At 35.6% G+C, this 144,179-nt stretch overlaps 1 protein-coding gene across 1 annotated transcript; it reads right to left on the bottom strand.

Annotated features, from left to right (window-relative positions):
• Positions 1-1,509: 1,509 nt before the first annotated feature.
• Positions 1,510-88,890, bottom strand: LOC128212033 (sodium- and chloride-dependent neutral and basic amino acid transporter B(0+)-like). The gene is made up of 14 exons (XM_052917253.1): positions 88,065-88,890; positions 20,682-20,816; positions 13,790-13,925; positions 13,396-13,437; positions 12,416-12,548; positions 11,372-11,590; positions 10,206-10,312; positions 8,137-8,261; positions 7,824-7,936; positions 7,363-7,503; positions 6,893-6,989; positions 4,416-4,495; positions 3,562-3,732; positions 1,510-2,950 (listed from the first exon to the last, which is right to left on the bottom strand). The coding sequence occupies exons 1-14, from the start codon at positions 88,201-88,203 to the stop codon at positions 2,759-2,761; spliced, it is 1,830 nt and encodes a 609-aa protein (XP_052773213.1). The 5' UTR covers positions 88,204-88,890; the 3' UTR covers positions 1,510-2,758.
• Between the last annotated feature and the right edge of the window lie 55,289 nt (positions 88,891-144,179).

Raw genomic sequence — 144,179 nt, forward strand, 5'->3', positions numbered from 1 at the left:
GCTTAAACCTTTTATATGGGACTTAAAGTGTTCCGAGAAATTGGGACAAGGTTTTAGGCTTAAACAAGTGTGTCTCAAGCTTGGAAAGAAATGAAAAAGACGCATGCATTGAATACTTTTTTTTAGAGATGAGTTAAATCAACAAAAACAGATCTATTTGACATTTTAGAGGTACTCACTAAGCTTAAGCCAAGAGTAAAGGAAAATAATGTTTTCCGCAACGATTGCAATCACGTTCCAAGAACCGTGTTCACAGCGTTGTTTTGATCCACTTTTTTCATGTTGTTCATTTATGATTTCGCTTTATAATTAGCAAATAATTAAATATCCGTTCGCACGCACGCACGCATGCATGCATGTCCTGATTGTTTCATCACATTAGCAGACACATACTTTTTTTTAAATGCAGTTTAAATGTTTCATTTTCATGAGAGAAAAAATCGTTCAATTTGAACAAATGAATATTTCACAGCTTTGTTCTCCGTATGTTTTTCCTTTATTGCAATGTTTTTTTTCCGCATTTTAGTTCATTACTTGTTCATAAACATGAGTTTTTGCCACGTGTTCGATGCCAAATCCTGTCCGCATTTGATCAGCGGACACGTAGTGGCAACACTATTCAACTTGTTCAAAATTGCGGATGTGGACTGCGTGCACATGGAATATCGGCATAGAATGCGATCTCATGGGTGGAATCAAATAATCAACTTAAGTTAATACTAAAGTCATACATGAGTGACTTCATTCACTCTATTAGTCAGCTATTAATAACAAGTAATCCGATTAGCTACATCGTTCTTAGATCCAATTAAGACCAATATTGGATACCAGCCCGGAGACGAACCTCGTATCAAAAAAATATTTACAGAATAATTACAAATATTAGTAATTTCGCCATAACTGTAATTGCAGTAATTACAATTTGGTTTCTAATGAAGTATTTAGTGTAAAGAGCACTAAATGAATTATTTCCTTTAACAAATTAATTTAAAAAAAGTTGTTATTAGGTAGGACTTAAAGCTAATTTAAATTAAGCCACCACTCCTCGTTGCTTCTAAATTATTTTTGTCCCGTTTTAGCAATATTTTTGCATATGCTTTGAAATATCAATTAGTGAGTGTGTTGACAATAAATTCAAATTAGAATTCTCTCAACAACAAAACTGACAGTTCTAAATGGACAACATTTAAATTCCTTTTATTTCAAAAAACAGATTTATTTCAAAACAAATATATCCACAGCTAATGTCAATTAGCTACATTTTAAATTTTTGCTTTTACAAAACAGACAACATTATATTAAACACTAAAATGCTATACTTTGGTTTAAATGCATTTAGAAAGCGTTTTATAAAGATAGTATAACAATTTTTAACAATTAAGTTTTATTTAAAGACTATAAAACGATGCACCAACATAACATACACATGCATTAATTTTTAGTATTAGTAATACTAAGAAAGTAATATTTTTAAGAAATACTGATTTACATGTATCATAGAATGTTTTAGAATTGTTAATAAAATTGAAGGGAATAATAAATTAAAAATGTACTTAAATTCATTTTTTTTTTAATTTGACAAAATACAGCAATGCATGCATACTACAACCAGGTAAACAAATACAAATTAATGGAACGACATAGGTAGAAGTATATAATAAATGATTGTATTATATAAATAATATAACATACATTATATTTGTTTAACATAATATATAGCTGGCATCACTTTTACATAACAAGAAAACTTATACTAATTTCTTTAAGCTCGATTGGGACAAAAGCTGACAGCTGATAGAATCCTTACTGAGTAACCGGTGTCCATTGAGAAGGTACCCCTGGTAGGGATCGAACCCACAATCTCTTGGGTGAGAGACGGACACATAAAACAGTTGACCACTCTTACCCTTATAAAGCCTTTAATCAAATTAAATAACAATTGTGGTATAGGTTGCAAGTGGTAAACAATCTCTTCTTTATTAAAGGTGCACTCTCACAGACATACCATTTTTACAACTTTTTTTATTTTTTGTCTTAGAAAGAGCACATTTTTGCGTAAATATCTGTAAACCATTGATAAAAGATTGCTGACAAAAGATCAGATCGCATGTTTTCTTATTTCCGTTCGAAAATTAATGTTTTATGGCTTAAACCGTTACTTAATACGGTATAAGAAAAATGCATAAAACATCATTTTTTTAACTTAAATATAAATTATTTTTTGTCTGTAATCTTATATTACTGGTTTCCATGGATTTTCGCAAAAATTGGCTCGTTCTAGGGCAAAAAAAAAAAAAAAAGTTGTTAAAAACGTTCAATATGTTGAGTGCAGCTTTAAGACCCGTAAAGTTATAAAACAGCATTATATTATACGGGTCTAAATGTCTAACCCAAATTCGCTGAATCGAGAAAAGCGAACGTGAAGTACGCTACATGGAAACACGGGATAAAACTGTAATTAAACATTTGTTTGTCTTGTCTTCAAATGTATACAAAGTATAACTTACAAGCAACGAACATGTAAATGACACAATTACGTTACACAAATGTAACACAATGGTGAGTTGAATCTGATGAAAAAGGAAATTTAAAAATCCAATCAATAAATAATAGAGAATGCTTTGATTGTTAGCTAACCCAACTTCGAGACTAGCCCTTCAAGAATATGCGATTAGTTTGACAAACACACGCGCTTTTCACATTTTCTTAATTAAGCAAGTTTTTTATACACGAATACTTGTCCCGCAGATATATCGTCCTACACACATTCTGGGTCCTCGGCGTCTTCCATGGGCTGCACGAACACTTCCGTTTCGGTTTTCTCGTAGACTGGTTCACCGGTCATGTGAGAGTGGGGCGTTTGTAGACTGGTTTCGCCGGTCTCGCCGGTGTAGTCGTTACTGTCGTCACAAGTGTTGAACGACTCGGAGCGTAGTGACTGGGCCAGTCGCTAAAATAGGAATTCTGCGATTACCAACAGGTCACTTTTCATATTACTACGTTCAGCTTTTATTAAATGTATATATTACAACTTAAACACTATTTTTAGAATACAACCTACAGGTTCAGCCAATGAAATTGCAGATAGGCAATTATTAAGTGCTACGCTTTATCATTGAGAATTTCAAGTTTCGCGGTAGTTCAAACGTCCGCCTAATGCCATCCATCCGATACCCACTCACTGCCAGACATGTGAACCTTTGGCAATGACAGAGAGGTAGATTGAGGTATCAAAGCTCACTCCCCCCATTCTTGCTCATTAAGATTTTACTTCATGTCAGCTAACTATTACGAAGACATTTAATGTTAAGTATACAATGTTGAAAGAAGAAATCATGAACTTATGATGGCACACGATATCGAGTTATGAAGAGAACTCCTGTTTAATTACTGACAGTTATATGGTGGTACAATTGAACACTCCTTATTTTGTTATATTCTGTCCGTTTGTCGTTTCAAGTATTAAGTATTAAGCAATGAACTTTTAAGTTTCCCTCCGACTATTAATGAGAAATAAGTTACAACGCTATCCATGTTTCACTGGTACATGTAAGCCCGTACCTGTTTCAATGTGCCTTTCTGCGAGTACACGGCATGTACGGCGCCAAGTCCAAGCCCCGCCAGCACAGGAATGACTGCCACCGCCCATCCAAGAGCCTCCGCCCAGCGCTGCCCGTAGCCCACCACTGGCACCGGGTACACGTGTACCGCGAAATAGTAGATCAGCAACACCTTGGGTTGAGCAAAACAATAAATGAGAAACCATTGAATGTTGCACGCTTACACATGGACCGTTTAGACAGCATTTTTATTTAGAATGAGCCAATTTGTGCGTAATTGTCTGAGAACCAATGATATAAGACTGCTGTCAAAGGATTAGATCGCAGGTTTTCATATTTACGTTCGAAAATTGATGTTTTATGCAGAAAAACTATTTTTTCTATATAAGCGTTAGCCAAAAAATATCAATTTTTGAACGTTACGATTAAAAATCTGCGATCTGATATTTTGGCACCACTCTTATATCACAGGTTTTCCGATACATGTATGGACGCAAAGATTGGTTCATTCCAAGACCAAAAATACAAAAGATGTCAAAATGGTCAATCTGTGAGATTACAGCTTTAAGTGTATTATATTTCGTTTTCCTGCAACAGAAACGATACAGCACAAATCGTAAAATTGCCTTTCATCAGTACATTATAAGTCATGTGTGTATATTAGCTAAGGTATTGTTCGTCGCATTTGTATTTTTTTATTAGAAGAAATCACACCCTGAAACCGCTGCTATTGCCTTTATGGCATTTACCAACAGATAAAAATATCAGTAACAAAATACTAAAATAGATGATTTACATTCATGTTAGCGGACATTTTAAACGAATACAAGGAAGAGATGCAGTAAAGATGCCTACCGAAGAAATAAGGGCCGCCAGCCCGTACCACAAGCTCATGAACGCCCTCTCTATGGGGATGTACAACACCTCCTGCTTGACTGAAACAAAAAGAAACAAATACTTCATTCAATAATAAATTACTACTGACTTAATATCATTTCAGTTAATACAGTTTTACGTACTTCTAATGGAGTATTTAATTTAAAGAACACTAAATGGCTGAACTTGTTAACGAGTAATGCACGAAAATATGTTTTATTTATTCCTAATGATATTGAAGACGAATATCACTTTGTTTTGATTTGTCCACAATATAATGATATTAGGAAACATACTTAATAACTAAATTTTACGATGGAAGACCAAGTTTGTTAATACTTATACAACTCTGAAAATACTGCATGTCTACGAAAACTAGTTTTGTTTTGCAAGCATGCTTTTAAGCTACGATATAACGCATTGAATAATAATGCTTGACTTCATTGCTTTTAACATGTTAAAACCATTAATTATAGTCATATATGTATATGCAGTCTCGCATTTAACAGCTATTGCCATGCCATGTGAGCGTGTAATTGTAATAACGATGAACTGTATATGTTCAAGTTAACAATAAATGTTCTGTTCTGTTCTGTTCTGTTCTGTTAACTGCAGGGACATTCCTAACAAACAAATGTTGACTAACGACTTAATGATGAAGGCCGAACAGCTATGTGTTATTTATTTGTTACTGCACTATAATAATATTCCAGTCTTTTTATGTTTGTCGCAAATATTATTGAAAATCACACAAACTATTGCAAGAAAAATGTTTTGATTGGTATTATATGAAACACGGGTTAAATTGAATAGTTATATCTACATTGATCTATACGTTTAAGATATGAACTGAAACAATCAGATACTAAAATTGGGACTGTTAGGGAGTTACAGCCTGCCGAAACCGCGACTGCGTACGTCAGTTCATCCTTACGTTATATAGTAAGATGAGGTGAAGTAACATTTTAATGATTAAGAATTGGTGGAGTGAGCGCAGCAAACGAGCCCTTCTTCATAATTAAAATATTACTTCAGGCCATCTAACTGTCTTAGAATACGACCTCATTGGGTGACACATTGTCAACGCAAAATCTAACTCAGGGAGTGTGTATCGGATGAGTGACAGTGGGCGGACCTTTAAACACCCGCGAAAGTTGAAATTTCTAATGATCAAGACTGGTACATAATCTTGATTTTGCCTATCTGCAATACCATTGGCTGACAATATAGCTTGTATTCTAATGGTTGTAATGGTAATCGGTAGAATTGCTTATCGAAATATACAATTTATCATTCTTAATTACGATGACATTTTCTGTTTACGAAAATAAATAATTCCGCACGTTCTGGTTCTTGTTAAAGAGACTAGTCCTTTTTTTATCTGTTGTGTATTTCTTGTGACTGAAATAAAAGTGGATCTTTAAAGACCACGCTTCCGTAATGAAGGGTAAACGAATTGGTTCATTGTACAGACTGGAAGCAATTTACGAGGAGGAAGCGTCATGTCAGTGATGACGAAGACGTAACGAAACATGAAACTTGCGAATGAAATCATGGAAGTGTAATCATTCCGTTGATGAATTTGCGCTAGAAATGATTCATCGTTAACCCATACAAAAACAGAAATCAAGTAAGAACGGTTGTTAAGAGAGTATAGCATTTGTACGACAATGGAAACCAACATATTGGGCCGGCCTGCTTCGGTGCATGGTGATCAGTTATTTGGACTGCAGTATTGGCCAGAAGAGCTTTCCGAATCGAGCGATTCGGTCCCTCGGTGCATCATAGAGTACAAGAACATTTTTTTTTAATAATTCTCCGACCATGAGATCGACACACGGACAAAATAGCTCGATTTGGATAGCTCGAATGGACAAAATATTGTAGTCTAAATACCAGGTAAGTGTGCTTCGGTGACCATTCACGGAGGTTTACAACTACACACCGATATGGTAACCAATAGTCATCGACCGCGGGTTAAGAAAACTTTATTATCATGAGATCTGATAAATGCACATCTGGTAGAAGAGAACTCTTCAAAATGATTAACCAAACTACATGCAGTTGCCAGTTCTCTTAAAAAATCTTAATCGTTACACGCTTAAGTATAGTATTTCATTTACCTGAATTAATACGAACTTAAACTTGGTTTCACAAAACAAAAATATGTTTATCGTGATTGTCTTTAATAAATAATTGCCTTATTATATATATATATAGATATCTACATGATGTAGCGTCTATTACATGTGTTCAAAATCTTAAGAATAACTTTTGTGCAACTTAATTCAAATAATGAATTGTTTAGTTGATTGCATTCGCATTTTTTAATAAAGTTTGTGTATTTGATGTCGAAGACAGAATGACCGTCTGAGATAATTTAAAATGCATACTTAAGTATCATTTAACTAAAAACTGTTTTCCTATTAGCCCGAACATTGAGAGGTAATACTTACTGTATCCGAGTATGAAGGGGAGGGTGGAGATGATTATCAAGGTGAACACCAGACGGTCAACGTAGCTGTTCACGACGGCATACAGGTGGATCCCGCCCTGTAAGGCATAATAATTTATTCTATACTAATTCACTATTCAACGTATGTCAATCTGATGGTCATACAACATTGACTTCATTTACTCTATTACGCAGTAATCAATAACAAGTATTCCGATTAGCTACATCGTTTTTTTTATCCCAATAAGACCAATATTGAATAGCTCTTCAGCACCCGTGTACATTAGATACATAGGCTATTTCACCAAAATACACGTGTATGAAGAACATCGCCAACCGTAAAACATTTATTTTGTATGGCCATTGTCATTAAATCCGACCAAAACGACACACATGAATTATTAACATACGATGGTGTTCATTTTAGAACTAGGTGTAAAACTACGAATGGAATACACAGAGACGTAATACCTGGATGGCGTAGGGCACACAGAGTAGAAAGGAGACCCCACACGCGGCGGCCACGAGTACCTCCCTCCGCCGGAAGTAGGACATCAGGAACTTGGGAGTGCAGGGAAGCAGGTTCTCCCAGATCGCAAGGAGGTGCAGTGCCTGTGAATGTAGCAAAGTATCCATAGTAACAGGTTCCTTCAAGATACAGTATTCGGGTGTTGTTGAAAATGAAGATTCTCTCATAAAACAGATTAAATCCTTATCATATTACGGGCATTGCTATTTTTCATTTAGGTAAAACGAACAAGAATTGATTTCTTTGCCTTTGAATTGAGGCAGATTCAGAAACTACACATTTTCACGATGTCACACAACTTACATGAAATAAGCGAAAAACAAATATATCAAATGCTTACATTTTTAAATGACTTAACATGTAGTGAAATAAGTTAATCCATATATTGGAACAAAGCAAAAACCTGGTGATGAAGTCCAAACAGGAAGATGCAGATAAACAGACAGAAGCCGATAAAGGGAGACAACTCCAGCCGATCCAACGTTGCCGGAATGGCGATGAACAAGAACGGTAATCCTATAACAAATAGAACGAAAAATACGGTTCTGGAAATTCTTTACCCCTTTGCATTTTCATTGCATTACACATTTCATAGGCCGTCAATTTAAATATTTCAAGTATACTAACATATTTTATACTACGATCTTCAATTTGATATATTTCTAAAATCAATAATGCGGTGAACTTATAAGAAGAAAATGAACTTTCAAAATGACCTGGTTTGATGCCGTTGTTTGCAGAGATGAAGCCGGTGCTGTCACGGGGATCTATGTAGGGCGCAAGGGCAAACAGCGCCACCTGTGGGAGGATGCTATACACAAGCAATAGCAGAATCCACGACCTGAAACATACCCCAAACTTCACATCCGTAGTCGAAGTGTTAAATTCATGTAGTTGTTTTGTAATAGAAAACATATCAACAATGGCTTGATCACAAGACTCATCGATCGGGCGCATTTGTACAACAATTAGCACCAACAGGTTTTTGTGTGGAGTTGAATTTCACATTTGTATTTGTCCACGAAAAGGGATGGCAACGGTACTATAATGTTTGCGTTTTGAAGTATAATTGATTCTTTCAATTACAGTTATGCTTTTTGTTTGTCTTGAAACAATTTAACGAAATATGTAATGAATGGAGATGCATCAGGCGATTTGGGGCCTTAGAAATGAATAATCATTAACATAAAACATCAACAAATTATATTTCCAATGTCTTAAAGATTCTCCAAACGCCTTTTATTCCAAGGATTGGCATTGACGCATACAGTTTGACGATTTATTACAATCGACCGGATTCTTTAAAATTACAAATATGAATCATTAAATGTGTCTTTTTAAGTTCCTGCAGATTCCTGAAAATGTAAACCTATTTGAATATATGAAGAAGCGCTCCATTTCAATAATGAATTTCTGTCATGTCTTCATGTGTGTTACATTAATTTTAGTATACAATTTTATTATTGTCAGTATTACTTCATGAAATGTCATATAATTAGAAAAAAAACGCGAATACTCAATAAAGGAAAATGCTTGTCCGAAGGCCCAAAATCGTGCGATGCTGGTCAAATGATCACGACCTTCATTATAAGCAAACTAATGACTTCTATCACACAGCGTATAGAAATAATGCATAACATAATAAACAACTTATTCAGAATACGAAGAAACAAATCATCGTCGATATGAACTCATTCGGTTTCCATCAACTCTAGCGGAAATGATTTCATACAACTTCCTAATGACTTGTCGTTCCTAATGATGCACCGACAATAACTTCCGCTGTTGTGCTTAGCTGAGAAACTTTCACAACACGAGAAAGAACATTGTTCATTAATTTACGCCAACGCCTACCTACACGCAAGAATTGCGAACACTAGCCGATAAAAAAAGACCATGTCTCAAATTAAACATACAAGTTAAAGATTATTTTTTATTATGTATTGCACGCATGAACGTGCACACATGCATTGCATATATACAGTGTGGGTTCTTAACGGATGAGCCGTTACTCTTAATCCTGTAACCTAAAATCGAAATGTTGGTGGTAAAACATTCAAGTTCATAACCTTTATGTAACCATAATGGTTTAATACAAGACCTATTGCTAAATATTTGCTTAAAAGTAACAATTAAGTTTTTTTCTAAATAGGCTTACAAATGTAACATCCGTAACTGAACAGTAATTTCGATGTTGCCTATCTTTTACAGACATATCATATATTTCTCTAAGTATTGTATCATGGTGAACCCCCATGGCAAGCTTTTGAAGTCCTATAATGCATGGTAAATTGTTGATAGCGATGCCAACAGTACCAAAGTACTGCTAACTTATACTTTGTCTCCCAATTTTCGAGCCTATCACCTTTTTTTCTCTTTTCATGATACCTAGGGGCTATCTATTTAAATGTTCTTGGTTTAATGCAAATTTACCCGGCGTGTACATTTAAAAAACAGTCTCCGAATAATTGAATTCATTTACTCTATCCGAGACATAATTGTTGTATGTATTTTTTATTAACAGTGCATCTCGTTTTTTGAACAGTGCAGCTCTTGTTTACAGTGCCTCTGTTAACACATGTGCTCATGTAGCTAAATATACAGTAATGAATACTTGAGACTTGTTTAAAAAAATGCCCATTCACTCTTGTATGTTTTGACATAATTATATTTTTGATGTAAACCTACAGTGTTTTACAGGAAATAAGTTTCATGTAATAACACGGGCCGCTGGCTGACTGATATCTATATCAGCTCTTACACTAACTAAGCTATCTGAACTCACGCGTTGATGACAAGTTTGCGGTTGTAGACGAGGGTTCCAAGGGTGGGCAGAACGCCAGACCAGAGCCCGAGACTGTTCACGTGCAGGTTCAGGGCGTCTATCCACGGCTGCGAAAAACATGAATGAGGTTCTGGTTACTATGTAAAATTATGAAGCCATAACATATATGAAAAACGAATTGTTGACAAGCCGAAATCAAATGGGAGGGAACTTATCGGTTAAACGCATACACATGTATGCACTCGATATATCATCTAGGGAAATGACATCTAATATTGGAATTCTATGAAGAGTGAAAAACATTTATAAGTTAGGGCGTCTCGGTTGGTAATAAATAATTTCGGGTTTATATTGGTTTCTGGAAGTGCAGGGTGGAACGAACCGACGAAACCGAAAAGTCGTCTGAAACAGAAAAGAACTGATACAGTCTGGAAGTATTGTTTCATGGTTTATGGAATGTGAATGTGAACTGCATTCTATGTCCATAATTTTATGCCCTTAGTCACAATGTTGGGGGAAATGTCATATATGATAAAAACATGAAGAAGTAATTGCTGCATTGGTCGGGTACTAAGTACTAAGTGTGTACCAGGGAGCCCACCAAAACGTTCATGGCCCGTGGATACCCGTCCATGCCAGAAAAAATAGAGTCTTGTTTACAACAAAGTTCAACTATAGTCAAGGAAATATATTGTAACATAGTGGATCTAGTTGCATCTTATACTGAATAATATTAGAGAGTCTCTTTTCTTTACACTACAGGTAAAAACATATAATCAGTTTATCGTCCACATCAGCACCCACTGTTAATTTAACTTCTTCATTGAAAAGGTACGAACCCTCATTATGGGGGCCATTTTAAAGATGGTCGCCGGTGAGCCATTTTGAAAGATACAAAATGGGTCATTACATGCGTACCAACTTTGGTGCTTTTTCCAATTTTCTGAACTTTTGTTGTTGATTTCATTGCCGATTTGACTGAACTATAATTACGAACTTATTTTAAACGTACTTGACGGCTTCTGTCTTTCGCAAATGTATTAACAAACAAGTTGGAAATAACAGATACGGTAAAAGGAAAAGGCGATATTACAATCAATATGATTGTAGTGCATTATAACTATCCTATGCAACATCACACACTCACACAGACAGCTGTGGCTCACCTCGGGATGACCTAGCCTGTAGTTGACTACATCGTCTAGCAGTTTCTGGAGAGAGTCCTCCTCCGCCGGAAGTGCCGGCTTCTCTCCATGGCGGAATTCTTCTCCATGGCTGTTAAGAAGGCGGCCCACGGCACCGGAAGCGTCCGGGATGGTGGAGTAGCCGTAGACAAGGACGACAGTCAACAGTAGTAAGGTTGTTGTAGTCAACCCATACGCTATCTGCAAAAATGAGATTATGTATAGTAACAAGTAAAATTGTGGGGTATTAGTCTGGTCCGTAATTTCATAGTAGTCTGTATATGAAATGAATAGAAAATATGAGTTTTCTGCGCTACACCAAGGCTACAAATGCAATTCAGGCCTTATTTCCTGTCCATGATATTGATATTTCGTATGGTTTGCCAGTCAGAATCTAATTGAACGGCAATTAATAAAGATGTGTGTTGCTAACATTTGGTATTTGGTTACTCTCTTGCAGAATATACGCTGCGACGCAACATTGATATCATATAGAACAGTCTGCTTATGTAACAGCTAATATGAATGAGCGACAGTAAGCCTTAAAGGCCTAGTTTAAGCCCTCTGTGGGTGACCCCCCTCCCAATCTGTGTACAGTACACAACCTCTGTGTATTGATCTTAATCTACTTACCTTGATCCCGCTTATCAGATCTGCTGTGCAGTTTGGGAGGTTTCATTATAGAAATGGACCCTAAATGGCCCTGGGTCAATAAACGAATACACAGGAAATTGGCCCCTACTGTGACACCATTGCAATAAGCAGAAGATGCACAGCAGGGGATTATCATGCCAAACATTCCTTAAACTAGGCCTTTAAGACTTGGTGCGTTACAGTGCACCAGTGATACAAAATATGACCGTTTGTTTACATAAGATAACGTAAACGACGTTTAGCCTTAACGGATTTTAGGGGGGTTTGACTGGAACTAAAGTAGTTCGATATTTGTATTATTGTTATTATTCTAGCATGTGGCAATCAAATTTCAAATGAGCACTTACATCAAATTAAAGCACTAAAAGTCACCTTAGAGAGAAGGGCAGTGCCCTTGAAGGTCAGAAGACAGGTGGCGGTCCAGGTTGCCAGGAGACAGATGGCGATGTACCAGACCACGTATCCACCTTGGCCTATGTGTTCAGACCGTTGTAGAAAGTCCTCGCTACCGGTTATAAATTATGAGTGATTAAGGCTGATTCAGCTTAATGACACTTTTATTCAAAATCAATACATACACATGTATAACAAACATCAATTTTGACTGATACACCTTAAACTACTTACTTAAAATGGATTTATGGCAAATATTTATTACTGATAACAAGATTGTAACCGTGTATTTAATAGCAGAAAGCACAAAAAATAAATGATTGGTGAATGCTAAAAGGTTTACTGTGGTCTACTATAGCTCTATAAGGTAGAAATACAGTGTTTATGCTCATTTCTTTCAAATTCAAATCGGTATCCTTCATGAGAACCATTGATTTCGACTTTTATTCGTCCATTTTGGAATATTAAAACCAAAGTTTTAATTGTGGTAAATCTTTTATGGGAATGAGAGTGCATTTTTAATGCTTGTATATGTTCAAAGTTTGTATAATATGAATTCCTTTCAAAGAAAGAAAACAGCGAATGCCGCTAAGATCAAAGTATCCTAAATAATACTATACAGAACTAAGTTCTGATTTGTTTAATATCATATGTAGTGTTTTTATACACTTCATTTTAACTAGATATATTTGACATTTATAGACTGATGCAGAGGCGTATATCACGTTTTATTGACCATAGACATCACGGTACATTAGTCAAGACAAATTCATGATGTAATCGGCCATGAAACCATGATCAGTTTATAGGCATTTTATTACGTCTTTTCAGTTTCTAAAAGGATAAAATGCTTTAAAAGGACCCACGATGACTTTTATTCCAAATATCCAAGTTCTACTACAAATAAATATTTATATCGCAGAAGCAAACATCATTATAATGAGATAAAATATACTCACTGGAAATATTTGTCGGCTGGCCCATGGTATAACTTAAGTGAACTGGAATCACAACACATACATACAATATTCGGCACAGTATACAGCAACTCTAAATACCGTTTATGAACTTCATGAAATATGTAACGGAAACTTCATCGGCGAACTCAGTAGTCAATGCGCTGGTTTAATGTAAAAAAATAGCAAAATACAACAATACAATTTTTAAAAAATACCTATAAACCTATCGATACATCAATTATCAGACAATGTTTCATAACAATTAGGTTGTACTACTTCATCGTAACAACTCGGCCATCTCCGGCAAGCTTCAGGACGGTCATATCTCTTGGATAATGACCGAAGTGTTCCAATTACCATTTCTTTCTGTTTTATAATCGACTAAATATGGTACCTATCATTCGCTGGTGTTGCTGCCCAGGGAAAAAGCCCCTTTAAACTTGCGATGGCAAAGTACAGGGCATAGCTGAGCTCCACCGCGTGAAGGAGACACCGAATATATGTGAGCACCAAGATGGACACAGCCACACCTGCAAGAAATGTGAAATAGTAATTAAAATGTAAGGTTTTTTTTGGAAAATACAATAAAAACAACGAATACGTACACAGACGCATCATTGTTGCAGACCTCTATGAGTCTGGTTCTATTACAACATATAGAACCTCAGAGGTCAGTTATATTTTCAAAGAAATATGTTTATTTATAACACTTACAAAAGATAAAGAAACTAACATATTTCATGCCGTCCTCATGGATTGATGCCTAAGATTTTATTCGTTGGCTATACGAGCATTAGTTCCTATATATGTTCATGCACATATCAAGGCCCCGTATCCACTTATATCTTGAGTCTGAATTTAGTCGAAGAATAATAATATCTGTCATGTGTTTCCGTTCCGGATAGAAAAATCCGACCCGAGGGCACCTGCGTTGGATTTTTCTATCCGGAACGGACACACATAATATATATTTTTTCTAGCATACTTTAAATCACGTTGTGTTGTGAAGAAAATACATAAATAGCGCATTTTTGTTCATTTCACCAAAAAGCGCGTGCGATGAGGTTTACTGACTTTATGACGCGCAGTAATTTGTATTTACTGCATACGTCAATAAGTTCCTACGATATCACGTCTTTTAAGGGTTATTTTGTTTTGTTTTGAAGATATATTTTTGTCAAGTTAATGTTTATGGAACTTATCTATTGGAATTGCATAATATGGTTACATAAAGTGCATTATAAAATAGATAAAAAGTATTACGTCACAGCGCGTGACTCATCTAGCATGGGGGGGGGGAGTGCCAGATGGAATTTTCCAGCACGGCTAAATTCACCGGAAATGCCTATCTGGTGTGCTAGAAAGTAGAAGCAAGGATGGCAAACTTTGCTTTATCGGTTAAAGTAATCTGGTCTACGTTCATAAACAAATATGTTGTTAACTTTAATTATAATATGGATAGTTTGAAACATAAAAATAATTCAATTTTCTGAGTCTTGGTCTGAACCTTTTAAAGTAACGCCAGAAAATAGTAGTATTTTATTGCGATTTAATTCTGAAATTCACAATTTTTGTTTTTTCCACTTGTTTATAAACATAGATTTTAACTATTGATTCAATGTTTTCCATACATGAAATGTTCACTTATAAAATAAAAAATAAATAAATAAATAAACTGCTCATATGTCATGCACGGCATTGCACAACGCCAGAAAAATAGAGGACTTAAAACAGGGTGAGGAATCACGTGCTTTAAAGAGGTTCGCACATGGGCCACCACGGGTGACGGGTTACATAACAGTTTATTCAGAACGTTGTTAAAGTTATTAAAGACATCGTTATCAACATTTAAACGTAGGCTTTTTGATGATGCGCTTTCATATTTAAAAAACAACAACATGAATTCAGCTGAAACGGTTGTCTCAAATATTGAAAAGAAATACAGGATATCATATATGTATCAATTAGATTTCCAGAGCATTAACGATTTGAAAGTTGATAAAGATGACGTTAATAAAGTTGTTAACTTTAACACGGTTCTGGAAAAATCGGCCAATTTGTATGTTCAAAAAATATTTATGAGTACTCTCTTAAAAGTATGAGTTGAGTTCATTTGTTTCGAGTAATTGACAAACCAGGATGGAAATTGAAAAATGTCAAAAAATATATAATATATCGAATATAAAACAGCATTAGAGTCTGCAGTTCAATTAGTGTGAGTGCTTGCATTGTTGTCACACCCTGAGTTTTTTATTAGTCGTGAAAATAAAATGTTCCTCATACAATGGATACTGACGGATGTTTGCATTAAGCTGTTTATTGCATTGAATACAGTATGGTAGTTTGATTATTGGAAGGGACAGTGCATTGAACATTTTTCTAGTACTGCAGGCCTCACAGACTTCATGTCTCCAGTTTCATTATAGAATCGCATAACAAGCATATTGCTTGTTACCGGAGAAATTATCAAATGTATTGATGTTATTGCAGGACATATAATGGAATTTGGATAACGTTTTTTTCTTTAATCAAGGAATCTCTTATGAATTCGTCAAGGGCTAGCATGGACAGGCATGCATTATATTCGTAAAATGAAATCAACCCCGAATCAGCGAATCTAACAACGCTGTAAATAATAAGAATGCTCCTCACGAACAGTTGAGACAAAATTGCATTAAGGCATACAGGTTGTTGCAGATGCTTGCCTGGATAAAGTAACAAATGTGGACAAGTCACGCCAATGTTCCATAAAGTATAAAAGTAGAATGATAATAGTGGGTCCTAATTTGATTCAGATGATATTTTTTATAAAATTGTTATCTTGCAACGTTATAAAGTGAATTAATTCAAGTATTGAATTCACAATATTTTCCTTTGTATTTTATAATTAATAATATTATAGAACGCTTATTAAACATAAGGAGAACTTTTCTGTATATCATCTGTATATATATATATATATATATATATATATATATATATATATATATATATATATATATATATATATATATATATATATATATATATATATATATATATATATATATATATATTAGACTTTATATATATGCTTTATAATATTATATGCACTTTATTTCCTCTGATTATGTTTGCTTTCGTAAAGCTTGTTTGCTTTTATACAACTATTTCATCACCCAAAGTCATTTACTTGTCCGATATAAGAACAGTTAGTACGTACAGACGAGTTGATATCCGGATAAAATAAACTGATGTTAATGTTTTGCGTACAAAAAATGTAGTACTGGTAGTAAAGATATTTTCTAAATCCTGTTTTATTTTCAAAAACTACGAGTGGAAGCGTAACTAGTTAACATTCCAGACAGCATCTTAAGAGAAGGACAAATTTATCCACCATTTGTTTTTCGTTGACGTAGAGGGAATGCTGTATGCGTGCTGCTGAACATTTGCACGAATCCACCAACTACGACCAAAACAACCTCATATATAAGACAAATAATTGGGTAATGACAGCATTTCAAAACCACTGGAGGCATTAAGGCTGAAAAGGTCGTTGCAGATGCATGATTGCCTGGATAAAACATGCCGACATGTCACGCCATAGAGTATAGAAACAAAGTAATAATAATATACATAAACTTTTATATCGTATGTCGTTACGTAATATTTTATACAACAGAATTATATACCTAGATATTTTGCTAGCATAAACTTTATTAATTTTTATTAATTCTGATAAAATATATCTCTAAATACGTGAAGCTATTCTCTATATCAGGGGTTTACGATAGAATAGTTGAGTGTGTGCAATAACCTTACTGTTAAAATATATTTTTTGTTCTTTTAACGATATTGAATATTATGTTTGTAAATAATATATTGCAAAATATTCATTTTTTTTATTTCATGCATTTCAAACAGTGAAACTATCAATTTGATATTTTGAGTTTTCAATTTCAAGCCATTAATCACATCTAGGTTAACCAACAGCGCGCACTGGGCTACGCCTCTCGAAAAAATGAAGCTTTTAGTGCTCATTCGGTGAAATGTATTACGAACTTACACTGCAATAAATAATTATCCTTTATTTCGTTTATTAACAATCCAGCATGCCCATATAAGTGAGTTATGGACATTCTTGTCCATGTTATATGTTAGCTCATTAAACATTATACAGCTCTAGGTAGAATATTCATCACGGAAGAACAAATGTTTAATATATGTATATGAAAACAGTTTTATTTTCAACTTTTTGAGTTTAATTTTTCAATAAACATTGAAGACAAATCTAACAAGACCAGATTCGATTAATAACTAAAATATTTGCCATTTATCAGCATCGTCTGGCTGAATTAATTTTATTGAGTTATGCCCCTTTGATTTTGCCTCAAACGTTATACACTAACTTCCCTATGCCATTTCTCAGCAACAAAACCTATACGTATAAGAGAGGTTTGTGTATATAAGCGGCATACTTTGACAACATCATCTTTCATAGAGTTTTTGCCACTTTTGCCAAACACTGGTCATGACCTTTCTCAGTAATGATATTATGAGGATATGCATTGGTTGCGCCGATATTCTCGTTTTTCATTGATGGTACATATATCAACATCCAGTTATCAACATATTTTTGCGACATTCATTGTATATTCTGTGAGCTTAGTTATAACGAAAAAATAGTACTGTTTTCGTTATAATGATGAATAAAATTTAGAAATCGTGTTCCCTAGTTTTAGAGATTCAATGTGAAATTAAGATCTATAAAAAGTAAACAATACTATCGTTGCTGTTTATATGTTTGCCTCCATAAAGCACGAGGTAGTGCTTTTTTCATTAAAGTAGGTTACCTTTCCGATACAAGAAAAATACGCACTACATATTTTTAATTGTTTTCAATGTTAGCCAAAAACTTATTTAAGCATTTGAAGAACTTGAAGTATTGCTCTCCTACTCGTCAAAATGGTTTACTTTCCGTGTAACAATTTCAAAGAAGGAAGAAAAACATAACCAGACAACCATTCCTCTTCGTAGACAAAGGTGGAATGCTACATATTGTAACGATCTACGCAGTCGAGGCAAAACTTCCCTAAAAGTCAGGGGAGATGTTGAAATACAACGAACACCGAGTTGAACGTTTAACGGTGTATAGTGTATTCTTATAACTTCGAATCATGGACATCAAACACATGTATAGTCAACAGATAACAGTTTAAGTTGCATGGGCTATCACGTTTACTATTTTTGGTAACAATCAACTATATATATATATATATCGTTAAAACAACTTGTTATTTACGCAAGGTCAAACTACCAGACCTATCAGATTTACGGGTGTTTTCAAACCCAAACGAGTTATCTGACGTCAAAAGTCAAGTTCAAACATACGGGTTTAATCTAACCCAAACGAGCTATCTGAACTCAGAATTCAAGCTGCTGACCTGGTGGTGGTGTTGGTAGTTTATACTCCGGGTCCCGGCGTGAGCACATTGAAGGGTCCCAGAGTGACAGTTCAACCACCGCACACCTATCCTGGGCGGTGAACCAGTACTAGGTGCCTTCACTTCTGCAATGAACTGACAACTTCTGTACATGCCAGGGGCAGTGGTACAGTGCGAATGGTCGTAGAAAGGATTTCATAACCAATCACAACAGAAGTGACCTTGTCCGCCCGGGAATCGAACCCGGGTTGTCCGATTAACAGTCCAACGCTCTACCGACTGAGCTAACCGGGCGGACAGCTGCTGACATCGAAAGGAACGCTGTTTATATAGAGAACAGGAGATGCCCACGTGATCAAAACTGACCAATGGCGGCCGGACCAGTCAAACGTCCAACCAATCAACGGAGGACCGGTGAAACGCTGACCAACCGGAGGACCGCTCTTACAGAACAGAAGGACCGGTAGGGCGGTACTCACAGTGCCCACCGGGCGGTCCGGCAGCCATGACAGTATGTTTACAATATTGAAATACAACTTCAAGACATAAAATCAAGCAGTAACGAACAGGCTCAAAATATAAATGATTATAATATGACAACTATTTATAAATAATGTTAATCTAATTATAAAGATGATTAAACAGCTATACTTATCAGTTCAAATACATTCAACACGTATATGTAAGGTGGGTGGAGAACCCCCCTTGTATGTACATAGCAACAGGAATAAAATGATTGGATGGAATTTAAACAGGCATGACCTAAGGAAAGTGCAAATTTATAAAACATATCATAGTCTTTAAATATATCTCAGTATTGTATATTAGTTCCACAAAAAGATGGCAAGTTAATGTTCAGGTGTGTAACCTGCATAATGACAGGGTCATTACAATATGTATTACATAGGTATTAAATGGAGATTGGTATTTGCACGACGCTGCCATATTTGACCACGCCATCGTCACCATGATATTAATTCTGCCTAGGAACACAAAGAACTACAAGCTGAAGCCCCGGAAATTACGAAAATAATCAGGTTTTATTATCATGTTCCTTTGAAATCTTATTATCTTTTGATGTTGACTTCGCGTGGATTTGCAGGGCTCTGAACTTTTTATTGAGGGCGAGACAACGGCCATAAGTTCACTGAGGATTTATTTCAGCTTTATTTCAAATAGATTCATAGCTATGTTGGTAACAAAATAGTCGCATATACAGAGTATATGATGGCAGTATGGACACAGCATAGTAACCATTGCATTTTGCAAAAATGCACATCTGCAGCAATAGGGCTTGTTTCATTAAATGACTTAAGTTGTAACTTCAAATAATCTTTAATCTGTATACATGGCAACTCATTGCTTTTTTTTCTGAAGTTTATGCTTATTTTGTTTCTGGTTAAAGTTCAATACACTCAAATTTGTTGTGAAATAATGAAACTATGACACAAATATAATTACAATTTGAGAGAAAACTCTTCTATGATTGAACGGCCTTGTTTAAACACATATATTTCATGAAAATATACAAGTGACAACATATATTTCATTCTAAATTTTAAGAAGTTGATCGGAAGCTTATAGTTGATAAAGATCATTATCTTCTGTAGACAGCAGTTAAGTATACTAATGTGGTTGTCTTTTTAAGGATTAGTGCATTTATAAATTATTCAAAATACGTCAAACATATTTATGTCGCAATGGAACTAAACAAATATATCTTTAATGCAATGGAAAAACATATATGAAGATCCACGAAATTTATGATATATAATATATATTAAATGAGTGTAAAAATCCAGTGTCTTACAGTAAATAGCAAACGGCTTCAGGTATTTTATTCAAACCATATGGAATCATTACCTTTCAGCACGGGCAGTATGATGGAGAATATCTGCACGATACCCCTCTTGAAGATGGCTCCCAGCTTGATCTGTACGTACACGACCGGGATACAGACGAGAACCATCAACACGTAGAACGCCACTAGGAACAGACCTGCAACAAAAAAGGCGATTATAAAAGTGTTAAGATATAGGTCACACATAAGAGTTTCATTTGGACGCTTTTTCTGACAATGCTATTACGATTGGCCACACAGGTAGACACATGTGCCGGTTCACCTTTGAATTATTTCCGGGTCGTAATGTAGCCTTCAAAGTAGAACCTAAAAAGCCTGCCATATGGATTGTATGGTTTCTCTATCTCTTTATTGCTTATTTTACTTATATATGCAAATGTTTAAATTACTTATTTGAGCATGATATTTCAAGACGTTTTCTTGATCTAGCTATGATACAAGGGCAATTTCAAGTTAACGGTCATGACCTTGTTTTATTATGATTCCTGACAGTGTGTGTAAACATTGAGATGTTGCAAAAAAACTTTCTTTTATAACCTGCATTTTCTTACAAACGTTGCCTTCAAATATGTCAATTTTATGCCTGCTTTAGGCGCGTTTAGACGTCCAAGTATAGTCTATTTATGAATAAGCTAAAACGACTTATTCTCTCTGGAACGAAACGGAGACTATATCGTGGATCGACTCCACAGCACTCGCCAAAAACAGACAAGAAACAAAGGAGATAATTATTATGGCGCCGATGTAACAAGTAGATCGCATGAAGGAGCATGATAATCCAAGAAAGTGGTTTGAAACGATGCTCAAAAATGTATATATACTCAAATATTCGTAAGGACGCGCTTACTAGGTATGGTTAAGCACTTAAAAAATGAAATGAGCCATTGTAACACTTAGATGTGAGTTATGTCAACAACATATACATACGTTGTTATCCGTACCGTGTTCGCCGGATAGAAGATAAAGTCGACTTAGAAAAGTTGGAACCGTCGAGTGCCAGCCACACTGTTTTTTAGTGGTTAATGATTTACTCTAGATATTTATGCAAATAGATCGCATTGGCTAACAACGTTGAAAGAAATTGACATTTGCCTGCGTGCAAATATTTGTACTTAATGATGTAGTATCAGACAAGATATAAATGCTTTGATCGAAAAGAGTTTTCAAGATTAAGAGGATATCTATAAGGCAATGAAGAGTTAATAAACTGAACGCATTTTTCTTAACTTAAATAAAATTATGGATTCGACTTCTTGAGCAAATATATTACCGATTATTGAAAATATTTTTTTTAAAACATATCAGCAGAAAGTTTCATTTACTATCATTCATCCCTTCAATTTTGCAATCTTAGCTGTATCATAATAGTCACCACACAGAGGCCGTAAAGAGCGCAATATAGTTACAGAATGCAAATACTGCAATGCATCCGTCGGAAAAGTGTTGGTTTAGCGCATTTTCTTCCTTTTCTATCGACAAACATAAATGCTAACCCCTGAGGATTCTGATTTACAATTCTGTTATCCTACATTTCATACAACACGACAAAAGTTGAAAATGAATCCGACGGAAACACTTGTTTCCAATATACGAGTATTGTCACAAATGACTTTGAGAACGAGAACATGGCCAAAATTGACAACGCTCAAAGGTGAAACAGTTACCGTCCAGATGACGGCCGTATAAACTGTGATTCCCTGGATAGCTATATGGCCTACGGTCATACAAGGTCATGGAAAAATCGATGAGTATGTTACAATTAATTAAAAAGCTATTTTGATAGAGAATTTCTAGTTTCAGCCTGTATTGCGAAAGAGAAATTACAAACAATGCGCCCTGGAATCACTTGCGGATTTAAGGGGCGGAGAGCCCCCCTCCACCCCATAATAGCTGACATTTAATTCCGATCTGGTAGACAAGTATGCATAACATACATCAACTTGTATCATTTTAGACTTTCATTTGACAACACTTTTCTAAAGCCCACCAGCACGTTTAATGACTATTGTTTCTGATTATTAGAGGAGGGACACTCTCCAATATAATACCCATATCAACGTAAAATCCTGGATCCGCCACTGGGATCAGTCAGCAAATGGAGTTTTAAATTATCTTATTGGCCCAAACCTCACAACAAGATACAAGATACAAGAACCTTTTTTTTTAAGTTGGGTATGTGTTAACAAGAAACATTAGCCCAATGAGCTATTTTCCGACATGATTAATAGACATACATAACATATCAAATAAAATAACAATGAGCTTGTGACATGGAAATAAATGCATATATGTTATGCATAAATGAACACATATTAGAGCAAGTATTTACATAAGCCGTTCGTTATCGTATTCATGCATACAAATTCATATAGCAAGATTGGAATAGAGTGAACAGTGATAACATCAACAAGTTTTCCTGGCTGTACGGGCAATCCACATGCACACGGTTCCACTAGTTGACATACCACTGTAGAATGGTTAGTTGTTTCAAAAGTATAACTTAAAGGGTAATCATATACATTGAAATAGCAAAATTGTAAGCAACAAAATATACAAGGGAATGACAGCTTTTAAGTGTTGTTGGTAAAAAAACTTAATAATTATAAAATCTTTGGAAGTATTGTTTAGAGGAGGTATGATATTTATCATGTTATTTTGATATTACACCTTTCACTGTCAATGAATGTTAATTGAAAAAGTTGCAACACCTAAACAAAATACTTGCCGAAAACACACACAAGTAGTTGTATGTGTTCGACAGATGTTATATAAATTTGAAATATTCATAAATTGATATTAGCCCATGCTATTTAATTTAAGTTGTTATTTCTTCAGCAAGTCCGCTGGAATCTTTTCTGGTATTTGAATACACACTTGTCCGCACAGTTATTTACCCTTTTTATTACTTTTAAATGGCCACAAACGAAAACATCATGAACAACATCCGAGTACGACAATGATACATCAATGCATATTAATGCAACAGGCTGCTTATTGATAAATATATAGGTAAATTTCGCCAATGAATTGGTTCAATTTGTTTCTCAATACAATAAACACTTTCAGGATATTGATATTAGGTAATACTTTGTATAATTTGTACGTTTTTGCAAGTCTGAACCAACTTATTTTTGTTTCTTAGATCAAAAGTGTTAAATTATTTATGTCCTCTTCAAGTATGCGAATTCTGCCTGCATTTGGACTTGAACGCCACTCAAGTAGGAAAAGCATTGCACGGTTCTTTGAAAAAAAGTACATTATGATGTATTTCGCTCGATCTAAACACGTCTCATCATTATACCAGGGGAGGGTAAAATGTGTTTTGCATACATCTAAATATTAGTATACATCATCAGAGGCGTCCCCAAAGCATTCATTCCTTGTGCTAATCTCTTTGCCATGGTCGATGACCAGAATAAATTGTGATTCGTGTAATGATGCATCGCTGAAATATGTACGTTTATGAGAACATTTTTCTGTAACTCCCTAATGATTTATACCAATAAGGACCACACACCACTGAATGCATCGCTCCAGACTGCTGTACCACGGTGATTTGCGGAGCGCCCCTCCTTTCACCGTGGTTCGTTTAAGTGTAGTCCTGATGTCTGGACCATTTTGGTTGTCGTTAGAATAAAGCTTATTTCTGTCGAAAACGACCATCAAAACCAACACATCCATAACATTGTGATACAATTTGTTATATCACTTTTAAAGGTGCCATCAGACCTTGACAGGGTGTCACTTATCATTGCTGGAAGTATACAATGTCAATCTATCGGAGGCTGTTATATTCATACTTTTAATGTAGTTTCCGCTTGTGTCCAAAAAGCAGAACCGGTGCTTTAGAAAAGACAGCAACAGAAGCGAAATGAGTCAGCTAGTTCACTTAAAATTGAACATATTTGGAAGGTCAGATATTTGCAAAATTATCAATAAGCATTAGTTAGGAACTGTGAACAAATAATACCATACGTGAACATGCTTTTATTATAATTCTGGATTGCAATACGAACACTTTGAACACTATCTGTGGTTTAAACAGTCAGAAAATTGCGACCGGGTTCCTTTTGGAATTCCAAAGCGGAAATAGTAGTCTATTAATGTTAATTCGATACACGAAGCCTGCAAGGACGGATCTGTCAAATTGAATTAAAGTCGGTTCGTGGAGCAACAACCTTATTATTCTTTCCGTCAATTTAGCAATATTAGCGTTCTCAAAATAATCACACACAGACCGTAAAAACGCAAGATGGTTACAAAATGCAAACAATGCAATGCATCCGTAGGTAAAGTATTGGTTTTGCGCATGTTTCCTCCTACTCAATCTACAAAAGCTTAAATGTTTACCCTTGAGAATTATGATTTACCATTCTGCAATCCTATATTTCACACAACACGACAAAGGTTGAAACGGATATGACAAAAACACTTTTTTCCAATATATGGTCACAAATGACCTTGAAAACGAAAACATGGCAGACAAAAATGTAAACGCGCAAGATGAAAAATTTACCGTCCAGTCGAAGGACTTAATAAATTGTGATTGCTTTCCTGGATAATCTATATGGCATACGGTGAGGTCGGTGCGGTAAATGTAGTTATTCCAGAGAATCTATATAATACATGCTGAATGAAAGTGTTGGAAATTTATCATTTATTTATTACTGCGAGTTTCACAAACTGTAAGATTAAGTTCAATATATGTTACTTTACTGCCAAAAGTCACTTAGCTATTCCTCGCTTTATATAGATTAAAAAGATATGTACACTTGACCCGTAAACGGACATATGTTTTCACTGATAGTAAGAAGATCAACATTTAATGATGACGATGATTCAAAATATGTGTTTGTAATACGTGTTTATTATCTTGTGACGTTGGGTGTTTCTCGTTTAAGGTATACTATGCCTAGATAAGTGTGTATAAAACAAGGTCATGGTAAAACAATAAATGGGTATGTCACATGTTATAAAATAAATGGGTATGTCACATTTAAATAAAAATCTATTTTTATTAAAAATTTGTAGATTCAGCCTCTATTGCAAAAGTGAAAATACAAAAATTGCGTCCTTGAATCACTATCGGGTTTAAGGCGGTGAGGTGCGCCCCCGGCCCTTAAAGTGTCCACGTTGACATTAAATTTCGATATGGTAGCCAAGCATGCATAGCAAACTTCAATCAGTACCATTTTGGACTTTAATTTGACAACACTTTCCTAAAGACCCAAAGAAAGTTTAAATGCTATGGTTTGCAGTTTTGAATGGAGGTATGCTCTCCAATCACCTCTACAACGTCAACTCCTGGAACCGCCCATGAGATCAGACAGCAAAAGGTTTTTTTAACCAAACCTCACGCTTGTTCCAACAATTATTTTCATTGTTTATGATTTTTAAATCGGAGCGACAAAGATACATCAATATATATTAACATTAAAAGCTGTTTATTGATAAACTTATTGGTACAGTTCGCTAATAAGTTGGATCAACTTATTTTACATTACATTGTACACTTACAAGATATTGAACTCAGGTAATTTGTAAGTTTTTGCAAACCAACTACAACTTACTTAAACTTGTTTTTGTTTCATAGATCAAAAGAAAATAGTAAAATAGTTTTTATCCCAAAAACCCCAATGCATTGTGTGCGATATTTGCCTGCATTTTGATGTGATGGCAACTCAATTGGGAAAAGCATCGCATGGTCCTTTAAAAAGAAACCAGCACATTATTAAGTAATTCACTTGCTCTAAACACGTCTCAATATTATACCAGGGGAGGGTATAGTGTGTTTTGCATACGTATAAATATTAGTATACTAGTATATAATCAGAGGCGTCCCTAAAGCATTCATTCTCTTTTCTAATCTCATTTGCCATGGACGATGATCAGAATAATTGTGATTTGTGTTAAGATGCATCGCTGAAATCTCTATGCTTATGAGATCATTTTACTGCAACTCCCTTATGATTTGATACAAATAAGGGCCATTAGCTGCTGAATGCATCGCACCAGACTGCTGTACAACGGTGATTTGCGGAGCGATACTCCTTTCATCGTGGTTCGTTTAAGTATTGTCCTAATGTCTGGACCATTTTGATCGTCGTTAGAATAAAGGTTTTATTTTGAAAAGGTCTCTGTCTGAAACGACCGCCAAAACAAACACAAGGTATTACATTGTGATACTGCGTGGTATAATAATACTTGAGAATGTGCCAGCAGACTTTGACAGGGTGTCACTTATCATTGCTGGAATTACAATGTAAATCTAACGGAAGCTGTTTTTTTATTTTGGGCTAAAGTTTCCGCTTCTGAAATAGCTCTTGTAAGAAAAGACATCAACAGAAGAGAAATTCCTTCCATTGCTTGGTAACTGTAAGTTAAACATATATTGGAAGGTGAGATGTTTGCTAACAGAAATGATGACAGAAAATGTCTTTGTTATCTTTCAATTGACTCAAATTTGTGACATGATATAAGAGTTTGTCTTTATTGCACACCTCAACTTAAGATTTTTATAGCAATTAACTTGAACAATCTGTCACGATCGCTTAAGTGTGTCTGGCTACATCCGTCTGTTTTCGTCGGTTCAAAAAAATCGATTGGCATGTGATAAATCACGCAATATTACCGTCTAAAACCGATTGGTCTGTTCGTTTGATATAACACCAACCATAGATAAGGCACCTACATTCTACTATAATTGTCGATTCCAGAGATCTTGCAACCAATTGTAGAAAACTGGCTAACTCTTTGGTTTGGTTAAAGTTAACCAAAATGTTGTTTGATTGGTTAATATTCATTCAAATTATTACTTCTTACCGATCATATCATTTAAATGTCTTCTTTAGAATACATGGACAACTTATCCAAGTGTTATACGAATGACTGCAAAAATTGTAAAGAAGCAATTGCGCATATCCAGCCCAATACAAACGGTTTAAGGAATGGCAGATTCCTTTAAATTAGTTACATGAAATGTTTCCAGTACTGCATGGTATGCTATCTTGGGAATTCTTCCTTGTTTTTCTGTTGCATTATTGAACACTCTGTCTTAATTGGACAAACTGTTCCGATGCGATTCGGTTCCTTTTGGAATTCCAAAGCGGAGGTAGTAGTCTAATAAATTTAATTCGATACACGAATTTTGCAAGGACGGCACTGTCAAATCGAATTTCACTCGGTCCAAGGACTCAAATTATTTCCTTTAAGATTGTTTTTATTATAATTCAAAACGAACAATTACGATGCAATAGTCTGACAGTATTTATAGACAGAACAAAGTGCATGTTTATGAAAAGAAATATTTTTAAATATTTTTTTCACATTTTGAGCATCGTAAATTTAAGTTTGGAATTATGAGATTTTTTTTGATTTTTATCAAATTTGAAAATCCGGTGCCAGTTTTCTACGTCTTACAGTTACACATTTAATGCCCTGGATGACAGAAAATGTCTTTGTTATTTTTCAACTGACTCAATTTTGTAACATGATAAAAGAGTTTAGGTTTTTAAACGCAATTAACTTGAACAATCTGTCACGACCGCTTGAGTGTGTCTGACTACATCCGTCTGTTTTCGTGTTACAAAGAATCGATTTGCAATGTAGCACATGTGATAAATCACGCAATATTACCGTCTAAAACCGATTTGGTCTGTTCGTTTGATATAACACCAACCATAGATAAGGCACCTACATTCTACTATAATTGTCGATTCCAGAGATCTTGCAACCAATTGTATAAAACTGGCTAACTCTTTGGTTTGGTTAAAGTTAGCCAAAATGTTGTTTGATTGGTTAATATTCATTCAAATTATTACTTCTTATCATATCATTTAAATGTCTTATTTAGAATACATGGACAACTTATCCAAGTGTTATACGAATGGCTGCAAAAATGGTAAAGAAGCAATAGCGAATATCCAGCCCAATACAAACGGTTTAAGGAATGGCAGATTCCTTTAAATGAGTTACATGAAATGTTTCCAGTACTGCATGGTATCCTTTCTTGAGAAATCTTTCTTGTCTTCTTGTTGCATTATTGAACAATCCTTTACGTCTTAATTGGACAAACTGATCTGATGCGTCATTGGATAATTTAAGATCAGTGTCTTATTGGAACATGATGTTTGTTTCCCTAGTTTAAATCTCTTGGAGGCATGATTGTGATATGACACACTCCTAACTGAACTCTTAATTTCAAAAAAAAATATGTTCATGTTCAATTGCATATTTACACTGTTGCATGAGTTTTACTAATACTCGAAGCTTACTACTCTCAAAAACAGCATGCATCTTCAACCCCCACTACGTCCAAAAATTTCCTTATCCGTCGGCATAGGTTCATATCCCGCCCCCAATATGGATAACGCAAGGCCATTGGTCCAGATCTGGTCACGCTGTGATTTTCCATATTTGGTCATTAATCGTTATCGTACCAAAATGGCGCATATATTTCCGAATCCGATGAATAAATGAAACGTTTTCCAAATCCTGTTGGCGCCTCAATCATTGTAAACAGGTTGTCGAGGTGATATGAAGGTTCTGGGGTTTCCGTTGCAAAGTGATTTCAAATTATTATTTTTTTATCCATACACGAATGATATGCTTTTTGGTTTTGAACAATAACCTCAAATGAATTATTTTATAATGCATTTAATTATATTTGTCTAGAAAGTGTAAAACTAAATTGAGCCCCCCCCCCTTCATATATAAAAGTTGATTGAATTTTCAAGCAATCGGACTTGGTTCGGCTACCGGTAAATTTTCTGTCTTACTAAACCTTTATTATGAACCTTTATTGCATGTTAAATAAGGCCATACCAAATCGATTTTTTTTTGCACGATCAGGATAGGTTTATTACCATTGAAACAAAAATATAGAGACACTTTGTGTGAAATTAGGAATTTCCGCGAAACAGCGGGATCCGGTCATGAATAAAACAACATCACAGCAGAGGAAGAACTGGATACTTTTCAATACATAACATAACGTAATGTCGACTGTTTCTTTCGACAAAATGGTCAAACGTGATCATCATTTACATTTAGCATTTAACTGTCCAAAATAGTATCAATACCGTTTGACACATCGCTAATGCTATTCTTAAGACGTTCAGAGAATATAAATGTATGTCATTCCAACTGTCATATGAAAGTGTTAGTTTTTTTAGTTCAAATTGTTGCTTTTTTAAGTAAGATATGACTGATGACTGATCCAGTATTGAACTAAATTTAAAAGTATTTAAAACGAGATCTTTCGGATTTAGAAAGTATGAAAATCCCAGTATTCCAAACAGATCACGAAACACATATCGTCATTATATAGCAGTTCTACCATCTTACTCATATTATGTGCTTATAACTATGAAATGTGATAGAAAGAAAATATCATTTCAATTTGATTAAAAATACCGCCTTTTTAGTCAAAATTATGTTATCAACATTGCTTTTTCAATCGTTCGTAGTATGCATTGTTTTGCTAAGTATGCTACGCAATTAATTTTACTTTGCAGATACTTGTAGAAATAGTTTTAAAGAGGATCGCTCTTTCATTGTATCGTTGGACGTAATGTTCTTTTTGCCTGCTTACATTTCAGTAAAATTCATCAATATTACGCAAGTTACGTCACGAAATTTAACAGTAATAGGTTACCTTTGGTACCCATAAAATGTCTGTATCCCAAGAAATACAAAAGCAATCTCTCTCTCTCTCTCTCTCTCTCTCTCTCTCTCTACATATATGAAATAGTAAATAATATGTCAGCTCTGTTTAAACGTTTTATTGTGTTTTCCCAGTGTTTATGTTAAACAATATAAAATATAGCAATTTATAATTCTTCGGGGAAGATTGTTATTGAAGATATAAGTAAAAGCAGACAATAAACGAAAACGATGTTGTCATATCGACAATTAAGTCCGTAATAAAACAGCTGTGTAACAAGATGGAAATACTTTTCGTGACGTCGGCGGACGTAAATGAAAAGAGAACCATTCGGAGTTTTCTCGTGAATAACAATAATTTCTTGGATCCTAAGTTCTTCGGATATGTTTCCGATTTCGGTACTTGAACGTTGTAGAATTTTCCCCATATGTTGAAATCTATTTTTGAAAACTGCCCGTTTGTTGTAAAATCTCTAAAAGTAGACCAAACCCTATCCGTTTAGGTGTGCTTCTTTGTAAGCCACACACCCAATATTTATATCTGTGTTTATACAGTAGACACGCTAATGTAAACAGTTTATGTTTCTATTTATGAATCAGTTATGCCATATCATGTCCATGATTGCTTAGCCGGATAAGAGTGTAAGGAAATTCATCATTCATGTACAATTGCGAGTTTCACAAACTGTAAGATTAAGTTACATATATGTTATTTTACTGCAAAATATCACTGAAACGGTTGCTGGCTTTATAGGGCTTAATAAAATATGTATACTCGACCTGGAAACCGCCATCGGGTTTCACTTATCGTTTCAAGGTCAACATTTAATGATAACGACAATTCAAGATATTTATATGTGATATGTATTTATGGTCTAGTGATATTTAAGGCCTAGAATATGGTGTATAAAACACGATCAAGGTAAACAAGGTCATGGTAAACAAGGTCACGGTTAAAAAGGTCATAGTAAACAAGGTCAATATCTATTTTTGGAAGAAATTTGAAGATTTAGCCTCTATTGCGAAAGTGAAAATACAAAGATTGCGCCCTTGAATCACTAGAGGATTTAAGGGGAAGGGTACGCCCTCCCCCCGCCCCCCCCCCCCTTTAAAGTGTCCAAGTTGATATATAATTTCGATATTGTAGACAAGCATGCAAAACACTCATCATCTTGCACCAACATTTGACAACATTTACCGCAAGCCCCAAAACACGTTTAAACACTATAGTTTCAGGTTTTGATGGAGGGATGTTCCCAAATATATCTGCTTTCCTATGTCAAATCATTGAATCGCCCCTGAGATCAGTCAGCAAAAGTGTTTTTAAACTACCTTGCTGGTCCGAACCTTACACTTGTCCCAACAGTTATATACCTTTTTATGATTTTTAAAAAATGTCCACAAGCGAAGACATCACGAACAACATCCACGTACGACCATTTACATCAATAAATAAAAATATAACAAGCTGTTTATTGATAAATGTATAGGTACATTTCATAAAGAGGTTGGTTCAAGATGTTCTGCATTACATTGAACACTTTCGGATATTTAAATAAGGTAAATTGTAACCTTTTGCACATCTGAACCAACTTATTTTTGTTTCCTGACAAAAGGAAATAGTAATTAGTCTGTGTCCTCTAAACTTTAGTGCAAATTTTCGCCTATATTTGGATGTGATAGCCCCTCAGTTTTTTTGCATACGTCTAAATATTAGTTTATATAATCAGAGGCGTCCCTAAAGCAATTATTCCCTGTCCTAATCTCATTTGCAATCAACGATGACCAGTATAAATTGTGATCTGTGTTAGGATGCATCGCTAAATCTGTATGCTTATGAGAATATTTAACTTCTACTCCATAATGATTTTATACAAATAATGGCCATTAACCATCGAATGCATCGCTCCAGACTGCTGTACAACGATAACCTGCAGATCGCTACTCCTTTCAGTGTGATTCGTTTATGAGAGTTGCCCTGATGTCCGGACCAATTTGGTCGTCGTTAGAATAAAGCTTTTATTTTGGTAGCGATCTGTCGGAAACGACCGTCAAAACCAACACACGCTGTTACATTGTGATACTTCGAAATGTAATATCACTTAAGAAGGTGCCAGCAGACTTTGACACTTATCATTGCTGGAAATATACAGTGTCAATCTAACGGAGGCTGTTATATTCATACTTTGGTCTGTTTGGATATAGTTTCCGCTTGCGTAAGAACAACAGATCCGGTGCGTAAAATAAGACAGCAACAGAAGCGAAATGAGTCAGCTAGTTCACTTAAAATTGAACATATTTTGGAAGGTCAGATATTTGCAAAAGCATCAAAAAGCATTAGTTAGGAACTGTGAACAAATAATACCATACGTGGACATGCCTTTATTATAATTCTTGATTGCAATACGAACACTTTGAACATTATCTGTGGTTTTAACAGTTCGATTGCGTTCCCTTTGGAATTCCAAAGCGGATGTAGTAGTCTATTTATGTTAATTCGATACACGATGCCTGTAAGGACAGCTCTGTCAAACTGAATTCAAGTCAGTCCGTGGAGCATCATCATTATTAATCCCTTCAATTTTGCAATCTAAGCGTTCTCATAATAATCACGCGCAGTCCGTAAAAAGCGCAATGAAGTTATAAAATGCAAATACTGCAATGCATCTGTCGGTAAAGTATTGGTTTTGCGCATGTTTCCTCTGACTCTATTGACAAACATAAATGTTTAGCCTTGAAAATTCTGATATACCATTTTGTTATTCTAAATTGCACACAATACGACAAAGGTTGAAAATGAATCTGACAAACCACGAGTTTCCAATATATGGTCATAAATGACTTTGAGAACGAAAACATGGCCAACATTGAAAACGCTCAAAAGGTGAAAAAGTAACCGTCCAAATGAAGGCCTTAATAAACTGTGATTGCTTTCCTGGATAATCTAGATGGCCTACGGTAACGGGTGTTAATGTAGCTATTCCAGAGAATCTATAAAATATATAATAAAGTATTAACAATTCATTGCAGAATTAGTGTGAGAAAATTCATCATTTATTTATCATTGCGAGTTTTACAAACCGTATGATTAAGTTTAATATATGTTATTTTACTCTCAAATGTCACTTCAGCTGTTCCTCGCTTTATATGACTTAATAAAATATGTACACTAGACCCATTAACCGCCATCTGTTTTCATTGATAGTTAAGACCAACATTGAATGATGTCGATGATTCAAAACATGTGTTTGCAATACGTGTTTATTATCTTGTGACGTTGGGTGTTTCTCGTGTAAGGTACAGTATGCCTAGATTAGATTGTATAACACAAGGTCATGGTAAATAATCAAAGGGTATGTCACATTTAATTGAATCAACGAGTTTGTCACATTTAATTGAATCAATGGGTATGTCACATTTAATTAAAAATCTATTTATATTAGAAATTTGTAGATTCAGCCTCTATTGTGAAAGTGAAAATACAAACATTGCGTCCTTGAATCACTATCGGATTTAAGGCATTGAGGTGCGCCCCCGACCCATAAAGTGTTTAAGTTGACATTAAATTTCGATATGGTAGCCAAACATGCATAGCCACATTGACACCACTTTCCTTAAGCCTTAAAGTACCTTTAAAGGTTATTGTTTACAGTTTTGAGGGGAGGGATGCTCTCCAATCACCCCTACAACATCAACTCCTGGAACCGCCCCTGTGATCAGTCAGCAAAAGGTCTTATGATCTTATTGGTCCAAACCTCACACTTGTTCCAACAGTTATTTTCATTTTCTTGTGATTTTTAAATCCGAACGTCAAAGACACATCAGTAAATATAAACGTTAGAAGCTGTTTATTGATAAACTTATGGTACTGTTCGCTAATGAGTTGGATAAAGTTGTTTCACATTACATTGTACACTTTCAAGACATTGAACCCAGGTAATTTGTAAGTTTTTGCAAATCTAAATCAACTTACTTAAACTTGTTTTTTTCTTAGATCAAAAGAAAAAAGTAAAATAGTTTGTGTTCCCAAAACCCCAATGCATAGTGTGCGATATTTGCCTGCATTTTGATGTGATGACCAATCAATTGGGGAAAGCATCTCATGATTCTTTGGGGAAAAACAACAGTACATTATAATGTATTTCGCTCGCTCTAAACACGTCTCAATATTATACCAGGGGTGGGTAAAGTGTGTTTTGCATACATCTAAATATTAGTATACATCATCAGAGGCGTCCCCAAAGCATTCATTCCCTGTGCTAATCTCGTTTGCCATGGACGATGACCAGAATAAATTGTGATTCATGTAATGATGCATTGCTGAAATCTGTACGCTTATGAGAACATTTTTCTGTAACTCCCTAATGATTTTATACCAATAAGGACCACACACCACTGAATGCATCGCACCAGACTGCTCTACCACGGTGATTTGCGGAGCCCCCCTCCTTTCACCGTGGTTCGTTTAAGTGTAGTCCTGATGTCTGGACCATTTTGTTCGACGTTAGAATAAAACTTTTATTATGAGAAGGCCTCCGACAAAACCAACACATCCATAACATTGTGATACTTCAATTTGTTATATCACTTTAAAAGGTGCCAGCAGACCTTGACAGGGTGTCACTTGTCATTGCTAGAAGTATACAATGTCAATCTAACGGAGGCTGTTATATTCATACTTTGGATATAGTTTCCGCTTGCGTCCAAAAATAGAACCGGTCCATTAGAAAAGACAGCAGCAGAAGCGAAATGAGTCAGTTAGTTCACTTAAAATTGAACATATTTTGGAAGGTAAGATATTTGCAAAAGTATCAATAAGCATTAGTTAGGAACTGTGAACAAATAATCCCATACGTGGACATGCCTTTATTATAATTCTGGATTGCAATACGAACACTTTGAACATTATCTGTGGTTTAAACAGTCAGAAAACTGCGACCGGGTTCCTTTTGAAATTCCAAAGCGGAAGTAGTAGTTTATTAATGTTAATTCGATGCACGAAGCCTGCAAGGACGGATCTGTCAAATTGAATTAAAGTCGGTTCGTGGAACAACAACCTTATTATTCATTCCGTCAATTTTGCAATATTAGCGTTCTCAAAATAATCACACACAGACCGTAAAAACGCAAGATGGTTACAAAATGCAAACAATGCAATGCATCCGTAGGTAAAGTATTGGTTTTGCGCATGTTTCCTCCTACTCAATCTACAAAAGCTTAAATGTTTACCCTTGAGAATTATGATTTACCATTCTGCAATCTTATATTTCACACAACACGACAAAGGTTGAAATGGATATGACAAAAAAACACTTGTTTCCAATATATGGTCACAAATGACCTTGAAAACGAAAACATGGCAAACAAAAATGTAAACGCTCAAGATGAAACATTTACCGTCCAGACGAAGGTCTTAATAAATTGTGATTGCTTTCCTGGATAATCTATATGGCATACGTCGAGGTCGGTGCGGTAAATGTAGTTATTCCAGAGAATCTATATAATACATGCTGAATTAAAGTGTGTGGAAATTTATCATTTATTTATTATTGCGAGTTTCACAAACTGTAAGATTAATTTCAATATATGTTACTTTACTGCCAAAAGTCACTTAGCTATTCCTCGCTTTATATAGATTAATAAGATATGTACACTCGACCCGTAAACCGACATCGGTTTTCACTGATAGTAAGAAGATCAACATTTAATGATGACGATGATTTAAAATATTTGTTTGTAATATGTGTTTATTGTCCTGTGACGTTGGGTGTTTCTCGTTTAAGGTATACTATGCCTAGATAAGTGTGTATAAAACAAGGTCATGGTAAAACAATAAATGGGTATGTCACATTTTATTAAATAAATGGGTATGTCACATTTAAATAAAAATCTATTTTTATTAGAAAATTGTAGATTAAGCCTCTATTGCAAAAGTGAAAATACAAAAATTGCGTTCTTGAATCACTAGCGGACTTAAGGCGGTGAGGTGCGCTCCCGGCCCTTAAAGTGTCCAAGTTGACATTAAATTTCGATATGGTAGCCAAGCATGCATAGCAAACTTCAACCAGTACCATTTTTGACTTTAATTTGACAACACTTTCCTAAAGCCCCAAAGCAAGTTTAAATGCTATGGTTTGCAGTTTTGAATGGAGGGATGCTCTCCAATCACCAGCAAAAGTGTTTTTTGAACAATATTGAACTCAGGTAATTTGTAAGTTTTTGCAAATCTAAATCAACTTACTTAAGTTAGTTTTTGTTTCATAGATCAAAAGAAAAAAGTAAAATAGTTTGTGTCCCCAAAACTCCAATGCATAGTGTGCGATATTTGCCTGCATTTTGATGTGATGGCAACTCATTTAGGAAAAGCTTCGCATGGCTCTTTAAAAAGAAACCAGTACATTATTAAGTAATTCGCTCGCTCTAAACACGTCTCAATATTATACCAGGGGAGGGTAAAGTTTGTTTTACATACGTATAAATATTAGTATATATAATCAGAGGCGTCCCCAAAGCATTCATTCTCTATCCTAATCTCATTTGCCATGGACGATAATCAGAATAAATTGTGATTTGTGTTAGGATGCATCGCTGAAATCTGTATGCTTATGAGAACATTTTACTGCAACTCCCTAATGGTTTGATACAAATAAGGGCCATTAGCTGCTGAATGCATCGCACCAGACTGCTTTATCACGGTGATTTGCGGAGCGATACTCCTTTCACCGTGGTTCGTTTAAGTGTTGTCCTTATGTCTTTACCATTTTGGTCGTCGTTAGAATAAAGCTTTTATTTTGAAAAGGTTTCTGTCTAAAACGACCGCCAAAACAAACACAAGGTTTTACATTGTGATACTGCGTGGTATAATAATACTTGAGAATGTGCCAGCAGACTTTGACAGGGTGTCACTTATAATTGTTCTGGATTACGAACACGTTCCAAAACGGATGTAATAGTCTATCAATGTAAATTCGATACCCGAAGCCTGCAAGGACGTAATTGACAAATTGAATTTCACTCGGTGCGTGGACTCAAATTATTTCTTTTAAGATTTTTTATTGCAATAGTCTAAGAGCATATTTAGACAGAACGAAGTGCATTTCTATGGAAATAAATAGTTTTTAATAACTTTTCACATTTTTGGGATCGTAATAGTTTGGATTGATGAGATTAATTTTTATTTGAATCAAATTTGAAAATCCGGTGCCAATTTTTTACGTCTTACAGTTACACAGTAAATGCCCTGGATGACAGAGAATGTCTTTGTTATTTTTCAACTGACTCAATTTTGTGACATGATAAAAGAGTTTGGGTTTTTAAAAGCAATTAACTTGAACACTATGTCACGACCGCTTGACTGTGTCTGGCTACATCCGTCGGTTTTCGTGTTACAAAAAATCGATTTGCAATGTACCTAATGTGATAAATCACGCAACATTACCGTCTATAACCGAATTGGTCTGTTCGTTTGGTATAAACACCTACAATAGATAAGGCTCCTACATTTAACTGTAAAAGTCAATTTCAAAGATCTTGCGACCAATTGTATAAAACTGGCTATCTCATTGGTTTTGTTATAGTTAGCCAAAATGTGTTTTGATTGGTTAATATTTATTCTAATTATAACTTACCTATTATATCATTTAAATGTCCTAAATAAAGTACATTGACAACTTATCCAATAGTTAAACCGTTGTCTGCAGAAATGATAAAGAAGTAAATTGCGCATATCCAGCACATAACAAACGGTTTAAAGAATGGCAGATTACGTAAAATTAGTTGCATCAAATGTTTCCAGAATTGCATGGTGTGCTATCTTGGGAAATCTTCCTTGTTTTTCTGTTGCATAATTGAACAATTCTTTACCTCTTCATTTGACAAACCAATTCGAAGCGTTATTGGAAATTTTACATCAGTGTCTTTTTGGAACATGGTGTTAGTTATATTTCCTTTTTTTTAAATCCCCTGAATGCATAATTATTGTGATATGACAAACTCCTAATTGAACTCTTTATCTGAAAAGATGATAATTATGTTCATGTTGCATATTAAACACTGTTGCAACGAATCGAAGGTTACCATTCTGAAGCAATGGCAACTTCAAAAGCCAGTTTATGAACCCGACGACGTTCTAGGGGCCTCCTGCTTGCCCTTGTTCGTCGTTATAGACACACATCACGCCTCTAACATTTATAACGCAACGCTATTTGTTCAGATCTGGTCACGCGGTGACCCTATATTTTCCATATTGGGCCGCTTATCGTTGTACTTAAATGGCGTCTATTTTCCGAATACTATGAATAAATGAAACGTTTCCCAGATGCTGTTGGCGCCTTGATGAAATGTTAATAGGTTGTCGACGTGATATATACGGTACGGGGCTCAAAAGCGACCCGACAATAGGCGATATGGGAAACACTGATCCCGTGTAACATAAGAGGAAATCGTTGTGACACGTGCCCAGTATATACGGGATATTGAACAAATAATCATGTAAATCTACCACTGTGGCACAGATATTCTAGAAGAGTTACTATTGGCTGTTGAAGAATAGTAGTGTTCTTGTTCATGTTCGTGAAATGAAGAACAATTTCATCACAAAAAGCACATTGATTGTTTACAGTAAAACATTTTAGCCTTAAGAAAAGAGGATTTCAATTAATAGCTATTGAGCCACCAATTCGCCGATAAAGAAAGCGCCAAATCATCTTTTTATCTAAAAACGAATGCTAGGCTTTTTGTTTTGAGGAACAATGTCAACTTAGTAAAATAAAGATGTATTTATTTGTATACATCTATATAATGCAAAATTGCCTTTCATATATAAAAATTGATTGATTGTCGAAGCAATCGGATTTGTTTTGGCAAGCGGTATTTTTTCTGTTTTTTAAATACAGTACAAAGTACTAAACCTTTATTAGGAATCTTTATTGTATGTTAAAATAGGCCATACCAAATTGAATATATGGTCAGCACGATCCGGAAGATTGATTTATTACCGTTGGAATAGAAATATAGCGACACTTTGTTTCTGCAAATCAGCGCGATCCTGTGATGAATAAAACAACAGAATAGCAGAGGAAGCACTGGAAACTATTCAGTACATGACATAATGTTTTGTCGACTGTTTCATTTGTCAAAATTGACCATCGTGATCATCATTAACATTTAGTACTTTACTGTGCGACATAGTATTAATACCTTTTGACAGATCGCTTATGCTTTTCTTAGGACGTTCAAAGAAAATAAATATATGTCAGTCCTTTCTGCTTTTTAAAAAAAACAAAAAAACAAAAACAATTTAAACAGTAGCAGTATTTTTACAGTAAAGTAAGACTGATGACTGATCCAGTATTTAACTAAATTTACAATGTATTCCGTACACGAGTTCTTTCGGATTCAGAAAGTATGAAAATACCAGTTGTTCCAAGCAGGTCACGAAACCGTACCCTTTTTATATGGCTGCTCTACCATCTAACTCGTATTATGTGATAAAAACTATGTAATATGATAGCATAGGGGAAAAATTGATCAAAGAAAATATTATATCGATTAAAAATACCGTCTTTTTAGTCAACGTTTGATTATCAACATAGATTTTTAAATCGTTCCTAGTATGCATTGTTATGCTAAGTAGGATAAACAATTAATTTCTCTTTGCAGATATTTTTGAAAAAATAGTTTTTGAAGAAGAACACTCTTTCATTGTATAGATGGAAATTATATTATTTTTGCTTGCATACATTTCCGTAAAATACATCAATATAACGCCAGTGACATCAAGAAATTAAACAATACTATATTATTTTTGTACCAATAAAATATCTTTATCTCAAAAAAATACAAAATAAATCTCTTTCTCAATATTATTATACATATATGAAATAGGGAATAATATGTCAGCTCTGTTTAAACGGTATATTGTGTTTTTCCCAGTATTCATAGTACACAATATAAAATATAGCAAATTCATAAATAATTCTTCGGAGAAGATTGTCATTGAAAAACTAATTAAAAGAAGACAATAAAACGAAAACGATGTTGTCATATCAACAATGGAGTCAGTTATAAAACAACTGTGTAACAATATGGAAATACTTTTCGTGACGGCGGCGGGCGTCAAAGAAATCAGAACCGCGTGGAGTTTTCTCGTGAATTACAATAATTAATTGGATCCTACGTTCTTCGAATATGTTGCGGATAGAAATTACCATCATCAATTAAAATCTATTTTTTTGAAAACTGCCCGTTTGTTTGGAAATCTCCAAAAAAAGTTGACCAAACCCTGTCAGTTTGTGTTCTACCACTCTTTTATACGACAGTTTAGGAATGCTGCTTTTCAAGACCCACACCGAAAAATATATTTTTTTCCATACAAGAAATTTTTAAATGTACAAAAAATATGTTTCTGATGATATACAATGTACATAACCAAATCATCTCATGATATACACAGGAGTTCAGGTCGGTTATGTCAAATCATATCCATAATTGCTTAACCGGATAAGAGTGTAAGGAAATTCATCATTCATGTTCAATTGCGAGTTTCACAAACTGTAATATTAAGTTACGTATATGTTATCTAACTGCAAAATATCACCTAAGCGGCTACAGGCTTTCTATGGCTTAATAAAACATGAACACTTGACCTGTTAACCTCCATCGAATTTTACTGATCATTTCAAGGTCAACATGATAACGACAAGATATTTATATGTGATATGTGTTTATGGTCTAGTGGTAATTTACGCCTAGGTTATTGAGCATAAAACAAGGTCATGGTAAACAAGGTCAAGGTAAACAATGTCAAGGTAAACAATGTCAAGGTAAACAAGGTCATAGTAAACAAGGTCATGGTAAACAAGGTCACGGCAAACAAAGACATTGTGTTGCATTTTGTTAAATATCTATTTTGGTAAGAAAAAATACAAACATTGCGCTCTTAAATCACTAGCGGATTAAAGGAGGTGGTGCGCCCCTCCCCGCCCTTTAAAGTTACTTAAAGATATTTTCGAAATGGTTAACAAACATAAACCAACTTGTACCGCTTTAGACTATACATTGACAAAACGTTCCTCAAGCCCACAACACGTTTACAGACTATAGTTTCTGGTTTTAAGGGGAATGATACGCCCCAATATATCACCCTTCCATTTAAAATTCCTGGATCCGCGCTTGGGAACAATCAGCAAATGGGATCTTAATGGTCCAAACCTTACACTTGTCCCAAGAGTTATTTACCCTTTTATAACTTTAAATGGCCACAAACGAAGACATCACGAACAGCATCCTCGTACGACAAGTAACATCAATAAATATAAATGTAACAAGCTGTTTATTGATAAATGTATAGGTGCATATTGGTTAAAGTTGTTTCACATTACATTGAACACTTTCGGAATTTAATATTAGGTAATTTGTAAGTTTTTGCACGTCTAAAAAACTTGTATTTGTTTCTTAGATCAAAAGTGTAAACTTATCTGTGTCCTCTAAACCTTAATGCAAAGTATGCGAATTTTGCATACATCGGATAGACATTCAATTGAGAAAGGGATCGCTAAGTTCGTTGAAGAAAACCCGTTCATTATTATTTATTGCGCGATTTATACTCGTCCCAATAATATACCAGGGGAGCATTAAACTTGTTTTGCATAAGTCTTAATATTAGTATAAATCATCAGATGTGTCCCCAAAGCATTCATTCCCTGTCCTAATCTCATTTGCTATAGACGATGACCAGAACAAATAATGAATAGTGTTAGGATGCATTGCTGAAATCTGCATGCTTATGAGAACATTTTACTGCAACTCCCTAATGATTTTATACAAATAAGAGCCATTAGCCGCTAAATGCATCGCTCCAGACTGTTTTACAACAGTTATTTGCGGAACGCTACTCCTTTGACCGTGATTCGTTAAGTGTTGTCAGGTTGTCTGGACCATTTTGGTCGTCGTGAGAATAAAGCTTTTTACTTTTAGAAGGCCTCTGTCGGAAACATCCGTCAAAACCAACACCCACTATTACATTGTGATAATTCGAAATGTAATATCCCTTTAGTAGGTGCCAGCAGACTTCGACAGGGTGTCACTTATCATTGCTGGAAATACAGAATGTCGATCTAACGGAAGCTGTTATATTTATACTTTGGATATAGTTTACGAAAATAAAAAAAAAATGTTCGTGACAAAAGACAGCAACAAAGAAGAAATAAGTCAGCTAGTTCACTTCAAATTGAACATATTTAGGAAGGTGTGATATTTGCAAAAGCATCAATAAGCATTAGTTAGAAACTGTAAATAAATCATCCCATACGTGGACATACGTTTAAAAATAATTATGGATTGCAATACGAACACGTTCGTCTGTGGTTTAAACAGTCGGAAAACCATTTGGATGTAATTTGGTTCCTTTTTGAATTCCAAATCTGATGAAGTAGTCTATTAATGTTAATTCGAAACACGAAGCCTGCAAGAACGGCACTGTCCAAATTAATTTACTCGATCCGTCGAACATCCGCATTGCATTTGCATTTCTAGCGCCATCGTCGAGTGTGAAGGTTAAATAATGCTCAAACAGTAAGTCTACTCAAGCACACACATACACTAAGTCTTCTCAAGCATGTTCATACAATAAGTCTTCTCAAGCACATGCATCCAGTAAGCCTACTCAAGCACACACATACACCAAGTCTTCTCAAACACGTTCATACAGTAAGTCTTCTCAAGCACATACATACAGTAAGTATACTTAAGCACATGCATACAACAAGTCTACTCAAGCACACATACAATAAGGCTACTCAAGCACATACATACAGTAAGTCTACTCAAGCATATACATACAGTAAGACTACTCAAGCACATACATGCAATAAGGCTACTGGAGCACATACATACATTAAGTCTACTCAAGCACACACATACAGTAAGTCTATTTACCAACATACAAATTTCATCCAACAGGAAAGCAGAGCTTTCTCTTAAAGATTGTTGAAGTTTCAACTTACTATGCCTCACAGGATAGCTGAGCTTTCTAGCAAAAGCATAGAAGTGTAGGTATTAAATTAACTATCGTATTTTTCAACAACAACCCGGTCCATTCGTCAGCGATTAACTATAGAATACGTCAATGCTGAGCTTTTCGGTAAATATAGTTATATTTTAGATAAGCATCTACAACGTTCAAGTTGATTTATACCAATTATGTCTTGATGTAAACTGTACGGTAACTGCATCGAGAATGACGAAATTTGTTTTTGTTTATTTGAGTTTATCAAGGTCTACCCGCGCCCATTGGCTGCATTATGGCTTGACCCCGCCTTGACACCATCACGACTTAAATTGTGTTTAAACGCCTTAAGTGACATGAGATAGAAGTGACAGCAATTCGCAGTCAATTCCAGACTTTGGAAGACTTGAAGAGACCTTTTGGTTCTTTAACGTGCACGGTGTAAAGCACCGATACACGGAATACAACTTTCCTGGGTTGAACCAGTACTGAGTACACCACTTTCCCAAGCACTACCCTTTAAATACCAAGCGCCAGGCAAGGGAGCTACTAGTACCAGCTTTTAACGCCTTTCGGTATGACGCAGCCCGGGATCGAACCCACGACCTCCCGCTCCGTAGGCGGACGCCTTAACCACAAGGCGACAGAGACGGTTAATGACGATAGTATGAAAAACTCGGCCTTATTAACGCCGCGAAAAGCGCTCAAGCAAAGCAATGCTTTCATTGGTTGTTTAAACTGGGCATTGATTGGTTTTCACCCAAGCACTTTGATTGGTTGCGATCAGCATTCTGATTAGTTAAAATTATTCTTATCTAACTGACTAAAAAAATAAAAAGAGGAACAAGTTTTTAGGTTACAGTCAACTATTTTAATACGGCTGTGGTAAAAATCGTCACACAAGGATATTCTATCAGAGTTAATATACTCATCGTTTGATGAGATATTGGTTGATACTTAGTGTCAGTTTACAAAAATAACTATATATTGTGAGGCTTGATTTTTAACAAATTGGCCAGCGAATAGATTTCACATTGAGGAAACGAAGCGTTTGTTTCTGCAAATAAAAATTGCATTTCGTGTAGCCGCATTTATTCTCAGGAAACAAACAAAACTGTAACATAATACATTGTTATGCATTGTTCATGCATCGTTTTTATTTTCATACCCAGGTTTTGTTTCGAAAACTGTTTAATTTACCTAATGGAATACTAGTGATAAAAATGATCGTGTTTTTTTAGGTTTCAGGTTTGATTGAATGTCGTAACATCAGGATAAAAACAACACCGAGATTGAAGTATATGTTTTCAAAATAGTTATATATATATTCTTTATATACACAAAAATATAATTTAAGCCGTTTGAAGAATTTGGCGAAACTGAGTGGAATTTGGCGATATTGAGTGCAGAACAACATTTGACCCACGTATGTTCATTACAATTACGAGGTCGTCGGATTCTCTCATTTCTAAGAATTTTCACAGAAATTTCCGTTTTACCAACCTTTCAACTTACATTGAATAAGCATTAGCTTTCTCGTTATCGAAACACGGAAGCCTTAAAAACAACAAGATAGCTATTAAGTTCAATTAACTTGTATCCATTGGCAACATATAGGGTTTTCACAAGAAATGTTTCCAGGATATATAGACAAAAATAAAAGTTTACCCACGAGACTTCTGATTTACCATTCTGTAATGGTACATTTAACACAAGATGTTAAACGTTCAAATATGACTCTGGCAAAACAGTCGTCTTCTATACATATGGTCGCATTAATGACTGTTTTCATGGCGACAACCTAGCCAATATGGACGACACTCGAGGGTCATAAAGTTACCATCTACACGACGGCCTCAATGGACACTGATTACTTTCAATAAGAATGTATTGCTTCCGATGGGATCACGTGTTTAACAGTTAATATATAGAATCTTTATGATACAACGTGAAGTATTTACTATTGATTGCTAAACATAGATGAGGAAAAATTGGTGGAAATAGTACGTCTATAATGGCGTGTTTCACAAACTTTAAACTTATGTTTTTCATCCAATCTGTACTGAAGCTGGTCTCGTATTGTATAGCATAATACTATTATATATGAAGCTTATTTATGAATTTTATTTTGCTCAATTATATTGATTAATGTTGAGAAACGTGTGAGGTTGAGTTATAACCAGATGTTATGAAGTAAAATCTTAATGATTAAGAACAGGCTGAGCGAGCATTTTGAACGAGCCCTCCTTTAACGGTTCAAGTCAGATGACACGAAGAACAAGCTAAATGATGATGTATATGCGGCTTTGTGTGCCAAACAACTGTTCCAGGTTATCTGAAAATCCTCCCGTGTTTGACAAAATTACAGCCCGGACACGACCACCTATCTCGAAGTGTATGTATGCAGATTTGCGTTACGATTAACTTCTACAACAACAACAATACAAAAACAGCAACAATAACAACAACAAAAAATGATGGAAGGACGTACGAATACTCAGACAGATGGACAGGCAGTGCGAATTAATAAGGCCTCCTTCGGGGACCTACACATAGTGTTCATACAGTAGTTTAAATGCTCATTGAGTTGAGAAAAGCATTACTTAGATAGTTGACAGAATGTTCATTCTTGATAGATTCCGCTCTAAATATTAGTAAACATCATCAAATGCCTCCCCTAACTATCCTTTCCCCGTCTTTATCTGATTTGCCATGAACGGTGAGCAAAACAAATTGGCATTATTATTAGGATGTCTCCCCAATCCTGTTTCCTAATGACCTTATACAAATAAGGGATCGCTGTTATATAAGCATCAGTATCGCTTCAGACAATCCTACCGCGGCTTATCACAAGACATGTATCCCTAAATATAGGGTATATTATTCAGATCTTGTAATCTAATATAGGATCAGAAACTAGTAGCGTGTTTATTACCTTTTGAATTGTAAAATCCCATGTCCATTCGTCGATTTTTTTTAATTACAAGTTCGTGATTTGCATCGGAGTATACTGATATAGGTGATCCCGCATGACATATTAAGAGGAAAATGTTGTGACACGTGATCAGTATATACGAGATTTGCGAAAATATCCGCCGCAAAGTGATTGGAATTAGCATAGCATCAAAAGAATAAACAGAACCTTAACAAATCATCATGAAAATCCTCCACATTGTTATAACCGTTTTTGGCACGGATTTTCTATAAGAGTTAATATACTCATCGTCTAAAGATATTGGTTGATGCTTAGTGTCAGTTTACAAAAATAACGACATATTGTGAGGCTTGAATTTTAATAAATTGTCGAGCGAATACATTTCATATTGAGAAAAGTGTTTGTTTCTGCAAATAAAGTGGCATTTCGTTCAACTGCATTTATCCTCAGGAGTCAAACACACAGTACTGTAACATTATACATGGCAAAGAACTGTTAATGCATCGTTTTTATTTTCATTCCCAGGTTTTGTTTCGAAAACTGTTAATTTGCCGAATGGAAGATTAGTGATAAAAAAATGATCGTGTAAAATTGGTGGCAAATTGTATCAAAAGTCGTAACATCAGGATAAAAACAACACCGAGATTAAAGTAAATATTTTCAAAATAATTATATAAATCCGAACATGAATGTACACCAAAAAATGATTTAAGCTGTTTGAAGAATTGGGCGAAATTGAGTGCAGAAAACCATATGGTCGAACTATTCATTACAATTCCGAGGTATTCGGATTATTTCGACAACATTTCTAAGAATTTTCACAGACACTTCCAATTTTACAAGCCTTTCAACTTACATTGATGAAACATAAGCTTGCCTTTTAAACAACAAGATAATTTTCAAATGTGAATAACTTGTATCCATCGGCAAAATATTGGCGTTTCACAAGAAATGTTTCCAGAATATATCGACAACAATACATGTTTACCCACGAGATTTCTGATTTACCATTCTGTAATGGTACATTTAACAGACGTTAAACGTTGAAATATGAATCTGACAAAAACAGTTGTCTTCTATACATATGGTCGCATTAATGACTGTTTTCATGGCGACAACCTAGCCAATATGGACGACACTCGAGGGTCATAAAGTTACCATCACACGACGGCCTCAATGGACACTGATTACTTTCAATAAGAATGTATTGCTTCCGATGGGATCACGTGTTTAACAGTTAATATATAGAATCTTTATGATACAACGTGAAGTATTTACTATTGATTGCTAAACATAGATGAAGATATTACCCATGTTTTTCATCCAATATGTACTGAAGTTAATCTCGTAGTTTCTTATAGCATTATACTATGAAAATTATTTAAGAAGTTTTTGCTCAATTATATTGATTTATGTCGGGAAACGTGTGAGGTTAAGCAGTAATACATGTTATGAAGTAAGAACAGGCGGAGCAAACGAATCGAACAAGCCCTGCTTTAAAAGTTAAAGGTAGATGACATGAAGAACGAGCTAAATGATGATGAATGGGCGGACTTTGTGTGCCGAACATCTGAATATCTTCCCGTATATGACAGAGTAACAGCCCGGACACGACTACCTTTCTCTAAGTGCATGTAAAATTTGCAATACGATTAACTACTACTACAACAACAACAACAACAAAACGGATGGAATCCGAACACTCGGACGGACGGACAGGCAGTGCGATTTAAAAAGGTCTCGTTGGGTGACAAACAGATTGTGTTCCTACAGTAGTTTAAATGCTCACTGAGTTTAAAAAAGCATTACTTAGATTTTTGACAGAATGTTCATTTATGATAGATTTCGTTCTAAATATTAGCATACGTCATCAGATGCCTCCCCTAACTATCCATTCTCCATCATTTTCTGATGTGCCATGAATGGTGAACATAATAAATTGGCGTTAGTAAGTAGGATGCCTCGCTCCAATGCTGTTTCCTAATGACCTTATACAAATAAGGGATCGCTGTTGTATAAGCATCAATATCGCTTCAGACAATCCTACCGCGGCTTAGCACAAGACATTTATCCCTAAATTTAGGGTATATTATTAAGATCTTGTGATCTAATATAGCATCAGAAACTAGTAGCGTGTTTTTCACCTTTTGAATTGTAAAAAACTAATGTTCATTCGTCGATTTTTTGTTTGTTTGTTTGTGATTTGCATCGGAATATATGAAAGCCTTACACCGCGGTACATCGTCCTGGTGTATCGTGTTTTTCAGCGCCTTTTGCTTGACATTGATTATTCTCCATACAACTTTACCATTTATACCACCAAGTTAGTGTTCATACAGCCATTTCAAGTTAGACACTCAATTACGAAAAACAACACCGACATAATTTACATACAAAACATTAATAAATGATTGGGTAACCGCCTTGGAACATTCAGCGAAATAGAAGTTCATTGTGGGTTTAATCTAGTTTTAAATTACAGAAATTAAACCTCAAACTCGTCCAACCGTTGGGGTTTCTGCCGTGTAACAAATAGTGAAACAGGAGCACATAATGGGTTTAATCAAGTTTAGAGTACTCAACCTCACACTTGTCTCAACATCGGGGTTACTGCCATGAAACAGATAGGGAAACAGGAGTTCACTGCAGGTTTACATTAGTGAGTACTCAACCTCAAACTTTGAGGTTACCACCTGATAACAGTCCACGAAACAGGATTTCATAATGTGTTTTAAAGTAGTTTATAGGTACTTAATCTCACACTTGTCCTAGCATTGGGGTTACCGTCTTGGAGCAGTCAACGATACAACGAAACAGGAGTTCACGGTAGGTTTATATTAGTGAGTTCTCAACCTCACACTTGTCCTAGCATTGGGGTTACCGCCTTGGAGCAGTCAACGATACAACGAAACAGGAGTTCACGGTGGGTTTATATTAATGAGTTCTCAACCTCACACTTGTCCTAGCATTGGCGTTACCGTCTTGGAGCAGTCAACAATACAACGAAACAGGAGTTCACGGTAGGTTTATATTAGTGAGTTCTCAACCTCACACTTGTCCTAGCATTGGGGTTACTATCTTGGAGCAGTCAACGATACAACGAAACAGGAGTTCACGGTAGGTTTATATTAGTGAGTTCTCAACCTCACACTTGTCCTAGCATTGGGGTTACCGTCTTGGAGCAGTCAACGATATAACGAAACAGGAGTTCACGGTGGGTTTATATTAGTGAGTTCTTAACCTCACACTTGTCCTAGCATTGGGGTTACCGTCTTGGAGCAGTCAACGATACAACGAAACAGGAGTTCACGGTGGGTTTATATTAGTGAGTTCTTAACCTCACACTTGTCCTAGCATTGGGGTTACCATCTTGGAGCAGTCAACAAAACAACGAAACAGGAGTTCACGGTAGGTTTATATTAGTGAGTTCTCAACCTCACACTTGTCCCAGCATTGGGGTTACTATCTTGGAGCAGTCAACGAAACAACGGAACAGGAGTTCACGGTGGGTTTATATTAGTGAGTTCTCAACCTCACACTTGTCCTAGCATTGGGGTTACTATCTTGGAGCAGTCAACGAAACAGGAGTTCACGGTAGGTTTATATTAGTGAGTTCTCAACCTCACACTTGTCCTAGCATTGGGGTTACCGTCTTGGAGCAGTCAACGAAACAGGAGTTCACGGTGGGCTTATATTAGTGAGTTCTCAACCTCACACTTGTCCTAGCATTGGGGTTACCGTCTTGGAGCAGTCAACGATACAACGAAACAGGAGTTCACGGTGGGTTTATATTAGTGAGTTCTCAATCTCACACTTGTCCTAGCATTGGGGTTACCGTCTTGGAGCAGTCAACGAAACAACGGAACAGGAGTTCACGGTGGGTTTATATTAGTGAGTTCTCAACCTCACACTTGTCCATACACTAAAAATCAATAATAGGGAAATGTTCATTGTGTCTCATTGTTTCATTTAAAGGTTTCGACACGAAGACGTATAAAAGGACTTTCGGAATGTGTAAATATTCAGAAAAATAAGTATTTGTTTTTGAAAACAAAAATGGTAAAGTCGTTGATCGCTGACCACCTTTATTTTCTTTTCTATCGCTTTTATATTTCACTTAAAAACAATTAAAAAAAATATTGTTCCGTCAACAACTCGACTTCTCTTTAAAACGTCTAGATCGTAGGATATTGATACGAACAAATCAAACTGTACTTTAAGGGAATGAATATTAATTGCTGCAAATCTACTAATCAGTATCGGCTTCTTTCGAATTTGCAAAAACGGAGGCAACAGCCCATTAATAGTAATTTGGTACAAACCCGGAGGGAGAACCCTGTTAAATTAAATTATACGAGGTTCGTGAAATATGCACATCCGCACTGCAACTGCATCAATCGCGCCATTCCAGCATTGAGTGTAAAGAAAAAAAATCAAAGAACTCCTGACAAATGACAATTGTACCAAAGCGTTTACGGTAAACAGTGCAATGACAAATATGTTACCGTATGAGTGAATAAATGATAGGCATCATAGGATTCACTTATAAACGTAAACATTATCAGTCATACAAATACATTTCTCATGCTACTATTTCCTGTTGTTAAAGAGTAAATATCGTGCTACTTGATAATTAGGGGTTGAATTTGCTGTAACGTATTTGTACAAGAACCACGACACGAATGTTGGCGTTTCCTCGTCGCGAGCGCCCGAAAACAAGATTTGAAATACAAGGCGATACCAGAAAATCGCTGTTCTATAATGGTAAATCAAATTTGTCGTTTTTCGTATTTTGCTCAGTGACTCGCACGTCAACCCTATAAACGCTTCCACGAGTGGCCTACGGTAAACCGAAAACTAAAATGATGAGTCAACTCATTTGTGCTTGTTTAAATAAAATATATAAACATACCATAAACTACGTATTTACTACAAAAAGTTAACAGCGATGATGTAAACTGCGATGAAGTTAACAACGATGAAGATAAAAACGATGAAGTAAACAACGATGAAGTTAACAGCAGTAAAGTAAAAGGCGATGATGTTAACAACGATGAGGTTAACAACGATGACGTTTACAACGATGACGTTAACAATTAACAACGATGGTGTTAACAACGATGATGTTAACAACGATTAAGTAAACAGCGATGATGTTAAACGCAATGATGTTAACAACGATGACGTTAACAACTAACAACGATGATGTTAACAACTAACAACGATGACATTAACAACTAACAACGATGACGTCAACAACTAACAACGATGAAATTAACAACGAATATGTTAACAACTAACAACGATGGTGTTAACAACGATTAAGTAAACAGCGATGATGTTAAAAGCAATGAAGTTAACAACAATAGTTAACAGCGATGTTGACTTTAATATGGTTTTGAAAAATTGGTAAACTGTTTTTAGAAGAGGTTCAAATTGTTCGTGAAATGGTGGTACTGAAACCAATCAGAAGTACTTGTTTATCCGACTTACATAGTTAAAAATACAGCGACGAACAAGAAACAATGTGTTCATGCCAGAGCAATTGCATATCAAAGAAGGCATTTGGTTGGAAACTCGCAATTTGCGTTGTCCTTTCCAGACGTTGACAAATGTTGAATGTGTCCGACAGCACGTAGTTAAGGTTGTTAAATAGAATGCGCAGACCGAATCGGCCCTTAGACGATATATTTATTTGATTTATTACTTCAAATTGGTTACAAAGTGCCATTATGTAATGCCGGTACAGAAATCAGACACTATATATCAGTCGTGGTAGTATGTTAAATTTGTATGCTGAACCCTGAAGTTGTGGAACTCTTTAATCAAAACCAACCATATATGATGTACCGTTTTTGACTATACGTACCTTCCATGGACAAGCGTGTAAGATAGCTTAATCCCAACCTCAGCGTAGGTGGAAGGTTTGGATGAATCTTACACGATCGTCTATGGTAGATGTTTTTTTTTCTCTCACCTCAGTTGAAGATGAGTCTTACTTCCAAATAAGATTTACAACAATTAACTCAATTGTTTTAGTATAACAAAAAGGATTCAATAAATGCCGAAAACACTGGTTTTTATGAAGGATTCCGAGTTTAATTTGAAATTAGGGTGCAGAAAACTGGGTATTTCTACCTTTGAAGTTATGTCATGAGACGATAGTAGATCACAGTAAATCTTTTAGCACTCACCAATTATTTTTTTTTTGCGTTTTCAGCCATAAAATACATGGTTACAATCTTGTAATCAGTAATTATTATTATTTCCCATAAATGTATTATTTAGGAAGTAGTTAAAGGATTATCACTCAAAATTTATGTTTTTAATACATGAGTAGATATTGATTTTGAATAAGATGGTCATTTTAAACAAAATTTGGTAAAATTGTATTTTATTCGCTGGAACCCATTCCTCGACAATGATAAAGAGGCTCACTTTTATTCGAGAATCTTCAAAATAGCCCCTAATAAAATGGTCAGCAATCGGTCATAGATCCAAATTGGCTTTGTCTTATTGAACATGAAATTAAGGATCTTGATAAAGTTGTTTAAGTTTGTAAATTGTACACTAATTATTTGGAAAAAAACAACAAAATATTTAAGACTTTGTCACTCGAAGTACTCTGTCCAAGAGTGGTAATTATGCTGAATTAAATGATCCTTTCGTTATTTGGCGTTACAGAAGAAAAGTGCTACGTTTGGTGACACGTAATCATTATAGACAAGCTTTATTACACGACTTTCCATTACATTGTTAGCACGAGACACCCAACAAAGTAGCATACCGTGCTGTTTTGTGACTTAGCCCGTTTCTTGTTTGATGTAGGTTTGTTTGCATCTAAACAGGGCTTATGTTAAATCCTGGCTACTTGGCTTTCCCCTTTAATTTCCATTCTATTTTTTTGTATTATTCCAATGCTGTATATAGGGTTTGTTATCTTGAGTGTGTTTGACTGTTTACATCTTTATTATATCCCCATCATAAATCCAAACGCATTACACATCTCAACATACGGTAGTCCGTATTCTACTCTGCTGACGTGACGCAATGACAAGTATCATTGCGCGTTTTAAAATGAGGTCAAGAAAGAAAAAAGTGCGTCATTAAAAAAAGTTTTTTTATGATACAATGTGTCTTTTTAGTGTTTTAGACCAGTAATGTATACAATAAAAAGGGTTATTTTACTGCGTTTTGATCCGGATAATAGTATTCGACTCTTGTGGAATTTTGCAGATTTTGATTTCTCACAGCCTGTGCCTCGTGAAATCTGAATCTGAAAAAAGTCCCCTCAATTCAAATACAATCTCCCGGATCAAAACCCAGTAGTAATAATCCTTCTTATTACAAAATAAGCCTTAACGTCGTATTTGGAATTCTGCCATGCCAGGTCATTTTAGATAACTGTTCATTAGAAGCATATTTTCAGCAACCACGAGAAGAGCATTCGAAAGCTCTTGGTAGTTAATTTCCATATTTTGAAAAGCAATCTTTTTTCCAACGTTATCTGAACGAATGATTATGTAAAACTCGGTCACTGGCAGATATCGGTCTACATTAAAGAGATTTTCCCACAAACGGGCAATTTTCTTCTACATGGTTTTAGAAACTTTCCAACACATAGGCAGGTTTGGTCTATTTTAAGAGATTTTCCCACACACAGGCAGGTTTGGTCTATTTTTAGAGATTTTCCCACACACAGGCAGGTTTGGTCTATTTTTTAGATATTTCCCCACACACAGGCAGGTTGCGTCTACATTTTAGAGATGTTCACACAAACTTGCAGATTTCGGTCTACATTAAAGAGATTTTCCCACAAACGGGCATTTTAGTTCTACATTGTTTTAGAGATTTTCCCACATACAGGCAGTTTTGGTTTATTTTTTAGATATTTCCCCACACACAGGCAGGTTTGGTCTACATTTGTTTAGAATTTCCCCAAAAACGGGCTGTTGTTTTAAAATATGTTTCAACATTTGGTGATAATTCTACCCAAAACATCGTCAAAGTACCGGAATTTGAAACATACTTATATACTTAGGAAGAACTTGGGATCCAAGAAATTATTTTTTTGACGAGAAAACTCCACACGGTTCTGGTTTCATTGACAGCCGCCGACGTCACGAGTATTTCCATATCGTTACACAGATGTTTTATTACGGACTTAATTGTTGATATGACAACATCGTTTTCGTTTTATTGTCTGCTTTTACTTATATCTTCAATAACAATCTTCCCCGAAGAATCATTCATTGCTATATTCTATATTGCTTTACATTATCATTCGGAAAACACAATAAAACGTTTAAACAGAGCTGACGTATTATACACTTTTTATGTGTATGTATATATATATATATATATATATATATATATATATATATATATATATATATATATATATATATATATATATATACACAGAGAGAGAGAGAGAGAGAGAGAGAGAGGGAGAGAGAGGGAGAGATATTTCTTTTGCATTTTATTTAGATATAGGCATATAATGAGTACCAAAGGTAACCTATTATTGTTAAATTTTGTTGACGTCACTGGCGTAATACTGGTGCATTTTAAGGAAATTTATGCAAGCAATATGAACATTATTTCCAACGATACAATGAAAGAGTATTCCTCTTAAACAATATCTGCAAAGTGAAATTAATTGTGTAACATACTTATAATAAAAGGACATAATAAGACCGATTTACTCAGTAATAATAATATAATAATATAATGAAATAACATATAATGTTCATAATATAACGTCCATGAAAAAGTGTTTTCTCCCGCCTCCCCTTACAAAACAACGAAAACAACATACATCCCCCGCCTCCCCTTACAAAACAACGAAAACAACATACATCCCCCGCCTCCCCTTACAAAACAACGAAAACAACATACATCCCCCCGCCTCCCCTTACAAAACAACGAAAACAACATACATCCCCCGCCTCCCCTTACAAAACAACGAAAACAACATACATCCCCCCGCCTCCCCTTACAAAACCCCCCACACACTTTCATATAATAGTTTGAATGACTAATATTTAATTTCTCTGAACGTCTTAAAATATAGCAAAAATACAATTTTTATGATATTATTTCTGACAGTAAAATACTCATTGAAATGTGAATGCAGACAGTCAACATTACTCTTTGTCACGAACCGAGTAGTATCTAGATGTCTTTTCTTTACTGGTCTGTTGTATTATTCATGCCGCTGCTTTGCGGAAATTCCTAATTTCAGAAAGTGTTCCAATGGTTATAAATCAATCCTCCGGATCGTGCTTAACATACATTCAATTTTGTATGGTCTTATTTAAGGCAATAAATGTTCCTAATAAATGTTTGGTAGTCTGCACTGTATAAAATACAGAAAAAAAATATGGGTGGACGAAATAAGTCCGATGAGCTTGTAAAATTCAATCAACTTTTAAATTTTTAAAGGGGACAATTTAGTTTACACTAGATGCATAACAGAAACCGTTAATTTTAATTGCTAATAAGGTTTAATCCATTTGACATTATTCATCAAAAGAAAAAAAACCCATATAATTTAAATGCATGGACCTATAAAAAATTAAATCCTCGCTTTTTTAATTGTTCGCACGTAGCTAATGATTGAAAACCTTATTTATAAAGGCTAATATTTTTAATATATTCACAGATTATATGCTTTTTTGTTTGACATTGTCCCTGTATAAAGGAACATGAAATTAAATTCCTTAAGCAGCCTATGACGCCCAAGACGTCATCGGTAAACCCTGATTCAGTGTGTGTTTACCACGTGATAATTTGCGTCATATATGCTACGTCGGAAGGCAACATTTTTCTTAAAATGAAAACTTAAAACAAAGATATATTTTCGTTTACTACACCATTTTAAATGAAACAAAAGGCAGTCTATGGCGCTTAAATAGTACCCCCTTCGTTTAATTTTCGGAGTTTGATAAGGTGATTAGTTTCATCAAACACTTCGACAAACCTTTTTCCAAACTAATGTTTCGAAAGTGCTCCTATAGACGGCCCTTTTGTGAAAAGGGCTGTGTTTTAAGAAACTGAACCCTCAATCAAGCTCTGGTAAAAGACCGAAGGCGAGGCTTCATAAGTGGCGTAAACTGCGATGTGTTTCATTTAAACTTGTGAAGAAATAGTGAAGTTATCTTTGTATAAAGTCTTCAATCGTAGCAAAATATTGCCTTCCAATGTAGCATTTTTTTCTTCTAATAGATGCCTAAAGCAAACGGAAGCAAATGCAGCACACTATTTACCTACACAGATTTTTAAAGCACATTTTCATAAACTTGCCATAGATATGGTTTTAAAGCTGCACTCACACAGACGATCCTGACATTTTTAAAAAAAAATATGTCCAAGAATCAGCAGGTTTTGGCATCGATGCCTTTAATTAAAAAACTGTCCAAGAATCAGCTGGTTTTAGCATCGATGCCTTTAATTAAAAAACTGTCCAAGAATCAGCTGGTTTTGGCATCGATGCCTTAATTCAGTCGTGTTAGATAACTCACAAAAGATACAGATTTCAAATGCCTGGAAAATTTCAGACAAATTAATTTTTCTTAAAGCTTTTGTAACGCTTTTAGCCATATAACATCAATTTTCAAACGTAAATATGAAAAACTGTGATCTTATCTTTTTCCAGGAGTCTTATTTCCGCAAAAAAAAAAATGAATGGCTAATTCAAAGACACAAAATAAAATAGTTGTCGAAACGGCCAATCTTTGGGGCACAGCTTTTACAGAGAACTTGTTATACATGACTGAGTTATACTGGAAATAAGTTCTGACAATCTGGCAAATGACCAATAATAATATGTTATCCATGTCTGATGCCCCGTGTACTTGATAGTGAGTGGTTTTGCACTAAACTAACCACTAGAAACAAGCGTTTCTTATAAAATACTAATAGCTGCAAACACAACCGAAAATATTTAATATATATACTCATATAACATCGGATGGTAGAACTCTAAGTGGTAAATTCGTGTAAATATACAGTAACCTCGGGAAATGACCAATTTTAAGCATCTCCGAAAAACCGATTGCCACTCATAAATTATCAGATTTCCACATTTATCTTGACGATAATGTTAAAGTAGAGGATATTGCGGTGTCACGTGATGATTACAGACAATATTTACAGGCTTTCCTTGACAGAAAGATTTCAAGTAGGCCAACAAAGCAGCACAAGTGCAATGCTCCATGACGCTCCTTAAATAACAAACATGACTTGATGACCTATTATTGGACATATAAGCAAGCAGTACGACTGTTATAACGGTAAGTGGTAACTCGTTGAACTAACAGTTAGTTGCATACAATTGTTATAACCGTTAATTGCACGCACTTGTTATAATCGTTAGTTACACGCAATCGTTATAACCGTTAATTTCACGCAGTTGTAATAACCGTTAATTGCACGCACTTGTTATAACCGTTAGTTGCACGCAATCGTTATAACCGTTAGTTGCATGCAGTTGTAATAACCGTTAATTGCATGCACTTGTTATAACCGTTAATAACACGCAGTTTTAATAACCGTTAATTGCACGCAGTTGTTATAACCGTTAGTTGCACGCAATCGTTATAACCGTCAATAGCACGCAGTTTTAATAACCGTTAATTGCACGCACTTGTTATAACCGTTAATTGCACGCAATCGTTATAACCGTCAATATCACGCAGTTTTAATAACCGTAAATTGCACGCACTTGTTATAACCGTCAATAGCACGCAGTTTTAATAACCGTTAATTGCACGCACTTGTTATAACCGTTAGTTGCACGCAATCGTTATAACCGTCAATAGCACGCAGATTTAATAACCGTTAACTGCACGCACTTGTTATAACCGTTAATTGCACGCAGTCGTTATAACCGTCAATAGCACGCAGTTTTAATAACCGTTAACTGCACGCACTTGGTATAACCGTTAATTGCACGCAGTCGTTATAACCGTCAATAGCACGCAGTTTTAATAACCGTTAATTGCACGCACTTGTTATAACCGTTAGTTGCACGCAATCGTTATAACCGTCAATAACACGCAGTTTTAATAACCGTAAATTGCACGCACTTGTTATAACCGTTAATTGCACGCAATCGTTATAACCGTCAATATCACGCAGTTTTAATAACCGTAAATTGCACGCACTTGTTATAACCGTTTGTTGCACGCAATCGTTATAACCGTCAATATCACGCAGTTTTAATAACCGTAAATTGCACGCACTTGTTATAACCGTTAATAACACGCAGTTTTAATAACCGTAAATTGCACGCACTTGTTATAACCGTTAGTTGCACGCAGTCGTTATAACCGTCAATAGCACGCAGTTTTAATAACCGTTAATTGCACGCACTTGTTATAACCGTTAATTGCACGCAATCGTTATAACCGTCAATATCACGCAGTTTTAATAACCGTAAATTGCACGCACTTGTTATAACCGTCAATATCACGCAGTTTTAATAACCGTTAATTGCACGCACTTGTTATAACCGTTAGTTGCACGCAATCGTTATAACCGTCAATAGCACGCAGTTTTAATAACCGTTAATTGCACGCACTTGTTATAACCGTTAGTTGCACGCAATCGTTATAACCGTCAATAGCACGCAGTTTTAATAACCGTTAACTGCACGCACTTGGTATAACCGTTAGTTGCACGCAATCGTTATAACCGTTAAATGCACGCAGTTGTAATAACCGTTAATTGCACGCATTTGTTATAACCGTTAATAGCACGCAGTTTTAATAACCGTTAATTGCACGCACTTCTTATAAGCGTTAGTTGCACGCAATCGTTATAACCGTTAATTGCGCGCAGTTGTTATAACCGTTAATTGAACGCACTGGTTATAACCATTTGTTGCACGCAATCGTTACAACCGTTAATTGCACGAAATTGTTATAACAATTAGTAGCACGCAACTTCATACTGAGAAAAAGAAACATTTTTTGTACACAAAGCTTTCCTTCGCATGTACCACGGCACTTACCCTCAGCGGACAAACATCTGAAAATGCACCATGTATCAAATTGTTTATGTTATGCAGTTATGCATTAGACGGAAATGTGATATATTTGATTCACTTAAACTTGTATGCCAAAGGGTTGTTTTGAAAACTGTACAAATTACATAATGGATTACCGGTGATGGAAATGATCGTGTAAACCCCGGACGCAAACTGTACCATTCAGTCGCCTCATAATGACAAAAAAATGCACAAAATAAGATTTGAAACTAAATTCGAAGTAATCACTCACATTTAATTTAAACAAACTGCAATGTGCACATTTAAAACGAATCAAAGAAGCTGTCTATGGAATCAGGGATAACTTTCATGAATTATGGCCAAATTATATAATATCACTAAGAGTGTTCAGACTCTTTTTAAAATATTACTAGGAATACTTAGACAAACGTCTGTTTAACCATTCTTTAATCCTACAATCGTGCACCTTTACGTAACTTCAATAATATAATGAAAAGACCAGAACTATTCTTGTTATCCTACATTTTACATAACAGGATTTATGTTGAAATACGTATCAGACAAAAACTGTCGCCGCGATTCACTTTTGTCCTACGTGGTGATTATTGGCAGCTCTCGAATGGTAATGAAGTATCCATCCAGATGACGGCCTTAATGAACGCTAATTGATTCCCAGGAATATATATTTGACCTTCCGGTGAGGTCACGTTAGGTTGGAGCAGAAATTCCAGAGAATCTATAATTATGATACATGATTAAGCTTTTATACTATTCAAATCGGAAACAAAATAAAGTTAGAAGTCGGGGATATTGATGGAATGAATTGCGGGGTTGATGTCATTTTCGGGGTACGAACGCAATTGGGCTGGTCAAAGTATGTGGAGTCCGAAGGACTCCACGCGTTCTTTGACCAGCCCAATTGCGTTCATATCCACATTATCGGGGTACGAACGCAATTGGGCTGGTCAAAGTGTGTGGAGTCTACGCGTACTTTGACTAGCCCAATTGCGTTCATATCCCCGATAATGACATCAACCACGCGATTCATTTCTTATATTTACACCAATAGTTCATAATTTCATTCAAGATTTGTTAAAAAAATACTTCATTTTCATTTAAGATATTAGGGTCGCAATAACACGGGAAAAGATCAACCACTTGAAATCTCTTTTAAACGTAAAATTGAAACACCTGTGGCAAAAATACATTTAAAATATAATAAATTAACACTTTCTAAAATGCTGATTTATATTTTACGGGACCTGCTGACACAATACAAACAATAACAAGATCAATAGTTTTCATGTGTATTGTTATTCGATGATTTGAAATTCGAACATATCCGAAGATGTTGCGTTCATCGATTTCCGAAAGGCAGTTCATTTAAGGAATGGAAGTTGAGGTGTAAATATATGTATATTAATTAATAGTGGGACATGTGTAAAGTCAAGGGGTGCCCTCAAGAGAACTCCAAGTCAAATAATCATAACACGATAATATTTTTTTTATAATATTTTGCATGAACCTATATTGTGCGCCTTAAAACAGCGTCTAAATAATCAAGTTAATGTCTCGTTCCTTTCCGCGGCTTTCGTCTGTTAATAGAATATTCCGTATAAAACTAACTTAGGCTTCAGTTTGTTTTTTTATTAAATATAAGCCAGTAGTTACAGTTATAGTTGTTGATAACCATAGTTTTAGTCTCTTCTCAACTTCGTCGCAAAGTTTAGACAAATGTACATTCGTAGAAGGCGGAAATATTGTATAAGCAGTTATATTTGTTAAAGAGACACAGTAGTCGGTAAGCATATAAGTTGCCAATCCAGGATCCAGGCGCATGTGACATTTTGTTCGTATTCAGGACAGTTTTGTAAAAATTACCAACAAATATTACCCTTATGCTCTTAATAATTTAGGTTTTTGTTTCGGACATGCTCTTATGTGTTGCAACAGTTTTTGAATACATATCATCAATATGAATCGATGCTTTTCGGAATTAGAAAAAGGATGCAGCAGGAGTCATCAACAGCTATTCCATCGAGACGACAAAATGCCCATATTGCCTACTTTCGTACTGGCGCCCGCCGCGATGAAAGATTAAACAAGCAGAATTCACCCAGCTGATAATATTTATGTTCGGTTTTCCATTTGGAAATATAGTTGTTTGACTCATAATGATATCTTTTTCTTTAAGATTTCTAAGCAATATACATTCAATGTCTAGACATAAATGGCCTTTAATGCCGTGGTGAATAAAATAAAAACACCTTGAAGTTTACCCAATTCCAAATACATAACACTTATAACACAAAGTTTTATCTTAGATCATAATTGCATTGAAATAATCTGATTAAGAATCATACTTTGTCAACAAGTTTCTAAAAGAATGTCTGGAGTAAAAAATGGGTTGTTGATTTGTTTTTTTAGAACAATTCCAGTGTTGGAAGGTGATAAATGAGTTTGTTTAAACTAAAACAATGTAAAGTTCAATGTTATCAATTTCACAAATTATCACGTTTGCGTCAGAATATCTGACTATATTCCCGATCATTCGTGTTATATAATTTCCGCCAACAACCCAGAAGAAGTGATAAATCACGAGTAATTAGCGTCTGAGAACCGTAGGTATGTGTTAATTCAATATAATATCCTAAACATTTGTCAACACTAGAGAACAAGAGCGCTGAACAAATAACACTTATTACAATATCAAACCAAATTGTTTGTTAACATGTATTACTCTTTACTCTACTTTGTTTGTAGCTGTAGTTGAAAGACAGACGTATTTGGGGTCGCTTTTTTGCAACAAATGTACGACAAAATAAGACTTTTTCCGCGGGTTGCCACTTTAATTTATTGCGACCCCTGCAGGGAGCGTTCAACGATTATGCTATGGTTGTACATGGTAGGCCGAGGAATTAATTACGTTTGTATAATGTTATAACTAATTGGACATTGTTATTGTTAAAGTTTAATTAGGAAATCTTTTTGACAAAAACATCAGATAGATAGAAGTGTTTTTCGTTCCTTAGCACGAAAACAATTCTATGATGTTTTACAGCTTGTCCCGTGGATGTAAAATCATCTTTATTACATGACGGCATAGCTTATTTATTATTAAAAAAAAGCGTAGCAGACAACATTTTCCGCTGTCTGATATTGCATTTTAACGTCACGATATTGTTGCCTACACGGCAGTTACGCCCCTTTGAAAAAAATAAGATTTTTTTAGAGCTGTTACCTCTTTTTATACTTAAAAAAAAGTTTATTGTTTTCAAAACGACAGGCGATGTCCAGCCATAATGCAAAAACTTAAGATAAATTAAAGCCAATAATTGATTTGATCATAAACATGATTTTTTGAGCGCATTATTCGGTGCAAAGGATGTTTCAATTTTTAGTGTAAATATTAAGTGCATGTAACTTGGAATAACTTGTTTCGCCGTTTGCAACTAATTAACAATAATACTAGTAAAAACGTACAACTGTAATACAAATTTCTTAAATATGATAAGAGATGGATTAGTGAACAGTAATAGCGTGTTTATGAAAAATCTTTTAAATTAAATATACACACGAGCCTTACCAGCGTATCTGCAATTACTTGAAAATTGCAAAAATAAAAACACTAATGTATCGGGTCTAGCATATCGGAATACGTTTTTCGACATATTTTACACCCCTTATTGTACACGTGGATTGAACAGGAGTAATTGCATGGTGTTTAATTAAAACCGATAAATCAAATTGAAGAAAAAAAATTCCTTTGCATCTATGGTTTTGTACAAATTGAAATGAAGGATTAATTTGCAATTTCAAATAATTGTTTGTCCTCTATCTCCATTTGTAGAATTTGTTTCGAAATACATACTGTTATTACTCAGAGACACTGTTTCAAAATGATTGAACGATGCAATCGTGGATAAGAGAGATCCACTGTGCATTACAAGGTTAAACTTCTAAGACGGTAAACAAAACAAAGCGTTTTACAAGATTGAAGATAATTTGTTACAACGTCTGTTGTTTCCAATTTCGCCTTGATTATCCTCTTGGGCAGTTTCGCTTGCATTCTGCTGCATTATTAAACAGGCCTGATCATCGTTATGGACCATAATGATAAGATGTATTACAGCCATATTGTGTCATTTTAGATAACTGTCTACAGGAAGCATCATTCAAACAACGGGTTCTGCAAATAACATTTTTGGCATTTACCATTTTCTGTTTCCCATGATTAATGGACATTGAATGCTTTTACTGATACATTTCACAACTTATTTTTAGAGTTTTAAAGCATTCACCTATTTTGGAAATAAAAATGAACAGGAAAAATCAGATAAGAGTTTGAAATATGCTCCTCTCACACTAGTGATATATTAAAACACTTAATAAAAACATTCAAAAATCTCACATAGGCTTATCACAAAAATACGCAGAATACATTTACGGTAATCGTTGTTCAGTTGTCAATTGGCTACACATCCATTTTTTACACCGTCGATGACCTTGATAAACTCACACTGTTCGTTCTTCATTCGTTTTCAAATATATGTGAGTTGCAAATTGAAAAAAAAACATACTCCAATCTTATAAATGTATAAGCATATGCCATAATGTGTTTTAGTAGCGAAACGTTTGAGGGAAACGTGATATCACCATCCTAAAGAATCCCTGGTACAAATAAGTAATTGGTGTCGCCATATTTCGGTTTCAATGGTTATAAATCTATCCTCCGGATCGTGCTGAACATAAATTCAATTTGGTATGGTCTAATTTAACATGCAATAAATGCTCCTAATAAATGTTTAGTAGTCTGCACTGTTGTATACAATACAGAAATAAAATAAATATCGGTGGACGATGATCTTGTTAAATTCAATCAACTTTTAAATATCAAAAGGGGACAATATAGTTTTACACTTAAAAGATGCATAAGAGTAACGCATTAATTTTAATTGCATAACAAGGTTTAATCCATTTGACACTATTCATCAAAACAAAAAAGCATATAATTTAAATGTATGTACAGATAAAAAAAATCGCGCTTTTTTAATTGTTGCCACGTAGCTAATGATTGAAAACCTCATTTATAAAGCCTAATATTTTAATCTGTACACAGGTCGTATGCTTTTTGTTTTGAAAGTGTCCCTGTGTAAAAGAACATGAAACTAAATTCCTTAAGCAGCCTATGACGCCCAAGACGTTTTCGGTAAACCGTGATTCAGTGTGTGTTTACCACGTGATGAATTACGTCATATATATGCTACGTCGGAAGGCAACATTTTGCTTAAAATGAAGACTTAAAACAAAGACATATTTTCGTTTACTTCACCATCTTAAATGAAACAAAAGGCAGTCTATGGCGCTTAAATAGTCCCGCTTTCGTTAAATTTAAGGTGATTAGTTTCATCAAACACTTCGACAAACCTGTTTCCAAAGTAATGGTTTTGACAGTGCTCCGTCAGACGGCTCTTTTGTGAAAAGGGTTGTATTTTAAGAAACTCAACCTTCAATCAAACTCTCTGGTATAAAACTGAAGGCGGGGCTCCGTAAGTGGCGGAGACTGCGCTATGTTTCATTTAAAATGGTGATGAAACAATGAAGTTATCCTTTTTTATAAAGCCTTCATTCGAAGCAAAATATTTCCTTCCGATGTAGCATTTATTTCTTCTAATAGATGCCTAAAGCAAACGTAAGCAAATGTAGCACACAATTTACCTACACAGACATGTTAACACACCATTGTCATAAACATGCCATAAATAAATGGTTTAAAAGCTGCACTCTCTCAGATTGACAAATCTGACATTTTTAAAATGTCCCAGAATCAACTTATTTTGACATCAATGCCTTTAATTCAGTCATGTAAGATAACTCACAGTAGAACAGTTCTCAATTGATTGGAAAATATATAAAACTGTGATTTGATTTTTGGAGTCTTATCTCATTGGAAACCATACATTTACGCAAAATCTGTGAGAGCTTTAACAAGTTCTTACAATACGTGACTGAATGATACAGAAAATGAGAGTTCTGTCCGAAAATTTTATGGATTTAGCCTATATGAATGAAAACAGAGTCAATCAGTTATATGTTATCAATCTCTGATATGCCCCGCCTACTTGATAGTTAGTGGTTTTGCATTAAACTAACCACTAGAAACAAGCATTTCTTATATAATACTAATTGCTACAAACACAACCATAACTATTAAATATATATACATTTGTAACATCTGACGGAAGAACTCTCAATGGTAAACTCGTGTAAATTTATAGTAGCCCCGGGAAATGACCAATTTCAAGCATCTCCAAAGAACAGATTGTCACTCACAAATTATCTGAATATCACGTTTATCTAGACGATAATGTTAAAGTAGAGGATTTTGCGGTGTCACGTGATGATTACAGACAGGATTTACAGACTTTCCTTGACAGAATGATTTCAAGTGGGCCAACAAAGCAGCACAAGTGCAACGCTCCGCTAATGACAAACATGACATGAAGACCGAATATTGCGTATATAAGCAGGCAGAACTACGACTGTTATAGCGGTAAGTGCAACTAGTTATTTTTAGTTATTATTATAGTATTACTGTTTGTATGACGCATTTGTTGTAATCGTTATTAGCTCGTAATCGTTATAACCGTTAGCTGCACACAATTGTTCAACTGTTAGTTGCACTTTAACCGTTAGTTGCATGCAATCGTTTAACTGTTAGTTGCTTTTTTAACCGTTAGCTGCACACAATTGTTTAACTGTTAGTTGCATTTTAACCGTTAGCTGCACGCAGGCGTTATAACATTTGGTGGCACGAATCCTAATGCTGAGAAAAATGAACATGTTTTTTTGTACACGGAGCTTTCCTTCGCATGTGCCACGGCACTTTTCCTCAGCGGACAAACATAAAAAAATGCACCATGCATCAGATTGCTAATCTTATGCACTAGACGCAAATATGATATATTTGACTTTAACTTTTATGCCAAGGGGTTGTTTTTGAAAACTGTGCAATTTACATAATGGATTACTGGTGATGGAAATGATTGTGTAAACCAGGACGCAAACTGTACCATTCAGTCGCCTCACAATGACAAAAAATGCTTCAAATACGAATTGAAACTAAATTCAAAGTATTCACTCAGATTTAATTTAAGCAAACCGCAATGTGCACATGCAAAACGAATCATAGAATCTGTTTAGGGAATATGAGATTATTTTCATTGAATATGGCCAAACTATATAATATCACTAAGAAACTTTTTTTAAAATATTACGACGAATACTCAGACAATCGTCTGTTTAACCATTCTTTTATCCTACATTCCTGAACTTTTACATAACTTCAAAAATATAGTGAAAAGAACAGAACTATGACTAAATATTCTGTTATCCTATATTTCACATAACAGGACTTATGTTGAAATACGATTCTGACAAAAGCTGTCGTCGCCATTATCTTTTGTCTTATGTGGTGAATATTGACAATGCTCGAATGGTATTGAAGTTTGCGTCCGGATGACAGCCTTAATGAACACTTACTGTTTTCCCGGTATATGCTCTTTCAGTGAGGTCAAGAGTGCTTGAAGCGGTACTTCCAGAGAATCTATAATTACGATACATGATTAAGCTTTTACTATACTAAATATATGGTTCTTTACCACAGTAGTTTGATAGGGATGAACTCATGCTTTGGTGTAATACGACCTGTACAATATTTAGTAAAATTTGACCATTTTTGCTTAAGATTTATCAAGGGGGTCACTCCTACCAACTATCTAGCATGAACTAACTATGAATCACTGCAGTTTAACAATGCCAGAAAATCTCAGATTGCCTAAATATCTCAGATAGTTAGTAGGAGTGACAATTTGATGAATCTGATGAAAAAATAATAGTGTAGGTTTATTCCGATGAGGTCGTGTGTGGTTGAAGCAGTAATTCCAGAGAATCTATTATTACGATACATTATTATGCTTTAACCATTCATATCTGAAACGAAATAAAGTTAGAGGTGGGGAAACACTGTATCTATTATTGCGCATACCAAACTATATGAGGTATTTACATATCTCCTTGTATACTTATCATATTAATTAATGTTAGGACACATGTTAAGCTTGGTGCTCGTAAAATGTTTTAACTTTCAAGACTCAACATTTAGAGCATGGTTATGTTGATACCAAACTATTTTTGCTTGAAGTAACAAACGAATGGTTGTGTGTACAGTACCATCAACATAATGGAGCCTTTGCATGTAGCCATTAATTTTGAGTTGCTTCTAAACAATGACACGGCAGATGGTCGTTTGCCTGTTTTAACTTAATGGCTGGTTTTCATTTTTATTTGAAACTGTTAAAACATATGTATAATGTAAACACAAGTCGTGAGACCGATTTAAAACCGAAACAAGTTCATTACCAACAAAAACACCCTTCATGATAACGATGTTTAATGTTTTAGATGTTATCTGTGTTTGTTGTTTTTGTGTCCTTTGGCTTAAACACATCTGCAACAACTTGCTTTAAACTTGAGTTGTTTATTTTCGAAATGAAAAATATTAAATTAAACATTTATCTTAACCAACTTAATTTGAAATTGAAAACATTAATTGTATATCTATCCTATAAAAGAAAGAAGAAAATAGTGAAATTTCTTGAAAAAAAAACACTATCGTTCTTTATGTGTTACCACACGCATCGCGAACTTATTTGATTGAACGTAAATTAATCATACATTTCTCTCGTTTTAAATACGTCTCATTGTATGTATGTATCATCAGAGATACTCCCTTAGTAGTCTTTTTCATATTTGTCATACTTTATTAGCCTTATAAATTGTCATCAGTTTTAGGGTTGGTTAACGGAATGATTTGAAATCAGATATATATGACTTGCTACAAATAAAGACCCGTCTATATTAGGCATCGTTATGTATTACATAAGTAATGGACCGCTTATATTCGGCATCATTATGTCTATATACAAATAATGGACCGCTGTCTATTAGGCATTATTATGAGATTATACCAATAAGCTAAAATTAATTTGTAAACTAAAACCCAGTACTACTGATTAATTCTCACATCGATCACTTCCGTTGCGGTATACCGTTGCCGCAGAGTAGCTAATATGTTTTATATGTACCTAAAGCATATGGATTTTGTGTTTTAAGACAAATCAGTAAAACCCGATAAAAAATATTTTCTATGATATTTTCGTGAACCGATATTGTGCGCCTTAAAACAGCGTCTAAATAATCAAGTGAATGTCTCGTTCCTTTCCGCGGCTTTCGTCTGTTAATAGAATATTCCGTATAAACCAACTTATGTTTCAGTTTGTTTTTCGTTATAAAGGCGGTAATTACAGATACAGTTATTGATATCGATAACTTTGGTCTCATCTCAATTTCGTCACAAAGTTTAGACAAAGGCACGTATAAAAGGACATCCGAAGTAGGTGGAAATATAATATAAGCAATTATATTTGTTAAAGAGACACAATAGTCGGTAAGCATAGAAACTGCCAATCCAGGATCCAGGCGCATGGCGACATTTTGTTTGTATTAACGATAGTTTTGTTATAGTAACCAACACGCATTCCCCTTATGCTCGTATTAATTTAGATTTTTTTTTCGCACAAGTGTTTAAACAGATTTTGAACATTTATCATCTATACAAATCGATGTTATTTTCGGAATTAGAATACGAAAGCAGAAGCCATCAACAGTTATACGATAAAGACGACAAGATGCCAAAATGGCGTACTTGCGTCCTGGCGCCCGCCGCAATGAAATATGTAACTAGCAGAAATCAACCCGCCATTCCTATCTTTGTTCAGCTCTCCATTTGGAAATATAGCTGTTTGACTCATAATAATGTTGTTGTTTTCTTTAAGATTGCTGAGCAATATACATTCAATGTCTAGACCTCAATGGCCTCTAATGACGTCGTTAATAAAAGAAAAACACCTCGAAGTTTACCCAATTCCAAATGCATACCACTTTCAACATAATATTTTATCTCAGATCATTATTACATAGAAATAATCTGACAAAAAATCATACTTTGTCTAAGTTTCTTTAAGAATGTCTGGAAGAGAAGATGGGCTGTTGATTTGGTTCTTTTAGAACAATTCCAGTGTTGGAAGGCGATTAATGAGTTTGTTTAAACTAAAACAATTAAAAGTTCAATATACTCAATTTCAACAAATTATCACGCCGGTGGTAGAATGTCTGACTATATTCCCGATCATTCGTGTTATATAATTTCCGCCAACAACCCAGATGAAGTGATAAATCACGAATAATAACGTCTGAGGTCCGTAAGGATGTGTTTATTCAATATAACATCCTTTACATTTGTCAACACCATAAAACAAGAGCGCTGAACAATGGCACTAATTGCGCGTATCAAACCAAATTGTTCCTTGCATTTTATACAATACATTGCAAAGCCTTCGATACGATGCGGAAAATAACGCAAATTCAAACAACTGGTGTTCAAATGTACGCACTATAGTACAAATGCAGGAATCAATGAAGTATGGTTATATCCTGAGTCGATTAATATTGATTATTTTATTCCTATTTTTAGAAGAAGATTAATCGACTCATTTATTGGGCATTGGAAAAATAATATAAACTCATTAAGTTCACTAGTGTTATACAGAGAACTAAAATGTACTATTCATATGTCATCGTATATAGATAAATTGTATAGCTATAGACTTAGGAATATTATTGCTAGGTTAAGATTGTCCTCCCATATGTTAAATGTTGAAAGAGGCAGATATGTTATTATTGATAAAAATCAACGTAAATGTGTTTTATGCGTTTATAATGATATTGAAGACGAATATCACTTTGTTTTGATTTGTCCGCAATATAATGACATTAGGAAAACATACATAACTAAATTTTACTATGCAAGACCAAGCATGTTTAAATTCATTAAATTATTAAACTCGGAAAATGCTGCATGTCTACGAAAACTAGCTTTGTATTGCAAACATTCTTTTAAGCTACGATATATTGCTTTGAATAATGCTTAACTTCATTGATTTAAACATGTTGAAATCATTGATAATTTATATATGTACATATGTATAATGCACTCTCGCATTTATCAACTATTGCCATGCCATGTGTTATGTTATTGTAATAACGATGAACTGTATATGTTCATGTTAACAATAAATGTTCTGTTTTGTTCTGTTCTGTTCTGTTTACATGTATTAGTCATTTTAATTGTAGCTGTAGTTGAAATACAGACGTATTTCGGGTCGCTCAACGAATGTACGACAAAATAAGACGATTTTTGGCGGGATTGGCACTTTATTATTTATTGCGCCCTCTGCAGGGAGCGTTCAGCGATTTTGCTATGGTTGTACACGGTAGGCCGAGAAATTAATTACGTTTGTATATTTTTTTAACTACTTTGACACATTGTTATTGTTTAAGTTTAATGAGGAAATGTTTTGCAACACGACAACAACAGTGTGGAGAAGGATAACAGTGTTTTCGTGCCTTAGATCGCTTAAAGATAACACGCAAACAATTTTATAATATATGTTTTACAACTTGTCCCGTGGATGTAAATTCATCTTTAGAACATGACGGCATTGTTTATTTATAATACCAAAAGAGTAGCAGACAACATTTTCAGCTGTTTAATATTACATTTAACGTCACGATATGGTTGACTTCACGGCAGTTACGCACCTCTGAAATAATTTAGATTTCTTGTAAAGCCGTAACCTTTGCTTATACTTTATAGATTTCAAAACGAAAGACGGTGAGCAGCCATAATACGTAAGCCTAAAAAAGTTGTAGCCTATAATTGATTCGATCATAAACAGATTTACGAATTTCTATAGTGCATTATTCGGTTAGAAGTATATTCCAATTTTCCGTATAAATAATAAGTGCATGTTACCTTGAATATGGGTATAGTATTGCCGCTTTGCAACGAATAATTAATAATACTATTAAAATAGTACAACTAAAATACAAATTTCTTAAATATGAAAAAAAAAGAATAAGAAATCAGTAAAAGTGTGTTGATGAAAAATCATTATTATAGAATATACACACGAGTCTAAGTAGCGTATCTGCAATGACTTGAAGATTGCAAAAACAACATTTCCGTATCGCAATATATCGTGATACGGGTCTTTCGTTTGTCATTCATTTCCATACGAATTTGTAATCACAACAATGGCGCCATGTGATGCGTTGCATCAATGGTCTTTCTTGTAAAAAATTGAATTGAAAGATTGACTTGCAATTTCAAATAATTGTTTGTCTACTATATTTCTCATTTGTAGAATTTGTTTCGAAATATATACTGTTATTACTCAGAGATACTGTTTCAAAGTGATTGAACGATGCAATCGTGGATAAGAGATTCCCACTGTGCATTACAAGGTTAAACTTCATAGACGGCGTACAAAACAAACGTTTTACAAGATTGAAGATAATATGTTACAACGTCTGTTGTTTTCAATTCTGCCTTGATTATCCTCTTGGGCAGTTTCGCTTGCTTTCTGCTGCATTATTGAACAATCATGAACATCGTTATGGTTCATTATGATAAGATGTATGACGGCCATAAAGTGTCATTTCAGATAACTGTCTACTGGAAGCGTAATTCAAACACCGGGTTCTGCAAATGGCGCTTTTGACATTTACACTTTTTCTTTTTCCATAATTTATTGGCCTGAAATGCTTTTACTGAAACATTTCACTACTTTTATTTAGAGCTATAAAGCAAGCATCTATTTCGGAAATAAAAATGAACAGGAGTAATAAAAAAACACACCAAAAAACGCACATCTCACAGCTTTGGTTGCAGGTAGAACATTTCGTAGCGGATTCTTGTAAACTGTACTTGCGAAACACCAAGGAATGACCACATTTGGGCCACACTATTTTTGAAGAGCACAATGCCACTACTAATATTAACTGCTTTATAAGTTGAACTAGGGCATCCGCTCGATATCTTACGAAGAAAATGAAGAGAATAAAAGTGACACATAATCATTATAGACTGGATTCAATACAGGACGTTCCGGAATAGTGTTGTTACAAGCCGCCAAATGCAGCAGAAGAAAGCTAATTATGCATTCCTTAAATGACGCATTAGACGTGGAAACCGAACCTTGGCCATATAATCAAGTAAATCAATCCTTGTTGTCCGGTTGTCCAAAGATTTTCCCACAGACTGGCAGGTTTGGTCTACTTTTAAAGATTGTACCGCAAACGGGCAGGTTTACTTTGATCTACTTTTAGAGATTTTCCCACAAACGGGAAGGTCAACATTTAAGAGTTTTTCTAACAAACGGGCAGGTTTGGTCTACTTTTTAGAGATTTTCCCACAAACGGGCAGATTTGGTCTACATTTTAGAGATTTTCCCACAAACGGGCAGGTTTGGTCTACTTTAAAGAGATTTTCCCACAAACGGGCAGGTTTGGTCTACTTTTTAGAGATTTTCCCACAAACGGGCAGGTTTGGTCAACATTTAAGAGATTTCCCACAAACGGGCAGGTTTGGTCTACTTTTTAGAGATTTTCCCACAAACGGGCAGGTTTGGTCTACTTTTTAGAGATTTTTTTACGAACGTGCAGTTTAAAAATATATTTAATCACATTGTGATAATTCTATTCCAAACAACGTTCAAGTGCCGAAATTGGAAACATTCGAAGAACGTAGGATCCAAGGAATTATTGTTATTCACGAGAAAACTCCGCACGGTTCTGTTTTCATTTACATCCGCCGACGTCACGAAAATATTCCATCTTGTTACACAGATGTTTTTATTACGGACTTAATTGTTGATATGACAACATCGTTTTCGTTTTATTGTCTGCTTTTACTTATATCTTCAATAACAATCTTCCCCGGAGAATTATTCATTGTTTTATTTTATATTGCTTAACGTAAACATTCATAAAACACAATAAAACGTTTAAACGGAGCGAGCATATTATACACAATTTACTTGTTATGTTTATATAGAGAGAGATATTGCTTTTGCATTTTTTTAGATATAGGCATTTTATGGGTACAAAAGGGTACCTATTGTTGTTATTTTCTTGACGTCACTGGCGTAATATTGGAGCAAATTTATGCAAGCAGCATGAACATAACTTCCAACGATACAATGAAAGAGTGCTCCTCTTAAACAATATCTGCAGAGTAAAATTAACAAACGTATAATAAAAGGAACACTAAGACCGATTTACTCAGTTATAATATAATCAAATAATATATAATGTTCATAATATAACGTTGACTAAAAAGTCGATGTTTTAATCCAATCTACATATTTCCCAGTATGCAATTATACTCATAGCTAATATCACACAATATGTTTTAGATGGTAAAGCAGCTATATAAAGAGGGTATGTGATCTGCTTGGAACACTGGTATTTTCATACTTTCTGCATCCGACATATATTGCTTACAGAATGCATTTGAAGTTTAGCAAAATACTTGATAAGTCGACAGTAAAAAACCACACTTTAAAACGTCTTAAAAATAGCATTAGTGATCTGTGAAATGATATGTTTATGAAACTATTTCGGACAGGAAAATACTCATTGAATGTTAATGCTGACCACGGTTTACCGGTTTTTTTTTCTAAAAGAAACAGTCAACATTACTCTATGTCCCAATCCGACTAGTTGTTTTTCCTTTACTGTTCTGTTTTATTATGCATGCCGCTGTTTTGCGGAAAGTCCTAATTTCAGAAAGTGTCGCCATATTTCGGTTCATATGGTTATAAATCTATCCTCCGGATCGCGCTGAACATAGATTCAATTTGGTATGACCTGATTTAACATGCAATAAAGGTTCATAATAAAGGTTTAATAGTCTGCACTGTTGTATAAAAGACATAAACATATCGGCGGACGAACTATGTCCGATAAGCTTGTAAAATTCAACTTTAAATATTATTGTTAAACATTTTATAGATGCAAAAAAGAAACGCATTAATTTTAACTGTATAATCAGGTTTGATCCATTTGACAGTATTATCAAAAAAAACACAAAAACCCCATATGATTTACATATACTGATAAAAGAGATCATTTCGCGCTTTTTTAATTGTTGGCACATAGCTATTGATTGAAAACCTTATTTATAATGGCTAATATTTTTAATATATACACAGATCATATGCTTTTTTGTTTGACATTGTCCCTGTATAAAGGAACATAAAACTAATTTCCTTAAGCAGCATATGACGCCCAAGACGTTCTCGGTAAACCCTGATTCAGTGTGTGTTTATCACGTGATAATTTGCGTCATATATACTACGTCGGAAGGCAACATTTTTCTTAAAATGAAAACTTAAAACAAAGATATATTTTCGTTTACTACACCATTTTAAATGAAACAAAAGGCAGTCTATGGCGTTTAAATAGTACCCCCTTTGTTTAATTTCTGGAGTTTGATAAGGTGATTAGTCTCAACATATACTACGACAAACCTGTTTCCAAAATAATGTTTCGACAGAGCTCCGTCAGACGGTCCTTTTGTGAAAAGGGTTGCGTTTTAAGAAACTCAAGCCTCAATCTAACTCTGGTAAAAGACCTAAAGGCGGGATTCTGTAAGCTACGTAGACTGCGCTGTGTTTCATTTAAAATTGTGAAGAAATAGTGAAGTTATCTTTGTATAAAGTCTTCATTCGTAGCAAAATATTGCCTTCCGATGCCTAATAATAGGCAAAAATGAAAATTGAAAGAACCGTCATCGACGATGACATCATCGGAAAATTCGACATTATTGAAAGTTACGTAACGAAGTAATTTCTATACACTTCATGTACAAAACAGTCGTAACGAATGTACTACTTTAAGTTGTTGTCATATTTGCTTTACCGTTTTGTAACAATATAAAAGTGTATGTGATTATGGTTTTATATCTGATTTGTGTAATCCTTAAACGCGAATTAAATAAATGTGGCACAAATAATTCATTTTTTGTCACTTTCTTTTTAAATAATACGTTTGTTGTGTCCACGACCGTAACAAGACTGTTCAATTGCAGAAGTAGGATGTCTTTTTTGTAATTCGGATGTGGCGAATGTTCGTTATCTCGACTTTTTTCGTTAGGTCCCGACAAAGTCGACATAAAGAGTTTCGACTGTAATAAAAAGAACAGAACTATGATTTAACAATCTTTTATCCTACATTTCACATAACATGACATATGTTGAAAAACGGATCTGACAAAAGCTGTAGGCGCCATTGACTTTTGTTTTAGTACAACGTGGTGAATATTGACATCTCTCGAATGGTTATGAAGTTATCGTCCGGATGACGGCCTAAATGAACACTTATTGCTTTCGAGGAATATATATCTGACACTCCAATGAGGTCATGTGTGGTTGAAGCAGTAATTCCAGAGAATCTATAATTACGATACATGATTCAGCTTTTACCATTCATATCTGAAACGAAACAAAGTTAGAGGTCTGGAAAAAAACTGTATGTATTATTGCGCCTGCTAAACTATATGAGGTATTTACATATTTCCTTGTATACTTATCATATTAACTAATGTTAGGACACATGTAAAGCTAGGTGTTCGTACAATGTTTTAACTTTAAAGACTCAACTTTTTGGGCATGTTTATGTTGATACCAAACTAGTTTTAGTTTTCGTTTAAATGGTTTCGGCAGTTTGGAAAGTTGTTTCGAAAGTTTTGCTTGAAGTAACAAAAGAATGGTTGAGTGTACAGTTTCGGCAACATGGTGGATCCTTTGCATGTAGCCATTAATTCTGAGTTGCTTCTAAACAATGATAAGGCAGATAGTCGTTTGCCTGTTTTAACTAAATGGCAGGTTTTTCATTTTATTTGTAACTGCTACAACATATGTATAATGTATACACAGTTCGTGAAACCGATATAAAACCGAAACAAGTTCATTACCAACAAAAACGCCCTTCAACATAACGATTTTTAATGTTTAAGATGTTATCTGTGTTTGTTGTTTTTGTGTCCTTTGCCTTAAACACATCTGCATCAACCCGCTGTACACGTGAGTTGTTTATTTTAGAAATGAAAAATATTAAATTTAACATTTATCTTAACTAACTTATTTTTAAATTATAAACATTAGTTTTATATCTATCCTATTGAAGAAAGAAGAAAAATAGTTTCGAAGTTTCTTGAAAACAAACTATCGTTTTTTATGTGTTAGCAAACGCATCGCGAACTTATGTGAGAGAACGCAATTTTATCATACATTTCCCTCGTTCTAAATACGTCTCATTGTATGCATGTATCATCGGAGATAATCCCTAAGTAGTCTTTTTCAGACTTCATCATATTTGTCATACCTTATTAGCCTAATAAATTGTCATCAGTTTTAGGGCTGGTTAATGGAAAGACTTGAAATCAGATCTATATAACTTGCTTCACATAAGGGACCGCTGTCTATTGGGCTCCATTATGGATTATATAAATAATGGACCGCTGTCTATTGGGCATCATTATGGATTATATAAATAATGGACCGCTGTCTATTGGGCATCATTATGGATTATATAAATAATGGACCGCTGTCTATTGGGCATCATTATGGATTACATAAATAATGGACCGCTGTCTATTGGGCATCATTATGGATCATATAAATAATGGACCGCTGTCTATTGGGCATCATTATGGATTACATAAATAATGGACCGCTGTCTATTGGGCATCATTATGGATTACATAAATAATGGACGGCTGTCTATTGGGCATCATTATGGATTACATAAATAATGGACCGCTGTCTATTGGGCATCATTATGAATTACATAAATAATGGACCGCTGTCTATTGAGCATCATTATGGATTACATAAATAATGGACCGCTGTCTATGGGACATCATTATGGATTACATAAATAATGGACCGCTGTCTATTTGGCATCATTATGGATTACATGAATAATGGACCGTTGCCGCGGTGTAACCATGATTTTATAGGCGCACTAGATGCATTTTTTTTTATTTTGCAATATCATGTTTAACTCATTTGAATTTAATGATAAAAAAACAAACAAAAAACATGTGATTTAGGTACAGATACAAAAGTGTTAATCTTTACAAATGTTTTTTTTTAACTTAATACTTACGTCACAGCCACAATTTTCCCTGTAAAAACACCGCCAAAATATCGCTAATATGTTAGATATGTACTTAAAGCATATGGATATTTTTGTTTTAATAATTTAAGTAAAATGAGTAAATCACGAAAATATTTTTTTTTGCATGAACCTATATTTTGCGCCTTTAAAACAACGTCTAAATGATTAATTGAATGTCTCATTTCTTTCCGAGAGTTTCGTCTGTTAATAAAATATTCCGTATACAACCAACGAATGTTTCGGTTTGTTTTTCATGAAGGCGGTTATTACAGTTATTGATATCGATAGTTATGGTCTCTTCTCAATTGTGTCGCAAATACACATAATCACGTTTAAAAGGACATTCGAAGTAAGTGGAAATATAATATACGCAATTATATTGGTTAAAGAGACACAATAGTCGGTAAGCATAGAAACTGTCAATCCAGGATCCAGGCGCATGGCGACATTTTGTTCGTTTATAACGACAGTTTTGTAATATATATTAACAAGTATTACCCTTATGCTCGTAATAATTTAGATTTTGTTTCGGATTTTATACATACATCATCAATATGAATCGATGCTTTTCGGAATTAAAAAAAAAGGATGCAGCAGGAGCCATCAACAGTTATTCGATAGAGACGACATAAGGCCTACATTGCCTATTTTCGTACTGGCGCCCGCCGCGATGAAATACGAAACTAGCAGAAATCAACCCGTCGATCATATTTTCTATCGGCTTTCCTTTTGAAAATAGAGCTTTTTAACTCATAATATATTTTTTTTTCTCTCTGATTGCTGAGCAATATATACATTCAATGTCTAGACGTCAATGGCTTCTAATGACGTCGTTAATAAAAGAAAAACACCTCGAAGTTTACCCAATTCCAAATACATACAACTTTTAACATAATATTTTATCTCAGATCATAATTGCATTGAAACAAATCTGACAAAGAATCATACTTTGTCAAACAAGTTTCTAAAAGAATGTCTGGAGTAAAAAAAATGGGTTGTTAATATGTTTTTTAAAACAATTCCAGTGTCGGAAGGTGATTAATGAGTTTGTTTAAACTAAAACAATATAAAGTTCAATGTTATCAATTTCACAAATTATCACATTTGCGTCAGAATATCTGACTATATTCCCAAGCATTCGTGTTATATAATTTCCGCCAACAACCAAGAAGAAGTGATAAATCACGAGTAATTAGCGTCTGAGAACCGTAGGGATGTGTTCGTTCAATATAACATCCTAAACATTTGTCAACACCAGAGAACAAGAGCGCTGAACAAATGACACTTATTACAATATCAAACCAAATTGTTTGTTAACATGTATTACTCTTTACTCTACTTTGTTTGTAGCTGTAGTTGAAAGACAGACGTATATGGGGTCGCTTTTTTGCAACGATTGTACGACAAAATAAGACTTTTTCGGCGGGGCTGACACTCTAATTTATTGCGACCCCTGCAGGGAGCCTTCAACGATTTTGCTATGGTTGTACATGGTAGGCCGAGGAATTAATTACGTTTGTATAATTTTATAACTAACTGGACATTGTTATTGTTAAAGTTTAATTAGGAAATCTTTTCAAACACGACAAAAACAACAGACAGATAGAAGTGTTTTTCGTTCCTTAGCACGCTTCAAGATAACACGCAAACAATTCTATGATATATGTTTTACAGCTTGTCCCGTGGATGAAAATTCATATTCATTACATGACGGCATAGTTAATTTATAATAAAAACATTTTCCGCTGCCTGATATTGAATTTTTACGTCACGATATGGTTGAATACACGGCAGCTACGCCCCTTTGAAAAAAAAGAGATTTCTTTCAGAGTTGTTACCTCTGTTTATACTTTATAGTTTTCAAAACGACAGGCGATGTCCAGCCATAATGCAAAAACTTAAAATAAAATAAAGCCAATAAATGATTCGATCATAAACATGATTTTTATAGCGCATTGTTCGGTGCAAAGAATGTTTCTATTTTTAGTGTAAATATTAAGTACATGTAACCTTGAATAACTTGTTTCGCCGTTTGCAACAAATTAACAATAATAGTATTAAAAACGTACAACTGTAATACAAATTTCTGAAATATGATAAGAGATGGATTAGTAAACAGTAATAGCGTGTTTATGAAAAATCTTTTAAATTAAATATACACACGAGCCTTACTAGCGTATCTGCAATTACTTGAAAATTGCAAAAACACAACATTTCCAATGTATCGGGTCTAGCATATCGCAATACGTTTTTCGACATATTTTACACCCCTTATTGTACACGTGGATTGAACGGGAGTAATTACATGGTGTTTAATTGAAACCGATAAATTAAATTGAAGAAAAAATATTTAAACTTCCTTTGTATCTATGGTTTTGTACAAATAGAATGAAGGATTGACTTGCAATTTTAAATAATTGTTTGTCTACAATCTCCATTTGTAGAATTTATATCGAAATATCTACTGTTATTACTCAGAGATAGTGTTTCAAAGTGATTGAACGATGCAATCGTGGATAAGAGTGATTCACTGTGCATTACAAGGTTAAACTTCATAGACGGAATACAAAACAAAGCGTTTTACAAGATTGAAGATAACATGTTACAACGTCTGTTGTTTGCAATTTCGCCTTGATTATCCTCTTGGGCAGTTTCGCTTGCATTCTGCTGCATTATTTAACAAGACTGAACATCGTTATGGACATAATGATAAGATGTATTACAGCAATATTGTGTCATTTTAGATAACTGTCTACAGGAAGCATCATTCAAACAACGGGTTCTGCAAATGACGTTTATGACATATTTACACTTTTCTGTTACCATGATTTATGGACATGCAATGCTTTAAGTGATACATTTCATTACTTATTTTTGGAGTTTTAAAACATTCACCTATTTCGGAAATGAAAATGAGCAGGAATAATCAAAGACTTTGAAAAATGCTCCTCTCACACTATTTATATAAAAAAAAAATGGAAATAATAATAAACAAAACATCTTAAAGTCTCACATACGCTTATCACAGAAAAAATACAGAGTACTAGTCTCGTATATTTACTGTTAACGTTGTCCAGTTGTCTAGTGTTACCAATACTTTAATTCGTTTATACGCCTCGGTTAACTCACACTGTTCGTCCTTTATTCGTCTGAAGATTCATCACACATAAAATGATTGCACATTGTATGTTGTCCATCCTGTCGAAAGGCGAAGGGGATATAGTTATGGTATGCATGTGTGCGTCCGGACAATCTTGTCCGGAGAAAAACTTGAAAATCCTTGGAGGTATTGACTACGAACTTCATATACAGATATAACTCCTTCAGGAAAGGTGCGGTGTGTAGGAACAATAACTCTTGGGGCAGTTTTTTTTATTAGTTATTGGCCTTTGTTAATTTCCTACTACGTCTTTGAGGTATTTACTTTAAATTTTATATACAAATACATCTCATTTAGGAGAAGTGCAAATTCTTTGAGGTATTTACTTCAAACTTTATGTACAGAAATATCTCATTAAAGAGAAGCTGGTAGAACATTACGTAGCTAATTCCTGTAATCTGTAATTGTGATTCACCATGGAATAACCCAATTTGGGCCATGGGATTTTTAAAGAGCACATTGCAGGGGAGAATGCAGGATTGGACGTAAGAGGGGTTGTAACTTAGGGGACAAAACTCTGAACTGAAATATCTTTGATTGAAATCGTGGGCATGGGGTTTTCAGGTATTCCTCCCCCTCCCAAATTCTTGAAATAAAAAAATGAATTACAAAACTTGCATTTAAGGCGTATTTTATTACTTTGTTTTCCTTCATTGAACTTAAAGTAAACTTTGACGATATTACAGAAAGGGTGCCGAGTGCCCTTCTCCCTTGATCCTCTGGTGTATTATCACGTCTACGAATATTAACTGCTTTATAAGTTGAACTAGGACATCTGCTCGATATCTTACGTAGAAAAAGAGAGAATAAAGTGACACATAATCATTATAAACAGAATGCAATACAGGACGGTCCAGAATAGTGTATTTACAAACCGCCCAATACAGCGGTAAAAAGCTAATCATTCATTCCTTTAATGACGCATTAGACGTGGAAACCGAACCTTGGCCATATAATCAAGCAAATGTATCCTTGTTGTCCGTTGAGTGAGTATGTGAAGGTTATTATATTGAAATGCTAAACGTTGATATTAATTACTCGATTGTCCGTCGTCATCCTTAAACTGAATTTTGAGAATGCAGGTATCACGGGTCCACAGGTACACAAATTATTCCCTTGTTATTGTTGTTTTTTTCAATGCAAAGTAATGTAAACGAATATAAAATCACGAAGGAAAAGGTAATCATTCTAGCGAAATGAGCGATTCCTTTTCCCACAGTTAATAACTATGAAAACATACCTCAATAATCCTAATTAACCAAACGCTGCCGTTGTAAATGAAACTAAAACCTTATTGACATTTAGGTGTTTTGTTACATGCATTTCAATCGCAACAAGAACGAATAATCTGTCTCAAACCATTCCTCGACAATCGGAAAAAAACAATATTTTATAACAAGAAAAAAGACAAAAATAGAAGAAAAACAAACACGCATGACTACCACCAATGAAAAGTTTTTGTGTCCTTCAATATTAAAATATTTAGTATAGAAGTATTCGAAAGACATTGATGTTGATTATACTGTGACAATGTAAGGCATTTCAGTTATTATGAACACACTTTACCGTACTGAGTAAATGGATTGGAAAAGAATATGATACATCGTGAGGAAACAACATGGAATTACTTATATTGAATGACGATTCAAAAGAAAAAAAAACAACAACATTCACAAGGAATGAATTCTGCATAAAGCACATTATTAAAAACAACTTCCTTTAAGGGAAATTAATGGTAGGAGATTGAGCAACAAATAAGCAATTGTAATGGCACCATGTAACCTTCAGCTATTCATGATGGTTGGAATTTAAATCAATAAATATAAAAAACAACAACAATATACTTTGTCGTTATAAATTTAAACTGCGTTATCTTTTAAATTATATGTTTATAAAACGAAACAAAACACCGTCTACCACGTTTTATTGTGCAACGTTGAAACTATCAAGAACACACTTATGCAATTTATTAACTGGTCGTTAAGTTCAGCTATATCTGTGTGCGCCTCAGCCGTTGAACTTTAATCTGAACGTATTACGGGAATAATCATGCCTCGCACGTTGTGAACTTAGTCGATAGTTCAAATAAGAAAACAACTCCAAATAAGCAGAGTTCCTTTTAGCGATCTGCAGAAAATGGAGTGAGCGCCCCCGGTCTGCGGCCTCGCTGCGCTCCGCGTTTTATTCTGTACAACGACAAACGTGAACTATCACTTCTAATGGGTAAAAGTTCTCAAATCCACAGATGTGCAGCAAGGAACAAATTAAAACGGATAAAACTAAAACACTATGTAGATGCTCTAATTGGTTTTGCTCATATTCAGGATAAAACCTCTTAGATGCATTAACAGTGTGTGTATACCACGTGGTAAATTACGTAATACATGCTACGTTGGAAGGCAATACTTTGCTTAGCATGTAGACTATGAACAAAGATAATTTCACTATTTATTCACTATTTAATGTGAAATATAGCGCAGTCCATGCCGCTTACATAGCCCCGACAAAACACTCCGACAAACCTTTTCACCAATCCGCTGTCTGATGAAGCACTGTCAAGTCATTTTTATGGAAACAGTTTCGAAGTGTTTGCAGAAACTAACTACATAATCGAATTCCCGTTATTAAACGAAGGCGGCGCTCTTTGAACGGCATATAGAACCAAGAAGCTAAAGCTGATGATTGCGTCAGAGAAGAAATTTGAACATGTTAAAGCTGCTGATTGCTGCAGCGATGTTTTTAGAACCTGTTAAAGCTGTTGATTGCTGCATCGATGTTATTACAACCTGTTAAAGCTGCTTATTGCTGCAGGCAGTAATGCTATTAGAACATGTTAAAGCTACTGATCGTTGCATCGATGTTATTAAAACATGTTAAAGCTACTGATTGTTGCATCGATGTTATTAAAACACGTTAAAGCTGCAGATTGCTGCAGTGATGTTATTAAAACATGTTAAAGCTGCTGATTGCTGCAGTGATGTTATTAAAACATGTTAAAGCTACTGATCGTTGCATCGATGTTATTAAAACATGTTAAAGCTACTGATTGTTGCATCGATGTTATTAAAACACGTTAAAGCTGCTGATTGCTGCAGTGATGTTATTAAAACATGTTAAAGCTGCTGATTGCTGCAGGCAATAATGCTATTAGAACATGTTAAAGCTACTGATTGTTGCATCGATGTTACTAGTATTACAACCTGTTAAAGCTGCTGATTGCTGCAGGCAGTAATGCTATTAGAACATGTTAAAGCTACTGATTGTTGCATCGATGTTATTAAAACATGTTAAAGCTGCTGATTGCTGCAGTTATGCTATTAGAACATGTTAAAGCTGCTGATTGCTGTCACTGCTGCAGCGATGTTATAACAATATGTTAAAGCTGCTGCCTACTGCAAAAAAATCAACATATACGCATACCAATATGCTTACTTACATATATAGTTCATTTTCTGTAAAACCTTTTATGTAAAAAGATGTATTGGCCAATCCTTTGGCAAAGTGTTTGACTTGTATTGGAATACACATGTGTTGGCCCAAGATGGTTAAAAATTATCGTTTTATCCGGCAAAAGTTTCATTAAGTGAACATGTTGCAAAATTATTTCAAAATTTAAATTGATTAGGTAAATCAGACGTGTTTGTTTTTAAAACAGGGACTACAGAAAACTTTAAAAAACAACAACAACCAGAGCACGACTTAGATAGGACAATATTTATTGGCAATCAATTAAGGAATGAATTGCGGGGTTGATGTCATTATCGGGGTATGAACGCAATTGGGTTGGTCAATGTGTGTGGAGTCTTCGGACTCCACGCGTACTTTGACCAACCCAATTGCGTTCATATCCCCGATAATGACATCAACCCCGCAATTCATTCCTTATATTTACACCAATAGTCCATTTATTTTTAAAAATGTTGATCTGTATTTTACGGGACCTGCAGACACAATACAACCAATAACAAGACCAATCGCTTTCAGGTATATTGTTATGCAATGAATTACGATCCGAACATATCCGAAGATGTTGCGTTCATCGATTGATGAACGCAATAGCCGAAAGGCAGTTCATTTAAGGAATGGAAGTTGAGGTGTAAATATTCATCTAAGGTATAAAGTCGACTTTCTCAAAGATGCATTTTTTCTCCCAAATAAGCAGTTTAAGCAGTTACTGTACCACGATTTATACACTTGTTATATTTTTGCGAAAGGATTAATACATACAAAAGACAATGGTTCTTATGACATGTTACCATGTTTAATATAAAATAAAGATGCAGACTACACTGTAATTCTACCTTATGAGACGATCCTTGATCTACATAAATATTTTAGGAACCCCCCACCCCCAGGCATTTAATATCTGTGCGTTTCAGTAATTTTATACACGGTTACAATCTTGTTATCAGTAATTGATATTTTCCATAAATGCATTATTTAGTAAGTAGTTCAAGGGTTTCACTGACAATTTATGTTTGTTATATTGATTATAAATACGAGTATCACTTTAACTGTTCATAAAAATGTTTTTACTAGGAATATCCCAATCAAAAATGAATAAAGTCCAAAACATATTGAATCTTTTAAGAAGATTTATAATAAAAGCATTTATTTTATATCTGTAAACATGTATCTAATGCGAACAACACTGTTTTCGCTTGCTTTACCAGGATATGTGATTCCCTGTGTATATTGTGACAACCATATTGTTTTACTGCAAAGCTTCAATTTCGTGAGTGACATTTCATGACACCACAGACATCTATTTATTGAAAATATTGAACAATTAGTCTAAAAGTGGATGCACGAGTGTCATGACACTTGTTCATGTTTTATCGACAAAAGCCTGAACCAGATCAATACCCTAGGATGACTCACCCGGTAGTCTCTCTGGGGAGAAGGAGAAAACTGTAAACAGTATCTAAATAGCCACATGTTACGACTTCGGTTTCTTATAGAAACACAGTGGGTTCATCTATAAATATGAATTAAAGTGACACTCTTATTCAAAATCAATACAAACACATGTATAACAACCATAAATTTTGACTGATAAACCTAAACTACTTACTTAATAATGCATGTACTGAAAATATAAACTACTTAAAACAAGATTTTTACCGTGAATTTAATACTGGAAAGCGCTAAGTATTAAATATTTACTGTGGTTTACTATGGTCTTATATATTTATCAAATTTTTCTCGGTATCCTTCATTAAAACCATTTTGGCTGACATTTATTCATCCTTTTTGGAATATTAAATATTGTGGTAAATCTTATTTGGGAGTAAGCGTGCCTTTAAAGTTTTTAGATTTCATTTAAATCCTTTGAGTTGAAATTGGGGCGGGGGTGAATTTTTGTTTTTTATTTTTCTTAGTTGACTGTTTCATCATTAAAAATGTGTTCATGCTCTTTCTAAGTGTATAAGAGACCATATGCATTTGTTTCAAGACAATCCACAAACATGATAATTCTCCATTTTTTTCACGTGAATGTTAACATCGACACAAACTAATAAATAAATTATGTGTATGATAATAATGATATGAATAAAAGACGTTCCCGGCCAGAAAAGAGCATATACATAGACACCAGACAGTTCAATTTTTTTATTTGATTCGGCAAAATTTATGGGGCGGCGGAAAAAAAGAGGGATCGGGCGGGGATGAAAATCAAGCAATTAATTAATAGTCGCCTAATCAACGATACCATCACAGCTCGTAAGATCAATAATTTCAGTTTAGTTTTTATTGAGTAACATTATTTAAATTAAACGTTTTACTTGTAAATACTTAAATTAATTTAAACATTTTAAGACATAGTAAAGTTGTCTTTGTTTATGTGTTCATTCGAAGCAAAATATTGCCTTCCGGCGGTGCATTAATGATGCATTTCATTACGTGGGATACAATCAGTGGATATGATGGCATCAGTGTCTCCCAATTGTCTGGTAAATTGAAATGACCGTCTATCCGCCACATTGTTGATAATTTCTTTATAAGAAAGTGTCCTTTTATTTATCTTAATAATTATTATATTTGTACATGTATTTAGCAATTATAAACCTTCGAAACAATTGCTAGAGAACCATAGCGCGAAATTGATTATAACACATATTATTTCTGGATCATTTGTGTAGATTAATTCCCGACGGCATTGAATTCCATGTACAGGAATGAGGATGGCTACGATCAATATATTTAATTTAAAACTTGACCAGAGCACTGAAATAATAAAGACAGGGATGATAATATTGTTGGCGCCATAGTGTTGTTTCCTTTATAAGCTACAGTCGCAAAGATGTAACGAGTTATTATTACCAACGTCAAGCATGATCAAAAGTAATGGGTCATTTTGATCATCATGATATTGATCTCTTGATATCCAACTATGGATTTTGTATATATACCTCAAAGCGACATTAAGTAAGAGCATTACTTCGATATATTACCGAAAAGCATACAGTTATTCTTTTGAAGACTTAGACATTCATTTCAACCTTGAGGAATTAAAACGGGTAGAGAGAAAATGTTTATGTTGTTTTTCAAGAGACACTGGAAATGAATTTATTTCATATGTATTTGTCAAGGTATTGATCATTTTCGAATTAAAAATGTTACACGATACTATTTCATTTATCCATCTACTGACAAGTTAATAATTAAACTAAACAAATATACAAGAAATCAATATAAAATTTATCCACATTTATATCAAACAGTAAAACGCCAATAGTTGGCCTTCTCATTAAAATAATTTTAAGATTCTACATGTAATTTTAATATCCACAAAAAACATCCAAGTAAACAAGTTCGTTATAACAGCATTTTAGCAGAGAATAGCAAAGCATTAAAAAGCCGATTTAATGCTTTAATATAAAGATTAATTTCACGTTCCATTCCGAACGGATATTAAACTACCATTGTTTCTATGCTACGTTATACATTGCCCATCTCTTCTATGAAATGAATATGCATTTGAACGGATTTTTTTATTTTAACACCAATATAAGCGTTCTTGTTTTTATCACATACAACCAAATGTTTTATCACAATCGAAATAATTATCTTATACTATATAGTTTTAGTGGTAAACATTTTTGTCGAATAAGAAGGAAGTATTTCTAATGTTTTCAAGTACATTTATTTCAGTAAATCAGCAGTAAGTCGCTTTTGATTTAAATCAGGTAAAGCGGCATATAAAAACAGTGGCTGACCCATTTCGTAGGTAGTTTACCCAATGAAATGTTGACCACTAAAAGTTCAAGATTGAATCCGCATAACCATCTATCTTGTGTAACATCATCGGACACCTCTAGTCTACGTTATGGTTATTTATTAAGTAAAATAGAATTTAAATTCTGTGGTTGCCCACGATGCTTGTGAAAGAACCTTCTAACAACCTTTAACCGTTATATAAAGATGAGTACAAAACAATAATCACAGTAGTACATACCCGAATGTTTGTGAATGTAGTAGGGGAAGCTGGTGACCCCGTGGAAGCCAAGGGTATACACCGCTAACAGCGAGAACTGGACGAGACTCCAGCGAGCCGTCACCAGGGTCGTCTCCATGCCACCGCCGCCCTCCGTCATACTTCCGGTGCCACTTCGTTGGTCCGGGCGCACAGAACGGTATCACGTGAAATTAAAACACTGTAATCAGCAGAGAGTTGATAGAAAACAATTCACACCTTGTAATGCTTTTAAGAGTAAAAGTATACGGCACTATTTATTAGATTTGTTGTATTATGTATTACTACTCTGTTTGTTTAATGCTATGTTTTCTTACAATTTAGTTTGTCATAAACATGTGTCGGTACTTGACAAATAACATGATCAAATGTTAATATATTCTGTTTATTGCAATATCCACAAAACATTAATTTCCACGCATTATCGTTACCCTCCAAAGAAGTGATTGTCTAATTTCCTAGAAAAGAGAATATCACTTCACATACTACGCAAATGAGCTATCAATTCGTAATTGCGACTAGATCCTTCGATTTCTATTCGTTTATAAAATATTTCTTCTCTGCAAGAGATATGCACATCCCTTGTTGTGTTTAATTCCCACGAAGAAAAAAAAAAGATAAAAGATAACGATCTTCTTTAGCTCCGAATGGAAACATCAATGGCTCAACGCTCTAAACGAGTTAATAATATCATGTTTTGCATGTTTTCAAAGCATGTATTGGAATTCAGTTCCGAGTCCGATCGATTACAGCAGTCAGACAGAGTTCCGTGAGTGGTTTAATTCCTCTATAGTGGAATCGAGGGGGACTCGTCTTGCTAGCAAACCTTCCAGCTCTGTGAATTCATAATCGAGCAGGGTTTGTCCGGTGGACGAGAACAGGCGCAGAGAGTATAACATCCCGGTCTGTGAGCGAGAATAATCGATACCCATTGATTCCAGCGAAGCGGGGTTTTATCTCCGCCTAATAAGGAATGTGTCAAATGAGGTTTCCTGATTAGGGGAGTCTAGATGAACGGAGATAGATGTCTACTGTTAATTGTTTTCCAAGATTTTTGACGCATAACAAACTGATTAGGGAAGGCTCAATGGGGTGTCTTGTACGGAATCCTATTAGAGCCATCACAATCCCTGCCTCTCGGCTTTTGGAAATGTCCAGGAAAAAATCGCGACATTTGTTTGTTACATTTTCGCATCTTTTTTTATTTCAAATTGGTAGTACTTTGTTTAGAGAAACTGTTATGTTAAATATTTCATTTGATATTCGATAAAATAAAGATACGAGATATGACATTTGCTTCGGTGCCTCTTCTTTAATAAGTCTTAAAAAAACCTGCGAAATTTCTTTTTCCATCGGCTCATCTTTTTTTCAATATCTATCGAGAAGTTTTACTATTATGAAGTAATGAGAAAAAGGAAAAATAATAATGCGAGAATTGACATTTACTTCGGTGCATCTTTTGTTATAAGTCTGTCTGGGGAAAATGCAATATTTATCCATCATTTTTATTCACTACCTAAAGGGTTTACTGCTTAAAGTACTGTAAAAATTGAAAAAAAAAATGCGACGTTTAAGCAAACAAATATTGCATTTGTTTAAAAGGCTAGGAGCGGGATCGGGATGGCCCTAATGGGATTCCGTAGTCTCGCCTTTTATGTTCCAATAATAGTTATCGTTATAGCAGAATGCTCCTAGACATTTAGCTAAATAAGAGAACGTCGTGCTTGTTTTTATGATTTTCATTATATTAAACAAATGATTGGATTGGGAAGTTTTTATGACAGAATATCACCAACGATCTAATGTAGCCGGACTTTAAGTATGAGTTATTGTTTATTTGGAGAGGTATATATTCTTCAAGCTTCAAGTTTATTTAAAGAACGTAGTTCATGATAACAAAACAGCATGAGATTGCAAACCCATCGTTCAGGGCAGTTTAAAAAAATCGGTTTTATTTCATTGATGAATTAAAATTATATTGTTAAGATACTTCTTTCAAAAGCGTTCAATGTCTATTTTTACAGCACTTCGGCCATAACCATGAACCGAGTGGTTACACTTCAGCCGTAATCATGAAGCGAGTGGTCACACTACGGCAATAACAACGAAGCGAGTGGTCACAGAACAGCCCCAACCATGAAGCAAGCGGTCACACTTCGGCCATAACCATGAAGTTAGTGATAACACTACGGCATTAACATTGAAGCGAATGTTCACACTAAGTCCATTACCATGAAGAGAGTGGTCATACTACAATCATGACTTTGAAGCGAGTGGTCACACTTCGGCCATATCCATAAAGCTAGTGGCCACACAACGGACATAATAATGAAGCGAGTGGTCACATTACGGCCATAACCATGAAGCGAGTGGTCACACAACGGCAATACCATGAAGCGAGTGTTCACTCTACGGCAAAAATCATAAGGCGAGTGGTCACACTTCAGCAATAACCATGAAGCTTGTAGAAACACTACGACCATACTCATGAAGCGAACGGTAGCACTTCAGCCATGATCATGAAGCTTGTGGAAACATTACAACCATAAGCATGAAGATAATGGCCACACTACAGCCATAACCATGAAGCGAGTGGTCACAAAGGTCACACTGCGGTCATAGCCATGACGCGAGCCGTCACACTACGGCCATAATAATGAAGCGAGTGGTCACACTACGGCCATAACTTTGAAGCGAGTGGTCATATTTTGGCATAACCGCGAAGCGAGTGGTCACTACGGTCATAACCATGAAGCAAGCGGTCACACTACGGCCATAACCATGAAGCGAGTGGTCACGCTATGACCATAACCATGAATCGAATGGTCACACTTCGGCCGTAAAAATGAAGCGAGTGGTCATACAACTGCCATAACCATAAAGCGAGTGGTCACGTTACGGCCATAACCATGAAGCGAGCGGACACGTTGTGGCCATAGCCACGAACCGAGAGGTCACAATACGGCCATAACCATGAAGCGAGCCGTCACGTTACGGCCATAACCATGAAGCGGGCGGTCACGTTACGGCCATAACCATGAAGCGAGCGGTCATACTACAGCCATAACCATGCAACTAGTGGTCACACAACAGCCATTACCATGCAACGAGTGGTCACACAACAGCCATTACCATGAAGCGAGCGGTCACGTTACGGCCATAACCATGAAGCGAGCGGTCATACTAAAGCCATAACCATGCAACTAGTGGTCAAACAACGGCCATAGTCATGAAGCGAACGGTAGTACTTCAGCCATGACCATGAAGCGAGCGGTCAATTTAAAACAATAACCATCAAGCGAGCGGCACACTACAGCCATAACCATGAAGCAAACGGACACAACACGGCAATAACCATGAACAAAGCGGTCACACGACGGCCATAACCGTGAAACGAGTGTTCACACTACGGCCATAACCATGAAGAAAGTGGTCACACTACGACCAACTACGGTCATAACCATGTTGCGAACGGTAATACTACGGCAATAACCATGAAGCAAGCGGTCACACTACGACCAACTACAGCTATAGCCATGTTGCGAGCGGTTACACTATGAACCCATACCTTGATAAGAGGACGGTTCAGTTTGAACGAAACGTAGTTTGATGTTTTTATCAACATTGACAATTGTAAAAGCTAAAATGCCTTTAATTTGCAAATTTTTCTATTTTATTCTTAATCTGCAACTGTCTGGTAAACGATAAGTTGAGTTTAATTGAGTCTGAGCTACGAAATTACAGTGATAAGCACATTAGTCTTGTATTCAACGGTAACCCTTATGAGAAAAATAAAGGAAATACATTTAAGTTCATTTTTGACATTCTTGTAAGTGTGTGCATAGTTTGTTCATCTGACATGTTATACACCGAACAACTTCAATGTGATTGTCAACTTCAAGAACAGACACAGTTTAATTTCCAGCAATAGATGGCGTTGATGAAGCATCTTAAGTGCATTGCTACCAACTGCTATTACATGTTATAATAATCAAATATATAGTAAGGCACTGTCTGTGAGGGATGTGCGAAAGGACTGATATTTTTTTTCAAATTTCAAACGCAGCACAGCGATTTCTACGGCGAACAAAGATTCGTAATGCTTAATACTACAGCAGCCCCAATATGTGACCTCGACCGGATTGACATGATCATCATCTCTGATAAATAATCTCACAGCTGAATAAGTCATTGTTTCGATCTTTTAATACAAGTCATAACTTTTAAACATGTGATTGAAACCGTAAAATAAAAACATGTCATTTACATTAAAGTAGGTGATCATTGTACAGTGTGTTCCAGAATGTTGTATTTTTCTAATAGTTTATCTTTGATCAACATAATTGCCAGCTTATTTGCAACACGACTTTAGTGATTAAACTATTTGAAAAAGGTATAACAGAACCAGTTTCGGCCATGCCAAAAGCCAGTCTGTGCTGCATTCCACTGCACTGCACTGTACGGAGGTCATGTCAGAGGTCATAGAGTTGTGTGCTATACTTAACTGTACGACCATGCCCGAGCCAATACAGTTATGTTCTGTACAGTACGGCCATACCAGAGGCATACTATGAACACTACTGTAAAAGCAGTACCAGAGGCCAAATCGCATTGCTCTGACGGTCATGTCAGAGGCCATTCCATTCTGAGCTGTACTTGAATACAAAAGGCAATACTGTTCTGTACAAGATTATACTGTACTGTACTGTACTGTACTGTACTGTACTGTACTGTTTGACAATTCCAGAGACCCTAATGCACTGTACTATACGGTCATGTCAAAGACTATAGTGTACTGAACTATACGGCAATACGAGAGACTATACTGTACTGAACTGTACGACAATACGAGATACTATACTGAACTGAACTGTCGGGCAATACGAGAGACTTTACTGTACTGAATTGCAGGGCAATACGAGAGACTTTACGGTACTGAACTGTACGGCAATACGAGAGACTATACTGTACTGAAATGTAGGGCAATACGAGAGACTATACTGCACTGAACTGTACGGCAATACGAGAGACTATACTGTACGGAACTGTAGGGCAATACGAGAGACTATACTCTACGGAACTGTAGGGCAATACGAGAGACTATACTGTACTGAACTGTAGGGCAATACGAGAGACTATACTGTACTGAACTGTACGGCAATACGAGGGACTATACTGTACGGAACTGTAGGGCAATACGAGAGATTATACTCTACGGAACTGTAGGGCAATACGAGAGATTATACTGTACGGAACTGTACGGCAATACGAGAGACTAAACTGTACTGAACTGTAGGGCAATACGAGAGACTATACTGCACTGAACTGTACGGCAATACGAGATACTATACTGTACTGAACTGTAGGGCAATACGAGAGACTATACTGTACTGAACTGTACGGCAATACGAGATACTATACTGTACTGAACTGTAGGGCAATACAAGAGACTATACTGCACTGAACTGTACGGCCATGCTATTAGTCTTGTCAGTGGTTTTTAGACAAGTACGCAAAAATTGGCTCATTCCAAGACAAAAAATTAAAAAAGTTGTCACAACGTCCATTCTGTAAGAGTGCAGCTTTAAGCCTAGATTGGTCAATTATCTTTAGATAAGGATGTAAATAAAATTGAGTGATCATCTTATCAGATAGCTTAAGTATTTGTAAGAAAAGTTTTTTGTTGATACTCTCCATTCAATCTTGAGATATAGACCCCCTTTAAAATGCATGCGAAAAACAAAAACAATATGTTTATGTAAAAAAATGAGAATGCTTTAATTCGGCTTTGAAATAATCAAAAGGTTCGAAGGGGAACGTGTCTCCAAAACCCTCTACTTGTCAAGAAATTGAACGATAATGCACGGAATCTTCACTGGAAATTGATATATGAAGCAAACAGAAAACCAGTTTCTGTCCTTTCATTCGCTAAACATGCAGACTTTAATCGCAAACAATTTATTTTAAGCGATAACTCATGTCCATAGTTTCATTCACTTTAAATAAGTTTCAATGTCAGGTTGTCTTGATATTAGCTAATTCATGGTTTCTTATTTCCCCTCATTTACATGTCAATATAGTTTAAAATATTTGATTTAAAGGTACACGAACGAAAGCAATGTCATCACCAAAGAAATCGGGGACCAAACAGTTTACGCTTCGTCCGTCTGTCCGACATTCGGTCCGTCTTGATTTCATGCCCGCTTCATAACTCCTTAATTGATGGGATTTATTTTTAATATAACTTGGTACAAATGTTAAAGGTAAAGGTCGAACTTCTGGGTTCAAGGTGATTTGTCCATTGTCAGGGTACATTTCGTGTCCGCTTCATATCATGTCAAAGGTTGTCCGGTTAGCGTAGTGGTAATTAAACGCACTCGCTTCTCACCTAGACCACTTGGGGTTGATTCCCGGCATGGGCGTATGTGAGTTTGTTTTGTGGTCACCAAGCCGTGGGTTTTCTCCAAAACACAAGACCACACTCTCGCGTAGAATGCCAACGAGCGATATAAATATAACGTTATAATTACTTGTTTCACAATCGTTGTAAAATAAAAAAAGTTTAAACTAACCTTTCAAACGATGTGACTTGGCACAAATGTTCAACAAACCAAGCTGGCCCCTAATATGATTTCATGCGCGTCGAAGCCGTAGCCAGAGTCGCTTCGGCCCAAATAAGACTTCGTTGCGGTGGTCTTGTGACTCCAATATGTTTAAGAGCCGCGCCTACCACTGCCATGCGTTCTTTCAAGGCAGTTAGCCTATCAGCGAATGAATCACAAGCGTAACCAAGGATAAATCATTTCCAAAACAATATGCATCACTGTTCATGATAATATCACATGGTAACGAATCAGATTGTATCTGGATTGTGCATTGGATGATTACTGTCTGGAGTGCATTTAAAAGTGCATCAGATTATTGATCCTATGTCTACTAAAAGCTTTTCTCACCAATGCGACCCCTGCTCGATTCCCGTCCTTGGCACATGCAAGTTTGGCTTGTAGTCACCAAGCCAGACAAGTGGGTCTCCTCTGGGTACACCGGTTTCACCCACACTTCAGACCTCACTCTCGCGTAACATCGTACCAATTAGGGTGATTAATATAATGATGTAATAACTTGTTTCACAATCGTTGTAAAATAAATACATGTAAGTTTAAACTAAACTTAAAGCTCTTTCTGAGGTTTTTACTGTAAACAAAATCTTTGAAATTTTCCGATTCACACCCCCTCCCCCCCCCCCCCCTCACCATGTTTAATATGTCTGCTCTATTAGTGTGAAAAGTAATTGAATGCTTTGAAACTCACTTGACCAATCTTTGACCGACCAAACCTTGACCGACCAAACCTTGACCGACCAAACCTTGGCCAAACCATGAAGCGTTGATTATTCTGTCCACTAACAACTAATATTCGCCGTCTGTATAAACAATGCATTACTTTTTTCAAAGCCTTTGGTAACGCTTTTTTTGTAAATAAATTACTTTCGAAACCAAATACGAACCATAAAAATAATAGCAGTCCTGTGAAACGGCAGTTAATTCTGAACATGACGGTGAACGTACTTTTTGTTCAAAAGCTGTTATATTCGTACAAATTAAGTGGTTTGAGGATATGTGACCGATTAAGGGCCTAAATCCTACTCTTAGTAAAACCTCAAACATCGGGCCGATTGTTCAGAACTTTGTTAAAGTTAACAATGTTGTTAACATCGTCGTTGTTAACTTTAAAATATGTACTTCATTGTAAGTGTAATGAATACACACATTATCTGCAGTTTTCCTAACAAGATTTGGGACACCTGTTTCCGCAGTACTTGTTTTAGTTGACTGTATTAGCACGTCATTAAATGTTTCACCTTTTAAAGTTAACAACGATCTCGCTAATCATGTTGTTAACTTTAACAGAGTTCTGAACACTCGGCCCAATTTTTTATACCCTTACGCATAAATCCGAACAAGAAATGCATAAACATTGACAAAACATGAAATTTGATGAGGTCCAAACTCCCAAATCGTAATATGTGACCGAGTCAGGCGATCCGGGACTCAATCAAACTGCATGCTTTGCTAATGTTTTCTCTGTGAATATCTAGTTCTGATTTGCGTGTCAGAGTACATCAATTATGCTTAAATTTTATACCCAGACTACCATTTACTGGCATTTAGACACGTATTCGCATAGTCGGTATCGATAACTTTGTAGTACACAAACAAATAGGGTATGAATGAGTTGCTTCCCTGGTTCCAGCAAATATGTTGGAGTTTTGTTATCAATGAAGAGTCTCGTTTGTTAAAGGGACTAGACACCAGATGGTCCCAAATTAGCACATAGAGTATTTCCTTAAAACAAGCTTAGAATTATCAATCCGAACAAGTATGAGGCCGATTATGCATCATATTTTATATGATTAAAAGAATAGTTTGTCGTTGTTCCAGCTGAGAGTTTACCCGTTTAAAATTAGCGCATAACGGTTTCCCAGTTTAGAGTGTGTATATTTAGCATGTGATTGTCATGTCCGTCGCCTAGTGGCTAAGGCATCCGCCTAAGGAGCGGGAGGTCGTGGGTTCGATCCCGGGCCGCGTCATACCAAGACGTTAAAAGTTGGTACAAGAAGCTCCCTTGTCTGACGCTCGGCATTTAAAGGGTAGTGCTTGGAAAAGTGGTGTACTCAGTACTGGTTCAACCCAGGAAAGTTGTATCCCGTGTATCGGTGCTTTTCACCGAGCACGTTAACGAACCAAGAGGTCTCTTTGCCGAGAGCTAGGGTATCGCACCCAGAGCTCTTGTATCTCACTGTTTCTTCAAGTCTTCCAATGTCCGGATTTGACTGCGAATTGCTGTCACTTTTATCTTATGTCACTTATGGCATTTAAAAACAATTTAGGTCGTGATGGCGTCACGGCGGGGTCAAGCTATAATGCAGCCAATGGGCGCAGACAGACCTTGATAAACTCAAATAAACAAACTATTTACTGGTATTTACGTTGTAGGCAAATCAGTAAATTTTGATATGTAAAACACTGCGAAAGATTCATGTGTTGTACGCGATGTGATATATCACTATCAGTAAGTAAGATTTAATTTGTTGTGCACAACAATTTCAATTTTATGTTTTAAGTTTTCGATATTTTTTATTTTTTTCTTGCAATTGTATAATCTGGTTTCTAGTCACTTGAAGATTCCGATCATTGAGTTCGTGTTGTCTTCCTGTGAAGGTGTTTGTATTAATTTTCTGATTACAAGATACATTGAAATACATTTAAAAAATAATCATTGCGACACCCTCTGAGACCCCATCATCAAGAAAACACTCAAGTCATTTCTCCATCTCAAGATCCAACTCATTTCCCAAAATACATCTTACCATTATTTAAACTACAAACTAGTATAGGACTAAGTGAATATATAATCAAATGAGATTTGTCTTTCTAGTACCTTTTATATGCATTAAGGTATTTTTAATGAAACGAAGGGCAGTCTATGACGCTTAAAGAGCCCCACCTTCGTTTTATTACCCGAGTTTGATAAGGCGATTAGTTTCATCAAACCATTCTCCAAAATAATCTTTTGACAGTGCTCCAGCCGTCAGACGGCCGTATTGTGAAAAGGTTTGTCGAAGTGTTTTAAGAAACTAAACTCTCAATCAAACTCTGGTAAAAGACCGAATTTATCAAGTGGTATACACACACTGAGGTAGCACACCCCTAATGAAAACCTCCACTAAAAACTCTTTATGTTTAATGCTATGTTGTAAAGCACAGGACTGCAAATATTCACAGGGTTTCAAGGGTAGTGGTTCGAAACCAGCCAGAAGCACAAATATTTATTTTTATTTTTTTCCTTTTTGTTTTCATAAGCTAGCATTTTGAAAAATAAAAGAAATAAATGATTTTTCTTGTCTATAGGGTATAGTCGTTTTTATTTCTCAATTCTGAAACGGGGATGGGGTAATTCAAATTTAAATAAAATTGTTATTTGACGGTAATTTGTTTTAAATTTTGTTTTTGAATCCAGGAAATGATACACATTAAGAAATGATCAAGCTGATCATAATTTGAAATGGTGCCCATTTCACTGGTGTGTACAATCTGTTTGTTTGTGCAAACATATTTTCAGTCAAGGCATTTTGTTCGAGCGCTCAAACAATATGTCAGTGCAGGAAATCAGTTCGAAATCCTCTCTAAAGTTAAGCACCACAATGAAAAAGGAATAAGGCCATCAGATAACAATTAGAAACAATTTATTTTTTACATACAATTAAACATAAACGACACGAGTTCCATCAGTCACAAAATATAGATGTCTTAATTTCAAAATAACCAGGTTAATGCTTAATGGTTGTCTGTTAAGCTAAATTAAGAAAACAGCACTGTAAACAAACCAATTCAAGGATCATAACTTTAAATTGACTAAGGCGACAAGGGTTTTTGTCAAACCTGATCAATATATTCTGCCCATAGCCATTGTGACTAAATTTGGTGATGATTGGAGATGGCGTCTTAAGTTATTGATCAGACAATACCTATTTCAGGTAATTTCTATAATCAAAGCATGATAGCTCTTGTGTGACTCAAGTGATAGTGCTGGTAAATAAACTTACTCCAAGAAATTATACCTGTACACATTTTGACCAAATTTGGTCAAGTTTGGACAAAGCTTCTACAGTAAATGATCTGATGAGACCAATTTTAGGCAATTTCTATAGTTAAATGTAATTGTAATTTGAATGACTCAAGAAATACTGCTTGATATCAACTTTGTCCCAGATATTAGGCCCATACACATCTGACCAAATTTGCTGTTGATTGGACAAAGGTTTCTAAATTTTTTGATCATGTAAGACCAATTTGAGGTATTTTCTATAACTAAAGGTTTATTTCTCTTGAGTGACGAAAGCATAATGCCTGTTTATCAAATTAGTTTGAGATATAATGCCCTTACACATTCTGACCAAATTTGGTGAAGATTGGACAAAGTCCTCTTAAGTTATTGATTAGACTATAAACTGGAAGCCGCCCGCCAAACAGCCCATATGCTGCATGCAATTTAACTATAACCTGCTCTAAAAGTGGTCATATCAAAAGGGCAAAAGAATTACATTATCTTTTACATGATAAAAACTTAGAGCTATTCCATAAAATATATAGCCACCGGCGGAAGGCAATAATTTAAATAGTATATACATGGGTGTCTTTTTTCGCTAATTTGGAACCCACAAGGGTAAATTTGCTTCTGTAGGGGGGTGGCATAATTTTAAAGTGCCTTACCCCCGGTGGTTATGTGTTTAAATGGAATAGCCCTTAACAAATATAAGGTGAACTAAATATTTATTATACAAAAAGAATCGTATGTTATCAATACACAACTTAAATTTCATGACAATTTTGTTTTATAACAGCTCATTTACATGACATAACATAAATCAAGAATAGCTAAATTTAATAAATTACAATCACAATGCCCTATTTCATTAATCTACAGTATATTTGTCAGTAGAACATCAATAAAATAAAATTTTGCAACTAAAAGTTGATCTTATTGAAGCAAAATATCTAATTCTTTCTGCAGTGTTGCATACAAACAAATATCACATTTATTATCTTTAATTATAAGACAGCAGCAGCTATTAGTATAAAACTTGGATAAGTTTTCCACTAGCTTTCTTACAGCTACTGTGCAAATCTAAATAATTTCATTGGTAAATATTAAAATATAGAAAAATATTGACCAGTCAATAAACAATTTGGGCAATTTTAACCATACCAATGACTTAAGTAACCAGTTTTATTCCATTTTTAATCAATTGTTTGCATAATTAAACAAGCTCGTCTGATTTTATGCTTTTACGATTTATTTATCTCATATTTTCAAAACCCATTAGATATATTGAAGGCATTATCCATTTATTGTCTATGAAAAAAATTGAAATCAATCAAACAAAAGTTGAAGAAGCTATGTCCAATTCTCAAAATCAACCAAAAATCATGTTTTTTTTTACCCCTTTAGGGTACATTATGAAGAAGGGAATAAGAGAAATAAGTTCACCAAGTTTTAAAGTAATAGCTTTGATAGTTTCCATGTAAGTGACCTAAACGCAAAACTTAACCAACGCCGACATTGACAACGACGACAATCAAGTTATGAAAAAAGTTCGTTTTTTTTTTCCAAAATCAGACGAGCTAAAAACTATATAAAAATCAACAGATATAATAACTTTATTCTGTTTACTTGCCACCCAATAAAAAAAAAACAATTTATACAGATAGGCATAATGTGAAAAAAGAACCCTTATGATATACATACATTGTATATATTCATTACAACAATACAAATCTAACAATGTCTGTCTGTCTGTGCCCCTCACTTCTTCTTCAGTGAAGCCTTCCCCACTCATCACTTTTTTTTGACAGTCAAGTACCTCTGAAGAAAAAGAATAGGTTCATGTTATGAGCTTTGAACACTTATGATTTCTCACAATTTAAAGTTTATATTAAAAACAAACCCAAAATCAAATATCAAGCAAGAGGGCCATTATGGCCCTGATTTGCTTAACTGCATTATGACAGCTATTTGAATGGACTGAAATGTTTCGCATATTACAATACATGAGATTAGTTTGTTGATGTCAAAATGAATTGAAAAGCCCTCTTACAGTAGATAAGACATAGTCAACTTAAGAACTAAGCATAAATACTGAATACCAAGGTTCTGTGCCATGTGATTTCAATGAAAATTGTCCAGAATTTTACTAAATAAGTGTATAGAAAACCAGGAATCCCAGGGGCGTGGCCAGCTTTGACTCCAATGTCATTTTTTGAACAATTTTGGTGAGGAATCACTATAAAATTATACATACTTTAACAAAGCTGTCACAGGAGTGACAAATACCCTTGGATACAGGAATGGCAAACTATTATAAGGTAACAAAGGGCAATCATTGTTGAGTTAGCTAAAATAGAGTTATGGTTTTCGATCATGTGAGAGCTACAACACCATGCATTATCTGTTTAATTCAATATGAACAGATATGTGAATTTACAATGGACCTTAAAATTAGCCAATACAAATTTGCACATTTTCTTTTGCAACATTTCTTTTTTAAATAATTGCATTTTATTGCCTTGTTGAAGAGAAAGTTAAATAAAACACACAAAACAGTCAAAAGTGTTCCTATGTTCTTACCTATCTGATATATACACTGACATCATGGTATGTATGGGAAACAAAGGCTGTTTCTTCAATGAATTTAACATCACCGAACCAATTATAAATGATAACAATTATGAGAATAAATACCAGGAATACTGAAGGGATGTCAGCTACTTTGAATTGCAACTTAAGTGAAGGACTATTTTTTGCTGTAGAAAAGGTTAAAACACCATCGTACACTCTGATAACGCTTCATTTTAGTGACAATTATAGTGTTGATAACCCACAATTACGGGTCAAACATGTATCTGCTTTACACATGTTGTCCAATGTATATATACATGTTCATCTAGTGAAAAATAATCGTCTTTTAGTGAATCTAGAGAAAAGTTCATGAATATTATTCCACAATATCATAGATCTACGTTTTAGCCTGAATATGCTACATCTATGTATACATATCCATGTATAAAGGTTAATTATCATCACAAACCTATAAACCAGGTCCGTGATTAACATTGACAAATGTACTTAATTCATGCTTTTTCTTTTTTTCTTTAAGCCATATTAAATTTTTTTTTTTCAAAGATAATAGCTTCTATGGAAGCGTTAAGTGGATTTCCAAATTTCCATTTCATGTTATCAATGTTGGATTGATTTACATGATAGTTAGAAATGAAAGTTTAATTTCTATTAGAAATACATACTTTTTATCATTATGTCTTTTAAGCAAATGTTTAGGGAAATATAATTTCCTACGTTTGAGTAAAACGAATTAGAAGGAAATTAATTTCCCTTGTTTATAATGTAATAACCGCCAGGTGGCGATTGATAAGCACGGGGAATTCGTGCGAATAGGAATGTAAAGGCATTCAGCTTTGGGGAACCGATCCGTTCACATCGATTCAATTGATTGTTAAATTTTACAAGAAAATGTTTATTGTGAAAGGTTTTCAGTTACTATGCAATTTCATCATATGAATGATAAATATGTTTTTCATTTTTCTTCAAAGAACATAATCATGTAATGTACATTTGTATGAATTGATAAAATACGTATATATGAATCATAAAATTATATGTTTTTCTATACATCTTTGTTAAGGAGCTTATGGGTGATGAGGCCCGACATCTAGTGGTACGAGACAAATCCTGTAAATCTGGATGACAAACGGGCAGAGGTTTCTGAGTTTTCCCCAGAAGGAGGGTTTTATCTCAGTTTTTCCTCGGCCAGTCGACCACGTCTGTAAGCTCCATTTTTGTCAAGCATGTTGTTAATAAGACATACTTTGCTCATGTTGCAAGTTCATGCTGTATGTGTTAATCGGTTTCCCAAGTGCTTCACTCACTGTGACTTCCAAAATAATACCATTGAAAAGTATTGATTTTGTTGTTTTCTATAGGAGGTTATAGAATGGTATTCAGGGAAAATTGGATGTCCCCAAAACGTTACTGCTTGTACGAAAAGAAACACAACCTCTACTGAAATAAAGTTTTATATTATTACCAGTTATTTCCCCTGGCAAGATTTTAGCCATATGTGATAATCCTGTTGAAAAGCCAATCCTATCCGCTGGACAAGACTTTCAATGTGTTACCTTCAACCATATATAAATGGTTTCTCTTTTGTATGTTAGATAATAATCAATATCTTATTATGTACAAACTTTGCATTTATAATTGAGAGATACAAATTTGGTGAATGTTTTATTTTAAGTACTGTATACTTTTCAAAAATGTTTTATAAAATGTTGAAAACATTTATTTATTTTAACCTTCTACCATTTCTGTGAATGCTTTATTTTCTGTTTGTGTTATATACCGTCAGCGTCATGTGTTTTATATTGTCCGCGTCATGTGTTACATGTTGTCTGTTGTCTGCGTCATGTGTTATATTTTGTCTGCGTCATGTTTCATATGTTGTCAGCGACATGTGTAATACTTGAACATATATGCCTTAAACAGTCAGCATGTCAATACATTGGTACCAGTCAACATGTCAATACATTGGTAACAGTCAACATGTCAATACATTGGTACCAGTCAACATGTCAATACATTGGTAACAGTCAACATGTCAAAACATTGGTAACAGTCAACATGTCAATACATTGATACAGTCAGCATGTCAAAACATTGGTTACAGTCAACATGTCAATACATTGGTAACAGTCAGCGTGTCAATACATTGGTAACAGTCAACATGTCAATACATTGGTAACAGTCAGCGTGTCAATACATTGATACAGTCAACATGTCAATACATTAGTAACAGTCAGCATGTCAATACATTGATACAGTCATCGTGTCAATACATTGGTAACAGTCAACATGTCAATACATTGGTAAAAGTCAGCGTGTCAATACATTGGTAACATTCAACATGTCAATACATTGGTAACAGTCAGCGTGTCAATACATTGGTAACAGTCAGCGTGTCAATACATTCGTAACAGTCAACATGTCAATACATTGGTAACAGTCAGCATGTCAACATATTGGTAACAGTCAACATGTCAATACATTGGTAACAGTCAGCATGTCAATACATTGGTAACAGTCAACATGTCAATACATTGGTAACAGTCAACATGTCAATACATTGGTTACAGTCAACATGTCAATACATTGGTAACAGTCAGCGTGTCAATACATTGGTAACAGTCAGCGTGTCAATACATTGGTAACAGTCAACATGTCAATACATTGGTTACAGTCAACATGTCAATACATTGGTAACAGTCAACATGTCAATACATTGGTAACAGTCAGCGTGTCAATACATTGGTAACAGTCAGCATGCCAATACATTGGTAACAGTCAGCATGTCAATACATTGGTAACAGTCAACATGTCAATACATTGGTAACAGTCAACATGTCAATACATTGGTACAGTCAACATGTCAATACATTGGTAACAGTCAACATGCCAATACATTGGTAACAGTCAGCATGTCAATACATTGGTAACAGTCAACATGTAAATACATTGGTAACAGTCAGCGTGTCAATACATTGGTACCAGTCAACATGTCAATACATTGGTAACAGTCAACATGTCAATACATTGGTAACAGTCAACATGTCAACATATTGGTAACAGTCAACATGTCAATACATTGGTAACAGTCAACATGTCAATACATTGGTAACAGTCAACATGTCAATACATTGGTAACAGTCAACATGTCAATACATTGGTAACAGTCAACATGTCAATACATTGGTAACAGTCAACATGTCAATACATTGGTAACAGTCAACATGTCAATACATTGGTACCAGTCAACGTGTCAATACATTGGTACAGTCAACATGTCAATACATTGGTAACAGTCAACATGTCAACATATTGGTAACAGTCAACATGTCAATACATTGGTAACAGTCAACATGTCAATACATTGGTAACAGTCAACATGTCAATACATTGGTAACAGTCAACATGTCAATACATTGGTACAGTCAACATGTCAATACATTGGTAACAGTCAACATGTCAATACATTGGTAACAGTCAGCGTGTCAATACATTGGTAACAGTCAGCATGCCAATACATTGGTAACAGTCAGCATGTCAATACATTGGTAACAGTCAACATGTCAATACATTGGTAACAGTCAGCATGTCAAAACATTGGTAACAGTCACATGTCAATACATTGGTAACAGTCAACATGTCAATACATTGGTAACAGTCAACATGTCAATACATTGGTAACAGTCAGCATGTCAAAACATTGGTAACAGTCAGCGTGTCAATACATTCGTAACAGTCAACATGTCAATACATTGGTAACAGTCAACATGTCAATACATTGGTAACAGTCAACATGTCAATACATTGGTAACAGTCAACATGTCAATACATTGGTAACAGTCAACATGTCAATACATTGGTAACAGTCAACATGTCAATACATTGGTAACAGTCAACATGTCAATACATTGGTTACAGTCAACATGTCAATACATTGGTAACAGTCAGCATGTCAATACATTGGTAACAGTCAGCGTGTCAATACATTGGTAACAGTCAGCGTGTCAATACATTGGTACCAGTCAGCATGTCAATACATTGGTAACAGTCAACATGTCAATACATTGGTAACAGTCAACATGTCAACATATTGGTAACAGTCAACATGTCAATACATTGGTAACAGTCAACATGTCAATACATTGGTAACAGTCAGCGTGTCAATACATTGGTACCAGTCAGCATGTCAATACATTGGTAACAGTCAACATGTCAATACATTGGTACCAGTCAACATGTCAACATATTGGTAACAGTCAACATGTCAATACATTGGTAACAGTCAACATGTCAATACATTGATACAGTCAACATGTCAATACATTGGTAACAGTCAACATGTCAATACATTGATACAGTCAACATGTAAATACATTGGTAACAGTCAACATGTCAATACATTGGTAACAGTCAACATGTCAATACATTGGTAACAGTCAGCATTTCAATACATTGATACAGTCAACATGTCAATACATTGGTAACAGTCAGCATGTCAATACATTGATACATTCAACATGTCAATACATTGGTAACAGTCAACATGTCAATACATTGATACAGTCAACATGTCAAAACATTGGTACAGTCAACATGTCAATACATTGGTAACAGTCAACATGTCAATACATTGTGTATATAAATAGCCCTAACATGTAAAGACAAAATCAAAACAATATGTTTATCTGTATTGGTAACAAGCTCTGAATAGTTCCAGTTATTTGATGAGATTCATAAAAATAGAAATCTAGGCCAAGTTGTATGACTTTTTAGATACTATAACAATGACATACTGACTTCGATGATTTCTAGATAATTAGGATTTGTCAATACATAAATTATATATTTGTTATTTTTTTAAACAATTTAAGTTTGTTGTATTTTGTTGTTGCCATGGCAACATTTTGATTTGTTCGATGGTAGCTGAACATCTCGGTAAACAAATGAACAAGTTTAGTATTTTTTTTTAATTTGAAAGTCATACTACATGCGAATCAAGATATCTTCAGTTTTGAGATTTTAACAGACTGGCTTTTCAATCAATGCAATTATAATGAGAAATAAGAGTTATAATGAAACACTTTTAAATACAATATAATATCATGAATAAAAATACCCATTATTGAATTGATCAACTGTATTACAGATAAAGTTTTTAACGTTTCATTAAGATGACCATAACTGAAAATATAAATGTAAGGGTTTACTTGTTTTCTTTGTTTCCATTGATTGAAAGGGGAATTATTTAACATTTAGATACTTTGATGTCTTTTTTTGTTTAAACTACTCTTGTTCAACAACTGGTGTTTTTGAAATGTTGTTGTTTTTAATAAGAGAAACTCTTTTTGTACAGTAAAACAATCCAATTTTGTGAGAGGAAAATGCTCATGAAATGAACAGAAATCATGTTTCATACATTAGGGGTTATGAATCATAATATTTGGTGGAAATAATTTTGATGTTGCTTTAGAAACAGTATGCCCTCTTCATCATTTAAATTCATATAATTTTCTATATTCGTCTTCAAAAATAACCAACTAAAACTATTAATAGAATATACTATTTCTGAATCCTTGGATAATTTAAGAGTTTGTATTGCAAACATGCCTTTAAGCTACGATATAACGCTTTTAATAATAATGATTAACCATATTGCTTTTAACATGTTAAAACCATTGATATATTTATATATGTATATATATATGCACTCTCGTATTTATTAATTATTGCCATGACACGTGTTATGTTATTGTTATTACGATGAACTGTATATGTTCAAGTTAACAATAAATGTTCTGTTCTGTTCAATATGCTTGAATTTTGAAAACTGACTAATTGGGAAAGGTATTATGTGTTTTTGTTTTTTTACTAAGTTTGGTAACTTTTTGGAACTATAGTGTGTATAGTGAGTATACCTACAAGGTAAAAATAAATAAATAAATAAATAAATAAATAAATAAATAAATAAATAAATAAATAAATAAATAAATAAATAAATAAATAAATAAATAAATAAATAAATAAATAAATAAATAAATAAATAAATAAATAAATAAATAAATAAATAAATAAATAAATAAATAAATAAACCGACTAAAACTATTCATTGAATATACTATTTATGAAAATATGGATAATTTAAGAGTTTTCTTGCACAACACAGAACCACTCCGGACTTAAATCACAGTGACTGCCTTTACTTTAGTAATTTGAGTAATTTTTAATGCCTACACTTTTATGGTTTGCGTAGTTTTTAATGCCTGTAATTTTCTATTTCTGGTAGTTTTTAATGCCAAGACTTTTGTATTATGTTTTCACTAGAAATATGTGACCAGTAAATCATATGTTATTTTGTGTATGATGTATAGCTCCAAATAACAAAGTATATAAAGTCATTGAAAAAAATCATGTTTTTTTGTATATTTTCTCCTAAAATCTGCTCTTTTTGATGCTTTCGCAAAAAGTGATCGACCCATGTGCTCCTTAAAATCGACATTACAACGAAAGTACTGAATGAAGTACTCTCAAGAGTTACCAAAAATATGTCATTCTTGCACCTTTGTACCCTTTTTAACAAGAGCCGCCATGTATAACAAACCGTGCATCATTTGTCATAAAGACTGCCATATGTGAACTATTAAAAGTTAGCCCTGCACCAAATGTAAATATCTGCATCATGTACATTTTTGGCCATGTACCATTTGTAAAATGAACCTAATGGTGCCTGCTATCAGCAAGGTTTGCTCGAAATGTTTTCCATAGTTTTATTGCCCTTCTTATTACCTTAAGTGTACATAGAGATCCTTGCGAGAGCTCCATGTCCAAAACCCATATACGTTGGAAGCAATTCAAGCTTAAAAACAAAAGAAAACGTTCTGCCAAGAAAAACAGTATGACATATTCACTAATGCCGCAAAAAGTACAATGATAATTTATTCCTAGATGCAGTATTCGGGTTATAGAAAGGACTGTTTTTTTTCTTATATTGTAACAACAAAAGAAAATACGGGTGGCGGCCGAAGTACCTCCAGTAGTGCGTCGTTGAACCCAGGAAGTTATCACGAGCGCGTGGAGTACCCAGAATCATCTCCGAATGTGATGGAATTGGAGTCAGTTGAATAACTTTATTGAGGGATTCGAAATAAAGTAATCATAAACAATGACATTTAATTGATTATGTCAAATTTAGAGTAAATAAACTGAAACAACAAGTTTAGTTGATAGTTGTTCAAGGTTATAAAGGATAAAATATTGATATTGTCAAATCTTAATACAAATTCTAACTTCACCGTGTCTATCCCCTTTCCAGTGGCAAATTTCGCCGGGTGCACACGGGCTTGCGTCCCCCCCCCTCCCAGTTGGCTGGCAAATTGACCCTAATTCTTATTTTTATTGTCAATGTATCTATTTAAGGATTGAATCAATTGTATTTAAGTATTCTTGAATTTTATACGTAACATTTGAATACCTCGGCAGGATGCCGCACTCCAATTACCATGCCCCCCTCCCCCTCCCCCCACAGTTACAGTGGCAGGGTGTCACACTCCTATGAACATGCCCTTCTCCCCTATGGTTACAAAGGCATGGTGCCACACTCCTTTGACCATATCCCCTCCACCACAGATACAGGGGCAGGGTGACACACTCCTATGACCATGCCCTTATCCCCTATGGTTACAGAGGCAGGGTCCCACATTCCTATGTCCCTAACTTCCCTCCCCTACAGTTACAGGGTCAGGGTGCAACATTCGTATAACCATACCCTCCCCCACGGTTACAGGGGCAGGTTGCCACACTCCTATGACCATGCCTTCCTTCCCCACAGTTACAGAGGCAGGTTGCCACACTCCTATGACCATGCCTCCGACCTCCCACAATTACAGGGGCAGGATGCCACACTCCTATGACCATGCCTCCGACCTCCCACAATTACAGGGGCAGGTTGCCAAACTCCTATGACCATGCCTCCGACCTCCCACAATTACAGGGGCAGATTGCCACACTCCTATGACCATGCCTCCGACCTCCCACAATTACAGGGGCAGGATGCCACACTCCTATGACCATGCCTCCGACCTCCCACAATAAGAGGGGCAGGATGCCACACTCCTATGACCATGCCTCCGACCTCCCACATTTACAGGGGCAGATTGCCACACTCCTATGACCATGCCTCCGACCTCCCACAATTACAGAGGCAGGATGCCACACTCCTATGACCATGTCTCCGACCTCCCACAATTACAGGGGCAGGATGCCACACTTCTATCACCATGCCTCCGACCTCCCACAATTACAGGGGTAGGATGCCACACTCCTATCACCATGCCTCGGACCTCCCACAATTACAGGGGCAGATTGCTAAACTCCTATCACCATGCCTCAGACCTCCCACAATTACAGGGGCAGGTTGCCACACTCCTATCACCATGCCTCCGACCTCCCACAATTACAGGAGCAGGATGCCACACTCCTATGACCATGCCTCCGATCTCCCACAGTTACAGAGGCAGGTTGCCACACTCCTATGACCATGCCTCCGACCTCCCACAATTACAGGGGCAGGATGCCACACTCCTATGACCATGCCTCCGACCTCCCACAGTTACAGAGGCAGGTTGCCACACTCCTATGACCATGCCTCCGACCTCCGACAATTACAGAGGCAGGTTGCCACACTCCTATGACCATGCCTTCTTTCCCCACAGTTACAGAGGCAGGATGCCACACTCCTATGACCATGCCTCCGACCTCCCACAGTTACAGAGGCAGGATGCCACACTCCTATGACCATGCCTCCGACCTCCCACAGTTACAGAGGCAGGATGCCACACTCCTATGACCATGCCTCCGACCTCCCACAGTTACAGAGGCAGGATGCCACACTCCTATGACCATGCCTCCGACCTCCCACAGTTACAGGGGCAGGTTGCCAAACTCCTATGACCATGCCTTCCTTCCCCACAGTTACAGAGGCAGGATGCCACACTCCTATGACCATGCCTCCGACCTCCGACAATTACAGAGGCAGGATGCCACACTCCTATGACCATGTCTCCGACCTCCCACAATTACAGGGGCAGGATGCCACACTCCTATGACCATGCCTTCCTTCCCCACAGTTACAGAGGCAGGTTGCCACACTCCTATGACCATGCCTCCGACCTCCCACAATTACAGAGGCAGGTTGCCACACTCCTATGACCATGCCTCCGACCTCCGACAATTACAGAGGCAGGATGCCACACTCCTATGACCATGCCTTCCTTCCCCACAGTTACAGAGGCAGGTTGCCACACTCCTATGACCATGCCTCCGACCTCCCACAGTTACAGAGGCAGGTTGACACACTCCTATGACCATGCCTCCGACCTCCGACAATTACAGAGGCAGGATGCCACACTCCTATGACCATGCTTCCGACCTCCCACAATTACAGAGGCAGGTTGCCACACTCCTATGACCATGCCTCCGACCTCCCGCAGTTACAGAGGCAGGATGCCACACTCCTATGACCATGCCTCCGACCTCCGACAATTACAGAGGCAGGTTGCCACACTCCTATGACCATGCCTTCCTTCCCCACAGTTATAGAGGCAGGTTGCCACACTCCTATGACCATGCCTCCGACCTCCGACAATCACATAGGCAGGTTGCCACACTCCATTGACCATGCCTCCGACCTCCCACAATTACAGAGGCAGGTTGCCACACTCCTATGACCATGCCTCCGACCTTCCACAATTACAGAGGCAGGATGCCACACTCCTATGACCATGCCTTCGACCACCCACAATTACAGAGGCAGGTTGCCACACTCCTATGACCATGCCTCCGACCTCCCACAATTACAGAGGCAGGTTGCCACACTACTATGACCATGCCTCCGACCTCCCACAGTTACAGAGGCAGGTTGACACACTCCTATGACCATGCCTCCGACCTCCGACAATTACAGAGGCAGGATGCCACACTCCTATGACCATGCTTCCGACCTCCCACAATTACAGAGGCAGGTTGCCACACTCCTATGACCATGCCTCCGACCTCCCGCAGTTACAGAGGCAGGATGCCACACTCCTATGACCATGCCTCCGACCTCCGACAATTACAGAGGCAGGTTGCCACACTCCTATGACCATGCCTTCCTTCCCCACAGTTATAGAGGCAGGTTGCCACACTCCTATGACCATGCCTCCGACCTCCGACAATCACATAGGCAGGTTGCCACACTCCATTGACCATGCCTCCGACCTCCCACAATTACAGAGGCAGGTTGCCACACTCCTATGACCATGCCTCCGACCTTCCACAATTACAGAGGCAGGATGCCACACTCCTATGACCATGCCTTCGACCACCCACAATTACAGAGGCAGGTTGCCACACTCCTATGACCATGCCTCCGACCTCCCACAATTACAGAGGCAGGTTGCCACACTACTATGACCATGCCTCCGACCTCCGACAATTACAGAGGCAGGTTGCCACACTCCTATGACCATGCCTCCGACCTCCGACAATTACAGAGGCAGGTTGCCACACTCCTATGACCATGCCTCCGACCTCCGACAATTACAGAGGCAGGTTGCCACACTCCTATGACCATGACTCCGACCTCCGACAATTACAGAGGCAGGATGCCACACTCCTATGACCATGCCTTCCTTCCCCACAGTTACAGAGGCAGGTTGCCACACTCCTATGACCATGCCTCCGACCTCCCACAGTTACAGAGGCAGGATGCCACACTCCTATGACCATGCCTCCGACCTCCCACAATTACAGAGGCAGGATGCCACACTTCTATCACCATGCCTCCGACCTCCCACAATTACAGGGGTAGGATGCCACACTCCTATCACCATGCCTCGGACCTCCCACAATTACAGGGGCAGATTGCTAAACTCCTAGCACCATGCCTCAGACCTCCCACAATTACAGGGGCAGGTTCCCACACTCCTATGACCATGCCTCCGACCTCCCACAATTACAGGAGCAGGATGCCACACTCCTATGACCATGCCTCCGATCTCCCACAGTTACAGAGGCAGGTTGCCACACTCCTATGACCATGCCTCCGACCTCCCACAATTACAGAGGCAGGTTGCCACACTCCTATGACCATGACTCCGACCTCCGACAATTACAGAGGCAGGATGCCACACTCCTATGACCATGCCTTCCTTCCCCACAGTTACAGAGGCAGGTTGCCACACTCCTATGACCATGCCTCCGACCTCCCACAGTTACAGAGGCAGGATGCCACACTCCTATGACCATGCCTCCGACCTCCCACAATTACAGAGGCAGGATGCCACACTTCTATCACCATGCCTCCGACCTCCCACAATTACAGGGGTAGGATGCCACACTCCTATCACCATGCCTCGGACCTCCCACAATTACAGGGGCAGATTGCTAAACTCCTAGCACCATGCCTCAGACCTCCCACAATTACAGGGGCAGGTTCCCACACTCCTATGACCATGCCTCCGACCTCCCACAATTACAGGAGCAGGATGCCACACTCCTATGACCATGCCTCCGATCTCCCACAGTTACAGAGGCAGGTTGCCACACTCCTATGACCATGCCTCCGACCTCCCACAATTACAGAGGCAGGTTGCCACACTACTATAACCATGCCTCCGACCTCCCACAATTACAGAGGCAGGTTGCCACACTCCTATGACCATGCCTCCGACCTCCGATAATTACAGAGGCAGGTTGCCACACTCCTATGACCATGCCTCCGACCTCCGACAATTACAGAGGCAGGTTGCCACACTCCTATGACCATGCCTCCGACCTCCGACAATTACAGAGGCAGGATGCCACACTCCTTTGACCATGCCTTCCTTCCCCACAGTTACAGAGGCAGGTTGCCACACTCCTATGACCATGCCACCGACCTCCCACAGTTACAGAGGCAGGTTGCCACACTCCTATGACCATGCCTCCGACCTCCGACAATTACAGGGGCAGGTTGCCACACTCCTATGACCATGCCTTCTTTCCCCACAGTTACAGAGGCAGGTTGCCACACTCCTATGACCATGCCTCCGACCTCCCACAGTTACAGAGGCAGGATGCCACACTCCTATGACCATGCCTCCGACCTCCCACAGTTACAGAGGCAGGATGCCACACTCCTATGACCATGCCTCCGACCTCCCACAATTACAGAGGCAGGATGCCACACTCCTATGACCATGCCTCCGACCTCCCACAGTTACAGAGGCAGGATGCCACACTCCTATGACCATGCCTCCGACCTCCCACAGTTACAGGGGCAGGTTGCCAAACTCCTATGACCATGCCTTCCTTCCCCACAGTTACAGAGGCAGGATGCCACACTCCTATGACCATGCCTCCGACCTCCGACAATTACAGAGGCAGGATGCCACACTCCTATGACCATGTCTCCGACCTCCCACAATTACAGGGGCAGGATGCCACACTCCTATGACCATGCCTTCCTTCCCCACAGTTACAGAGGCAGGTTGCCACACTCCTATGACCATGCCTCCGACCTCCCACAATTACAGAGGCAGGTTGCCACACTCCTATGACAATGCCTCCGACCTCCGACAATTACAGAGGCAGGATGCCACACTCCTATGACCATGCCTTCCTTCCCCACAGTTACAGAGGCAGGTTGCCACACTCCTATGACCATGCCTCCGACCTCCCACAGTTACAGAGGCAGGATGCCACACTCCTATGACCATGCCTCCGACCTCCCACAATTACAGAGGCAGGTTGCCACACTCCTATGACCATGCCTCCGACCTCCCGCAGTTACAGAGGCAGGTTGCCACACTCCTATGACCATGCCTCCGACCTCCGACAATTACAGAGGCAGGATGCCACACTCCTATGACCATGCCTTCCTTCCCCACAGTTACAGAGGCAGGTTGCCACACTCCTATGACCATGCCTCCGACCTCCCACAGTTACAGAGGCAGGATGCCACACTCCATTGACCATGCCTCCGACCTCCCACAATTACAGAGGCAGGTTGCCACACTCCTATGACCATGCCTCCGACCTTCCACAATTACAGAGGCAGGTTGCCACACTCCTATGACCATGCCTCCGACCTCCGACAATTACAGAGGCAGGTTGCCACACTCCTATGACCATGCCTCCGACCTCCGACAGTTACAGAGGCAGGTTGCCACACTCCTATGACCATGCCTCCGACCTCCCACAATTACAGGGGCAGGATTCCACACTCCTATGACCATGCCTCCGACCTCCCACAATTACAGGGGCAGGTTTCCACACTCCTATGACCATGCCTCCGACCTCCAACAAATACAGGGGCAGGATGCCACACTCCTATGACCATGCCGCCCCCCCGCTTGTGCCAAAGTTACAGGGGCAGGTAACCACTTCCCTATGACCATGCCCCCTCCCTCACAGTTACAGGGGTAGGGTGCCACACTCCTATGACCATGCCCCGTCTCCCACAGATACATGGGCAGGATGCCATACTCCTTTGACCCCCCCCCCCTTCTCCCGTGGACAGTTCTCTCATCGAATGTTATTCATTTCTTATTATGCCCCCTCCCCCCAGTGACTCCATATGCAGAAATACAAATGCAGAGCAGAAACAATAATTTATTGTTGAGTTTTATAGTGTCAATGACATGTTAAACCCAGAGCAGTCAAAACTCACGGCTTTTATACCTATTCTTACGTCAAAATCAAGATCATTAAATCTTTGCGAAATAATTTCTAAAATTTGTTACGAGGCAACCTTTTATCAATATAAAAAGTCACATACATGCCAAGAAATCGTTTAAACCTAAGGTACGATAACATTTCTCACGAAAATCCAGATTGTGGAACTACATTCTCCATTTTAATTAACTTACTCGTATAAACCTCTAAAAATGAAAAATAAAAATTCATTCACACTGTTTACACCCATATTCCACCCATTGGCACTATTGTAACGCCGAATAGTGGCATCGCCGCATAAACGTGTTTTTTTTCGTTTATGCGGTGATTTTCAATGGGATTTTCAAAGGATTTTTTTTTATGGGGCAAAAAGGCACACTTTCGCCGCATAAAAAGCAATTAAAACATATACTAGTACAATAGTGGTTGATAAAGTTTTATCAAGATCGGTCTTAGTTTTTTATGTCCACTTAACCAAGCTTTGAACTAGACTTTTAGAGACGTAATTTTTGACAAAGATTTAGTATGATCGGTTTAAATGTGAACCAAACCAATTGATCTTTCTGCGAAAACGTTTGAAATGACGTTTAACCCGACTAAAGGATGGAATAAATGTTACGACAAAGCACAACACCGTCATTAGGGACATTCAGAAAACTGAATCGTCCTATGACGTAACATATATTCTTGCCTTATTGTCAGACTGACGGGCATGTACCCTTGACAATGCGCACTTTCAACATGTTCGTGAAGTAAGCGGCCATGCATCCTAGCGGCCGAGCGGCGTGAAGTTATCGGCCTAGCGGCGTGAAGTTATCGGCCTAGCGGCGTGAAGTTAGCGGCCTAGCAACTTGAAGTTAGCGGCCTGGCGGCCTAGCAGCGTGAAGTTGGCGGCCTAGCGGCCTAAAATTGAATCCTATTTCAAAGCATGTATACATGCATTCTCTCTTAAAACAATGACATAGTAACTGTTTTTATGCACAAATTAACACATTAAAGCTATTATCAACATTTTTTTTTCAATAATGTCGATAAAGTAGTCAGCTATTTTAAAGCATTAAACATGCCTGTTCTTCGAAAACAATGATATATTTACTGTTTTAAGCACAAATAATCACTCTTAAGCAACTAACTTTTTTTCAAAATAGTCGATCAAGCAGTTCAGCGGCCTAGCGTCCTAGCGGCCTCAAATTTGTTTCTAATACAAACCATTTATACCCAAAACTCGACCAAGCTGCCTAAAAAATCCATTATAGCGAATATCAGCAGTTTTATTTTTTGTATTTAGCAAAATTATTAAACCATAGATTTATCATTGTTTTGGAAGAAAACGCATGTATACATACCATTTTAGGCTGCTAGGCCGCCAGGTCGCTAACTTCACGCCGCTAGGCCGCTTAAGTGCTCGATCGACATTTTAAAAAAAAAGGTTTATAATTGCTTAAGAGTGATAATTTGGGCATAAACACAGAACATATATAAAAAATAGAAGAATAGGCATGTTCACATGCTTTGAAAAGCTGACTGCTTGTTCGACTTTTTTTTAAAGATGGTGATAATCGCCTCAGAGTGATAGTGTGTGCTTAATACTCAGTTAATATTTCTTTGTTTTATAAGAAAATAGGATATCATTTTAGGCCGCCAGGCCGCTAGGCCGCTTACTACATACTTTCAACGTCATTTCAAATTAAAATAGATTCATCATGGACTTCTTTCTTTCATTGATTGTGTTTTAATGCACTAGTCATTTGAACACTCTAAGGGTTTATTTTCAAGTTCCATTTTGGCTCAACTTGCATGCCAACTTTTCCCATATTTTCTTTAAAATGACAGTAAATTATAAATATGCAACGCCCTAATCTTAATCATCACCATAAACAACAACATCATCACAGCCACTATCATCATCACCACAATCACAACCAGTACCACTATCATCATCCCCACAACCATCATCATCATCATCATCATCATCGTCATCATCATCATCATCATCATCATTATCATCATCATCATCATCACAACCACCATCATCATCTCCACAATCACAACCACCACCATCATCTCCACAATCACAACCACAACCATCATCATCATCATCCCCACCACCATCATTATTATTACGAACGCCAATATCATCATAACTATCATAATCATCATCATCATCATCATCATCATCATCATCATCATCATCATCATCATCATCATCATCATCATCATCGTTGTTGAAATATTTTTTAGCTTTATAATAAATGGTTAGGTTAATCCTTTTTATGTGGCAAAAAGGCACAGTTGCACCCCATATAAGCAATTTCTGCTTTATGCGTTGAGCGTCGCCGCATAAACGTTAACTCGTTGAAAATCACCTCATAAACGAAAAAAAACACGTTTATACGGCGATGCCGCTATGCGGCGTTACAACTATAACGGAAGACGCGTTGGAGAATTTTCAACACATAACAAACTGATATGGCTCCAATGATTGCCAGTCGTGTTATGGAACATATCACTATCGTTCACCAGATTATCAAACCTCAGATGTATGAGAATGGGGAAAAAATAACCAGTGCTACCCTACGGCTTTATATAACTTGTCTAGTTATTATCTTTTTATATTTAAACCCAGGTTCGTTTTTCAATCTTTACCGCTTCGCTGCTCCTTTTACAACAACATCCAATAAGATTAATACAGTTTTATTCAGTTCAGTTCTATTTGTTATTAGTTGCAGATAGGAACAACTATTTTTTTTTATTTAGTAACTTTTTTTTTTAAATTTCCTTCTTGTTAACAGTTTATGTTTTTTCCTTTTGTTCACTAAAAGTTGATAATTAAGGGAGCACAACAAACTTTTGATACAATACATTGCTCAGCAGAGTGTGCATTCTTAATTTTACGTTTAGTCTTTAAAAATTACTTTAGCAAAATCACCTGGTGGTAAAAATCCTCTGCTTACCAAGTCTTTAAAGCGTATCACACTCTCACAGATATACCATTTTTACAACTTTTTTTATTTTTTGTCTTGGAAAGAGCAAATTTTTGCGTAAACATCTTCAAACCAATGATATAAGATTGCTGACACAAAATTAGATCATAGTTTTCATACTTCCGCTCGAAAATTAAGGTTTTATGGCTTAAACCGTTACTAACGGTTTAGGGAAAATGCGCAAAACATTTTGAACTTAAATATAAAAATCCGCGAACTTCTTGTCAGCAGTCTCATATAACTGGTTTCTATGGATTTTTGCAAAAAATGACGTTCAATATGTGAGAGTGTAGCTTTAAAAGTCATGGTTTATATAGAAAAATGGCCACAGTATGTGAGCAAGCGTTTCAATATCTTGTCAACTTTCTAAACCTCTACGGCCAAAACGGCATATGTTTTCAAACATCGCATTCCAGCGCGGACCTGTCATTTCAAACTATGGTTTAATTAATACTTTTGTTTACTAAATCTTGACAAACGCGAACACACGTCAAGAGGTAGTAAAAATTATGTTTTGGTCATATATATTTACTTAATTTATAAATTTCTCCAAAAGAAAAAGTGTAACATAGACCGCTAACTTCACGCCGCTAGGCAAGTAAAAGCCGCTTGGCCGCTAACTTCACGTACATTCTAATATCTTACTTTATACAAACCTAAAATCATATGATTTATACACTTGCACATAAATCCGAACTAGAATTGCAATAAACATTAAAAAAAACATGAAATTTGAGTCCAAACTTCCAAATCCGTAATATGTCACCGTTGCAGGCGATTTGGAACTCAATCAAACTGCTTGCTTTGCTAATGGGTTCTCAGTGAATATCTAGTTCTGATTTGCGTGTCAGAGTATATAAATTATGCTTTGAGTTTTCCCCAGAGAACCAGTAAGACACTTATTCGCTTAGTCGGTATCGATAACTTTGAAGTGAACAAACACATAGGGCATGAATGAGTTGCTTCCCTGGTTCCAGCAAATATGTTAGAGTTTTGTTATCAATGAAGAGTCTTGTTTGTTAAAGGTCCCTTAATCGGCAAATACAGTATTTCCTCAAAATAAGCCTAGAATTATCATGACGAGCCAGTGTGAGGCCGATTATACATCATTTTACATGATTAAAATAATAAATAATATTTTGTCGCTGTAACAGCTTAGTTCACCCGCCTAAAAAATAACGCTTAATGGTTTCCCCAGTTTATAGTTTGTATATTTAGCATGTGAAGGTAACGTGATTAGTACATATACTTAACTGCGAAAGATACGTTGTACACAACGAATGAATTGTATGTAAGTTTTTGACATTTTTTTTTTTGCAATTGCATCATTTGGAGTCTAGTCCTTTAAGAGTTTGGTAATTGAGATCGTGTTGTGTTTTTGTGAAGGTGTTCGAGTTAATATTCTGGTTATTAGATACATTGAAACAAATGTGAAGACTGCATAAAGAAATATTCAATTACACACCCTCAGACCCCATCATCAAGAAAACACTCAAGTCATTTCTCAAGATCAACTCATTTCAACATTACAGCATGCCGTTATTAAAGCTGCAATCCCACAGATTGGCTTTTTTGAAATTATTTATTTTTTGTCTTGAAACGAGCCAATTCATGCAAAAATGCATGGAAGCCAGTCATATGGGACTACTGACAAAAAATAGATCGCAGATTTTTTTTATTTAAGTTGAAAAATTGATGTTTTGTGTATTTTTCTTAAACTGTCTAGTATCGCTTTAAGCCATACACATTTAAATTTTAAACGGAAAAATGAATACATGCAATCTGAATTTTGGTCAGCAGTCTTTTATCCCTGGTTGGCAGATATTTACGCTAAAAATTGCTCGTTCTAAGACAAAAAAAGTTGTAAAAACGGTATATCTGTGGGAGTGCAGCTTTAAGATCATATATGTGTTATTCTCTATAAAAGCGCATTTCCTTGTGCATTATGTTGACAAACATCACTGCCAAAATATTCTATAGGGAACTAATTTCTAGTTGTCATATTGAATAATTACTAAAAAATAAGCCATTGCACATCTTTTTGCTCTATGACTATTTTTCAATAAAATATGGGCATAAACTATGAAGGAATGCTATCTAACAAAATGCTAGATCCTCAACTATTGTGAATCATTCTATACGGCCCTGTGGTAAAATTAATCAAGATTGAGAATAGAAAATTTAATTTATTTGATTTACGTACTTTTGTGATAGCCAAAATACACATGTGCAAATCTTGTTTAGACTACTAAGTGCCTAATAGAACACATGTTGGGAGCAATTAAGCCCATTTGGAGCCCATTGCAGCTCTAATTAAGCCTACACAGTACGTGCCATATCAATCACATTCTGGAATATAGATTATGTGTTATCGAATTGTAAGCCTAATTAATCGGGTCGTGGTCGCAGTGATACTGCAAGTACTTTGATGAAAAAGGTTTTTTCCAATCGGTTTATGTAATTTTCAAAACGCAAAATTCAAACCCACTTATATCACGGTTAACTGCATTTTTGTATGATCAGTATTGGTCTTAACATTCATTTGGCCCGTGCTGTGTGTTAATTCTTAAAATTAAAACATCGTTCAATTGGATCCAACAGTTACATTAAAACATAAAATACTGAAATAATATAATGCACATATATGACGGCCAGCTCTGTAATCATATTGTAATAATTTCCATGCATTTTTCACAAAAAAGTGTAATTCAAGGTATGCTAGAAAAAATATCTATCATGTGTGTCCGTTCCGGATCGAAAAATCCGACCCGGGCACGCTGCATGGCCGGTAACTCGGCAAGCCTCGTTACCTGGCAACGCAGGTGCCCTCGGGTCGGATTTTTCGATCCGGAACGGAAACGCATGACAAATATTATTATTCATCTCACCCCCCCCCCCCCCCATGTAAGATATATCACACGCAACAACGCGCCACTTCTTATATATTTTATTGTATGGTTTATGTAAAGTACATTATTCCATTTCAATAAAGCACAATCAAATGATAAAGTATGCAATTAATTAAAATAGATAATAAATAATCGTTAAAACGCGATTTATATAATTACTATTTGACATCAATTGTGATTTAAAATTACTGCGCTTTATGACGTCAGTATACAAAATTTCAAGCGCTATTTTGTAAAATGTACAAAAGTGCGTTTCTAAGTCAATTTTTCACAAATTGATAATTTTAGATATGCAAGAAAAAATCTCAATCACGTTTTCCGGTCCGGATCGAAAAATCCGTCCCTCGGTTTCGCGCGTGCACTCGGGTCGGATTTTTCTATCCGTACCGGACACACATGATATATACTTATAGTTCTATGGTAAAATTAAAACAACTAGCCGTTTGTTTTCGAATAGTTTTCAATAAGGCTAAGGTTGTTCGCGAAGAGTCTAGTTTCTGCACGTAGTATGCATAACCAGCAAAATGTTCAATGAATGATAAACATAGCAACATCTGCATTCATTTTAAAAACTGTTTATATTACTTCAAGCACAAAACATACCCGATGGCGCCACCACTAGGACAACAGCGCCACCACTTTTATTAATATGTGCATATTTCCTTTTTCAGAAGTCCTTATCAGTTTTGTTGTGTTCCGGCATAGTTACTATGCATACCAGTTATGTTTGCAAGCATGAGAATGTTCCTATGGGGTGTGAAAGCACCGAAATGTACTTGCTATGCAATCACATCTCAAAATATGCACAAGTCCGATTCGGGAGAAAAGGTCCTGGCACCACAGTTTGCACAATATTGAAACGAAATAGTAACCAGCTTGCAGTAGAAGTGTTCTTACACGGTACCACATTCTCCGATTTTTGAAATATGTCCGTTAAATGAAATTATCAAGTAAAATATAAACCATACTCATGTTTGTTCATGTAAACATAGGGCACAGCTCCACCACGAAAGTGTCGACAGCTCTTTTTCTTTGCACCACCGTAAAGTGGTGGAGCTGGCGTTTAGAGGCCATGTACTGTCTTATATGGCTGATGAATGAGTAAATGCGGATTTTTTCAGATGACAACACGTCATGGTGTTATTGCAATAAAACAAAATAACTTACGGTAATGTGTGGCTACTGGACTTGCACCGCAATAACATTCACCATAGTTGTGAGTAAAGAGAAAACCATATTTTATTGCCTTTTTGAAACCATATAACATATAAACATCACGTTTAGTATCTCATATTTCAGGAGATGCTTTCAATAGGTAAAATCTTTTGCAATTTAATAAATTTTACGACGAATTTTTATTCTCCGTATTTTCCAAACGAATTTAAATGCGCAATAGAAAATTGACAATACGAGACTTGAAGCCTCGTAATTTGATTGCTTTTTGAGGACTGGTTAACAGAATCATCAAGTTCAATTTATAAAAGAAAGATGGTATTGAAATTGTGGCAGCGAAAGAGAATATCAAGATACTGCTGTCATCATGTTATGTTTCAATGTTTTTGTCCTCTTTCAGTACAGCTTGTAAGGTGGGGCGGATCCAGCAAATGACTTAATAACAATTTAAACCAAAAACCCCAATAAGTACACAATTTGATGACGTCACACTGAGAGTGCATGCATTTACGCGGTTTATGTGACCTACATCGGTCAAGTTTTACTGTGTGCACGGATTTAAAAATTATTCGCTGTCGCTAACAACCAAAATTTAGCCAAATCAACTTAACGAAGGGATTTTACGAAAATATTGCGATTATCGTCAATTTCACGATAAAATTCATCGTTATGTATTTAACGAATGTTCCAACAACCGGGCCAGTATGTAACGTTGATCAGTGACGTTGTGTGATTTTGTGTGACGTGTGTAACGTTTAGTTACATTGAGTGATGTTGTATGACGATGAGTGACGATTTGTGTCGTTGTGTGGCGTTAAGTGACGTTGTGTTACGTTGAGTGACGTTTAGTGACGTTGTGTGGAGTTGTGTGTTTACCGGTATTTGTTTGATGGGCTTTCATCAGAGTGGCCAAAAAAACGACTTATGTTTTAAATGTTTGGATACTAGGCCTGTCACTGTAGTTTTCATTGTATTTCTATTGCTTAAATTTATTAAATACTATTTAATATTATCCCCATTGTGAAAACATATTTGCGTTTGTATGGATGCTTTTAACCGCTGGTTATGAACTACGAATTCGACAAAAGGTCCGAAGGTCTCTATTTGAAATAAGCTTTAATTAAACCATCCTAGATTGTTACATACCATATTCTCTAAACTTATTTCAAGTTACAAACACTTTAAACAAATATTCCGTAATAAGTGATTGTGATACTCTGGCACCCGGACCAATGAATTAAGTTCATATAGATCTCCAACGATGATATTGGCTATATTTTGTTTACCGACTCGTGACTGTGACGCCAACTAAAAACAAACAAAACAATAACGTCTATATTATGTAATACATGATAAATATAATTGTAATATTGACAGCCCTGATTATGACTTTGACTGTATCCCCGATAGGGCCTCTATCGACAAATCAAGTAATAGCCATGGGATAAAATTATTAGATATATGTAAAGGGTCAAGTATTCGTATTGTTAATGGTCGTATTGGTAGCTCTGATCAGTATACATTTTTGTCACATAATGGTTGTTCTATGATTGATTATTTATTGTCAAGCGAGCGTAATTTCTCACAGATTAAAGAATTTACTATTAAATCTTTCAATGAATGGAGTGACCACGCTCCGTTACATATTTCATTGCTATGCAATACTATTGAACCTAATACTACAAAGTACTCGGAGCTTAAATTTAAATGGGATGTCTCTTTTCGGGAGCAATTTCGCTCCAGGATTATTTCTAATTTACCTGTTTTCAATAATATTTTTCAAAATGTTGATGGCTCAAACAGAGTCGCAGTTAACAATATGCTACATTCCTTCACAAACACTATTCAGAGTGTAGCTGAACCCTTGTTTTCAAAAGAACGTTTTTATTCAGATCATGTATATTTTGAGAATTATACCCATAACAATAAGAATTGGTTCGATCATGATTGTACTGTAGCACGTGATTTGTATTTAGATGCTCTTAGAACTTTTAATACTGATAGGTCAGATGCAAATATATTGTTATTATGTAATGCGAAAAAAAGTACAAGAATATAGTTTGTAAGGGAAAGAATATTGATTATAGAAAGAGAATGAAAAATATTGAAAATTTGAGAAAGAGTAAGCCTAGAGAATTCTGGAAATATTTTAAGTCTAAAACTACAAACAATTCAAATAAAATCCCATTCGATAATTTTCGAGAATATTTCGCAAATCTCAGTACCTCTGCCTTTGGCAGTCTTAATCATGACGCAGAGGATTTTAATATTAATTATGATTTTAATGCACCAAATAATAGTTTTCCAGAACTTGACGAGGCAATATCTGTACAAGAAATAATAAATGCTACTAAGTCATTAAAACGTTGTAAAGCCTATGGTACTGATAATATGTTGAATGAATATTTTATTGAAACTATAGACATTTTAGCTTCACATCTATGTGATCTGTTTAATAATATATTAAATTCGGGTTATTTTCCCGAACAATAGACTGAAGGGATTATAATCCCCTTACATAAAAAAGGATCATATTCTGATGTAAATAATTATAGGGGAATTACTTTAGTTAGTTGTTTATCGAAATTATTTACCACTGTTATAAATAAGCGTGTTGCAAAGTTTTGTGAACAACATGATATTATTTCGGATGCCCAATTCGGATTCAGAAAAGGGCGCTCTACCACTGATGCTATATTTATATTGTTATCTCTTATTCAAAATTATTTGTTTGAAAACAAAAGGCTTTATGTTATATATGTTGATATGATGAAATGTTTTGATACTATTTATAGAAATGCCCTATTGCTGAAAATGTATAAATGTGGAATACAGGGGAAAATACTTAGAATAGTGCGTGATATGTATATGAAGGTTAAATCTTGTGTAAAATCGTTGTCATCATATTCTGAATACTTTAGCTATGCTGTCGGGTTGCGTCAGGGTGAAGTTATGTCCCCTTTGTTCTTTTCTTTATTTGTGGAAGATATTGAATTGTACTTACAAAATGGTATTAGTTCAGGATTACAAATAGATGATATTGTCATAATTATGCTATTATTTGCTGATGATATGGCCATTGTAGGAAAATCTCATGAAGAAATTCAAACCCATTTGGACAATTTGTCAAATTACTGTAATACCTGGGGATTAAAGGTGAATATTGATAAGACGAAAACCATGGTGTTTCGTAAAAGAGGCGGATTATTTCCCAATGAAAGATGGATTTACAATGGCCATGATATACAAGTTGTTTATGATTTTAATTATTTGGGTGTTGTTTTTAATTATACTGGAAATCTTAACCTGAACCAAAAGCATTTAAATGGCAAAGCACTTAAGGCAATGAACGTATTATTTTGTAAATGTCAAGATTATGACTTAAAACCCAAAATTATGTGTCAGTTATTTGACGCATTTGTTGGTTCTATTTTAAATTATTCGGCAGAGGTTTGGGGGTTTACTAAATCAAAGGAATTAGAAAGAATTCATTTGAAATTTTGTGAAAGATTATTGAACGTTAAAACAAACACTTGCAATGCCACTGTTTACGGAGAGTTGGGTATATATCCATTATATATTCATAGATATGTGCGTATATTGTCTTATTGGTTTAAGGTTGCTAACAGTGATAATATTATCATAAAATCTGTATACAAACAGGCTAAGAGTGATAGTGATAAAGGTTGCCGTAATTGGGTGTATAATGTTAAAAAGATATTAAATGATTATGGTTTTAGTTATGTGTTTGATGATATTTACAATATTGATGTTAAATCATTCATAAAAAAATCAAATGTAGAATTATCGATACTTTTAAACAAGATTGGTATAGCACTATAGAAAATAGCACGGTGTTAGATGTTTATAGACATTTTAAAACCTGTCTGGAATATGAACCTTATTTAGATATTTTACCAAAGAGTTTACGTTTATTTTTGTAGACTACGGCTGTCCGTGCACCCACTCCATATTCAAACTGGTAGATACAATAGAAATAACGTTGTACGCAACCAAAGATACTGTTTGTGTTGTAACTCCAATGACATCGAAGATGAATATAATTTTATTTGTGTCTGTAAATTCTTTAGCAATTTAAGATAGAAATATATTAACAATTGTTACTTTATAAGACCTCCTGTATTTTAATATATGCAGCTATTGAAATCTAACAATAGAGCTGAACTGATTAACTTATGTCTGTTTGTTAAAAATGCTCTCAAAGAAAGATCCGCTTTGATTAATGTTAGAATATAATTCTATTTAATGTTCATCCTCTGATATATATATATATACATACATACATACATATATATATATATATATATATATATATATATATATATATATATATATATATATATATATATATATATATATATATTAGTTTATTTAATTTAATTACTTAGAATTATTGAATACTTTTGTACATATATATTTGTATATATATATACTCATTTGTTTGCATTATCTGTTACTTTACATACACGTTGACATTATATGTTATATCATTATGTGTTGTTGACGATGTACATTGTACAAGTCAAAATAAATTGTCTGTCTGTCTGTCTGTCTGTCTGTCTGTCTGTCATTATGTGAGAATCTTGTAAAGTAACACATTTCGTCATGGTTCATTAAGTACACACCGGAACATTTAAATTTCTTGCAGATAAGGTCTACCTTTGGGAACTTTTTTTGAATATTTATCTTAGAAGTTTCTCGATTTAGCATTGGCAACTATTAATTCTGATCATAAACCGCTCCCGTTGAACTTTTTTTTACATAATTAATTAAACAAAAAGGTGCGTCTCGTGTCATTCTGTTCATTTTTATGTAAAACTTTCTCATTGATTTGTCTATTTTAAATGTACGAAACATGACAACGGCTTCTTTTATAAACATCAATTCGAAACCGAACATTGTACATTAAAAAAGGCTATACATGTATTTCATTTCAGAATGCAACCTACATTTTCAGCCAATGCAATTGCGGACAGCAATTATTACGTACTAGCCTAATCCATTAAGCATTTCAATTTTCACGGATGTTAAAGTTCCGCCTAATCTTTGTTTTGATAAAATGATACAAAAAACACATACAAATTCATTAATACAACATTTAAACAATGTGGTTTATTTTTTAAACGAATCATTTAAGATAAAATGTGCTTTCTAAACGTGCGAATAATTTCTAGGCTAATCTTACAACATACATTGTTATTTTGGTAAGAGAAAAATCATTTAAGACTTAATCGATAGGCTCAATCTTAAAATATATAGAAATCAATAATGACTAACATTATAATAAAGTATTGATGTACAAATAAGAGGACAACTCAGCATTGATTGAGATATTACTAACACGTTTTCCAAAATCATACCAATGAGGAGGTAATTCTGACATAAAGAGGGATATTGTTACATATTTCCATTGCAGCATATGAGACACGGGTTTTAGGGTAACGGGATGTCCTTGGAAGAAAGTTATATGTTTTTTTCTTGCGTTATTTCGGGCAGGGGTCAAGCAAGGAACACAATTATACAAACTGCCTAGAGATAATTTTGGCTTTGACAGGAGCTTAGACAGTGTCACCAAAGGAGACAGAAATTGTTGAAAGTGTTTGAAAATCTAGCAACTCATAACGTGTTATTGTGGCCCCCTGAGGCACTGAGGCATCATGAAATCCCGCCGTAGGACCCTCAATCTTGACCTTTTAACCGGCGGACGTTTGTGAAAGCCCTCGTCCTTTAACCTCCGTGTGTTGCCCTCGTGAGTTGTGCCTCGGGAGCCGTCTGCGATGCCTTCCCGCGTGATTTAACCGCCAGACGACTCGACCTCTTGGCCTTGGGTGCGGCTTCATAAGACAAGTCCCTAGTTTTTTTCCAACATAGTAGTATGACCTACATATTTGTTTTTTATGGTTTCTCAAATGAGAGTATATGTATAAATCAATAGGCATTTGACAAAAGATTTAGTGGAAATTTTAATTATATATTATTAAAGACGCTGACGTTTATGAACCGTTTACATTTAACATGAACATGTTTATGAGGTATGCTTTTTGCATAAATATTTTAATTCACCTTCCAGACCGGCCAGCCTGTTTTACCCGTCTTTGATGCATGTATGGACCAGTACAAAGATTTATTGACAACATACATGTTTCTTGCCGGTCATCCTACACACACACACAGACTTGTTAAGATAATTTCTCAATTGATTGAATTTTTTTTAAAATTTATTCCAACTCGTGACAGATCCTATATATCAAATCAATTTCAAACTAAACAAAGGGTCTTTGACAGTGCTAAACTCAACATTACTATCACTTACTCAATTACACGGATAAGGTTTTGTTGTTCGAGCTTTGGGTGTACTCGTTCTTCTAGGATCGGATTAATTTTTCCATCTATAATACATTTTATGGCCGATTTACAGCGTTTTAATTGATACACTTTACAAGGTCCGCTCATCAAAATGCAATAGAAACTGAAGGGACTTGGTGGAGAGCAATAACACTTAAGAGAAAACTTGTTTAATTTTACAGGGATCACAATCCAATTTCATACTGATATATGTACAACTTGAGGTGTTTACCTCTCTGATATTCTTTGATTTGGGTTATTGTTTTTTTTTTGCCCTATCTTTCATAAGAAAATGCAATCGAAATTTCTCGATAATGTTCGTATTGATTCGGAATTTGATTAAAAAACTAGCTCCTTCATCTTAGATGGTTATGCGTCTTGCCTTGGTAAATGTACTATTTTGTTTACCAAATAATAAATTTAATTAACATTTACATCACTTGACCTTGACTGTTTTGAGTTTAATAATACAACCATGACGTATTATATAAATATTGACTGCCTTGAGGGTGACAGTACATATTGTCAACCTGAGGTAAATACTGTCGACCGAACAAAAACTGTAGTATTTTAAAGACTAAAAATACCATTTTCACTGACAGCTGCGAATCTTGCTGCCATTTTGGCAAGAATTGTCGGCTGGTAAACAAAGCGCTCAGGTGATACAGACTTTAAGTAAAATACTATCAGTAAATCCCGTATTCGTACCGTATTGCCAATTTCATATGTTCTATAGAAGTGAGGTTTTATAATTAGTGCATTGTAAGGTTGCAATGCCAGTTTTATATTAATCATAATTTTTCACATACAAATCCAACATGGCGGCGTATTTGTAGCGTATTTTCAATTTCATGACGTCAGAGGGTGACAGTGCGGCAGAGGGTGATAGTGCGGGGTGATAGTCGAAAATATTGCCCTGGCGTTTTTACTATATGTTCTATAGAAGTGAGGTATAATAATTTCTTATATCACACTTCCAATAACTTCACATTTACGTCATAATGGTTAAAGTTAAACCGAAAAGAAATGGGGACGAACGTGTCATCTAATGTTTAGAATCTGTCACAAGTCGTCATAAATACACAGTTTAATTTAACGATTTCAGGATATATATAAGTAACGCGCTCAAAAACACAACCCCAATTCCACGAGTTGAATACAAGTGTATGTTATTGGATGACAAATGTCAGATTCTTTTCACTTTTTACTTTTCCTGTAAAATAACAGAAACAGCCAACTGATCACCTGCGCTAATAGCGACCCAAACATGCATCCCCAAAGCAATGCCATTTCCTGCGTTCATGCATTGCAGAAACGTAGTTTTTTTATGAAATCACGAGGAAATAATACGCTTTCCACAGATGAAAAGAATGAAAATTGAAAATTATACCCTTTTTAAATATATCTTTATCATAAAAAAAGATAAATAAACGTCTGACTAGCTGGATTATTACGAATTATTGTTTCTAATTAAAATTGTGACAAACATGTGGAGTGATATTGTTATTTTACATATATGTAGTGCAGAAAAAAGCATGTCGGTTAATTTAAACCGTTGGCACACTTTTACGGGAGAGTGTGTTCTTGAGATGTGGGGAAAACCGGAGGCCGGAGGAAACCAACTTGTCCGGCTTGGTGACCACAAACCGAACTCACATGCGCCCAGGTCGGGAATCCAACCGAGGTCGCATAGATAAGAGAGCGCTTACCACTGCGCGCTAATATACTTTGCCTTTTAACACAAACTTTTATGAATCTCGTAACTGATTTTTTTAAAGCGAGCATTTCCTACACTTGTTTCACAATTGTATGTATTGAAGATAATGCACATGTACATGGCGGATTTATACTGCTTCAGTAGATTCGCCCTAAAATAAGGCAACAATCTAAATATATAAGTAGCATATAAGAAACTGTTTTCTTTAAATATCAAAAACGTATTGATTATGCTATGTGGTCCTGTGGTAAAATTTGTTAAGATTGAGATAGAAAATTGATTTACGTATATTTGTGATATTAGGGCTAAAAATATTTGATCTAAAAGCACATACAAACATTAGGTACAGTCGATCGTTATAAGAAGATTGGCATACAACTACATACATGGGGAGTAAATGCTTTTATATGACGTTGAGTGTTGTGTGTGTCGCCTCTTTTCAGAGAAATTGTGATTTTTTACACCCACCACACCAGGGATAGCTTGTCATGGACTCTCAAAATGGACACATTACTAGTTTCTACCGAGGAAACGGACTCGAGCGTGATTTTATAAGATGTCAGCTTTCGTCACAACCGACCTTAATGAAACTAGTTCAAACTAAGACGTTCAGTGCTAACACTTTAACTAAACCCTTCGAGTAAATAATGACTGTTCCATGGCATAAACCTTACACTTATATAGTTTCAGATGAATGTTAAACATCTTCTACTGTCTTATATTGCTGATGTAGGTGCGGATTGTTTTTCAGATGGCAACACGTCATGGTCTTATTGCAATAAAAAAAGACAAATTACGATAAATTGCGGATACTGAACTTGCAACGCCATATCATTCAAAATAGTAACGAGTAAGAGAGACACAACTTTTATTGCCATTTTGAAATATAAACAACACTTTAAGCTGCTCTATTTCAGGAGATCATTTCGAAGGATGAAACCTTATGCAGTTTAATAAGTTTTACGACGCAATTTTTTATTCACGGTATATTCCGCTCAAATTTAAATACGCAATAGAACATTGTAAAATCAGACTTGGAGCCTGGTAAATAGATTGTTGTTGAAGGCCTTGTTTATACAACCTTGCCCTGGCATCATCAAGTTAAATGTATAAAAGAAAATTGTTATTGGAAACATTTTTCGAAATAAATAATTAACTTTAATATTCAAAATTCATTTCATGAATTGCTATGAATTGCAAAATTCTAGCTTTACTCTCCATTTTATTATTTTTTCTAAGATATGTTTATTGCTTTGAATGTAAAATCAGCGAAAGAGAATCTCAATATATTGATGCCGTCATGTCGTGCTTCAATGTCCTTTATCCTATTTCAGAACAGCTTGAAAGTAGGGGTGGATCCAGGAATTGACATTAGAGGGTGCGTATAATAGGGGAACGATCTTATGACATGCGCCCCTCCTCATAACCGAGTTAATATTGTATACTCATTAGTAATTTTAAAGAAAAAGTATTTGGTGAAAGAAAGTTCCACTGAATAAATTTACTCTTAGTGACGTTGTAGAGTAATTCAGAGGCTTTTACGATATTCTGATAGTTTTGTAATTATCGTTGTTTCGTGGCGATATGAGTACTTTTTTGTATTTGTTTTGTCTGGAATGTTATGCCTCTAAACAGAATCTGTGGTTTAATATGGGCTACTGGGTTTTCCCTTTTAGTTTCCATTGTTTCATCGGAAAATAAGAATAAAAAACTACGAACAAAACATTGATCGCTACCGTTGACCATTTTGATGAAAATTCACAAACTTCCTTTAAGGCGAATATTTGCAATCGATAAATTTATTTCATATCCAATGTAGAAAGTGTTTTTGGTATGGATTTGGTATGAAAGTGCAGTTTACTCTCATCCTGTTCCATCTTAGTGAATATCTCCTACGGTTTAAGTGACCTTTCGATGCGGTCATCTCAACCTTTATCGGTTTGATATGAATTTTTATTATGTTGGTGTTGTCATATATCTGGTCTGTTTCGTTTGTGATCTTTGCGCCACTTAACAAACTTCCTAACTGGTGGGCTTGTCCCTGTTATTTATATTGCATTTGTCTATACTAACTATAAAACCTTAATGGCTGTGTGTTGAAGTGTGAAATGCAAACTTTTGTCGTACAGCTTCCCTTTGTTACAATTCGATCAATGGATCGTGTTGGAACATAATAATTCAATTTGTCTTGTGACAGCTCTAGTTTATTCCTGAACAGGCTGTTCATACTCAATGCAGAACAATAAAAAGCATACAGCATATTTCCGAAGTGAAATTTATTTCTCCAAGGAAGAAAAAACTCAATGAAGGGCGGTAAAACAAATGGTCTTTGACAGTATGATTTCAAGTTATTGCCTCGTTATTTAATAATGAGCATACGTCTTTGACAGAAGAGTTCAAGTTACTGCACATATATACGTCACTGTATGCTTTCAAATTTCGCCATATATATTTAGTCATGCAAGTACGAATTTGACAAAATAGTTTTAAGTAAACAAAAATCACTATACATTACAATTTATCCATGGTTTTGCCTTTGTATGAATGAATTTGACCGCCGGTTAGGAAGCAGTACTTTTTATCGAAAACTAGGGACACAAGGGTCGAAGGACCTTATTGGAAATGAGCTTCAATGGACTATCCTAGGTTATTATACATCATTTACTATAAACTTAACTCAAATTACAAACAATAATTTCCAAACACATATCACTTTCCCTGTATTAGAATAGTTTGTTAACTGTCGCGTGCTTAAGCCATGCGTTAAATAGATTGTTTTGCCAAATGAAATAAAAAACAACAACAATAACCTCTTAGACTATATTATCTTATCGATTACACATTTTGTCATGGCTCATTAAGTACACACCGGAACATCTTGCAGATTAAGTCGACTTTTGTGAACTTTAAATATATATCTAGAAGTTTCCCGATTAAGCATTGGCCGCATCAATTCTAGTCAACAGCGGCCCCCTATTGAACTCAATCATTTTTCACATTATTAATTAAATAAAAGGTGCATCTCTTGTCATGTTCTGTTCGTTTTTATTTAAAACTTTCTTTTAATTCTGTCTATTTTAAATGTACGAAACATAGCCCGGCATACCCTTTTCAATCTTACAGATGACCCATTTTCCTCATTATGTTCTACACCTTCCGATCACATTTCGACCAAATACCCGACACGTTCTATGTCGTGTGTGTTCCGTAAAATACTGTAAAAATACAGTTTAATACTGCAAATATAACGCGTAAACATCTTTCACGGAACCCTGCCTTTTCTAAAAACTATTGAACAGACAGGACTTAGACATACTCAGGGGACTCATGTTCATTAGAAAAAGCACTTTATCGCCAAGAGCTCAAACCCGTTTATCTTCAACAAAAATAAATGTATGTTTCACGCAAATTCAAATTGACGAGTTCCCCATGCGCGACTTTTCTTTAAATATTCAGCAATGCGTCTCACCAACTCATGATAATTGAAATATTTCTGTTAAGTATTCGACGGTAACTGCCAATATAATAAACTGTGTGTTTCAGTTAGTCTGGCTAAAGTAACGCAAACGATATTTTCTATCATTAATGATTCTCAAGGTGACTTCAATCAGAATTGGCATGTTCGTCGCTGAATATGAGACGGAACTACTCAGTTTCTGTATCAAAGTTTCGCGGAAGCTGGTTTATTGAAACAGACGGATTCGTCTCCGCAAACATGTATTGTGAATAGCTCCCATTCATTTTTACTAACATTTCATCTTTGAAAATAATACAGCAACACAAATGTGAACACCTTTAACTAGTCATTTTACCAATAAAATACGAATGTGTGATACATCATGTAACTCAAGGTTTTTAGATACGGCCAAAGGATTTATAATTAAACATCTGGAATATCATTTAATGGAGAATGATAATTAGCAAAGAGCTGTACCATATTAGCGGTATCCAGAAATATAGTCACCAGCATTCCTTTCTTGTGGAACGCATCCAGTTTCTATTCCTGATATTGATCTCATGGTGGACAGATAAGCCTTTGAGTAAAATATGCCATTGTAATACAATGCACTACGGTAAGAGTAAGATGATGTCGGACATCATCCTTAGGGTACTCTTCCTTGAATAATTTGCTTCCAATTTTGGTTGACTTATTACCTTGGTCATGCACGAATATCCTCATCACTAACATTAATCGCACGAATACACCACCAGAGAGTTTAAATTAACTCATATTGAAAAGAGGATCAAGTACATACTGTAAACTACTGTTGTTAAAAGGGTAGACTCCTTCAAAATGACCTCGACTATAAGCCCATTGATCCATTCAAGATGTGATTGCTATAACATGGTTAACGTAATCACTGACACGAGAATGTGGAATTTGTTAACGAAAAATAATTAAGAAAGGAGAACGTTATCTTTGCAACTCATATTTGTAAGTAAAGCTTGTAATTGAAACGAGAAAATATACATAAATAATCGTGTTGTCGATGTGCACTCATAAACAGAAAGCTCCATTCTCATAATGATTGGATTGAAATTTAAAACTTTTTACTAGTTTCCTATATCATACCATTCATCGAAATTGGGTAGTTTAAAATGAGAGTGTGACGCATGTAATGATTCTATCAAAGAAATAAGTCCATTGATTCAATCCAGTTGTGTTTGCTAAAACAATAATCGCTCCCGTTGAGTCCCTTATATAAGCTGCACATGTCACTAGTGACTCATTCGCTCAGCGACACTATAAATCTTCGGTCCCGAAGTATTATCATGCTTAAAAGGAGCATTCTTTCGGAATATATGAATATATTCTACCAAAAGCCAACTAAGGTGTTCGACTTGTCAATGACATGAAAAGAAATATAACTTTTATTATTAACAAAGTTATTATTATAGTTTGATTCTCAACAATAGAACCGCAATATATATATATTTTTGTTTTCTCAGTCGGTCGAAAGGCATAACGCAATACTCATTTTATCTATAACTTTGGGACTTGCAACATAAACGCTTGCCTATAGTCATTGGGTTATTACATATAACAAATACTTCTCTTGAAGGGTAGTGGAGTTGTAACTTACATAAAGGCTTTTTGGTATGAGGACGACATTATTGCGTCAATAACATTCCGTTCTCATTCATCAAAAAGCAGATTGTTGAAATACACTTTAATTTTACTTTAGCAGTCCTTTTTATAATCATGTTTCACTTCGAAGAAAAGCACTACATGATAAATCGGTACAGAATCAATGAAATCGGTGCGTACATGTCGTAAAGGTGCAGGTCATTGAATTATGAGAAAACAACAATGCCATTTTTCATTTTTGCAATATCAAAGCAAATTGATTATCGCAAACATTCTTATCAATTGATAATCAAGTAAAATCATTATAAACTGGTGAACAGATCAAACGGAATAGACAAAGGCACACTTAATTTTAGGTCGACGATGCATAATATGAATTCACAGAGAAGGAATGTCTAAGAGCGCAATGACGGATAGTGTAATTGCTCAACTTCACTTTCAACGGAAGCTGACGTTAATTCAACACAGTGTCATATAAAAGCCTGCACATGTTGTGGGAAGACAATTATCCTGATGAAGAAAGTATTGTCACGGTATTATCTCGCTTTACACAGATAAAGCAGTTGCCTAGCAACCTGTCTTAGAAAATGATCGATGTCATCTTTTGCGACAAAAATTACATTAATGTCTCAGACACAGATGATTCGATTCCTAACTTAAGAAATTCATAGAATTCCTGGCTATTTTAAATGAATAAGCTTCTTGGCACCAAAAAGCCTCATTATCAGATTATATAAACTACGCGTAAGTATTTTACAGACTTTTGTGATTGTCCTACTGTTCAATTAAAATTAAATGGAAACTGTTTTTTAGCTGTACCTACAACCTGATTGAATGTGGTGTTTACTTGTGTAATTACGAATGTTAACTAATAAATATTAACCAAACAATGTACAATTCTTTATTAGCAGTTCGACAATAAATATATCGTATTTCGTTTAAAGCTGTTTTCATGTTTGTTTCCTGATTTGACCGTGCAATTCATACATAAGTATTCTTTATTAATACGCTCATTGCAAATCGTTATGAACAACTGTTGCACCTCATTGAAAAAGATATTCTGTAGATAATCTACGGAATATCTTTTTCAATGAGGGTCACAAATTTGAAAGAATAGATTATATGAAATAAGCTCTCTTTATTGTTAAATTGAGAAACGCATATCGAAATATAAATGTTATATTATTTTTCAGACACTATGACGATTAAATGTATATCGGTTAAAGCACTTCTGTTTGTAGCTTCGCTGTAACAGAGAGTGTACGCTGTGCTCAGTTTCACATCAGTTCCCCAAGATGCCTGAATAATTGTCAAAACTCGCGGAAGTTATTTATGTTCCTGTCAAATGCCCATAAATTTTATCAATATGTATCTTGCTGACGATACATGTTTTGTTCAGAACACGTGACTTATTTTTTTCCTCTTAGTATCTGATTGGCGTTATATGATATTCAGTATTTACCTTCTGTGCAACACATTCGCTGTTCATTTGATCATGAACTTCCCTCACGAATAATTGGCGCAGTAATATTGACCTTTGAACGAAACTACGTTTCGATATTTTGAAAATACTTCAAACACAATACAAACTTGGGTTATGGTTATCAGAAGATCTGCCGTCTTATGCAGGAATACAAAACCTTACATTTTCATATGTTACAATTTGACACAAAACCCGGGTGGTTCAAATATTCCAGCGTAGTCATGGACAATAAATAAATGATAACAGCGCCTCTCTTCGTAACAAAATTACCATGCAATGTGCAAAATTACGTTTATAGGTCACCGTAGTTAGCGTCTCTGATTGTAACTAACTCACCATGAAGCGTTGCGATATTCCTTTTTCGGGTTTACTTGGAATGGTTTCTGTAGAAGCACATCTGTCAGTAACAAACTCAATATGCAGTCTCGCCATATACCGTTTCTGATGTGTCTTCTAGAAACTCACACTTCTTGTACGCGATTTGCAGATAAGATCACGAACTGACGATATTAGAAAATATGGCGTTATCCAGTGTATGATTGTTGTATAAATACGAACTTTCTGTTACTCTTGATTTCTTCGATATGGTTTTTTTTTCAAGTCAAATGCCGAGGAACTTAGACAAACACAGGGAAGACATTTGGTTTTGATTAAAAAACAACCGTGTAGTTTTCTTTTGATTTTTTTTTATTCCCAAGACACCTTTCTTCCTCAGTTTACAGAATGCCGAGTATTCTCAAGTTGGAATATTTATTAAGCTATTTTGGAAGATTTAAATTCATTCCCGATTAAAACAAGTCATTTTTTCAGTGTTAAAGAACAAATATGTTTATTAATATAATCAATGTCATCTACATTTCCAAAGGTTGCGTGATATGTGTCTTATTTAGTTTTCAACTTGGCATGGCTGTTGTGTAGATTTGAAATTGGTTATTGTTTTTATCATATTATTTAACATATTAAACAAAGTTACTACATATGATATGGTCTTGGAATCTAAAAAAAGTCGTTTGTCTATACGTATTTTGATATACACTTACATCGGTATATTATTGTTGTTCATAGTTTGCTGATATGCTGTGATTTTTATATGTTCTTCTTTGTAATTTGGTTAATCAATCGATTTTCCAGTGACCCCCCGTAGGAGTTAGCCCTAAACTTTATTGGTGGCGATATATTCACATTTCTTAAATAGTTATGTGGTTGGCAAGGAACGTAAAGCCGCAATCATCGACCAAGGCTCAAACTTATGCTCATTTAATATTCAAGGTATTTGGAAATAAAGAAGAATTTGTTTCGAATTGTTCTCAGTATAATATTCAAGGGTAATATGAAATTTGGCAGACGGCAGATGAAGAATTTACTGATTTATTATGTAGAATAAATACAAACTTTGATTGCCTTTGGGTATTAAAATGCACTCGTATTTGTTAAAAAGCAACTTTCTGACATCGGGGTGAATAATTTGCATTTATTGTATAAATATGGAGTCGATTTCCCTGAATACCACTTTGACCGTCGTCGGCAAAACTTGGTTCTTGTTGATTTTGGTTTCGAGTTATTATACCTTCCCGACCGTTTCCCACTTACATACTTTCTTAAGAATAATGTTGACATTTAGAAGGCCGCTCCTCAAACTAATAATGAACTTAATCGAAATATCCCATGGTACGACCCATATAGGTGGAAGCTAAATGTTCGCAAATGATAGATATATTTATTCCAGCCTTAAATGCTTGCAAGGAAAATGTAAATGAAAGACAAATTATTTAACGTCAAAGCCAGTTTGTGAACCATTTCCTTAGGTTCTACAGAAAAGTTCCGAAAGGTGATAACCCTTTCGCAGTTTGGGCTTTATTTAAATGCAACTTAAATAAATTGAACGATAGTTTACCGATAAACCACACTTCATGGGGTGACTATTTTAGCGAGTTTTTGAAGCCAAGGAATCGCGATAATGAATGGTTAGAACATATGTTTAACAATCTGCGTAAACAGGGTGATGACACGGAGCAAAACTCACGCAAAGCGGATGATGAAATCATTAAAAGCTTAGCCTCTTTAAAAACATTTTTGCACATCGGGATTCGACGGACAATGCATTGAATTGAATAAAAATACAATTAAATACATTGCCATATCTAAATGTTGTGCTTATTTACGAAAATATCAGAGCAAGGTGGTGTGAAAGCATTATTACGCATGTATTCAAGAAGGACCCAATTACTGACCCAAATAAACATCGTGCATAATCGGCAGGAAATAGTTTAAGAAAAAAACATATTAAGCATCAGACTTACGTTTGGGGCAGTAAGCAACTAAAAATTCATAGACGAGGCGCAAACCTAAAATTTAATTTCGTGACCTAGTTTGTTAACCAATAAAACCAATATTTAAACATATCAGAGGTATAATCATTCAAAAGACCTGATCAAATTTCATGAATTTCAACAGAAATTATTCCATTTATGTGAGGAGAAATGACCAATTTATAAGTAAACCAACTTTTCCTAAACGGTAAGCCCCAGAGTCTTATTTATTTTTTACCTCAGATGCACACACATATTTTTAAAAAAATTCATTAGAATTTAAATTTAATTCTAGAACAGGGAACCGTTCGGAACCCTCACACTTTAACCAGCCAAACTGCGTTTATACCCCAATAAGTTAACCAATTTCCTTATTCATTCCAAAAATGTAGATAATTTTTCTGACTTAGTGATATAATAATTTGATAAAAACTATTGACTAATGACATAGATTAAAAAATCCTAAGATTTGAATTAATGCCACGGTTTTGACCGGAGATGCCATATACTCACAACTGTTTAAAACAACCTAGAGGAATGAATTCTGACAAAGTTTCATAACAATTGGATAACAACTATTGCCTCTATGACATGGAATAAAAACTTTAACACAAAATTAAAAGCGCCCGTGTAATAAAGTAACACTAGTCTATAAAGTACAAACCTGAGTTTATTTTAAGTTCTTATTGATAAATCGACATTTGTGAACTTTTAATATAGATATTTTGTGATATCTAAGAAGTTTCTCAATTTCGCTTTGTCAGGAAAATACTTTTAATCATAAACCGCTCCCGTTTAACTTTACATCGGGTTTTCTTTTGCTGGAGAAAACATTAATCAAAGTAAGTGCGTCTCTTGACATTCAGTAGGTTTTTATGTAATACTTTCTCGTAATGTTATTTTTTTGTTTAAATGTAAGAAACATTACAACGGCTTCTATTTTAATTTGTAGCATTCCCCTACAACCACTCCCCACGGATGGTAATGGAGCAATTTTGTGGATGGAACCACACCTGAATTGCCATCATTTCCGCATAGTCATATTGAAATACGTATAAACTGCATAATAATACGTCTTATAATAAATTTCATGAAAACAAATATGTTTCAAAACAAAATGTTCCGACGATGAGGCTTTGAATGAATTTTTTTATGTGAATTTTTTTTTCCGGACGTCCTTGATAGTTTATGGTATAATACATAATATGTGAAGCACTACAGAAACCATCTCAGTAGCCAAAAGTGTTTTGCCTTTTAACACAACCTAATATGAAACTCTGACGGCAGAGATATAAAAAGTAGCATTTTCCTAAACTCGTTTCATTCATGTTCGTACCAAATCATAACTCATGTTCCTACTCGTTCTGAATGGAATGTACATTTGCATGGCGGACTTCCTTCAATATGGCGTCCTTCGTATTTACTTCTTATTCGTTTCAAGGTTGAGTGTGATCCGATGGGCAACAATACTTTCGAAAGGGTTGTACATTTGATCTGTTTTATCGGCTTTAACTTTTAAAGATAATAATGCATTAAAAGTCTAATGGATATTTAAGAATGAAGTACTGTAGATCGTAAAAAGAAGATTGTCATACAACTACATACGTAGGGGGTAAATGCTCATATAAGAGTCTTTAGCGTTATAGGTGTCCGCCTCTCATCAAAGAGGTTGTGGAATTTTACGCCCGCCACAGGGATGGCTTGAGTTTACTGGTTTCTTCCAAGGACACGAACTCGAGTCTGATTCTATAAGGTGTCAGCTTTAGTACAAACTAAGGCGTTGAGTGTTAGCTCTTTAACTAAAAACACTTCGAGTAAATAATGACCGTTCTACGGAAGAACCCTTACACATATATAGTTACTGATTAATGTTAAACGCCTTATATTTTCTTATATGGCTGATGTGGGGCGTATAGTTTTTCTGATGACAACAAGTCATGGTATAATTGCAATAAAATTAGAAATTACGGTATTGTGTGAATACTTGACTTGCACCGCAATAACATTCAACATAGTTGAGAGTGAAGAGAATCACATACTTTATTGCTCTTTTGAAATCATACAACGAATATAAACAACACTTCAAGTTGATCATTTCAATAGGTGAAACCTGATGCAATTTAAAAAGTCTTACGACGCAATTCTTAATATCCGTATATTTTCCGATCGAATTTAAATGCGCAATAGAAAATTGTAAACATAAACTTGGAGCCGCGCAATTAGATTTCTTTACAAGGACTTGTTTATAGAACATTGTCCTGGCATCATCAAGTTCAATTTATAAAAGAAAATTGTTATTGGAAGCGTTTTCCAAAATAAATGATAAATATTTATACTATATATAGTTTTAAAGGTCACATATGGAAAATTCGACCGCCAAATGTTTGTTTGTGCATGTACACTTACGTATCTTTACGACATATGCTGTTTTAAATAACTTTCATTCGTATATTAGCCAGTCGGATATTCGACCATTTCCAGTCGATTATTCGCGAATATTCAAGTATTTAAACTTCATTTTATAAATTGCTTTGAATTTGCCACGTTCTTTGCTTTTTCTTTTTCTTTACGTTTTTTCTAAGTTATGTATGGCAATGGATGTAAAACCAGCGAAAGAAAATATCAAGATATTGCAGTCATCGTTGTGTGCGTCAATGTCGTTTGCCGTCGTACAGAATTATTTGAATGTATGATGGATCCAGGAATTGACGAAAGAGGGGGTGTTACATAGGGGCGCTGCCTTTTGACATGTGCCATTTCCACATACCCAATTCGAGACAGTATTAAACGTGTACATGGTTTGAGGGTGCATTTTTAGTACTTGTATTGCTTTTCTTCAAAACGGACTAACATTAAATGTAATTTGGACGATTAAAGGGTGGTATGGGTGCCGGATGCGCTCCCCCTGAAGGACAACACAACACTGACAGTGTTCTGTCTTTTTTTACGACATGGCCACTTTTATCGATCGGTAAGTATCTAAGATTTTATCTAAGTACAGCGGTAAAGCATTTCATTGGACTAATACGCATTTATTTATTAGTTTCAAAGTAAAAGTGTTTGGAGAAAACAAATCGCACTAAATTAATATTCGGTCAGAGATGTGGTAGTGTAATTCAGAGGCTCTGACCATATTCTGATAGTTGTGTTATGTTCGGTGTCTTTTGGCGATATACATATCCTTTCTGGTATTTTTGGTCTGGAATGACTAAAGTGCCTCAAAACAAAATCATGATTAAATTTCAGGCTACTTAGTTCTCCCTTCCAGCAACCCCCGAACCCCCCTCCCCCCAAAAAAACCCAACAACAACAACAAAACAACAAACACACACGAAAACAAAAAAAAAAAAACAAAAAAAAAAAACCCAAACAAACAAAAAAACAACAAAAAAAAAACAACAAGAACAATAAACAAGAAAAAACACAACAAAACAATACAAAAAACAAACAAGATTAAAAACAAACAAGATTAAAAACAAGAAAAAAACAAATAAAATTGACAACTCTCGTTCACCATTTCTACCACGATCAACATTATTTCTTTAGAAAGGATATTTGCATTCAATTTGATGTTAAAAACTTTCACGTAATAGCCCACGCAGAAAATAGTTTTGGTATGGATTCGGTATAAAAGTGTAGTTTACCCCCTGCGGCTTTATTGACGGTTTGATGCGGTAATCCCAACTTTTATAGGTTTGATATGAATGTTTATTATGTTGGTGTTGTCATAAATCTGGTCTGTTTCGTTTGTGATATTTGTGCCACTTGTTGTACAGCTTCCCTTTGTTAAATTTCGTATCAAGGGGTCGTATTGGAACATAATAATTCAATTTGTCTTGTGACAGCTCTAGTTAACTCATGAACACGCATTTTGCAGAACAATAAAAAGCATACAGCATATTTCCGAAGTGAAGTTTATTTCTCCAAAGAAAAACAACAATCAATGAAGGGCTGTAAAACAAATGGTCTTTGACGGTATGATTACTGCCTCATGATTTAAAAAAAAATGAGTATTGGTCTTTGAAAGAAGCGTTCAAGTTACTGCATTTATATACGGCTTTGTATGATTTTTTAATTCCTGCATATATATTTAGTAACCAAAAAACGGCTTTGACCAAAATGCTTTAATAGAAAAAAATCACTATGCATTACCATTTATCCATGTTAGCTATTTCGTTATGAAACAAGGCTTATGTTAACGTTTAATTAACCCTAACTTAAATGAATATAAATACTTAAAGTTATTTGGAATTTTTGTTGTGTTGAAATGCGACGTTGTGTAACATTTTGTAAGGTCGAGTACACTGACGCTGTGTGTGTTGTGTGACGTTTGTAACATTTTGTGAGGTCGAGTACACTGACGCTGTGTGTGTTGTGTGACGTTTGTGACATTTTGTGGGTCGAGTACACTGACGCTGTGTGTGTTGTGTGACGTTTGTGACATTTTGTGAGGTCGAGTACACTGACGCTGTGTGTGTTGTGTGACGTTTGTGACATTTTGTGAGGTCGAGTACACTGACGCTGTGTGTGTTGTGTGACGTTTTGTGAGGTCGAGTACACTGACGCTGTGTGTGTTGTGTGACGTTTGTGACATTTTGTGAGGTCGAGTACACTGACTCTGTGTGTGTTGTGTGACGTTTGTAACATTTTGTGGGTCGAGTACACTGACGCTGTGTGTGTGTTGTGTGACGTTTGTGACATTTTGTGAGGTCGAGTACACTGACGCTGTGTGTGTTGTGTGACGTTTGTAACATTTTGTGAGGTCGAGTACACTGACGCTGTGTGTGTTGTGTGACGTTTGTGACATTTTGTGGGTCGAGTACACTGACGCTGTGTGTGTTGTGTGACGTTTTGTGAGGTCGAGTACACTGACGCTGTGTGTGTTGTGTGATGTTTGTAACATTTTGTGAGGTCGAGTACACTGACGCTGTGTGTGTTGTGTGACGTTTGTGACATTAAGTTACATTGAGAGATGGCGTGTGAAGTTGAGTGACAATTTGTTTCGTTGTGTGACGTAAAGTGACGTTGTGTTACGTTGAGTTACGTTTCGTATCCTTGTGTTACGTTGTGTGCCTCCCGGTAATTGTCTGCTGGGCTTTGATCAGAGTGGCCCAAAACCGGCTAATGGTTTAAATGTGTGGCTACTAGGCGAATCACTGTAGTTTTCGTTTCTATTGT

Source organism: Mya arenaria, chromosome 12, assembly GCF_026914265.1.
Source record: "Mya arenaria isolate MELC-2E11 chromosome 12, ASM2691426v1".
NCBI lineage: Eukaryota > Metazoa > Mollusca > Bivalvia > Myida > Myidae > Mya > Mya arenaria.

What these genes read in the sequence shown, in the direction of transcription:
- LOC128212033 (XM_052917253.1), bottom strand. Translation starts at nt 88,203, where the DNA reads ATGACGGAGGGCGGCGGTGGCATGGAGACGACCCTGGTGACGGCTCGC. An exon ending in CATACTGCCCGTGCTGAAAG is followed by an intron (nt 13,926 to 20,681) that starts GTAATGATTCCA and finishes CATTTCTTGCAG; the next exon opens with GTGTGGCTGTGTCCATCTTG. An exon ending in CCCCTTCATACTCGGATACA is followed by an intron (nt 4,496 to 6,892) that starts GTAAGTATTACC and finishes TTTTTGTTTCAG; the next exon opens with TCAAGCAGGAGGTGTTGTAC.